The following is a 129,830-nucleotide window of genomic DNA, read 5'->3' on the forward strand; positions in this document are numbered from 1 at the left end:
GAGGACCAGAGTGGTTCCAGGCAGGACTGTCAGGACAGGACCAGAGGGCATGGAGGGAAGAGCAGAGGGGCCCAAGAGAGCAGGAGGCAGTTGCAGCTGCATCGGCGAGTGTACACCAGAGGGAGCCAAAGGCGCAGGGCAGAGTAGCAGCACAGAGTGGCCATCGCTGAAGCAGTTGCAGAAGTTCCAGAGCCAGCCAGCCAGCCAGCCAGTGATGAAAGGGTGGGACAGGGCGCACAAGTATCTTCTAGCATCACAAGTTAAAAGCAAGGCGTTGGTTTGTATATTGGGTAGAGGTATCACTGTAAAATCCTCAGCTATTTAGTTTTTACAGGAATTTCTAGACATATTTGTTGTAGAACACAATTTCTCGCACAGCTCTCTCTTCCTTTACAGGCAAGCCGTGTAAATCGTTTTGTACCGTGGTCGCCCCTCCTGTTGTACGCTGACATGTGTGGTGGTGTCTGCTGTGATGAATGCCTTGGTAGTGTACTGGCGAGATGAACATCTTATCGGACTTCTCTACCTCCCTGCGATCGCAACTAGTTCCCCCCAGCCGGAGCGAGGCAGTCCATTGTTGTTTCGATAGGTCATCTCCAAAGAAGGTTCAGCATTGGAGTGTGAGAGTGGATGGTCTCCTGTGCGGACGATTGATGTGTGTAAACGACAACCCTTCAATGCTTCAGCTGCGACAGCATCATTGGTACAAATCAGCTACATCTACTTCTTAACCTGAGCAGTGAGTTAATGCATGAAATGTACATGTGGGTGTAACTATCCTGTACATTACCTCATCATTACCAATGCTGACTAGTATACAGTAATTTGTTCTATCAAAAAAAATGTATTGAAATAGTTGATCCTGGTTAGTTTTTTGGGCTTAGGGGGAGGGGGTATTTAAAAGTGTTTCGAGTTCTTCTTTTCACAGGCCTGGTCCCTAAAGCTGGTCATCGAAAGAATCCCCCTGTGCTAGCCACTCGGTACAAGTTGAGCTCATCTTATTTACTATAGTACTATGGATCGGGATCTTGTGCATCCGCTGTGGTTTAAAGGGATGTAGGAAGGTATTTGGTATTCAATAACTCCATTAGATTCTTGATGATTCTACACTATCCTTTACAACGTCTTGTACATTGGGTTTCATGCACATCTTTTTGGGTAATGGCGGGGGGGGGGGCTTGGGGGGGCGTTAATCAGTCTCTTCCCTAGACTTCACAGCTCCGTGTTCCCAACGCCAAAAGTCTTGAATAGGAAAATCCAGGTGCACCTGACAAGATTCAAGTGGACTCTTTGGCCTGGCAGGATAGCAACTTCAAAACTAGTCTCCTGGTGTAGCAAGAAGCTTCCCAGGGAGTGTGGTAACAAGTCTTCTCATTGTAATTCTGTACAGGCTTCAAGTTGCTTTGTTGGGATGGGAGGGTCTTGTGTATTTGTGACTCTTGCAGATTAAGTTTAATGGCCCGCCCTTCAAAAATCGACATTCCAAGTCCACATCTTCAGTTCATAAGGAAGGAATCCCTCGCGTTCAGGCCTGCGGTATTTAAATGTTCTTCTGGAAAATGAATTCAATCTTAATGAATTATATTCATAGTCATACAGTTGTGTCCTTATTAAAGGAGTACTGTAATGCTAGTAATTGTCTTGTAGTTCTGTACTGCATCATTGGAGGGGAATTGTGGGGGGAGAGGCTTTTTCCTTTGCATTTTTCAGTGTGCTGTGTCCTGTACGCTTTCCAATACCCGAGACCATCAGGACCTCTTCTAACTCATTGTTTGTACAAGTTTCCTTGCGCATCGAGCATCACGTAAGGTCACTAAATGTGTTCACATTTCTCTTAACATTCATTGTCTGGCTAAATGCCTCCATTGCAATTCCTTTGCAATTAGTTACTATGCCTTGTATTGACAATACAATGAGTGAACTATCTGTAAAGGATTTTCTTATTGCATAATAAATGCATAGCTCGTTGTGATTGAATACAGTTTTGGTATGCATTTGTTCTTTTTGGGGGCTTGTGTGGGGGAGCTTTCCTTGTGCTTTTTCAGGTATGACTAAAGCTTGGAGCTTGTAGAGCACGGATGTGACCAGAGCTCGAATGACATCCTTTTCAAAGTGGAAATTGAAGGCAGATAAGTTGAATCCATCAAATATTGATGTTGGAAAATTTTCAATCCCAGAGGGGACACTTATGTTGACTGGGCTCAACTGCCCTCATTGTTCTTGAAATGAAAGCAACTTGCTATACTTGACTGTAGAAATAGCACTGTTGTGCTTTCTTAACAAGAGTGTTGTGATAACAAGAAGATTTGATGTACCTTCATTGATTCTGACGTTATCTGCAGTAAAGCATTTGGGTAAGGATAACAATAGTCAGTTCTACGATACTGTGGGGGGCATAGGGGTGTCTCTTGTCTGCCTCTTTGATCTTGCAGAACAGTCCAAAGGAAGAATGCAGTCTACCTAGGACAACACAGGAATCATCCTGCCCTTTGAAATCAACCAACACGAAGTTTGAACAAATGGAGTCAGGTTGTTTTTGATGTGTCTGGATTGGAGCAGTTAGCCCTCAGCTGCTTGCCCTTGTGCAACTGTGCAAGTGGCAGCATGGTTATTTAAAATTACTCTCAATCGCGCAACTGTGCGACACTTAACAAATTTAAGTAGCTGAGGAGTGCTGCGCATTGTGCAGCTTTAATTTGGTCATAAATGCAGCGCAAATGTGTTGCTTTAGTTTATATTGTGCATTGGTTTTTGGTTGGGCGTATCCCCACACTTCTCTTCACAGAAATCAGAGTGCAAGACTGGTTCAAGCAAGAGTGAAGTCCTCTAACCTGGAGCATGTAGTAAGATGTTGGCTTAATTTGTCAAAATAAACTTCTGCAATGTTGTACTTGACAAAATGACATCTTGGAACTGGCTTTATGTTAACCTCAAATCATCAGTAATAATGCTTTACTAGCATATTCCTCTTTGGCCACGGGGCCCTATTGCTTTGCATCTTAAACCATAAGATGAGTAGAACTCGAATCTTTGAGTATTGTGTGGTGGGTGTGTTGTGTAGATCACTCTTTGTTTCAGATCATTTTCGTCTGTCCGCTCCGATTTCGCCCGCCTGCCTCTGAATGCAAAACCATCTGTGGAAGCTGTCAGCGAATATGAGTGTGGCCCCTGAATGAAGTACCAACCCCTTGTGCGCTTGAGCTTAAATCTGATCCCCTCCCCGACGTCCTTCGCAGAAGCCCCGCTCTCTGTGTTTGTGTGTCTTTTTTCTTTTCCCTTTGGTTTCTCAGGTCAGATTGCCTTAAATTGTCTTAATTTATCATCTGGGATTGCCTAACCTGTGATGAAACACTGAGAATCCAGTCACATTAAGATTGAGAGCTGCAAGCTTGTCGCGCTAATACTGCATCACTTCAGTCTCATGGGTGAAGTTAAGTAATTTCGGTTCCCTTTATTTTCTTTAACATACCATGGCTTTAATGTGTAACTCGACATGTTGCATGCACATCAGCTCTGCATAACATTTTATTCGTTAACACACGACATACTGTTCATGAAGTCGTTGTCAAACATTGCAGTAGTATTTGGTCAGGGGGGTTTGGGGGGGGCAACATTCTTCTCTCTTCCTTTCAGATTTCTCGTTCAGCTTAACTTGATACTGAGCCAGGCGACTTAAACCTCTGCAGGGAGTCACGGGATGACTTGGTACAGCAAGCCTCTAGGGAACAATCGTCAATACTTTGAAGAGGTTGCGGTAACGATAACAGTATCGACATAATTTGTCATGGGTGAAAATTGGTATAAGTGGGGGTGGGTGGGCGGGGCTTAAATTGTTTGTCTTTTTTCCATTACAGCTGTAAACCCTGTTCGTTTGACCCGTGAGTCCAGCTGAATTGCAAAGGGGAAAACGGCTTTGAGTATCACCAGAGATGCTGGTATCGTGGCTTTAATGTGGTGAAAAGGATATGTTGGAATCGGTCATGCAACAACTCCGTGTCGTGGGGAATGCTGGGGATTGGGGAAACACTTGTCTCTTTCTTCTAGTTTCAGCCTCGTGACCAAGAGACATTTCCATGTGGTGACAGAAAAAAAAAATATAGCAGCCAGGTGTTGAGAGGTTTTCTTTTACTGGAGGAACAAACTTATCTAGTAATGTTCCTCCAGGTTTTGCTTTTGCCCTTTTTATTACAGCAACAACAAAAAAGCAAAAACCTCTGGTGGTGGCACTCCTGACTCTGTCGGGACAGGGTTCGAGTCCCTGTGGAGACTGCTTTTTATAGTTTGCTGTGTGGGGCGGAGTGATGTAGCATTCAAATATAATTTTTTATCGTAATGTTTCACAATAGGCACTAGCGCTATAATATTTACTCTTCCACATGACGTTTATAACACAAAAGTAACTTCAAAGAAACTTTGAGGTCCGCATTCTCAAGAGCATGTTATAACAAACATTTATTTGCATCTTTGAATTGTAATTTAAATGTTCAAATCTCAAAGAGTGTGAGTGATGGATTAAAATGTCTCTGGCATCAATGAGTTGGTTTTTTGTGTTTTAGTCACTGTTGGTTAAATGTGATTTTACACTTTTATGAGGCGAAGTAAGAAAAGCTGCTGGTTGTCTAGTCCTTTTAAAAATGCAGTTCATTTCCGAAGATATCGATTTTAAACTTCCATAATTTCCAATTCTTGAATATTTCTTCCTTTTTGGCTGCGAGTCACAGGAGCTGGGGAAGCTCATAATGAGCAGCTTAATCAAAAATGATTAGTAATTGGTTAGTCCATCAATTGTGCAACTAATTTATACAGCTGAGAAGTAATTACAAAATGTGATACAAATGTCAATAAAAGTGTTTGCCTTGAAGTCTCTTGTTTTTCCATCATTCTTTGTCATTGACACCACGTACAACACACACCGCTGTTCTCTTAAGTCCTACATTTATTAATTTGTTAAACATTGCAGACACCGTGATGCTGAACCTTTTTGTAGTTTATAAGAATCAATGTTTGTTAGTCGTATTGGTCTAACTGAGGAGCAGTGGGTTGGTATTTTCCTGACAACTAGTTACTATACGCAACGTATAACAACAAAAATAATGAATTGTTCAGGAATGGCTGACAAATGATTAACAAAGTAGTCACCAAGAGCTGTCTTTTGCAAAGCTGGGGTAAAAAATGGGACAAGATGAGAAGTTCTGCATGAAATTAAAGTCTTCTCCGCCCAACACTCGGGTTACGGTCTCCAGTTTACGTAGTCCGCCCTGGGGACGCAAGTGACTAAATGAATGCTATAATGGCCCCACTGACCTCCTGTTTGTGGCAACTTCAATTTAACAGTTGAATTTTGACACTGGGTCGGGCTGTATATGTTTCTTTATCGCCCTTAACAGAATTGCATAATTAAACTGATAATTATGAACACATATTAACACATTTTTCACTAAATCTGAACTATTTCGAGTTCATATTTTGCACTAAAGTTCTTAAAATGAGTAATTCAGTGTTTATAATATATGTATTAAATGCACACAGGGGTATACTGCCATACAATATTTATATAGACTATTTCTTTAATGAATTACCAGAGAATATTAGTCTGAAAAACTGCATAATCCACCAAATGCATGTTTCATAATTTTGCGATGAGCCTGGTGATGCCAGTTTAAAAGAACATGCTATATCATGATATATATTATTGAGATGTGTGAAATTACCTTTATCTAAAGATTTTGACCATATTGCCCCCTCTGAAAGACTTGTGATGAAAGCCTTTTGATAATGAATGTGACATTACCAGATACCACTTAGAGACATTTGTGGTAATGTATAAATAAATGCCATTATTCTATATTGACTTGAACTTCCATAGTGTGGGGGCGGCTTTTGTGTTCAGAAATACCCCGAACAGTTTTGTTAACCTAAGTCTGCTACGTGTCTTCAACTCCTCCTGGCAGCTGTTCCATAGATACACTCCTTTGGCTGAAATAAATTATATTTTGCACTGGTCCTCACTATTTGAATACAGAGATGTTTTGATACCATTTTCCCCTCCTCATACCGATTCTGATACAGAGTACCGATACCAGTGTGTTGAAAAAAGAAAAGCAAAAGATCTGACTGCGCCTGCATGACTGTGACGTGATCATAATTGTGATAAAGCCTGAATCAGGTTAAACCCTTTGTAAAACATGAATGAATAAAGCAGATGAAAGACATTTATTTTTAAATAGAACAGCAACTTAACTCAATTAATATAGGAAGAATTATTAACAAGAACTACTAATAATTGTTAAACTGATTGATTAAAGATTAAGAAGAACCCTGACAGAGCTAATGGAGCTAAACAGTAAATAGATCCTATTTCTAATAGATGACGTGGTATCGATCAGTGCCTGGACTTCAGGACTCGCTGATACCGATATCAGCCCCTTAAACTCATTTCCGGTACTGGTATCAGAATCTGAACAACTCTACTTGAATATACAAGTTTTTATTTGATTGGATTTGATTTAAATTTATTTCAAACATGTAAAAAAGAAAGCAGAAAAGGTCATACAGATGATAATAATAATATTACACAATTTTTCCTTTTTCTTTTTTTGACATTAGAAGAAGTATACACTTCCCTTCCCCACAATCCATTGCTAGTTTCCTCTGCCATACATTTATTATTATCATTTTTGCTTCTTTATTATTTATTTATTTTCCAAACTCATCCACATTTTATTATAACTTCACTGGACAAGTATCCTACAAAATACAATGTATTTCTCATATACTCATATCAAATGTATAATATATATAATATAAAATATTTAATATTATAATTTCTAAAAAAAATAAATCTTACTTAACCGTTCCACCATATACTCGAGTGCGGAACCAATGTGCAGGAACAAACCTTTACACGGAGCCATTTCCCGTCCGCACCATCAGCTATGAGCTAGCCCCTGTTAGCTGTCGGTGTGTTTCGTTCTTCTGTCGCCGCCTGTGTGTGTTTGATGAGGTGTGGAGGAAAGAGGAGATGTGGTCCTTTTTCGCCAGGGATCCTGTCAAAGACTTCGCTTATGAGCTTCTCCCAGACACCCAGGAGAAGTGCGGAATATGGACTCTTCACCGGGGGAAACGAAAGGTAAAAGCGGGCAAACCTCCGCTGATCCTCCGCTAACAGTTAGCTTCACTCCGGAGGCCTGTCAGTGTTCAGCCTGTAGTTACGATGATGCCCCGGTGTTTTATTGTCCCGCTGACATGTCAGGCCTCCACATACATGTCTTGTCTTTCTCACTGAGTCAATGTCAGTGTTTATTTATTTTGTAATAGTTTGTTTTATGCATCGTTCCCGTTTGTTTACCCTCTCGAGACACAGACACGTATTTCTCGCCACGTCACCGCCGAGTTTATAACTGTCACTGGAACAAGTTCATATTTAATCACAATAATAAAGGGAATAAGTTCATATTTAATCACAATAATAAAGGGAATAAGTTCATATTTAATCACAATAATAAAGGGAATAAGTTCATATTTAATCACAATAATAAAGGGAATAAGTTCATATTTAATCACAATAATAAAGGGAATAAGCTCATATTTAATCACAATAATAAAGGGAATAAGCTCATATTTAATCACAATAATAAAGGGAATAAGTTCATAATTAATCACAATAATAAAGGGAATAAGCTCATATTTAATCACAATAATAAAGGGAATAAGCTCATATTTAATCACAATAATAAAGGGAATAAGTTCATATTTAATCACAGTAATAAACGGAACAAGTTCATATTTAATCACAATAATAAAAGGAATAAGTTCATATTTAATCACAATAATAAAGGGAATAAGTTTATATTTAATCACAATAATAAAGGGAATAAGTTCATATTTAATCACAATAATAAACGGAATAAGTTCATATTTAATCACAATAATAAAGGGAATAAGCTCATATTTCATCACAATAATAAAACTTACTTTACCTGACCTATGACTGACTCACCACACATAAACAACTGTCTGGACGTCAACACACACACTGCTGACCAGTCTGTTTATTTATCACTTTTTGTGTTTTACTGTCACTTTACCTTTTTTATTTTTTTTTACTGTGTTCATGGGCTATTATTTTATTTAGTATTTTGCATCTGTTAACTAAGTAACAATGAATTGTGGAGAAAGGGTGGTATTAAATAAGTGTATACTTCGTCCCACTCCTTTTTCGGACAAGTCAAAAAAATGTATTTGATTATTCGTGTATTTCTATGTTTTCTAGCTGTGCAATATCATTATTTTCTAGATGACCTTTTCTGCCTCATGTTTGAAATCAAATCAAATCAAAGATACTTACAAAGCGTTTAATATGATGTTTGAAATATCACCTGTCAGTTGTGTAAGTAAGACATTTCACCCAACCTGTGTCCTCAGACCAATGGAGAGCCAGTGTCCGTGTTTCTGTACGAGGTCGCACAGGGGACGGAGCCGCAAACCCAGCTAGCCAAGGCTGCCTTCAAGCGTATGAAGACCCTGCGCCACCCTAATATCCTGGCATATGTGGATGGATTGGAGGTGTGCTTTTGTGTTTATTTTTGCACCCATCTTTAGCTCTACACACTCACACACACACACTTACACACACACTGCTGTTGTAGTATTCAGAGGAGAATGTCACTCAGCTTGCTTAGTGACACGTTGCAAAAATGGCGAGTGACCTTGTTCTGTCATGTAACGATCATACAATCAGCTCCACTGTCTTGTTTTTCTCTGCATGTTTACGTTCAGATAGAGGTGAGTGTGAATATGCAACTGTATAAGTATAATATTTGTACAACAGCAGACTTGTTTACAGTACAGTATTTTTCCTACCATAACTTCCTTTTCAATGCTACTGTGTGTGTACAAGCCTTTGCTGCGTTTCACTCACTTTAGTTTAGTAGGTCTGGGTAATTATTCAGTAATAACATAACTACCTTTTAATATAAATCTGTGGTGATGAAAAAATAATCGTAATAATACATATTAGATATTGTTGTATAACACTTGGAAAATGAACAGCACAAGCACCAGTTGAAATATGTATACTTAAGTATATATTTTTATATTATTTTTGATACTTTTGTTCAGCTATCAAGTTGCAATAACACTCAATTGTTACATACACATAAAATGATAGTTGGGTTTACTTGCGGTTGTTTCACAGACAGAGAAGAGCTTGTACCTGGTCACGGAGCAGGTGACGCCCCTGGCTGTCCACCTGAAGGCCCAGGCAGAGAAGGGTGGATCCGGAGAACTGGAGGTCTCCTGGGGGCTTCACCAGATCGTGGTAAGGACATGGGAGAGCGCCATCTGATACTTTCAGGGGAGCCATTTCTCTGTAACCCTTTACTCCACTTCTGCCGTTTGCTCCGACCCACAGAAAGCTTTGAGTTTCTTGGTCAACGACTGCCACCTGCTTCATAACAACTTGGGTGTATCGGCCGTTTTTGTGGATCGAGCTGGGGAGTGGAAGCTCGGGGCCCTCGACCATGTGGCCCCTGAGCAGGGTGACCCAAGTGGGGTCTCACTTCCAACCCCCAAGGCTGTCTACCCAGACATGGAGAGATACGACCCCCCAGAGATGTCCAATAGCAGTGGAGAGAAGTGGTGAGTGTAAAAAAAACACAAATTGAGAGAATAATAATAATATGGTGATATCAAGGAAGAAAAGGGGAGCAGCATTAAAGGAATACTTCACATTAATCTTTATTGAAAGTGAGTCATATATGTAGTCGAAATGTAACATAAATTTCTAATATGGTGCCTTCTTGACCGAGAAAAGGCAGAAAGAGCCTATATGGCGCTTGTGAGTTGAAAACAACAACTCCCACAATGCACCTCGTCAGCGACAGGCACGCCCTCTGCCTCGGAAGTAGCAGCAGCAGTAAACGCCTCCTGTTCAGCTTCAGCTGCGTGACGCTATATTGTGGCTTGTAAAGGTAGCCACAAACATCTGATTCAAGCATCAGACCTTCGAAATCCCTTTCTTCCATATCAGACTGAGTACCTTCCGCCATTGTCGTTACTTCACCAGCTTTCTTCACAGCGCCTGTTATCTTAGCTTAGCTTCCAGGTAAGATGGCGGATGTCAGTTGAAAAGTCCCACTCACTGATCTGTAATAGGTCTGTAGCGTCAGTAGGTCCCACCCCTACAGGTGGGCTTCGATTCAATTCAATTTTATTTATAGTGCCAAATCATAACAAAGGCTATCTCAGGACACTTTACAAACTAGATAAAGACCACACTCTATGACTTATTTATGATTAACATAGACCCAACAATTCCCCCGTAGAGTACGGTGGCAACGAAAACCTTCCCTATAACAGGCAGGAACGTCAGACAGACCCAGCTCTGTGGAGGACGGCCATCTGTCTTGACCGGTTTGGGAGGAAGAAAAGGAGAGAGAAGGAGAGAAAAGACAGAGAGAGACAAAGACGGAGACAGACACACTTCCAGTACTGATAATACTATCTGTAGTAATGTGAATATGACTTATATGTTATGGCAGTTAATACAGCAGAATAGTAGAAACAAGCACAGCTAAGGTGATAGATTATAATAGTAGCAGGAAGTGTCATGCAGGACCACGGCAGCAGGCACCACCACGTTCAGCAGAGACCTGCGAGACGACAAAGCACAAACAACTCCTGGGAAGAAGTTGAATTATTAACATGCATTGATGAGACATGAATGATACAGACAGAGAGGAGAGAAGAAAAGTATTATCCCCCGGCAGACTAGGCCTATAGCAGCATCATTAAGCAGAACAAAATCAGCTTAAAAATAACATCATTGCTAAGGGCTCGTAAGCCCTAGCTGTAAGCTTTATCAAAAAGGAAAGTTTCAAGTTTACTCTTAAATATGGGGACAGTGTCGACATCCTGAATAACACTTGGGAGTTGGTTCCACAGGAGAGGAGCTTGGTAGCTGAAGGCTCTGCCTCCCATTCTACTTTTGGAGACTCTAGGAACGACGAGTAGCCCTGCATTCTCATAGCGCAGAGATCTAGTCGGGTAATACGGTACTATGAGCTCTTTAAGATACGACGGAGCCTGACTGGTTTGAAAAATTATAAACTAGTGCTTGTAGTTTCACCAGAGCCAGCCTCTCTAACGCTTCATACTTTAAATGACACAAAATGACGATTCTGACGGCATTTAAAGCAGGCTCTCTCCCGTCTCAGGGGAACATGAGGGAATGATGCACGACTATTCAAAAATATGACTGGATGTCTAACAATACAAATCTTAACGCAAATGGGTGAAGTATTCCTTTAAGAATATTTGAAAGTGCATTAATGACAGAACGAGATTCGGTTACTGGGTTGATGAGATATTAAACCCTGGTTACTCCCTAGTGTTCTGTAGAAACTTCTGTATTGAACTGTGTTTGTTGCAGGGCTGGGGAGGTGTGGCGGCTGGGCTGCCTGATCTGGGAGGTATTCAACGGGCCACTACCTCGCACGTCCTCGCTGCGTTCACTGGGAAAGGTGTGGCCCCTCAAAAGCTTTGATTTATTGCCCCACCATTATTTACACATAATGATAATTACAATAAACTCCAGTATTCAGCATTTGCTGAAAATGAGAAATAGTTTTGTAAGACACATACAGATGACTGTATTGTTTATTGAGCACTAAAGAGCGGACATTTTGCTCATGTAAAGAAGAAGCATTTTTAAACTGAACTAGAGAAGAGTTAGCACTGACTGCACTTCCTAAGTTGCCTTCAAGCAAGGACTGTAACCTTCAGTTGCTTCATGGTTTCCGTGACAACTGAAAGGAACCTTTTGTTTGTGAAGTGTTGCTCACAGTCTTGTGTTCTCGTGCGTCCTCTTTGGGCCTACAGATCCCCAAGGCCCTGGTCCCTCATTACTGTGAGCTGGTGGGGGCCAACCCCAGAGCTCGGCCAAACCCCGCCCGCTTCCTCCAGAACTGTAGAGCCTCCGGGGGATTCCTCAGCAACAGCTTTGTGGAGAGCAACCTTTTCCTGGAGGAGATACAGGTCCACAGATTTGCATAAAGACGTGTATAACTGTGGTGTTTGTATTCAAACCTCACCGGTAAATAATATCACTGGAATTCAAACTTTTTCTCTCAGATCAAGGAGCCGGCTGAGAAGCAGCAGTTCTTCCAGGATCTGAGTGAAAATCTGGACTCTTTCCCTGAAGACTTCTGTAAACACAAGGTCCTCCCACAGCTGCTCACCGCCTTCGAGTTTGGCAATGCAGGTTCTGTAATCCTCACACCTCTTTTCAAGGTGAGTCTTTCAGTTTTCACACCTTATTGAATACCAGGCCGTTAATTTAAAACATTAAATTACAGTAAAACATAAACAACCATTCTTCCAAACAAAGTGGTAATATCTTCTTATTTGAAAGTTGTACCTCAACTTTTAATTTCTTGTTCTCTCTGTGTGTCTGTCAGGTGGGGAAGTTCCTGTCAGCAGAAGAGTACCAACAGAAGATAATCCCTGTTATCGTGAAGATGTTCTCCTCCACAGACAGAGCCATGAGGATACGACTGCTGCAGCAGGTATATAAGGCCTATTTCATCTGACCACTGTGAATCTCCTGCAGGGATCCAGGGACATGTTGGTTGTCTTTTTATTGTTGTGTACCATTCTAGCAAGAATGCAACATTTTGCAGCTCTAGAGCAAGGAACGAAAAATACAAGAAAGAAGAAGGATAGAAATATAAAATACAGCAGGAAATGATCTGCTGCTTTTCGAGCTGTGTTAGAGGTTAAAAACAATGATTTTCTCTAAAGATGTTTCTTCTCTCTGTCTCAGATGGAGCAATTCATTCAGTATCTGAACGAGGCAGCGGTCAATTCCCAGATTTTCCCTCACGTTGTTCACGGCTTCACAGATACCAACCCCGCCATCAGAGAACAGACTGTAAAGGTAGTTGGCACGCTTTAAACACAACCACAAGCCATGATGTCATTACGTATTAAGGCTGAACCTGATGTTGTCGTCATCCTGTAGCCATAACTCTTCTCTGTCTCCCCCTCTCACCCTCCAGTCTATGTTGCTGATGGCTCCCAAGCTGAATGAGACCAACCTGAACCAGGAGCTGATGCGTCACTTTGCCCGGCTGCAGGCCAGAGATGAACAAGGCCCAATCCGGTGCAACACCACCGTCTGCCTGGGCAAGATCGCCTCTTACCTCAATGCAGGGGTAAAGTACAACTACACCATTGTGCTACACTTAATTTATTTAATGGAGTGGTTAAAAAACACTTAAACCATAGATCAGTAAAGAATCTGTACAAATGGAAGAATTTAAATATCCCTCTCTACACAGACTCGTCAACGCGTTCTGATTTCGGCCTTCTCACGAGCAACTAAAGATCCCTTCCCAGCTTCACGCTCAGCCGGCGTCCTTGGCTTCGCTGCCACACACAACTTCTACGGCGTAACAGAGATCGCAGCCCGTATCCTGCCCACCCTCTGTGCCATTACTGTTGACCCAGATAAGAGCGTCAGGGACCAGGTAAACATGACCAATGCAGATTTGCGACTGCACTTTTCTTTCTTACGGCATCTTTTACACTTGACTGCACAGCATCTTCATTGCTGCGAAGATAAGAAAATGGTTTGCCTTACCTTTGCCATTTAGCTACTCAATATTGAATGTATGTATATAAAGAGTATTTCGATTATTCACCAGCAGCACAATGCTTCAGTTTTCATTTTTTGTCATCACTAGAATATGCTGATGTATTTCTGCTTAAGATGGTTTCTGCCTTTCTCTATTACCCAGGCATTTAAAGCCATCAAGAGTTTCCTTTCCAAGCTGGAAACCGTGTCGGAAGACCCCACCAAGCTGGCCGATATAGGTATATAACACTGCACTGAGCTGCAGAGTCTTCCTTGAGAATTAAAACTATAAAGCAGGAAGGAAACCAGTAATTACATGTTACTATTCGTTTACGTACCCTGCTCGTTTTCTGGGGTTATATTTCTAAAAAAAACAAAAAACTCGAAACCCTCTCTCCTGTCCGTCCTGCAGAAAAGGATGTATCGTCGTGTGCTCAAGCTGCAGGTGCCTCTTCCAGCTGGGCCGGCTGGGCCGTGACCGGCATGTCCTCCATAACTTCTAAGCTGATCCGCAACGCTCCAGGGACAGAGGGCAGCGCGGCAGCTGAGGACAGTGAGACTGCCAACGCCACCGACCCTACCAGTGCCACTGATGGAGCTCCTGCACCTGGTAGGGTTGTCACTTAATTGGTTTGAATGCTACTACATTGTTGTATTTAACAGTTTAAAAAAAGAGGATTGAAATTGATGCTGCAGAACCAGAGATGCCATCTTTTACTTCCAAACAATCTTCCTCCTTGTCAAAACCTGGCGCCTACCGTATTTTTCGGATTACAAGTCGCTCCGGAGTATAAGTCTCACCAGCCGAAAATGCATAATAAAGAAGGAAAAAAACATATAAAAGTCGCACTAGAGTATAAGTCGCATTTTTGGGGGAAATGTATTTGATAAAATCCAACACCAAGAATAGACATTTCATCTTGAAAGGCAATTTCAAATGAAAATAGAATAGAGAACAACATGCTGAATAAGTGTACGTTATATGACACATAAACAAGGAACTGAGAACGTGCCTGGTATGTTAACGTAACATATTACGGTAAGAGTCATTCAAAAAACTATAACATATAGAACATGCTCTATGTTTACCAAACAATCTGTTACTGCTAATCACTAAATCCAATGACCTCTTCTTCCTCGGTGTCACTTCTGAACAACTCCGCCAACTCCAAGTAGCATCTTTTTTTTCACAATGCACTTCTGCCATGACCCGCCCCCGCCGAACTTTGATTGGTTGACGTGTGTGTGTGACGATTGCTGATATACGCCTAGTCTCTTACATGACTGACATAAATAATAGCCCGGGCATTTATTTGATATTTTACGGTAATGTGTTAATAATTTCACACATAAGTCGCACCCGCGGCCAAACTATGAAAAAAACTGTGACTTATAATCCGAAAAATACGGTACTTTACCCACAATTCAACTTGACTGTGAACAGTCTGAGATTAAGTTGTGTTATGCTGGTAGTATCTAATGTGGCTTAAAGTCGTTAACCTCAAGCAGAGATGAGGAGCAACTGCATGGGTCTGATAAGCTCAAGTGACATCACATGAGCCAATTTGTCAGATTTTGTGCCACAGAATACAACTTTGTCACGTGTTTTGTCTTTCATTTTGATGTGCAAACGAAGTTAAAAGAAAAAGTCCTAAATATGCTATCTGAAACCATATCTTGGGCTTTTCCTGTTTTCCCAGGTTCTGAAGACAAAACGCCACAAGAATCTATGACTCACCATGCTGCCTCTAGTCCTATCAACCATTCACAGTCTCACGAAGTAACCGGCAACGATGACGAGCCAATAGGAGACCGCTGGGATGACGAGGAGGACTGGGGAAAGTTGGAGGTAATATATTATTGAGATACAAACGTGCATGTGAGAGTATTTGTATTTTATTGTTTTTTTGTATTATTTGCCATTTTAAATCTCATATATGGTCTTATAGGAACCAGAGAAAGCTCAGACGGAGCAGGATGACTGGAGCGCTGACTGGTCGGCATCATCCAAAAAGAAGGCCAGTGACAAAGGAGTATGAGCTCTTTAATTTGGATCCAATACACAATTACTACCTTTACTGCTAATAACTAGGGGTGTAAGAAAATAGTGATGCACTTGAGTATCGTGATACTGTGTCGATTCTCAAAAACACTATTAATTAATAGTTTACATGCAGAGATTTGTGGCAGACTGGTTAATTTTGCGACACCTAGACAGCAGTGTTGTAATGCATCTTCAGCTGTTTGGCTCTTCCACTCCAGTGTAACAACATGTGCATATCATGGCGTGTTCTTTTATATTTTGACAGTTTTCCTAAAATGAAAACAAAATCGGAACAAGGTATTGTCAGTGTGCAGGATTTATTTTGTTCTTTCACCCTCAGTTTGTGATTTGATGCAGCTGCCTGTGAGATTTTATGGATCTCAAGAACTTTGTTGTCAGTGTTCTCTGCGTAGATAAAATGGTAGCCTGTTATATTATTCATTTCAGTCTTTTATCCTCTCTGTGACATCTAGGTGGGCCGGTCGTCGTCCTCCATGGCAGTGAAGAAACAGAGCGCCGACTGGAGCAGCTCAGGCTGGGACGCAGATGACAGCTGGTCCAACGAGAAGGAAGGACAGGGTCAGAGCTCTGCGGGCGAGGAAGGCTGGGGCAACGACTGGGCGGAGGAGGACACAGACACGACTTTGGCCAATACGACGCTCCCCCTGCCAGAAGGCGTGCGATTAGCCAGCGAGTACAACTGGGACAGCGGCAGCTCAGCCACCAAGGGGACCAGTCAGAATGACCTGTTCGCCAGCGTGTCCCAGAGAAACACAGCTGGCACTGCTGCCATGGTGGGGACTGAGGCAGAGAGACAGATTTAAAAAGCGTTGCTTAGATTTTAACAGAATGTCAGACATGGGAAATCTTGAAAACTATAAATAGGGATAAAAATGATTAATCCTGGTTCATTCACAGATTTAAAGGGTTCCAAGTCTGCATAGTAAGCTTTTCATGCTGCTGATGTGCAAAACTGTGCCCAAATATTTTTAACATTATGTAATCATCAGATCTACAAATGAAGGCAGATGGAGAGCTGTTACATGATATTGAAAGTTACCGTAAGCAGCTGGGCATAAAAATGAACCCCCTGCTTTAAAGGAATAGTTTGACTTTTGGGAAAAAATACTTAGATGGTGAAATAAGTTAGATGAGAAGATCAACTTCGCTCTTCTATCGGTACAATAAATGTAGAGCTCAAACAGGGAAAATGAATTCACCAGCACCTCTGAAGCGCTAAACTTGGCACGTTACATATCATTTGTCTAATCTGTACAACCACGTTGTTTTTTGGGAGGGGGGGTTTGCGTGAAAGTTATTCAGAGCTAAGCTAGCTGTTTCCACCTGTTTCATGTCTTTATACTAAGCTAAGCTAGTCCCCTGCTGGCTCTAGCATGATTAAGTGTACAGACGAGAGTGAAATTGATATTCTCATGTAACTCAGCAAGAAAGGGAATGCTCTTCCTCTAAATAAATTAAAAATACTGCATGCTGTTGAGAAGTTGAAGTTGAAATGAGAGAATTAGAAATATCTTGACAGCACTTCCGTAACGTAACGTGACGTGTGTTGTGTTCTCTTCTTGTCAGACTGGAGATGGCTGGACTGCAGAGGCAACAGGAGACTGGGGAGCTGAGGAGAGCTGGGAGTCCGTGGATGGGAACCAGGGTAAGTCTCTCAGCTGGCCAAAAATATGAACGTTTATGTCACACGACTGGACCATTTGTACTGGGAAAATCTTCTGTATTTACGCTAATAATGCATTTCCGCCGTGTGGTACAGCACGACTCTACACGTTTTGGTTTTCCATTAGCAAAGGTTGTGGACAGTGTTTGTTTAGTACGGCCTCACCTGAGGGTCTAAGCGAGTTGAGTCGATATAAGAAGGTGGTTAATCACTGATTGGTCATTTGTCACTAGCGCGACACAGGATATCCTGCACAGTACCAGCGATTTTTAAATAGCCAAGCTAACATAAATAGTGGCAAAAAAAAGTATGTATTCACTTGACCCAGTTTTTTCAAAAATGGCAGCCTGCAAAACTACACCAGGCACTACTCCTGTAAAATGAACAAAGTGAAGACATTGTTGCTGAGGAGGAGTGTTGCATCGATGATGTCAGGGCAGTTAAACTGGACTAGAAACACAGAGGCTGTCTACAAAAAAGGCCAAAGTGGACTCTTCTTCCTGAGGGGGCTGAGGTCCTTTAACATCTGCCGGACGATGCTGAGGATGTTTTATGAGTCTGTTGTGGCCAGTGCGATCTTCTTGGCTGTCACATGCTGGGGCAGTGGGCTGAAGGTCGCAGACAACAACAGACTGAACACACTGTTCAGGAGCGCCAGTGATGTCGTGGGGGAGGAGCTGGACACCCTGACGACCGTTGCAGAGAGGAGGATGCTGTCCAGGCTCCGGTCTATCCTGGACAATGTCTCCCACCCTCTCTCAACACACTGGCCCAGCAGAGGAGCACCTTCAGCAGAAAACTCCTGGCACCCAGATGAACCACAGAGCGCCAAAGGAAATCTTTCCTGCCTGTGGTCATTAAACTATACAATGCACCCCTTGGGGAGTCTGTCACTACCTCTATGTAATATGGACTCAATCAATAACAGCTGTTCTTTTTGCACATTTTTACAGTACTTTGCACTTAGCTTTTTGTTATTACAGTACTTTTGATCTGTATATATAACTATTGTAAATTTAATATTTTATATATACTATATATATATATACATAAACACACAGTTTTATATTTCTGTTTTTACAAATATGTTATCTGTATAATATTGTTTTATTTAAACATGTTTGTATAGCTGGAGTTTGAAAGAAAAACAATTTCCCCCTGGGATTATTAAAGTATTACTGATTTCTCGAGGCATATGACGATCAGCTGAGAATCCTCCCTGCAAGGAAGGAGGAAGGACTATCTGCATTAGAAATAAAAAGAGAAAAGAACTGGTATCAAAAGTGGAAATGATGCACAATGTTCTCGTTAGATGATCAATTACTAACATACTGTCTTTATTGCCAACCAGGTCTCAGCAAAGCCGAGCTGTCCAAGAAGAAACGGGAGGAGAGGAGGAAAGAGCTGGAGGCGAAACGGGCGGACCGCAAAGCCGCTAAAGGTCCTCTCAAACTAGGCGCACGCAAGCTGGACTGACGGGGCTGCAAAGGAAGATTTAAGGGTGGGGATGGAGAGGGAGGAACATGGACCACAGTGACTGACCTCAGACCAGTAGATGGAGACTCGACATTCCACAAAGGACCAGAAAGAAAGAAGTGTAAGCAGCAAAGAAATTCCTGCGAACAGTCGGAGGAAATCGTTACTGACGGTCAGTAGATGACCTTCCGCTCCGGGATTCTCTTCCTTCATTCAGACACAGACAGAGAGATGGGTGGAAAAGTATCCCTGTGCTTTATGAATGCATTATTGTGGTCGGAGCTGAAACAGACACACAGAAAAATAGCAGCACTCTCTGCAGCCCGAGTTGAACACACAAAATGCCCCCCACCCCCCCACACACACTTTTTTTTAATACATAACTCGTAAAGTTGCAGTTGTAAAGTAAATGTATATAAATGGTGCATCTTGTCTTACAATCCCATGATTTTTTTTTAAAGAATTAAGAAATATATATAACAGACTTAATAGAATCATTTATTCTGAATATTCTCGCACACACACACGCACACACACACACAGTGGATATGAATGTTTTAGTTCAGCTGTCACTCATTTACAGAATTAAGACTTAAAATCAATCCATGCATGCACTTATGTATTTGTGCAGCCTAACGAAAGGCTTCATGGCAGAGTTTACTTTGCACATTCAACACTGTATTTTCCTGAACTGAACTGAGTGGGGACACATTTGACGGCTCACAGATGTGATGTGCCGCGTGCACTGCAGACACACGAAGGAAAGAAGACGTTAAAATTGATGCTGGTGAACTGGTTTCAAAGGGGAAATCAATTAATGTGTTTACATACCTTTTTGTTCCTGTGTCCTATAGTGGCGCTGTGGTGGAGGGATTATGAAACCAAATGAATTTTACTTTTTGTAATCTTCTGAAGGTTCCCCTTTCAATCATGCGGATTCCACTGAAATGTTTTTGGGATCATCTGAGCAAGTAACGCCTACCCGCCATCAGTCGTTGTTGACACTTATTGGGTAAAGGAGTTCCCTGAAAGTTCCTCTTTTATTTGTGCCTTTATTTAATAAAGCAGAGATGCTCTGTAGGATCACATCAAACAGCTCAAGTTCCCCCCAGCAGATTCTGTTTTCATCAAACCTTTCAGTGTAACCCCTGTATGTCTGTGTTGGATCAAGTTAGGGTGCTAAACTGATGCCCGCCACAAGTCAAACGCTGGTAAAAGATACAAGATATAGAAGGTAGAGTTGCTTCACTCATCGGCCAAAAACACAGCGGTGGTCTACTGAGTGGCTGGTGACTTTTGAACAGTGGCCCTGCAGAAGAGGTTTGGGAACCACTTCCATACAAGATGCTGTAAAGACACAACAGCCGTCACGACTGGAGCTCATGTCCTGGTATGTTCAGGTCAGGTGCACTGAGGAAGACTGGACCTTTGACTGAGAATCCAAATCATGTAGCATGTGAGCTTTTCTGGAAATAAACACAAGTAAGATAAATGTATGTTTCTTCTTTAAGTTAGGGGCTGTAGGCATCTTCCTCTGCAGCTAACGCATGAGTCAAGAATTTAGGCAGGAAAGGAGGACGGGGCATCTGTATAATTTCTCTCCTTTGTTTATGACCTAAGAACCTGTTTTCTCGTGGGTCCTTAACAAAGCAAAGAAAACGTACATCAGGCAAAGAAAGAAAGAAAACGCTGACCTAGCTCTACGGCGGACACCCATCTGTCTTGACCGTGTGGGGGGAGAAAGAACAAAAAAACATTCTCATTCGTCTCTTACAGCTTCTGTAGAAAGTAGAGTTTGGAGTTTGTGGACTAGAAAAAAAGCCATAAGATTCTCTAAAATCTGCAGAGATGGCCCGGGACGTAAAGCGGCAACAAATGCAATGTAAAAATAAAAGGTTCAGTGGTAAAATGATGTCTTATCTACAACACTAAAATTAATATAATGCACATGCTGCTTCTAATTAAAATGCTGAGATACAAATGAACAAAAGTGACGGGGGAGAGGAAAGTAAGTGTTAAAACCAAGATTAAATGAACTCTAAACAGAATCACACAAATTATTCTTTATTCAAACAATTACAAACAATTAAATGTCGGAGACAAAGTGTTATGAACTCTAGTTAGCTTGTGAACTTATTAGAGATGACGTTTCATAAGAAAAACTGAGTTAGTTCACAAGTCTTTCAGTCACCGCTCATCAAAGTGCATTTGACATCTCATGACATAGTATGGTCATGTTAGCTCATTTTGATTATATAAAATATTATTCTTGTCTAGATTTGACTCAAGTAGTAAAGTATTTTGTTTTTCTAAATAGAAAAGACCCCCCCCCCCATCCTTCACAACCCAAAATATCGACATACATCTTAATCTTCAGTTCATATTAAAACTTTTAAACATTTCTCATCTTGTCAGCTTAATTAGTGGAAATACTTTTCGAATACTGTGCTTGCGTGTGAAAAATGCAGCCCCTTGAAAGCTTTGCATTGTTATTCAATATCTAAGTAAAATCATCTGAATCAATAAAGTGTCTATCAATCTACCCGTCTATCTAAACCAAATAAGGCATGAGGGATATATGGCAGTAAAGTTTTCTGTGAGTGATCGTGATAATCTCTTCATCCAGTCCCTGAACAGGCGACCCGGGGCGTCCATCACTGTGTGTCCTTCTTTTCTTTCTTTCCGCCTCCAAACAGAGCGCCCGCCAGAGCCACGATACCCACGCCCACCAGCGCAGCCATGCCTGCGACCATCACTGTTTCTCCCACTTTACGCACCTGCAGATGGAAACACACACCTGTTATCCACAACTTTGGGTAATATCAGACATATTAGGACGTGTTTTAGCTTGTTTTTCCCCTTTACTTTTATAATGTAATGGCCAGAATAATGTAGACGATGCTGTTGTAAAGGTTTAACGGATGAAGTGATACTTTTTTCCTCACAGTGAAAACAAGCCTCTGTAGTACGAAGGTCAAGCTTGAGGGAAAAAATGAGGAGGAAGGTTATTTTATGTATATTGCATTTTGAAATGTCAAGAATGTTTGACTTTCTTTTCAAAATGCGAAGTAAAAAAACATCTTCCTCTGTATTTTTAATTTTTTTTATGCCTGGCACCAAAACTGAAAATCTGGTCCTAATGATCGTCCGTAGCCTACTAGGAATATATTATCACTGACATGACGACTTTCACCTTGCCTGCTTCCTGAAAAAAATATATAAATTAGCTCATTTTGTGATTCAAATTTAAGCACTTTCCCAGCATTTCCAGCACCTCTCAGTTGTGGTAAATTACATATTTATAAACAGTATAAACAGTATAGTAATTATTGCACTTCCTCATCACATTAACTCAGATGTTTCCAGACAGACAGACAGACACACACAGGATTACTATATGAACTAAATTTCAAGCAGTTTCAAGAACAAAATCCGAGCATGTACATATTTGGTGTATTTATGTTTTTTCTGAACAAAAAACAGTCTTTTGCGTAAAGGACTAACGCGGGTCTACCGACCTGCCGGGACTCAGCTTTTCCATAGCGCAGCTCGTTTGCAAAGTGCTCACAGTTCCCCCTGAAGACGCAGTACGGCAGCTCACTGCCCACCATCGCACAGGCCTCCCTCACGATGACGCGAGCCGGGCGGGGCTCGTACTTCTCGTCCAGGCTGTTGTTGATTTCCCACTTGTCGGTTCCCACCACATCCCACAGCTCCTGTCTCTTCACTATGGCCTTATCAGCCAGAACAGACATCATACTGTTGGCTCCTGCACCCGGGGCCTCAGCTATGAATAAATAAAGAAACAAGGAATTACTTATGCACTGAGTATTGAAACATGAGTGTTTTTTTTAATTAATATTGGGCACATTTTTTGTTCCAGGCTGAGAGAGGGGGGTGTGTGTGTGTGTGTGTGTGTGTGCGTGCGTGCACTCACAGGGTTGTGCCAAGTGGACAATGAAGCCATCGCCAACATACACAGCCCAGTGCTGATAGGAGCCCCGGAAGATCTCAATCAAGTCCCCAACCTCTGGTTTCACATCATACTTGGATTGAAACGGACAGAAAAGAATGTTTGGTATGCAACAAAGAAGACTTGTATTGGGCTATAAATAAAACTGACTTGACTTGACTTGAAAACGAAAATAAATACCTTGGACACACACCATACAAGTTGAATAATGACACGTAATAGCTTTAACACAACACAAAAACAGTCTAATTTTCTATATCTGATGAAGTGATCTTCTACTAACCAGTGTCGGGGCCATGTCAGTGTTTCTCTCGTCCTTAAACCTTGGACTAGTTTGACTTTCAGCTCCTGCAGGAACAAGAAAAGCACACAACAGAAAATAAAAATTAAAGTAAAAATAGTCTTTTATCCCTTTGGTGATAAAGTATCGGTGTGTTTTTGGGTTTGCTCTAGATTTAGTAGATTAGATTTGATGTGCCAGAGGGATCTTTGTTTTCACTGCCTGTACCCATAGCAACACAGAGAAACAGATACAGTGCACAGCTAGCAACATGTACTATAAATATACACATAGCATATATATTATTTGTATTACTACTATTTTTTATTATTTGTATTATTATTATTAGAAGTAGTAGTAGTATTACTATTATCATTAATGTTATTGTTATTATTATTATTTGTATTATTAGAAGTAGTAGTAGTATTACTATTATCATTAATGTTATTGTTATTATTATTATTTGTATTATTAGAAGTAGTATTACTATTATCATTAATGTTATTGTTATTATTATTATTTGTATTATTAGAAGTAGTAGTATTACTATTATCATTAATGTTATTGTTATTATTATTATTTGTATTATTAGAAGTAGTAGTAGTATTACTATTATCATTAATGTTATTGTTATTATTATTATTTGTATTATTAGTAGTAGTAGTAGTATTACTATTATCATTAATGTTATTGTTATTATTATTGTTTGTATTATTAGAAGTAGTAGTAGTATTACTATTATCATTAATGTTATTTGTATTATTATTAGAAGTAGTAGTAGTATTACTATTATCATTAATGTTATTGTTATTATTATTATTTGTATTATTAGAAGTAGTAGTAGTATAACTATTATCATTAATGTTATTTGTATTATTATTAGAAGTAGTAGTATTACTATTATCATTAATATTATTATCATTATTATTAGTTGTTTTTTTATTATCTATAGTATAACTATTGTTGTTTTATCATTTGTATTATTAATATTATTATTAATAATACTGTCATTATTTGTATTATTATTATTCTCATTATTATTTGTATTATTATTATTATTATAACTATTATTATTATATCATTTGTATTTGTATTATTACTATTATTATAATTTGTATTATTATTATAACTATTAGTATTTTATCATTTGTATTATTATTACTATAATAATAATAATAATAATTACTATAATAGTAATAATAATATTATTATTACCTTCATAAAAAGGAGGATATGTGGCATGACTGTTGTAATAGTTTTAACTAACTGAATCCATTTATTGACCATTTATGTCCAAAGAAGCATTGGGAATTTAAAGGTAAAGTTTGTGTATGTTTTCGTCTTTGAATTTAGATAATGTTATAAATAAATAAATAAACCACCTACTCGTGACTTTAGATGCTTTAATAAAGACGTCTGAACCCGTTTTAACTATAATCTCCATAGCGACGACAGCTCACGCTAGCCGGAAGCTAACAGTGTTGTTTGTCGCAGCAGCTGTAAAAACAAAAGTCTCTGCTGACATCAGGGCCATCGCATGTAAAAATGTTTATTAGTCGCTCCTCTTACCTTTGAGCCCCGGGTCCACAGCTCGCTCCTGTCGCACAGACAGAAACAGAAACACCGACACCAGAGCACCAGAGCTCAGCGATCAGCTGACTGTTGCTCTTTGGGCCGCGGCTCGTGTCCTTCACAATAAAAGCGCCAGGTAACAACATTAGAATAAATACAGAATACAAATTGATTGCTGTTTCTGGTTTGTAATTTTCTGTTATCAATTATTTTAAATAAATAAAAAATAATAAATATTTATAAATAATATATTTTTTAAATAAATAATAATATTTGTTTGACACAACACTGACAGGTGTGTCTGTTATCTAATTTATTTTAAATACGAATATATAAGTAATAATAATGATAATATAATAATAATAATACGCTTATAATATTTGTTTGAAATAACACTGACAGGTGTTTCTGTTCTATAATGTTTTGCTATCTAATTTATTTAAAATACAAATATATAAGTAATAAAAATAAAAAGTTATAATAATAATAATAATACGGTTTTAATAATTGTTTGGCACAACACTGACAGGTGTTTCTGTCCTGTAAGTTTCTGTTATGGATTTATTTAAATAAAAATAATTACAATTGTTTAACATAACACTAACGGGTGTGTCTGTTATCTAATTTTTTTTTTTTTTTTTTAAGTAATAATAAAGTTATAATAATTGTTTGGCATTACACTGACGGGTGTTTCAGTTCTGTAATTTTCTGTTGTCTATTTTTTTTAATAAAAAATAAATAAGTAATAGTTATAATAATAATAATAATGTCAAGTGCTCTGACTGCAGCTTGCTTCAGAAGATTTCAACTGGACTTCACTTAATGACCAGGAATGAATTCTTTCTTTTATTTTGAAAAGTTGCCATAAAAACCTTAAACACAACCACAAATAGATCTAGAAAATATATCCCAATACTAAATCAACATAACACAAGATAAAAAATAATAATTTAAAACCCAATCTTAAACCTAGAAACCAATCTCGAGAATATGTAGAAAGGAAACCTCATACTTAAAGCAAACAAGAGAAAACAAGACATTTGATCACTATTCAATAATAATTTTAGCAGCTTTAAACTCCTATAAACACACACAATCCATTCTTTTAGCTTTTTAACCTGTCAAAGTATTTTAAAATACATTAGTTTTGAACTATTTTTAAACCTACATGGTTTTAAATATGACATTGTATTATTATATGAATGTGATAACAGGATGTACTACTTATAAATACACACATGAATAATAATAATGAATAATAGTAATATGGTCATTATAATTGTTAAAAACATGTATTATAATAATAACAAATTATAAAATGTACCGCCCAGTCCTCCCCACTAGGTATCGCCAGTGACGTCGACTGTCAGTGTCGGGTTTCCTTTTCCTAACGACGAAGAAGACCCAACTTCCGGTTTTGGAGCGCCCTTTCGTTGTATTTTTGTCCTGAATTTGGACCTAGAAAACAACAATAAAGCGTGTTACATCGTCTCACGTCGAAGCCGAGAGGAGAATTAAATGTTAAAAGACCAAAGTATGTCCGTGGTGTTGGACGGGAGTCCGCTGAAGGCGATGCAGAGCTCACACACTCACACGCCGCAGACTGCCCTGAGGTGAGTCTGACACAACAACTACACTCAACTCACTTCACTGTTGTTTTCAGATGAACTGCACAAAGATCAGACATCTAGACGCTCCTACACTGTTTATAATGAGCCAGCTCATGTTGAAAGTTACTGCATTATCAAAAGACGTCTGAGCACGTTTCAGTTAATCCATTCAGTTGAGTAGTATTTCTATTTATAGTGCCAAATCATTACACAAGTTATCTCTAGAGTAGGTCTAGACCACACTCCATGACTTATTTATCATTTAGAGAGACCCAACAATTCATCCATGGGCAGCAGCAAGTTAATAATAATATTTATGTACAGTATTTATCCAGAAGTCTTGTGCACACAGTAGCTATAAAAAACCTTCATTTTAACAGGCAGTCAAACAGACTCAGCTCTACGGAGGACGGATGTCTGTCTTGACAGGTTGGGGAGAGAAAGACAGAAACAAAAACACAAAGACAGAGAGACAGACACAAAGACAGGCACACAGACACAAAGACAGACACACACACAGACAGACAGACACACAGACAGGCAGACACAAACACAGACAGACACAAAGACAGACAGACAGACACAAAGACAGACAGGCAGACACAAAGACGGACAGGCAGACACAAAGACACACAGACAGACCGACACCAAGAAAGGTAGACACAAAGACAGACACAGAGACACAAAGTAACACAGACACAAAGACAGACACACAGACACAAAGACAGACAGACACACATACAGGCAGACACACATACAGGCAGACACAAACACAGGCAGACACAAAGACAGACACAGACACACAGACAGACCGACACAAAGAAAGGTAGACAGACAGACAGACACACAGACACACAGAAACAAAGACACACAGACAGACACAAACACTGACCCAGAGATTCAGGCAACCCCAGAATTAACATTAACTTGTGAAATATTTATAGTTATGTGAATATGATCAACAAGTTATGGTAGTTAATATGCTGGAATTATATGAATAGTAGTAATACTGGGAGTTAAGGTGGTAGAAATATGAAAAATTATAATTTTGGTTGTTAATATGATAAAATAACATGAATAGCAGCAATTATAGCTGTACTAGAAATACGACTAATTCATGTAACGTCACTCTATGAAAGCTTCAAAGAAGACAAAAATACACATAATAGGTTGTTAGAATCCAAAATGTTGTTTTGCAGTGGTACAGAAATGTGTCTGAACTTCCCATCATCTCATCGTGTCGACAATTTTTTTCTAGCGCCCAGGAACTCTCCCAGGAGATCAAGTCCTTCATCAGTGGCGTTGACACCGTTCAGGGCCGGAAGCTCAGTGTCCGGGAACACGCCCGCTGTGCTGTGCGTCTGCTGCGCTCGGTTCCAGCCTGCCGAGGAGCGGTGCTGGAGCATCTGAGGGGCGTTTACGATGATAACGTGTCCGCCTTCCTGCACAACCTGGAGACGGAGGGCGATGCTAGCTCTGGGATCAGCTCCAACCTGGAGGACATCATACAGGTGCAATCACACACATATAACATCTTATAAAACTAATATTTAGAAAACCCTGGAGTGACAAAAATATTAGAACATCACAGTCCATTAGGGATTAGTATTTCAAAGAGTAAATTTGTTGATTAGTGTATCAACAGAAAATTGATCAGCAACTATTTTCCCGATGATGGTCACCCTTTCATAAACATCTTTCAAGTGAAAATGTCGAATATTACCAAGCTCCAGCTGCTCAGTGAGACATATTTGTGTTTGTGTTTGTCAAATCAATCGTATTGGTAACCGAGTAACTGATCCAGACCCTGACCAATCTAGCTAGCCTAATGTTTTTCTGCTAAATTTTTCCAGAAAGTGGTCTTAATCATTTCTGTTTGTCTGTAGGAGGTTCATGGCGTGCTGTCAGAGTTCATCCGTCTCAACCCCCGAGCCTGGGCCCCTCTGGTATCCGCCTGGGCTGTGGACTTGTTGGGCCAGCTGAGTAGCAAGCACGCCGGCCGCAGGGTGACACCGCACTCCTCCAGCCTCAACGAGCTGCTCCAGCTTTGGATGTCCTGTGCAGCCACCCGCTCCCTCATGGAGGCCTACTCCCAGTGTTTGGCCGCCATGCTGGCCTGGTGCCCTGACGCGTGTGTGGATGCGTTATTAGACACCTCAGTCCAGCACTCTCCGCATTTCGACTGGGTCGTGGCTCACATCGGCTCTGCCTTTCCAGGTACTATCATCAGCCGAGTGTTGGCATGTGGACTCAAGGACTTCTGCTCTCATGGCGCCAAGGACCAAGGGCTAATGGTAATGGGGGTGGATAAAGGTAGCAGAGTGCCAAAGATCGGCTCAGTGGTGGGAATCCTCGGACACCTTGCAGTGCACCACTCAGACAGCATCAGGAAGGAGCTGCTCAGGATGTTTCAGGAGAGCTTGAGTCCGTCAAGCCCTCTGTCTCCCACTTCATCCTCAACATCTTGGGAGAGTTCTCCTCAACTCCGTCGTGCTGTTGTGCCGTTTCTACTGCAGCTCGCCGCAATGTCCCCCAACCTCTTTGGTGCAGTGTCTGCAGAGCTGGTGGAGCTGCTGCGGCCTCCTGTCCTGCTCCAGCTGCAGGCCTTGCTGCAGGGCCTTCCCAGAGAGGAACTGGATAACATGCTGGGGCTAGCTGTCCACCTTATTAGCCAGAGCCCATCAGGAGGATCCCGGGTCCTCAGTTTTCTGGCAGACACAGCGACCCCGGCCTCAGTTATCATCTCTGGCCCTACGCCCTCCCCTCATGAAGGTGTCAGAGAAGGTTGCGATCGCCTCCTACAGATGTTGCTTCTGCATCTCCACAAACTAGTCTTCAACCGCACAGATGGAGCTGAAGTCAACTCCCATCACCCTGCTTCTTCTCAACCCAAGAGGGTCATCCCCTTCTTGGAGGAGCTGCAGTCTCACGTAGGTAAGCTCTGTGCCGAGACACTGCGGCTGGAAAGGAAGCGTCACCTTTGGCTGCACCAGTTGCTGTGTCTGCTGTCAGTGTACGGGGGTCCCAGCGTGGCAACGGAGGCCCTCTGCCAGCTGCTCACCCAGGCCCACAACCCAGAGGAGCTAGCTCTGTCCTGGCAGCTCCATACCACGCTTTCCTCTTGCATGGCGGGACTCATTCCAGCCGCCGTAGCTCGCTGTGTAGCTCAGATCCATACACACACTTTGGGACCCCGGCAGCTGAGGCAGCTCCTACTTAACCTGGCTGCAGCCATCCAGAGTCAGGATGAGGAGAGAAGAGGACCTGCAGGTGTTCAGTCCTCCATGGCCATCCAGGTGGGCTCGGCAGTCTCAGGACACCTCCATGATTTTGGCCCGCTCCTTCTTCACGGTGACCCGGTTGTATCTCACGCTACAGTGCGCCTCCTGTCCTGTAGCCCACTCCCTCGCGCCTCCTCCCCAGCACACCTGCTCCTGCTCTCTCGCGCTGCTGTCACTCATTTCTTTCTGGCGTTACGGCGAAGAGGAGAAGGAGGGAAGGTGGGGAGAGATGGTGGACAGGCGGGTGAGGCAGTGAATTGTTCGGTCCTGCTCCTGTCCCGTCTCTCAGCGTATTCTCCACTCACTCTTAAAGCCGTACTTCAGCAGCTGGTTGAGGGAGCGCTGCATAAAGGCAACGCTGGCTTGTTTGGAGGGCAGATCGCAGATATGTCTGGTGCCCCATTGCCTTCTCCATCTGTGTCTCCCGACATCGGAGCCTCTTTGCTGGATATAAACCTTCGCTTCGGTACCACCGTCAACTTTTCTGGCAGCGTGTGGTCTGTGTTTCACGCCGGGGTGATCGGCAAGGGGCTGAAGGTCCGCACTGATGCACAGCTGACTGACCCATCAGGGGTCATGCAGGTGAGTTTCACAATTTGACAACGATAGTTTAGCACAGTTTCAATCAAAGTGTGGAATAGAAAAGCGAACACCAGAGCAGCCGATGCTATTGGTAGATAAGGGAAGTGAGTTTTCCCTCTAAAGTACATCCTAAATGTACATTTTCTTCAGTTTCAATCAGTTTGAACTTAAAATTACATTTTATCCCAACTACCCCTGAAAATCATTAAAGATACTAGAATTGTGTAATCAGTGTCCCATCTCATCTTCAACCGCTTATCCGGGGTCGGGTCGCATCAGTGTAATTATTTATATTTTTGTGTTTGATGTGCTGCAGCAGAAAAGAATGAAAATGTGTCCCTATCATTTTTCTTCTCCCTGCAGAACGTTCAGACTCTGCTGGCTGTCGTGGTCCAGTGTTGCAGCTCCTCTGGCCTCAACGGCTCCATCAACAGCTTGCGACCACTGTCTGACCCCGACGAGCCGCTGCCCATCAACGCTGAGGCAGCCAAGGTCATTGCAGTTACATTAGTGGAGAGCGTTTGTCCAGATGTGGCCAATGGTGAGCTGTCCTGGCCCCCAGAAGAACACGCCCGCACCACGGTGGAGCGAGACATCCACATACGGCGTTGCTTTGAGGCCCACCCGGTGCTCTTCTCTCTGCTTCAGGTGGTGGCTGCTGGACGTCCGGCTCTCTGCTACTGCTCAGCTGTGCTCAGAGGCCTCTTGGCCACTCTGTTGGCCCACTGGGAGGCTTCCCGCGAGCCGTTGTCTACAGACTCCCCGTGGCATCTGCAGGCCTCCTGCCTCCTGGTGTCCTGCATGGGTGAGGGCCAGCTTCTACCTCCTGTGCTGGCCAACGTCCACGAAGCCTTCCCCCACCTCACTCCCTTCGAAGTGAGGCTGCTGCTCCTGGCTGTGTGGGAGTACGTGAGAGGCAATGGGCCCATGCCCCAGAAGTTCGTCTTTAGCTCAGAGAAGGGGCTGTTCTGCAGGGATTTCTCACGGGACGGTGACGTTGCAAGATACGTGGCTCCGATTCACAGCGTCCTGCACAAAAACATTGATAGATTGGGACATCTGTGCTGGCGGTTCCAGCTCTAAAGGGTAGTGAGGAGCAAAGTGTGGAGAGCAGGTGACAAGGAATGAGACTGTAAAATAGAAGGATTACTGTGTTGCATTGCTCCAAGAGTGGACTGCAAAGTTGCTTTCAGTGTGTGCGTGTGTGCGTGTGCGTCTGTGTGTGTGCGTGTGTGCGTCTGTGTGTGCGTGTGTGTGTGTGTGTGTGTGTGTGTCTGTGTCTTTTTGTACCATATTTTTTAGACTTGATACGTTTCTAACTAGTTGTTTCTGTGACAAAAACAAGGGGACAAGAGAAATGGCACATGTGTATATTATGTTAATACAGAAGTTGCTCCACACAAAACACAGCCTTATTCATTCATCTTAACTCTGCTAAATCATTTATAGTATGTTTTGTATCATTTTCAGATTGCTTATGCTTAAAATTGTGGCATCTTGTTACATGCCCAAAGCTGTTGTTCCAACCACTTTCCAAAATAAATCCTTTGGTCCTAGACTGTGTGAGCATCGTTGTTAATGCCAAAAATGTTTTATCACAAGACTCAAAGCCACCAAGATGTATTACCATGTTTGTTAAACCCTTAAAGTCAGTGGTCTCCAGCCTTTTTTTGTTTGTGAAAACTTAATACAAAGCATCAAATCACAGGGAAGTGGTTCTTCAATCTTAGAGACTGTTTTACTTTAATAGATGTTTTTGAGGTAAAACTTAATTTCACAAATCTAAAGCAAAAGATATTCTGAAAAATAAACATAGCTCTGAGTAGCAGAATTTATATTTTTCTTATTCTATACCCGAGTAATCATCTTGAGCCCCAGGTTTAATTTAATCTTTATTTAATCAGGCAGTCAGCCAGGCATCGAATAATGGTAACATATAAATTGTAATGTAAAGCATCAGGCCTGCCCTTGTTTGTCCAAAATAACACTAATATTTTAACAATATTCAACAGAACACTAACAAACAGTTGAAAAATACCATATAGTTCAATCAATATCTGTTTTTTAAGTGGCTCCCAGTGTTTTTTTGCTTCTGACTCATTAAATAATCTGTTGGATGTCGGCTTGTAACCCCATACCTAAGGTCTCCATTACCTTATAATGGTAATATACCTTACCTTATAGAGTGGGAGATGACACAAACATTGAAAACAAAAAAGAGACTATCTCAAGGAATTAGTAGATGAAGAAAAATAGTCAACATAATTTTGTGTAAAATAATCGCCCCCTCAGACTTATCTCTATCTAAATCAGTGCTTTATATCAGAGGTGGAGGACTTGAGCTTAACAGTGATAAAAGACTTGGGACTTGACACGGATGACTGATAGGCTTTGCTTTTTTATATTTTATTGAACTTTGCCTTTTGACATTTTGTTTTTGAAACATTGGGTGATTTAGTGCAATGCTCACAAACTTGAAAAACCAGCAGATGCCGAAGGTTTAAGCGACTGCTGCAACAGTTTTCATTAACGCAGAAAATAAAACTCTTCCCGGCCGCTGTCTTTTAACTGATTTAAATGTGGAAATTGGGTTGACTGACTTGTTGAAGAAAAATATGATAAGACACCTTAATGTAATCAGTTCTGGAAGTTGTGCATATGCCTGTGATTGTTTGTTGTATGTCCCCAGAAGGCTTTACAAAAGGTGGCTTTACTATTCTGATGCCTGAGCACAAAAAGGTGATTAAACCTACTCCCACATCTGCTGTAAAACCAGATAATGGTTCACACACTCAGGGTTAATGTCAGGGTTGTTGTAGTGAATTGCATTCGTTCAGCTGTACACGTGTTTCCACCATTTATACGTTTCATTGGTTGAAAATCAATCCAACGCAAGCATGTGTGCACTTCACTGACTGGAGCTTGGAGATGACGTGTCCGCGCCTGAGAGGATCAATATGCAAACGAAGTCCACGTCATGTTACTTCCGCCTTTTATCCAAGGCTAATGGAAGGAGGCTGGGAGACCACAGATAATGGCTAAGCGTTGGGGTATGACGCAAGCGCTGTTGTAGGGTACACGTTCTAGCAAATGTCACTCGAAATAAAGTGATATTATCTATTTACTAATAAAAAAAACAATTCAAGTACAATGACATTGCCAGTGCTATAAAAATCCGGTTTGATTACTTTCCAGGACAAGGTCACAACCACAGACAACCATCGGCAAGTGCAGGCCAGATGTTACTGCGCATGTGTCATACACCGAAAGGCAGACATTTTGTTTGTCCCAGCCTCCTTCCATTAGCCTTAGTTTTATCATAAATCAGATAAAAATAAAACACCACGATTAAGTAGATTAAGTACGGAACAGTGCCCATAAGGTAAATCTTGTAATCTTATAATTAAATCCGCGTTATCTTTATGTATTTAAAGAGGGAAAAAACATCAATATTTCAGTTGTTAAATGAGAGTCTTACTTTTAAACGATCTTTGCGGACTGATATGGGCGGAGTCACACGGAAGCATAATCAAGATGGCCACCTTCACTGAAAGGTAAGACAAAGCAGGTCCGCTGCTTCATCGTGAATTTATCATCTGTGTGACATATTATCAGCGCAGCGGAGGCCAGAGATTATCGCTGTGGTTAAACACTGAGCAGATGTGTAAGCGAACTTATTTTTTCAAGGGTTTAACGGCCGCCAAGGGGGGAAATAATACTGGAGAAGTAGATCTCCCTCAATTGAATTAACCGTTAGCGGATTGATTTGACAGGCTGTCGCTGTTAGCAACGGTTAGCAAGCGATCCTGATCCTTAGAGGTGATTAACGGCAACTCTGCTGTCAAGACAACCGGTCGTCCTTATGTCTGTTAAAGACTGATAGATTTTTGTTTTAATTAATTCACAATTTAGAATTTTTCTTGTGTGTCTTTATAGAAATCCGATTGAATGCTAGCTTTAGCACCACATTAGCGGATACGTTTTTTTCTTTCCACACAGCTTTATTTAACATCAGGTGACACAAACAGTTGTAGATCATTTTGGGGTCATACGTTTATATATTTTTATAAACATATATATATATATATATATATATATATATATATATATATATAATACTGTCTCCTGGTACCATTTCAAGCACACAGACGCAGCATCCGGCTTTCACAGTGTTTTGGGGCTGAAGGGTTGAACGTGGAAACGGGCTTTTGAACACTGTTTTAAAATGTTAATATATGCACACTGTGTAGCTGCAGTAGTTTGAGGAAACGGGAAATGAGTGAGCTCAGCCGCCCGGGATATTTTCACTTGAGGGCACATTTTTACCAGCACATAGAGTTCAAAGTCCTGGTGGGTTTGTGTGTTTAAGTTAAGCTGTATGTGCTGTAGTTTGGTAACGGTCCTCTTGTGTAATTACTTGGCCATGATTTAAATCAGAATCAGCTTTATGCACCATGTTTGTGCAAACATACAAGGAGTTTGACTCCGGATTAATTCTCTCCTCTGTGTACACAATACACAAAAATCACAGAAAAATACAAAATAAAGTATTTACCAAAGAAGACCAGATGAAAGATATAAATGTGTGTATATATGTACATGTTTGGTGCAAATGGGCATGCAATGGCAGGGGGATTATGGGCATATCAGGGAGACGGCCTAGGGAAAGAAACTGTTTTTGTGTCTGGTGGTCTCGGCATACAGAGCTCTGTGACGCCTACCAGAGGGAAGAAGTTCAGACAGTTTGTGAAGGGTCTGCAGTGATCCTGAGGATTTTTTTTCTGCAGACCTGATTGTCCGGTCCTAAATGCTAGTCAATGGAAGAGGTGACCGTCTAAAGTTTTAAATTGTTTTCTTGACTTTCTGTGTAGGATGGCGCCTGTCTTGGTGCTCTGGCTGGCCGTGTGTCTCAGTGGGACGTGGGCTGTGGACAGGGGCAACTTCAAGACCTGTGACCAGAGTGCCTTCTGCAAGTGAGTGGAAGACAGGAAAATATAATATGTTTACTAACTTAAAAGTTGGTGTTGCTACCTAAAGAAATGCACACTGATTCATCACAAGTGTGCTCTCTCTTATATTTCAATTTGAAACAGGCGCCAGAGAGCGTTGAAGCCTAGTGAGTCTCCCTATCGAGCCCTGCTGGAGACCATGGAGCTGACCAACACCAGACTCACGCTGCAGCTCATCAATGACAACAATAAGGTATATATTGTATATATTCATAGAGAAGCAGTTCACAATGGAGGAAATTACAGCTGCCAGAGAGCTAAGGCGCTAACTTTCTCTTGTAGCTGTACGTTCAATCACAAGTGCCTCAATTAGATTTTGACTAAAACTATAAATATGGCCATATGTTTAGCCCTTTAGCAAACCAGGAATTTTTCACGCCATTAGAAACGTACAAGTTACCAGCCTCCCTTCTTTGTGATATCAATGCCTAAAATGGTAAACAATGTGATATGCCAAAGAAAACTGTCCCTTGACTGAACCCCGCTTGCCGACCTTCACTGCAGTGCTTATGAGATAATAATGAAATTCCTCTGTGCCCTCTTTCGCATCTCTTTCCTTTCCCTCTCACCCCACATTTGTCTGTCAGGTGCGTCTGCTGCTCGAGCTCTACCGCCTCCAGGGAAACATGACGAGGGTGAAGATTAACGAGCTGAAGCCGCTCAAGCCTCGTTACGAGGTCCCAGACGTGCTCATCAGGGAGCCGCCGACTGAGCCGTAAGTCTCTCAGGGGTGTTACTGACTGTATGGGGTGGGTGTATTTATTTATTTTTTTAAAGAAAGAAATAAACTGAAAAGGGAAAAATAAAAAATTTCCCAGTGTTCATTTTATTAATTTAGGCCAAAATCACAAATTTGTCGTTTATACTCTATTTGGAGCTGTAAGAACTGCCCAAAAGGATTCAATGGGATCCTTCTTTTAGGATAGACGGACTTACAATATAGAAAAAGAGATAATATAGTGACCCCACTTTCTGCTTAGGGCACCATTACTCCACTTTCTCTTTACATAGCAACTGTTTCTTTGCAATTCTTTTGAAGTAAGTAAAAAGAGCTGCAAACAAATAGATCCTTTTTAAGTAAGTAATTAAGTGTCTCCAAAGAAATGACTCGCATGCACGGCTGAATTGGGTAACGCCTCATAAATAAAGAACATATCTAGAAAACAAACATCTTTGTGTTCCACTGTAAAACAATGTACCCACAGTGCAAAACTCGATTACAATTCTTCCAGTGAAACAAAAGGGCCACTTGAGAAAGAGACGGCCTTTTCAGATAATTGCCTTCTGGCTTTATCACTCAGAATATCTTTTAAAAATTTCAACCATGAAATGTACTTTTATTTCAATAGGCTTTAAGACAAACCTACCACGTTTATTTACAAAGTGAGTAGATAGTAGTTTAGTTCTTTAGGGTTTTTTTTCCAACTAAAATCTTTTTTAGGGAGTTTTTCCTTGTCCAAAGTGAGACTCAAAGAACAGAGGGTGTCGTTTGATGTACACCTTGTAAATCCTACTGAGGCAAATTTGTGATATTGGGCGCTATAAAGAAAATTGAATTGACTGTTTGTCCTTATTTTTCTTTTTTTAAACCAAATCTTCTCTTTACACTTTTCTCTCTCTCTCTCCCTCCCCTCTTTCTCAGCCTGTCTCTGTTGTCTCAGGACGAGAACGGGGTGGTGCTGTCCCTTGGGGCGGAGTCTCAGAGGGTCATCGTCAGCGCCCGTCCCTTCCGGTTGGACATCATGGAAGGGCGAGAAGTGCTGATGTCGCTGAACTCACGTGGCCTGCTGGCTTTTGAGCACCTGAGGATGCGCAAGGACACGTGAGAACCCCTGCATGCACACACATTCACAAATGCCAGCCCTCTTTTAATCCAAGTCCTCACTCAGTGGATGATTTCGATTTTTTGTTCCCATGAAATGGTTTGTTTTTTGAGTACTGTCTCTGACTGGTTGTTCTGTCCTCTTCTCCCTATCATCCTAGTTTCTCCTATAAAGTAACTAGCACAGTGGCTAGCGTGTGGGATAATATCAAGAGGGTATTCTCTAGGTAAAGACCCTTAAGATTTGTAAGTGTGTATTCTGTTCCTTGTGCTAATGCTGCCAATAGTGACAAAGATCGTAGGGACTCCCATCACACCAAGTACAGTGTGTTTACCCTCCAATAAATGTGACTGAGAGTGAGAGAGGGGTGTGGGTGAGCGTGTGCATGTTGGTGTTTAATTCAATCCTTAATTAAGGAGTCAGTCCAGCCCTCTGTTATCATCCTCATATTTTTTGAAGGATCATTTAAACTAATAATAAAATAATTTTCACTTAGGATGTAGATATTTTTTTGTCTCATTTCATGATGCAAAGAAAAAAATCATCCTGATCATGAAAAAAAAAAACACATTTAACTGAATGATGGCGTGCCAACCAGTGATTTTACTGTCTTGTCAGATCAGTGTCCGATTTAACTAAACTGTCTACGTAGAGTGCCCCCTCAGTAGATCTAACATTGCAACTACATGTCTTGACCAGCTATGTTGACTGAAACTAGTTTCATGCTTGCTCAGTTCATGGTGAGAGCTAACTGCGATAGATGGAATATAACGCTAGTGGCAGCAGGTGTGGATCACTTTAGAAGGCACGTGAAAGCAAGGCTTTTTTGTCCAAACACACATGTTTTCTGAGTCCCACCAGATAGTTAGTGTCTTATTTTCTGGTGCTGCAGCCCACCCCCCAAACCCAACAGCAACATCTCTCTTTGTGGTTATATTTCAGTTTGCATCTCTTCCAAGGGGGTGGAGTTCTCTAAATTGGGGCAGTTTTGTGAACTTTTTTCTGTCTGGTACAGTTCTTCTTTTGAGCTCTAAAGCCATACTCTCATTGCTGCGGAAAACCTGCTTTTGTAGGCGTCTTCATCATCGTTATGGTTATGCTGTATTGTGACTGTCCTGCACCGATGTATGCAATTTAAGATGGAGGTCTAGTGTTACAGAGGGAAACTGTACAATGTAAAATCATAATACTGTGACCAAACTGAAAACATTTGCTGCTTTCAGATTAGGGCTGTACAGTCAATTGTTTTTTTTTAGTCATCGCGACATCAACTTGCGCAATAAACCCATTGTTAGTTGAATGAGAATATCAGTAGAAAATGGCACTTTGAAATGTGACTATCATTCTTTTTTTAATGCAGCCTTTTCAATTGAACAAACCATTTGTTGTTTTTTAGCAGAATACTGAAAGCAACAGAAATGCTAAACTGAGTACACTTAAATATCTGTTCATTTATTGCAAGCAATATCATTATCAATATATCAAACAATGTTTGCGCATATTTTCCTATATTGTGCAGCGCTAGTTTGTGACAAAAACGCTGTTTGAGTCTCATTACTGATGTAACTACTGTTAACATTCACACTGACCTGTAGGTGTTTCACAAAGCAACTTTTCCTGGTATATTTAGAAGATAATGATAAAGTCCAAGTTTTTTTACATCAAGATAGGAGTATCAGGGATCAGTGCAGTGAATGTGTAAAAATAATAAAGAAAAGTTGGACAAAGCCTTTTATGGCTGAGGTCCCAGAGGGAGCTGTGTGAAGTCATGTGATGTAGCTTGAGTCGGCGTCAGCTGGGGTTGAAGACTACAACTGAAAGTAATCATATCTGGGGGTGTGGGGCGAGAAAGAAGGGAGACGTCTATAGCTGCTACTAGCATAGCACATCCGAATCTCCAGCTGATCCGTTTGCGGTCGAGTTGCATTGTGGGTAGGTGGCAAGAGCCTGGTTTCCGCTGCAATGTGAATATGGCATAACAGGCTTGTAGGGCACATTTTGGCACCACTGCCTCTCACATGTTCTCCTCCACAGCTGTGTATGCGTGAGAGAGACCAGTACATGTTTAGTTGTTCAAAAGCTTGTTTAACTGGCCCTTTGGTGCAATGCCATGGCCTCAATCACACCATGGCATACAGGGGATCCACTGTGTACCAGTTGGTTCTGTAAGGAGCCTTATGGGTGTTACACACAGCAGCCTCTGGAGGTCCTGTCCCATACTGCTTTAAGCTTGAAATAGCCACAAGGTAGGGAGTTGCTCAGTTCCCTTTGTCATTAAAGTTAGGTCAGTCAAGAGCTTGTAGAGTATTACAGTTGTCATTCTGGAGTCAGGGGGCATTCACCAACCTCCCTGTCTATGTCCTTTTTCTTTTTATTATAGTTAAATTAAACTTAAATATATTGTCCCGAGATGGTATGACTTTTCCCAAAGTGACGCATCTTTCTTTTTCCTACATCCCTACCCTCCACTCTTTGTGCCACGGAGCAGTCAGGCAGAGCCAGAGGCCGAGAAGAAAGAGGACGCTGATCCAGCAAGCGAGGCCGAGGTACTACATGCTAAAATAAACTCTGTTGCTCTTCCCCTCTTTATGTTAAACACCTCATCTAGGCTGTATCTGCTCTTATAAATGACATCACTTTTCTCTCTGTTTGCCTGCCAGACAGCAAAAGAAGAGGAAGAGAAAGAAGAAGACGGGATGTGGGAGGAAACGTTTAAATCGCACACAGACGGCAAACCTAATGGTAAATCCTACTTATATTTTCAGGTAGTTTGATAGTTTAGCTTAATGACTATTGCTAAGATCACGTAAATGATGACATTTTTAGGGTTAACTCTCCTAACTGATAACTGGTTGTTCTCGTTAACAGGTCCATCTGCTGTCAGTTTAGACTTTTCGTTGCCAGGTGTGGAGCACGTCTACGGCATCCCAGAACACGCAGACACCCTCAGGCTCAAAACAACAGAGTGAGTGTCAACAAGTCATATTTCACATACAAAATGCAGATTTAGTTTTATTTTCCTTTTGATACTGAAGGGAGAAAGCACCACGATCAGTGTGGTCTTCACTGCATTGGATTAAGCTTCCCTGTGTTTTTTCTGTTTCAGTAATGGAGATCCATATCGGCTCTACAACCTGGATGTGTTCCAGTACGAGCTGCATAACCCCATGGCCCTTTACGGCGCTGTCCCAGTCATGTTGGCCCACAACGCCCAGCGGACCACAGGCATCTTCTGGCTCAACGCTGCTGAGACCTGGGTGGATATCAGCTCCAACACAGCTGGAAAGGTATGTTGCCTTCTTTCTTCCTTCCTTTTCTTTCCTGAGACTGTTCTGGCCAGTAGTGGTTGTCTGCTTCACAGAAAGCCCAGCGCTTCACTCACTCATTTTTGTCTCTTTCCAGACTGTATTTGGAAAAATGCTGGATTATGTTCAAGGCTCCAGTGAGACTCCACAGACAGACGTGCGTTGGATCTCTGAAAGCGGCATCATCGATGTCTTCATTATGCTTGGCCCAACACCCAACGATGTCTTCTCTCAGTATGCGTCCCTCACAGGTAAGAAGATGGATGACAGGACATTCTCACAAACCCAAACATTTCCCATGTTTTCCCAGGACTCAAGAGTGCTTCCTGTAGTTGATGCTGGGGTGCAAAAGTGTCATTTTCAATATGTTTACGGAAATATTTAAAGTGTTAAACTGTTTTATCAGAAAAAATTTGATACATTTTTCAATTAGATCAACTTGTTTTTTTTTTTTAATGCACATATTTAAGACCTTTGACACTTTTATAAAGAGACACAACGGACAGAATTAAATTTATTAAAGAGTTATGATGGTTCAGACATTTAACACAAAGGCATTGGCTGTGTTTTTGCAAAACTTCCTTCTTATTTCCCCACTGTAAGTTTTAACATTTTTATACAAGCTGATACCAGTATGGATATCTGTGTAGCCCATTAAGAGACAAGCGTTTGACTGACCTCTTCAGTCTCGGATCCTCTCCTCATGTCTTCTCACCTCTTCCTTCTGTCCTCCATCAGGCACCCAGTCCTTCCCTCCCCTGGCTGCTGTGGGTTACCACCAGTGCCGCTGGAACTACAACGACCAAGAAGACGTGACTTCGGTGGATGCGGGCTTTGACGAGCACGACATCCCCTATGACTATATCTGGCTTGATATTGAGCACACGGATGGCAAGCGCTACTTCACCTGGGATCCGCACAAGTTTGCAACACCAAAGGAAATGCTGCAGGGTCTCATGGACAAGAAACGCAAGGTACATATGACAAATAATGACGGATGCTAATTTGGGCCCAATTTGGATTGGATTTAATTTTATTTTTCTGATCATTAGTCGACCCAAACCGATCGTTAACCATTTACAGACCAACAGGCAGGTGAGTGTCAGCTCATCTGTCTGGGAGAGAGGCTCGGACGTACATACCGCGGACAGCTGAGACTTGACCACGATGTTGCGTACATTGTCATGGACGCATGCGATCACTTTCCTGGAACCACTTGCACATCCACATGACCGGTCAAGTCCGCAGCTGTCCACAAGCTTATGTCTGAGTCTGTCTCCACCTCATCCACCTGCAAGGTTGTCAGCTCTGTGTCTGCCTGGCATACTCGTGTGTGCCGGACCGACTGAAGGACAGCGCTCACGGAGCAACACAGAACTGACTGTATTATTCGGTCAAAATTCTTATTGTCTGTTAGAGGTTAATCATTAACATTTCTACAAATAATCCAACATTACTGTGCAAGCAGACAACGTTAGGATCCACAATTTCTCCCCGGTCTGTTCCATTTCCATCTCCCTTTACTTAACATCTCAGTAAATCACCTAAAGGCTCCTTCTCAACAAGACTTGCACCTTCACTTTCAAGACTTTCTTAATTGTGCTTTTTCAATAGATGGTGGCTATTGTGGACCCTCATATCAAGGTCGACAGTAACTACAAGATCCACAATGAAATCCGCTCTCGGGGTTTCTATATCAAGAATAAAGATGGTGGAGACTACGAGGGCTGGTGCTGGCCTGGTAAGAGACTAATCACTGCGCAAGTTTCATCTGAAAATATATAGAAAATATGTTTATAAATTAAATGGATCTTCACTGAGAAACATTGACATCTATAGTGACATATTACTGTGCAGAGATTGTTACAATGAATATTTCTCTCACATTCCTTTAGGTAGTGCTGGCTATCCAGACTTTACCCGTGCAGATATGAGGGAGTGGTGGGCCAGCATGTTTGCCTACGATCAGTATGAGGTGAGTCTGAAGGTCCCCTGTCCCTCAGCTAAAGACAAACTGTCACAGATCTCACATTTAGTGTGCAGGTGAGATACTGATTTAGTGTGTTGTACATCAGATCAATATGAAGTTAGTTATAAGGGCAATTGCCAAGGCATTCAGAATGTCCCCTATTGCAGCTTTGGAGTGTGACTGATAGATTTTAGTCTAAACTTTACAATGATATATGACTTTATGATATTCTATGAAGGTTTCCCTCTTTTATACTGGCTCTGTGCGTGTAAGTGATGGCACAGAAAGCTACCATTGCTGCAGTGCTATCTTACGTTTTTAAGGACATAGGCCTTTTTAAAAAGTCACTATCAGCCCCCTGGCTCATGAAGACTTGCATCTCCAATCTCTGTCCACTATCCAGGGTTCCATGGAGAACCTGTATACATGGAACGACATGAATGAGCCGTCAGTCTTTAACGGGCCAGAGGTGACCATGCACAAGGATGCAATGCACGGAGCCTGGGAGCACCGTGACGTGCACAACTTGTATGGCTTTTATGTGGTGAGTGCACAAAGTCCACCTGTAGCTTTGTGTAAATGACTAAACCTTTCTGTGAAATATTCTCAGTGTTTTATCCTTTTTTTTCCCCCATACGGTTCAGTATTCATGCATGACTGTAGCTACTCTGTAGTCGCGTGGGCCACTGTGGTTAATGTATCAGACAAAATGAATTAATTTTTTGTAGAAAATGTCGGTACCCACACATAAAACCAGTAGAACACAGAGCTGAACCATAATCAGGGTTTTAGCAAAGTAAATGGCCATTAGGCATGGGCAATTTTGGACAGGTGAAAATATATCACTTTGCTTTTGCTTGTCGTTCTGCTCAAGCAGTGATATGATGGTTACTGTCAAAGTTTACGAATCCCTTTTTGAAAGAGAACCAAATAAAAATGCCACTGATTATCTTGTGTACAACTTACAGCAAATGGCCACAGCGGAGGGTCTGATCCAGAGGTCAGGAGGAGTTGAGCGACCATTTGTTCTGACCAGAGCCTTTTTTGCTGGGTCACAGCGCTACGGTAAGCCTTTTACGGCTCTGACTTTTAATCTACCTCCTACACGCAAGTGTTAATGGTCTATTCTGCTAACCTGTTTTTAGCATAGCATATATTATATACATCATCAAATTTGCACCTTATTGTTATTTTAGATGTCTATGTTTGCACTCTCTCCCTCGATAAATAAGTTCTATCTTATCTAGAAACCTTTGGCTGTGTAAGCACAGCACCTGGAGTGTTGGTGTGTTTGTGTTAAAGTGTGTTTGTGTCTGTAGGTGCCGTGTGGACAGGAGATAATGCTGCTGAGTGGGACCATCTGAAGATCTCTATACCTATGTGTCTGAGCCTGGGCCTCGTTGGAATCTCTTTCTGTGGTGGTGAGTACCGTCAAGCTTTACAGTCTGCCGTTACACTGGCAGTTTGTCCCTTCAGTCAGTGTAAAATTACAGACTTGAAGAGCAACATATTGAGAGAGAACTCAATTTTTAGCTTTTCCGCTGAACAATTGAGTAAATATACCATTAATCTCAAACTGGAAGTGGGATGGAAACTAGCTCTCCGCAGCACTTGAAAAAAGTGTGCAAAAAACATTTAAACCTGGGGTAGAAAGTTGACTTTTGGAGTTGTTGGGCAAATATCCCTACATCTTGTGTTCTGAGAAAAAAAATAGACTTTTGTACCTCTTCTTGCCTCTGTTTTCAGGCTTTACTAAATCAAGCCTGTGACAGGGGACTTTGGCCAATCCGGTTATCTCAGAGACAGTTACTGTAAATAGCAGTAATGCTGGCTCTGTTTGAAGCTCATTTTCATGTTTTGAGTCATTGCACCTGCATTAAATAAATTTGATTTGATACAAGAAAAACACATTGATTCCCCTCCAGTTCCAGCCATACGCTATAAAATTGGAAGGAGGTTGTGTTTGGCTGTTTTGTTTCCCAGAGACGTTTTATTTATATCATCTTCTGAGCAGCTCAGAACACCAACACTGACCCCCGTCTGTCTCATAGCTGATGTCGGCGGTTTCTTCAAGTCTCCAAGCTCTGAGCTGCTGGTGCGGTGGTACCAGACGGGGGCGTACCAGCCGTTCTTCAGGGCCCACGCTCACCTGGACACCCCCCGCCGCGAGCCCTGGTTGTTTGGTCCCGAAAACACGGCGCTGATCCGTGAAGCGGTGCGCCAGCGTTACACCCTCCTGCCCTACTGGTACCAGCAGTTCTACCACGCACACCGCACTGGACGGCCCATCATGAGGTGAGGACAGGGCGGGAAACATTTGTGTTTGTGTCTCTTTAATGTTATCTCATCTACGTGGTGAGACACAAAATCATCATTGTGTGGAGACCTTTTTGAGATTATCCCACTGTGGCTTTTTGAAGATGCGTTACACAACCAAAACGTCTCCTGCGTTAATAAATACTTGTAGACTTGATTAAGCCTTTTATAGCCAATCCTAAGGCCCCAATTGTAATATTCATAAACAATAATAAGAAGAATTCCTTTATTAATCCCGCAAGGGGAATTTCAATTTTTTTCACTGTGTTATTATATTCAGGTTACACACACAGGTCCGAAATACACACACATGCACAAACAGGACCTATATACATGCAATTAATGGAGACCTGTGAGAGTGAGGGGGCTGCCAAATGGATCGGCGCCCCGAGCAGTTGGGGGCTGGGTGCCTTGCTCAATAGGACCTTTGCAGTGCCCAGGAGATGAACTGGCACCTCTCCAGCCACCAGTCCACACTCCATTCATGGTCCAAACAGGGACTCCAACCGGCAACCAGCCGAGTCACTTATGGACTGAGCTACTGCCGCCCCCCAGCATTCAAAGATTCAAACTCTGATCCACCATCATGTGGAAAATGAAAAAATGTGGCTACCTAAAAACTTTGCACAAGGCGTCACTCTAATCAGGGATACAAATCTGTGTGTTAATGACACACATTACTGCAGTATTACAATACAAAATGATTTGCCTAAAACAGAAAAAAATGAAAATTCAAACAGAATGTTTCTCCTAATCTGAATTATAATGCATCAATGTACAAAAATATCTTGTGACGTTTGGGAGTCACTGATTTCAGCTGTGATGCAAATGAAAATCTTGAAATCAAGTTACTCTGTTTTTCAGACCACTGTGGGTGGAGTATCCTCAGGACCCTGCTACTTTCGCTCTGGATGATGAGTTCTTGATCGGTGAGACACAAAAACACCAAAACTTTCCTTTCCTGTTGAAAGTGATCCATCCAGACATCTCTTTCTGTTAGGTTGTCCTTTTATTTAAAATCTGTGTCTGATGGTCAATGTTGCCGCCAATTATCAATCTGTGTCAATGCAAAATCTCTGCAGCTCAGTTGTCCAAATCTGTGCACGTACATAATGTATTTTTTGGTTGTGATATAACGGCATGTGTTTGGTGTGGATCTCTTCTGTTAAGCAGAGGTACAAGGGGACAAACTAGAATTAAAAACTTGAAATCAGTTGTTACAGTAAGACAGACGTGGTTCAAAGTGAATATCAGATCCACTGACGTTACTTAACTCCGCTGCAGGGAGAGACCTGTTGGTGCACCCAGTCACTGAGGAGGGAGCCAGGGGCGTCACCGCCTACCTGCCTGGCAAAGACGGGGTAAGAGGGAGAAGATCGGAGAAAATCCAACTTGAATAGTACAAAAAAGTGATTTATGCTGTGTTACATTAACCTCGGAAGTCGGAGATCTCTGAGTGGGAACTGGGAAACTCCGACTTCAGGGGGAATGCCGCCTGAAATTTCCGACTCCCAAATAAACTGGAACGCAGCATCAGATTCAGGTGTCCTTCGTCTTTAAAAAACTGTCTTAACCTGTGTGTTTCTTAGGTCTGGTATGATGTCCAAACCTTCCAGAAGCACAATGGAGCCCAGAACCTTTACATCCCTGTCACCATGAGCTCTGTAAGACAAACAGTTTCCCTCCACATCCTTTTAATAGTTAGTATTTTCCTCATTTCCTCTGATGCTAATATGGAGCTCTCTCTTCTGTTCAGATCCCTGTGTTCCAGCGTGGCGGCTCCATTATTCCCAGGAAGATTCGAGTTCGCAGGAGCTCCTCCTGCATGACGCATGATCCCTACACTTTATATGTAGCTCTTAACCCCCAGGTAACGCAAATGTACAAACCCTGACGACAGCTGCAAGACACACCTGTCAACCACTGCTGTTTTGAGATGTATTGACATACTTTTGACCTTTTGTCTGACAGAGAACTGCAGAGGGCGAGCTCTACATAGATGATGGCCACACCTTCAACTATGAAAAGAAGGAGTTCATCCACAGGAGCCTGTCCTTCTCCAACAACATCCTCTCTTCTGTGTAAGTGAATATTCTCAGTTTCAGTTCAGTAGAAAAAAATCCACCCTCACATAGGCTCTTAGATATTCCAGTTCAGATTTGTATTGTGTCGTTTTTGTATTATAAGTGTATCAAATCATGTCTCGGCTCGGCCCACAGTAACCTGGCTCCAGATGCCCATTTTACCACCAACTCCTGGATTGAACGCATCGTCATACTGGGAGCCAGTAAGCCCAACAAGGTTACTCTTAAGACTGATGGTGAGTGCCCTTTTTTATACAGACTTTCTCTCACATGTTAAAGCTCATGTGCTTCATTCATTTAAAGGTCGTGTATTATGCTCATTTTCTCAGTTTACATGCTATAATTCTTAGGTTCATTCAGACAGTATGAGAAGAAAATTGTGTTTGTTTCCACAACCCAACACAAGCCCTGACGGCGTGTGTACATTCCTCTGTGGATTGAGCGTTTTGATACTTTCACAGTATTTAAGTAGCATACTTTTTTTTTTAAAAACACATGGAACTTTTTATAATAAAAGACCTTTAAATTGCGTTCATGTGAACAGTTTGAAGCAAGTGTTAATATAAGCAGTTGAAAATCTTTTTGTTTGATTGAATTCCCTCAAATTATAATGCAGAATGCTTTTGCTCAGTCTTTGATCTCAAACAGCATTTAAACTGTGTGCACTTGAACTTCTTCAGACAGACGTTTGGAGAAGGTAAAAGTTTGAAAGTCTGTTAAAAATGTTTGCTGTTTTCACACTTCAGAGCCGATTAAATGACGGTCATTGAAACTGAGTGTGAAAATCGTCATATTGAACCCTAAATATTGCAAAGCTCTTTAAAAGATTCATGTTTTTCTTTCATCTCAAAAGGTTTACTTCCTCTTATATTCTGTTTTGCAGATGGTCAAGAGAGCCAGCTGGAGTTTGACTTTGACGCCTCCATGTCGCTGCTGACGCTCCGCAAGCCCGGCGTGAACGCAGGGGTAGACTGGAACGTGATGCTTCAGTAACCGTGGAGACAGGAGAGGAGGAGCGGGAGGAGAAAATGACTGGACTGACCAGGAGAGAGAGAGGATGGGACGGACATAAGGCGCTGATGCCCGTGACTAACTACAGCAGCAGGATAACTATCATGGAAAATAAATTACATAAACACACACACACACAAACTCATGTAGACCCGTCAGTTGAACTGAGCCACGTAATGTTGCTGCCATGTCCTTCTTGTGTTCAGTCGCACTGTAAAACCTAACAGGGGTTAATACTAGATAGATAATTATGTTTGTCACATTTTTCAAATGGATAACAATTGATAAAAACACGTCATTTAAATGAATCTTTGGGGGAAAGAAAGAAGACATTCAGGCACTCTATATTTTATTTTTTTCAACCAGTCTGCCTCAGATGAAAGATCACTGTGGGCGGATTGTTTGCTCTTTAAAACGAAGGTTCACGTTCAAAGCACCTGCTCCACCTGCTGGCGATTCCCTCTGTTTCTGACTTGATTTATGGCTGGGCGATAATATGGAGAAAATCAAATACACATTACTTTTGAACAAATACTGATACAGTGGGGTTTCACAACATATTTACAGAATGAGATTTTTTATTAATAATCGTCAGTAATGTGGATATGATGACTAAGTGGGTAAAGGCAAATAATAGAGCAGTCTGGGGAGTTCTCTGTACTGTTATGCAGCGTTTAAAACCAGGAAGAGGAAGCACTTCATATTATGAAAACCTTAAAACTTAAGATATCTAGCCTCATGTCACAACATTATGTATTGCCCAGCCCAACTTGATACTCTTCAAAAAAATCATTCCGCCGCTCTTCTCAAAGCTGAGCACTTCAGTCAGCTCAGAGCTCGACCTTTTTGTACCACATTTCACATATTATCTGGAGGGTTTGCCAACGATCAGCTGTGTGGCTCCGAACTTGATGGTGGAGCCTGCGATTCTAATCCGGTGCACGTTTCGTCAACTTCTGCGAATATCTCCTTGTGGTCCACTAGCTGTCTGACCTGTGTGCGTGCGTGCGTGCGTGCGTGCGTGCGTGCGTGCGTGCGTGCGTGCGAGCGTTTGTTTCCTGACAAAAAAAAAAAAATCCAGCTTTGTAAATGTAAAACGCAAACAATATTCAATTGGTGCCCGTGCACAGGGCCGCGAAAGGCCATGGGTGTATGACGAAAAAGTCTGGAGCAGTAAAAAGAGGGGCGTATTTTTCAATCTTTTCCAGATTTGCAGACTCCACCTTTTAGCTTCAATCCTACGGTTTTGAATTTTGCCATTAAAAAACGGAAAGAAATAATTATTTCTAAGCATTCCTGACCAGTTAATTCTTGTTTGGCCTCCTCCTGAGCCACCTCGTTGATGAATTTGTGAGCATGGAAACAGTTAGATATCGTCGCTTCAGTACAGAAGTGATCCGGTCGTTCAGCTGCTGCAGAGAGGAGACTTTCAGCTCTTCTTTTGAACAAACTTGGCTGCAGGAATCGCTTCAGGGCGACTGCACCACTGACGTGTGCAGATCATCCTGTTGACGTGCTTTCTTTGTTTTATTAAGTTCTTTTCCCAGCGTTGTTTACTAGATTATTTTTAATGCACTTAAGGAGTGAAAGGTGTTTAGATTTCCATGTGTAACTAGGTGTCGGGACCATTCAGGATTTCCAGCAATTGAGCAAATGTTCCTTTTAAAGCCTTTTGATTTGCTCCCAAAACAATTCCTAAAATGCACACGAGCAGTCATGAATATTAAATTGATTCTGTGCAGACTGGATCGTGTCCCCTCTAGTCAAATCATTGGACCTTTTTTAGGAGTTTTGTTGTTCTATGAGTTTGTCTACTTGATTGTTTTTATGATCATTAATGTACATGTTGCTGCAATTTTGTTGATGATGGCTTGAATTGGTGGAAATGGAAGTGAAGGAACAGACAATTTTCAATCACAGTTGTCAGATGTACTAAAAGATGAGACCAAGTGAAAATAAAGTTGACCAAATGTAAACGAAGTCCCTTTTTTTTTAATTGAGATTTTAAGAATATCACTTTAAAGCAGACAGTTAAAAACCCTCATAACTTCTGAGCTTGCGGTTACACTACGTGCAGCTTTATGGCACAAATACAATTTTATTTTATTGAGCATAAAACAAAGTAAATATGTGACGTACAAACTAATCACAGTCAGTTTTGCTTCAAATTAGCCAGTTGAATTACAGTAAGTGTTGAAAAAGTCAATGTTATCAAGGATTCATTACAGAATAATATTGTTAATGTAAAAAATGTTAATTTAAATTTGAGAAAAATAACTTTATTTAGATTTATTGTAATACATCTTCCCAAAATGATTCACTTCATCCAAAGTGACAAAACAAGTTACTGTATTATTAATGTTGACTAAAATGTTTCGTTGTTTTTTTTTTTAGCTTTGTTGAGAACAGTCAAACTCAAACCATGATGTAGAAACAAGTTAAACAAAGTGGCAGGAGATTCAGTTACAATGTAAATAAAAAAAATCATCCTGTAAAGAGTGTGCAAGAAGCTTCTGACGTTCAATAAGTATTAAACAATACAAAGGAGGAAAAAAAGATTAATTCATTTTATTCATGGGCGCCTTTCTGAACACTAAAGGTCACCTTACAAAATCAAACAAAACACTTAATTATTAGAATCAGACAATAAAAACTACATAACAGTAAAAGACAAAGAGAAAGGGGTGGGGTCGTTTCAAACTTAACAGAGAGAAAGAAATTAAAGTTGCATTAATTAATTAAATACTGTTGTAAAATTAATTGATAAGTGTAAATTAGTCCTTACCCTGTATGACTCATCACTGACATGGAGCAGGCTGATCTCTTGACACACTCTGCAACAAACCTGGCAACCCGACTTCTGTAATTATTTTTTGTTGTTACGAATACGATCTTTAAAGATCAATTAAGGAGAATGAGCAGAACACTGCCATCTAGTGTCTCAAGATCGTAGTCGCAACAACAAAAAATAATTCCAGCAGTCGGGTTGCCAGGTTTTGCTTGAACCCATCCACTCTGCAGAGGCTTTTGACTGATAGTTATCGCTAGCCGTTACAGCTAAGTAAACATGAAAGCTAGCTTACCAAGGAGAAAAGCAGCCATTTCAATGCTGTTGAACTCCTTTATCTAAGTCCATCGAGTGAATGTTTGGTCTATATAGACAATGGTTTTTGCCGATTCTGTCACTCAGCTGGCAAACTCCATTTCACCAGTACCAATCTACAGTAGCTGCACCCAACCACAGACAACCCTGGCAACCAGCAATGTTGGCCGCTATTGGCTGGTACAATGTAAACAGAACCCGTCAGAAAGTCATTGTCAAACCTGTCATAAAAATCTTAAATATTAATTCAGACTAAATATATATTTTTTTATGGAAAAGCAATACTTTCATTCTGTACTCCTCAAAACGCCCCGTGATTGTATTGTTATTTTTTTGCCAATATAGCTTTTAATAAATATTCTACATATTTAACCTTTAAATAAAATAATTTTGTCCATTGTGTAATTCTAAAATAAATATAAATATCACTACCATAAAGCATGACAGTTAGAGCTGTTTTTCTAGGTAGAAAGTTTGTTCATATAAATTTAAAAAAAAAAATTGGGAAAATGTTCATTTATCAGATTTGTCGCGCGTGGATGACGTCAGCGAGACGTTTTTCCATCATGGCGGCGGAAGGCTGTGACGAGATGAGCGGCAACGGGGAGCTCGAGGAGTCTTCAGGTAGTTTAATGAACATTAACAAACATACACACAGTTCTGTTGTGTTGACAGGTGTGTTAGTGCGCGCTGGTTTCATCTGTGAGGGCTGTTGTTTAAAGACCGACGCGTTTTAAAGACACAAGCATGAGAAGCTAAGCTAAGCTAACGAGATTTCACACACAAAAACAGAAACAGCAGCTCAGTGTTCAGAAAACTCACTTAAACTCACTTGAGAGCATGTGTCTGACTGTTCATCTGTTACTTCCGTTGGGTCCAAACCTGCTCAAACGCACCTGAGTGAAGAACAAACACGTGTAAACTCTGAGCTTCCAATGAATGAATGAAACACAACACTTGAGTTTCACTGTTGTGTTTTAAAGGTTTGTAAAGTGCTTGAATTTTGGATAAAGTACTTGAAAATGCTTGAAATTGTATCCACAAATAGCCATAGATTAGGAATATAATTTAACTCCTTACCCTCCTGGTATTAAGGAACAATTTTAGTTGTTTATAACATAATATCTTCTCTTTTAATGGGATTTTAATGAAAAAAAGGTGAAATAATAATTATCAATATCCATGTATTTGTAGAAATATGTAATTTACGCTTTTAAGATAAAAAATGGACCTTGAAAGTGCAAACTCTGAAATGGGATGTAATACGGGAGGGCATATATGATATAACAGATATAAGAACAGCTGCTTATTTGAGAGACTGAAAACATCTTTTGCATAAAAATTACTTTAAATGTTTTACAGATTTAAAAAAATAAATAGTTGGTGCTTATATTTCTGTCACGTTTCCTTTCATTTGTCTCAAAACATCATGTTGGATGTTTATAGGACATAATGTATCTAATTTAATGTGATGAACAAGTGCAATAGTAAGTATACTGAGTATTGTACTGTATACAAATATGTAGTTTACCGTAGCTGTAAGGTGCTGGAAAAGCAGGAAAATGCACCTTGAAGTGCTTGTTATTACGTCTGTAGGTGAAACCAGGAGGGGGATTTCACGGTGGTGTTTCCCAGGTTTAAAAAGTGCTTGGCTTTAAAATACCAGGGTTGGTACAGGCGCTTGAAATCCTTGAAAAAGCTTGAATTTTATGTTGTGTTTTAAAGGTTTGTAAAGTGCTTGGATTTTTGATAAAATACTTGAAAATGCTTGAAATTGTATCCACAAATAGCCATAGAATAGAAGTATAATTGAACTTCTTTTAACTTGTGTTAAAATGTGACGAACAAGTGCAATAAGAAGTATACTGAGTATTTTACTGTACACAAATATGTAGTTTAATAAAGCATGAAAATGCACCTTGAAGTGCTTGAATTTGACTTTGGGTAAGGTGAAGGAACCCTGGTTGTTACGTCTGTAGGTGAAACCAGGAGTTGTTTCAACAATAAAAGCCTCAAACTGTTTTTGTTTTGGCCACGTGTGCATCGCCCGCTGCGGGCAGTATTTTCAGCTGGTTTGACTGGTCAGTGTAGTTTTTAAAGATGTATCTATTTAAAAAAAAAAAAAAAAAAAAATCACACAATATAACCTTTCTATTATTAATCTTCTATCTGCTTAAAAGTTCGTTTGGTTGATTTTTTCTTTGTAATAATAAGAGCTGAAGCATGTGCCCCTGGGGTTTTCACTTCACTTGTTCTTGTTGTTGTTGTTGTTGTTGTTGTTGGAGGAACAAGGAAGGAAGGTTCACAAACTCCATCACATTACATTAATTTGCCCAATGCCTTTTTTTTTATGACATAAGTACTCGGGTGTCTGTTTCCGTTGCCACCTCACATTAGGAAAAGGAAGCAAATCAAGAGGAATGTGTTGGAAAAGTGTAGCAGGGTTTAAGACGTTTCATCGTGCAGAGACGTCTCAGTCATTTATTGTCAAGTGAAAATGGTTGTAGTTGTTGAGACATGTTTCTGATTCACAGGTTGAGTTTTTTTTTTTTTTTTAACTGCCCCCTCTGTGGCGTCGTTGTGTGTTTGTCATCCAGGGTCAGTAGAGAAAACTTCAACTCCTCACTAGTGTTGCACTGATTAGTTGAAAGGACTTTTTGGAGGTAGGGAGGAACAGATGATGTCCCCAATAGCTTCATGAAAAGAGTTATGGTCAAGAGTAACAAGGCAAGTCAAAGTGCTTAACATAAAACGTTAAAAGCATTGGGAGAAATAACACATAAAACATACATTTAAAAGACATAAAAGGTCATTTTTAAAACATAAAAGATGGTTACAGTTACAGAAGTAACGGTTCAGTTTACTGAAAAGCAGCAGCAAATAGAAAAGTCTAAGGTCTTGATTTACAGAGTTGCAACAGACCTGCAGTTTTCTGGAAGTTTGTTCCATATTTGTGGAGCATAAAAACTGAACGCTGCCTCTCCATGTTTAGTCCTGACTCTGGGGACACGGAGCAGACCTGTCCCAGAGGATCTGAGAGGTCTGGATGGTTCGTAGCTGAGCAGAAGATCAGAAATGAAACCTAAACAACCCTAAACCATTCAGTGCTTTGTAAACCAACAGTTTTTTTTTAAAGTATTTTGAAATCAATTCTTTGACAGACAGGAAGCAAGTGTAAAGATCTCAGGACTGGAGTGATATGATCGACTTTTCTGGTCTTAGTGAGGACTCGAGCAGCAGCGTTCTGGATTAACTGCAGCTGTCTGATGGACTTTTTAGGAAGACCTGCAAAGACACTGTCACAGTAGTCGAGCCTGCTGAAGATAAATGCATGGACAGGTTTTTCTAAATCCTGCTGACACATAAGTCCTTTAATCCTTGATATATTCTTTAGGTGATAGCAGCGCACAAGAGCACACCTGTATAAATCCCTGAATAATGTTAATGCAGATTGTCTGTCTTACTATAAACTGTCCCGTCTGCAGCCATGGAGGCTTCTGAGGTTCCTGCATCGCCTCCGACTGAGATGGTGGAGATGTCAGAGGAGAACGGCGCTCCCCCCGAGCCCCCTGCTGCCCAGGTAGTAGGCCCCGACCCCGCTACCTTCTCAATGCCCTCAGCTGCAGACGACGAGGAGGGAGAACTGCCCGCGGACTTTGAACGCTTGTGGAAGGCCGCTCATGAAAATCCTCAGGACTTCACCACTTGGACTGACCTGCTGCAGTACTGCGAGCAAGAGGTGTGTGTCGGTTGTTATTGACCAGATCAGAACCAACAGGGTTCAGAGAAAAAGCATCATATTGTCCCTCAGCAATGATACGTTGAAATAAGAACCTCTAAAGTCCCCATGAGGTTACGTTACATTGAACTTAATTTTTCTCTTCTCTGTTCAGAGTCACATGACGGCGTCACGCAGAGCGTTAGAAGCCTTCCTCGCTCGCTACCCGCTCTGTTACGGCTACTGGAAGAAATTTACTGATCTGGAGCGCCGCGCTGGGTACAATGACAAAGCAGAGGAGGTAAATCAGGGGAGAGTTTATGACTCTGTTTCCTCTTTTCCGTTTTGAATAATGTAAAGTTTGTTTAGAAAGTGTTTTTTTTCCGCAATTCTTCTGAGCTGTGGTTTGCTGTGTCAGGTGTGTGTTCAGGGTCTCCAGGCGATCCCTCTGAGTGTCGATCTGTGGATCCACTACATCAATCTGCTGCTGGGAACACTGGACATGAACCTGCCCGAGTCGCCCATGCGGATTCGCAGGTTCTCTCATTTTAGACTCATCTTTTGTTGTCGTCGTGTTTTACACAGATGTATATGTAGAAATTGAAGAGAAAATATCAGGAGAGAGCAGGGCCATTTCTTTTTACACTCAAAGCTTCTTTTGAGTTTTTTAAATGAAGCTTTGAATGTCTGTCGTCATATTTTATGAGGTCATCAACCCATAAAAGAATGAATGTTATTTATGTTATTTATTCTGTTGGATAAAAACATGGGGGCTCTGGAAATGATTACATCTATCTTTTTTTTTTTATAAATTTTGACTTTTGGGCTGAAAATGTTTAAATCACACAAGTCAATGATAATCCAACCACCAACCACCACTGGAATCTGATAAATACTGTATTATAATACTAATATTATTAATGTAGCTGATCTTTATCTGCAACTGTGCAGAATTACGGGGTTTAAACAGAACGAACAGACGTCCCACAAAAAATTAATTCATGCATTCAAGATTCAAGAAGCTTTATTTATCCTGAGGGAAATTATTGTGCAACAGTTTCAATACAAAGGTGGGAAAGGATCAGAGTAACAATAAGCTAACATAAATCAAATCAAAAGAAAGCTAACATAAAATAAATCAAACAATAACTAAATGTGACAGAGTGCAACAGACATTGTGGTTGAACGTAGGTTTATACAATATACAACAATTCGCACCGTGCAGTTTAGCAGCATGTTGAAATAAAATGAGTACAAACTTAATAAGTGATGAGGAATTATAAGTGATAACAGTGTTAAAATGTAGCAGCATTTCCTACTGAACTTAGTTACAGTACAACTAAATAAAGTGATGTAGTGATGATATAAAGTGACATACAAGTGTTGATGGAAGATTTGAATGTTAGCCTTATGAATGAAGCTTCAAACTAGTCTTTACAGCGCTAATGAAAACAAAAATAGGCTCCTGTTTGTGAAGCTCTTTTCATGTCTTAATTGTTTTCCGGCTTCGACCCTCAGGGTGTTTGAGGATGCAGTCACGGCAGCAGGTCTGGACTTCCACTCGGACCGGCTCTGGGATCTTTATGTGGAGTGGGAGAAGGAGCAGGGGAACATGAAGAACGCGGCGGCCGTCCTGGACAGAGTCCTCAAAGTCCCCACACAGCTCTACAACACCCACTACGACAAGTAAGACCACGTCAATCTAAACTTCTAATTTATAGAAAACAAAAAATACTAATGCCTTATTGTAGTATTGATAGTAACTATTTTCAGTTCATTATTCAGCATTAAATCAACATCGTGATCTTTTACCTGAACATCTCCTCTCTCTTTCTCACTCTTTTCTTCTCCCATTAATCTCATTTTGTGTCCTGCTCCGTCGTCAGGTTCAAGGAGCACCTGAACAACCACGAGCCCAAAGAGGTGCTTTCCCCGGAGGAGTACGAGGAGCTGAGGACGGTGTGCCGTCAGAGTCAGAAAGCAGAGCGTGCCGAACAGGCCCAGGAGGAGGAGGCGGAGAGGCCGCCAGGGGAGGAAGAGCCCGCCACACCCGAGGGCACGGACACAGTGAGTTCACATCTGTCTGCCTCACACTCTGCTAAAACATTTTAAAGAAATGGTCGAATAGATGATTATTTTTTTTATAATTTCCCAATCTCTGTGTTCAGGAGGAATTGATGCAGAAGATTCGGGAAGAAGTGCTGGTTCGCAGGGACAAAGTGTACCAGGACAACGAGGGAGAAATACGCAAGAGATGGCACTTTGAAGACTCTGTGAGTGTTGGTTGTTTTTCTCTCTCTGCTCCACTCTGTTTATTATTTCTCTCATCTTCTTGTGCTTTTCCACTCTCTCATTCTTTTATGGTCTTTCTACATTTTCTTTAATCAAGGATCGACAACACAAATATTTTCCAGGCACGTTTTGGCAGAAAATGGCACTTTTTGACGTTGATACATTATATTCAGGGGTAACAACACATTTTGTACAAAAGCCAAACCCAAAGGTAAATGTTCCCTAAATACAGTCATTTGTAAGTAACTTTGCCACAATCAAATGTAGAATTACCAAAACACTATAATTTAAAATCAGAAACTCTTTGATCAAACATAAGAACATTTGAACCAGCATTTAATGCAAGCATTCAGTCCTCGATATTTTCAACACCTTGTGCTGCACATTTTAGTGGGTTTCAACTTTCAAAAATGTAAAAACCAAATCTATCTCAACATTTCTGAAAAATAAATCTAAAGTTCTCAATATGTCTGCCTTTGTGCTCAGGGACAAAAAAAATGTTATTGTTTCAATTGTCCACCGCATTTTTTTTTTACTATTGTTTTCAGATTTACAGCAATTTTTTCTCTCTGCTAAATTTGCTTTTTTAAATCATATATTGAACTGGTTGCACACTTTCATCACCTGCTGATTTCTTTTTCTCTGGCCTTCAGATCAAACGTCCCTACTTCCACGTCAAGCCGCTGGATCGTCTCCAGCTGCGGGCCTGGCACTCCTATCTTGACTGGGAGATCGCTCAGCCAGACGCCAAGGACGCCAAAGACCCTCTCGACCCTCAACAAGGTGACGATTGAAAAAAACACGCTGTCCTCTGTCACCTGTGTCGTACAGTCTCAGCAATTCTATAAATGTGTGTTAACTAGATCCAGACCAGGCAGCCACAGAGGGGTCAGAGGTCACAGCCCAGCCTCAGGAAGAATCAGAGGACGCAGCGGTTGCCCATGACGACCGCAGGGTTCGCATCCTCTTTGAGCGTTGTCTGATCGCCTGCGCTCTGTATGAGGAGTTCTGGATCAGAGTAAGGAAGAAAAGTGTGTGTGTGTGCATGTGCGTGTGTGTGTGTGTGTGTGTGTGATCACAGTGTAACATGTTGCACATGTCCTTCAGTACTCTCAGTACTTAGAGTTGCAGAGCGTGGACGAGGCGCGGGCTGTTTTCAGACGAGCCTGTGAGATCCACCTGGCGTACAAACCAAACATCCACATGCAGTGGGCCACGTTTGAGGAGAGGCACGGTACGAGATTTGCAAAGCTGATTACAAAAACATTTTTAAAACCTCTATCGTTTGCTGTATCTCATGTAAAATCCCTCATCTTCTCCATCAGGTGACTTAACCGAGGCCCGGCGAGTGCTGGAGGCCCTGGAGAAAACCCTACCAGGGTTGGCGGTGGTCCGTCTTCGCAGGGCGGCTTTAGAGAGGCGAGCGGGTCAGCTGGACCAATCGGAGGCGTTGCTACAGGAGGCGGTGGCTGAATCCAAAGAGAAGCCTACGTTACACGCTTTTTATTCCATCAAGCTGGCTCGTCTGCTGCTGAAACTGGGCAGGAACCCCAGCAGAGCCCGCAGAGTTTTACAGGAGGCGCTGGAGATCAGTCCGGTGAGATGATTAGCAAACGCACGCCAATATTTCAGCCAGTAACACGATCACGATCTGTGTCTTCTTCCTTACTGAAAAAATGAAATATCAATCAATTCATCTTTATTTATTTAGCACCTTTTAAACGGGTCCGTACGGTTCAAGGATATTCACAGATGAGTGACGCTCCAATAATCTGCAAAAACGATGTAGACCGTTAAAAACAAACATCAAGAGACAAATGCCCCCGAGACAATAAAAAGTAATAAAATAGATTTAAAAGCTATAATGAGAGAAAGATGACAATAATATAAATGTGAAAGTTGTTATAATAATAATAATAAACTTAAAAAAAGATAAAACTCTAAACTAAATCAAACTAGATAAAACGACTGAACAAGGAAAACTGATGAGGGATAAGAATGTTAAATAATAATAAAATAAGAGTATGAATTTGCAACAAAAATACCATCAAATAATGTCATAAAATGACAAATAATGTCTGTAAACCGTTCTTAATCAAATGCCTGGGTGAATAGACAGGTTTCACACCGAAAACTAGTTGTTGTGTTGTTGTGGCAGTTTAAGATGATAAACAAAACTGTCTGATAACAGGAAATGTGAAAGTGCTATTTCCATATAAGTTCAATACTGGTAGAATTTGATTGGGCATGTAATGTTATTTAAATTATTTCCTCTTCTTTATTAGAACCATGTCATCACATTTGCTGCGTATATGATATGATGCACATAATAAATACATCTCATATTCTACGCGATGGTACTTTGTGAGGTACCAGCGAACTAAAAATGTGGCAGAGAAAGTGAGCAACTCAAGAAGTAAAAAGCCAAAACCTACTTAAGTTTCTCTAGTTTTTGACCGTCTTCCTGTCCGTGCGTCCTCCCTCAGGACAACGATAAGCTGCACCTGAACCTGTTGGAGCTGGAGGTGTCGGGGGACCCCTGGGCCTCCGCTGAGGCGGTGCAGGAGTGTGTGACGCGAGCCCTGGCAGCTCCACTTGCCGCACACACCAAAATCCTCTTCTCACAGAGACGCCTGCAGTTTGCAGAGGACTACAGCAACTCTATCCAGAGGTCAGAGGACAACATTAAACCCTGTCCGTACTTAACAAAACCCTTTTGTCTTCACTTTGACCTGAATGATGTTCATCGTCTCCGCAGCGTGCTGTCTGTTTACGAAGAGCACCAGAAACTGCTGAAGGAGCTCGGTGGAACCAAGAGAGGAGCAGAGAACGGGTAAAATGGAGTTTCAACTGGCAGTGTTTAACAAAAATGAAATACTGTTTAAGTGACATTAATAGTTTTTAGTTTTGTTTTCCTGTTAGTCTGGCTTCAGGTTAACAAACTGTCGAAACAGTCAGATTCTTAATCCACAAAGTTTTTTTGTTTGTTTTTGTTTTACCATGATTTCAGAATACTGTCATTTGCAACTTTAGAAAAGAATGACATCATTTCTTAAAAGTAATTCCTGCTTTACATTTATTCCCAAAGTTTAACGTATTAAAACCGAGTCCGCTTTAATAACTGAGTTACTTTAGCACTGAATATTGAACATCGTGCATGCTTCTGTTTTTAAGAGCAACTCAATCTTAACAAGACCGTTTGTCTATCATTGAGTCTGCATTGGTGCATTTACTCACACAGGCATTCATTTTTAGAGACTGTGGCAAAGAAAAAGAAGTAGTTTGAGTGTGGGGTGAAAAGTTCGACTAACCCGACAACATCACAAACAAATGTGGAAACTGATTCAACTGACAAAGAACCAGATGAACCAAAAAATAAAAAAGGACATTTTGGGGTCTTTTATGTCACGTTTTTTATTATTATGCTGACGTATAACGGCGTAATATCTTAATTACTAAAGATATGAGGGGAATAAAAGTGGCAGAAGAGTTATAATAGTTAGTTTTTTATAGTCAAAAGCTGATTCTTGGTAACCAGCCTGGTGTTGAGCCCTGCCATTAATCCAACATTTACTTTCTCTCTAATATAGAATAGAATTACTTTAATGATCCCAGACTGGGAAATTATTTTGTAATAAAGTTGTTGAAAAGTTGTGTACTAAAATCTGTGGCGACTTTCCAAAATATTCCACTGGAGGGGGGCGTGCACATGAATTTTTCCACCTAGAAACTTATTTTCGCGGTGATTCTGACTCAGCATGAATGCAGCATGAAACAAATAAGATTTCAACTCTGGATATAAGATTCATGCGGTTTTTGTTTTTGCTGTTGAGATGAGATCTGCAGGGATAATTCATAAAAGAAAAATGTTTCTAAAGAGGTATTTGTATTGTATGGGATTGTATATAGAATAGAGTTAAGAGTTAGAGCCAGTTGAATAATATAATCTGTATAATTATTTACATGTATATTGTATTAGGTTTAATATAAAACACTGGTAAGTGTTTATATATGAATTATGATGAATTGTGGATAAAGGGATGGTAACTTCGTCCTGCTCCTTTTCAAACATGCGATATGTAATATTTCAATTTGTGTTGCTTGTATACTGGTTTACAATATATTGTATAAATTCCTTGTTTATTGAATATATTCATTTCGAGGTTTATTTCCTATGGTGCTTTATCTCTATATCTTTATTCTTTTTAACATGTTTGAAATAAAGAAAATGATTTTATTCATACTTTGATTTTAGGGATGAGGACCCCGAGAAGCTGAGCAAAAGTGACGACGGCTCTGCTGTTGCCGTGTCTGCACAAGTCCCACCTACCATGCCGCACGTCCCCATCACCACACCCCCGCCTCCTGTGATAGGCGCCGATGCGAGCTCACAGGCCGGCTACGGGGCATACAGCAGCTGGTACCAGGTAAGATTGAGATTACAGCACAGCCAGTAAATAAAATAGGACATGATTGAAACTATAAATAAATAGGACTTGATTGAAAGTATAAATAAATAGGACTTAATTGACTTATTGAGCTGCAGGAACCATAGACTGTCAAATCTGTGTCTAGAAATGGTCTGACTGGATGTAAACTGACTCTATATTCGGGTCGGGGTGCAGCTCGAGGTGTTCTGTGTAATTTATTACCTGTTTGTTGTGATTCTCACCCAGCAACCGCAGTACGGCAACTACAGCAACTACGGCTACAACACCTGGAACTACAATCAAGGCTACTACCCCCCTAGCTAAAGTGGACGACAGTGACTGTGACACCAAAAAGCCACAGGAAATGGTTTGACCAGGATGACTCCTCAGCTGAACAACAAACTGAACCACTAGGTCTTGCCAAAAAGGCCCAGCGGCCTGCAGGGTCTTGCCAGTCCACCTGCTAAAACAATATCCCAGCATCCTTTCCTCTCCGTCCTTCGTCTGAGTCTGGGGGGGTCGAGCTCTTTTTAGCATGTTGTGTCATTTCCGTGTTGATTCCGAGGGACAGGTGGAAAGACGGTGAAAGGAAACGGTGATGCTCCCATTCTCAGCACACCGGTGTCTCTCCATTTTAATCAGAACTATTTTTGTATTTGTTTGCAAGCCCAACACCTTCACTCCTGTTTTAAAGTCATCCAGTTTATCCAACTGTACAAGTGATGTATGATTGACATTTTGTACCATTCCAGTGTAGGCTATTTGTTTGGTTTTTTTAATGTATATAAAGGTGTTTTATAGTCTGTCACAGAACTGTTTTTGTGTCGATATGAGGGTGAAAGATCAGACCTCCGCTCTGTCAGTGTTAATGCAGTGTGAATTTTTCCCAGTCTGCAACAATTTTTTCTGATTTCAACAACACATGAAAGCAGCAAAAATGCCCTATCTTGCAATGTCAACAAAAGTGAAAAATAAGTTTTTATCCGCCACAAATTGTAATGGATTCCCGTAGTTTTTTATGTAATCCTGCTGACAAACAAACCGCGATGAAAATGTAACCTCTCGACCTGTGTGCTGCTCATATCTACAGCAACGTTTTCTAAAAAGTTGTGAAAGAGTATTCAGTACATCACTGCACTAATTCTAGTGCCACATCAGCAGGACCCTCAAGAGAATCTCATTAAAACGACATCAACGGCATCAATCCATCGTTGGTTTGGGTCTTCTTGTGGTATTTTCTTTTGACAGACTTATTTTAAGGAAGGTAACGTTAAAAAAATCCAGTCGACCATCATCATTCTCCAAGTCAGCTTTATTTTAAGTAGATTCTTGGTGATTATGCAGACATAACTGTCAATATATTTTAACTTATAAAAAATGGTAGAATGTCACAAAATCAGGAGGATTGTGGGGATTAAATTCAAGGCCCTTTAAGAACCGATCAAGTAGGTCTTGTGTGTTACTTTGCTTTGTAAGGATCAAGTTAAAATTAAACAACTCTGTATCTTTTTAAAAATTGTGTTGTTGAGACCATGAAGCAGTATCCCTCAAAAGCCAGCTATCTCCACTTTGTTCTTGAGTAAGTAAAAGTCACTATCTCACTGCACACAAACCAATCTATATCGAGTGCAATCAATCATCCCAGAATGGCAAAGGGCATCAGTCATGAGTTCACTAAACTGTTTTTCACTGTAAACTTCTTCAAAGTAGTTACACACACAGTCTGAACACAGCCTGGAGCTTCATCTCTGCGTAAGTTCAATTAGCTGGCTTAATGAGTGATACTGAAAAGGTGGGGGCTGTTTCTGGCGTCTCTTGTGTGGATGTAGTGGTGAGGTAGGCTCACAGAGCAGATCCTCCTGATCTCACTTTTTGATGACAACCAGCACAGCTGAAGGCACCAAACCTACGAAGACAAACACAAAAAAAGGTCAGATACAGTCTGTAAGTGTCTGCGCACAGCAAACCTGCGTGAGGAGCTGCAGAGGGTAAAATCAAAAATGATGTGTATTACAGTACATGTAGCGTTTTATCCAGCTGCAATCCCTTGATAATGCGAGACTCCCGCTGCGGTGCTATGGAATGACCATGGACGTAAAAAATTTGCTCTGGTCGAAGGGAAAGCTCGTGCATTAGGGAGAGGGAACAGATATATACGGCCTTGCAGTGTTCATTTTTCCTTTGTTGTTGTTTAGCACTTGAACATGTAGGATGTGAGGGTTTGTCTTCGAAGTTGCCTATTTAAACTGTCCCTCCAAGTGAAGGAGGGGCAGGATAATAACGGACAAACGCAGCTTGTTCACATTTTTCAACTCCTGGTGACCAACTCCAAAGGTGCGGCGCTCGGAGCAGAATAGACGCTCAGCTCCTCGTCAGACTGCTGCTGTTTGTGGTGTAAAAACACGGCTCCATTGCAAATATTTTTTTAAAACACGCTACCCTCAGGACAAAGCACTTTAGTGGACACGCAACGAATGCTCACAGTGCACTGGACGATTTAGTTAATATACAGATAACACGCAGATAATAGATGATTGGTTGAGGAGTGGCTAGAATTTCAGTGGATCATACTTTTCTTTAGTTGATTGCAGCCCTAATGTGCTCTAAATTCAAAACCTAGCTCCCGCCCAGTGCTCACCCAGTTCTTTGAGGGGCTTCTCCATGTCCAGTTCGGTATATTCGTGACGGGGGTAGGGCGACAGCAGTGTGAAGTCCTGACCCTCGGGTGTGTTCCCGTTCACCTGCACGTAGACGCGCACTGCCGCCAGCGGCTCCTGGGCCTTGAAGACTGCCGTGATGGTCGAGCCGTCCAGAAGACGTACCTTTACCGTACAGAGGTGGAAGAGCAGCCAGAGGAGGAAAATGTTTTATTAAAATAGAAAAAAATAGATATTTTAAAAATAAAACTTCAATCTTATACTGAACAACTAGTGATGGATTAAAAGTTTATAAAATGTTCCATTAGTGCTGATTAATCGGTCTAGAAGAGCAGAATGTAGGTGTGTGAGTGTGACTGGAGCCGGTACCTGTATCCTGGACTCATCATACTCCCTCTTAGTGGGTGGAGGGCCATGACTGGTGGGTGACGAAGGGCTGGGCTGGGCAGGTTGGGACGATGCCGCCGTGCTCTGGGTTCCACCGCCTCCAAACTAAAAACAAGTCACCCGAGTTGTTACTAGCTCACACAGAAGTGGCAACAGACAGAAAAATGAAGTGAACGGTAAAAAATAAAACAATAGCTGGACAATGACTGGGTTACCTTTTGTGCTCTCTCCTCTCTGTCTCGTGCAATCTTGTCTTTAACCCTTTGCCTGACGGGAATAGAGACAAGCAACAGGACGACAGGCGTGAAGAACGTACAGTAGTTTAAAGAATTTGAACACTTTGATATAAAGTTGTAGAGTAAGATCACCACAGTTTGATGCTGACTTGAAAAGGTAACGTCTGCTCAATTACATGTGAATATGAATTTGTCACTATTTGGAAATAATGTAAACTGTGTGGAGAGTCTTTAGATGTTTAGGTAGGTTATTATTTCATCCCTGGTTAAACATGACAATTTAATCCATGAAAACTACTCTTGTAGAGTTTTAACGAACACCTTACCTTGCCATTTTGTCCTCCATCTTCTCTTTCCTGCGCTGGTCAGCAAGTTTTTTCATATCATCATCCTGCAGCTTTTGGCGAATCTGCTGCAGCTCTTGGCCCTGTTTCCTCCGCTGCTTCTCACGCTCCAACTCTTCTGCCCGCTCTCGCTCTCGCCTCTCCGCCTGCTTCACCCGCATCAGCTCCTCTAGCCTGGAAAAAAAAAAGAACACAGACACACAGGCGTTCGCCTTTCTTACACACTGAAGGTGTTCAACAGGACAAGGAGTGAAAGAACAAATACGGTATATAAACATGTAGTAAAGTAACCTTGTTATGTAAGGAGAAGAAGCCTTTAGTTGGATTGTGTGTGTGTGTGTGTGTGTGTGTGTGTGTGTGTGTGTGTGTGTGTGTGTGTGTGTGTGTGTGTGTGTGTGTGTGTGTGTGTGTATCCATTGTGTGCAGTCTGACCTTCTAACTTGCTCAAGTCTCTCTTCCTCTGACATTGGCACCCTTGTGCTCTCGTCGTCATCAATGAAGCTGCCGTCTCCACCTGCTGTCCCTGAAGAAAGAAAACGCACGAGACAGGAACTCACCGACTGATATCACATTAGATTTGGTGTAAATTCACAGTGGCGGACACTTAATTTAGAGTTTAGGCGTATACCTTGTTTATAAATGGAAAACCACTATAAGAGTGGATAAAAACCTCGGTCATGTGATCAGAATATCAATGTATATCCTGATGTTGCAAATGTCCACATAGAAAACTGTTTATGGATAAAATAACCAGATAGGAATGTCTGTTTTTGTCTAACCGTGTAAACTGAATACCAAAAACAATATTGTCAACATCGTCTGAATACACTCACAGATATTAGTGACAGCTGATTCAAAATATCTGAACTGAGTATCATTTATAAGATTATGATACCAGTATCCTTTAAGTGATACTGATGCCAACAGAGTACTTAATTTGACACACGTAACAGGCAGCAGTCACATAGCGTAAAAGAGCATTTGTGCTGATTGTCTGTGAGAAAAAACACAAATATGTGTAAAATTCAATATTACTTGGTACTGGGATATTTTGGTCAGTACCTTGACGTTAACAAGTACAGATACAAAGCCCTACATCTGACTGGAGAGACATTTATATTTGTCCAATGGTTTATAACGTCATATTGCACATCACTAGATGGCTTTAACAGTGGTGTCTGTGGGGTCATCCCGATGTTCCCCGGGTCCTATGTTCCCATGTCGCAGAAGCCTTTGCGGATTTAATTCAGCATTTTGTTAGGGTCTACAGAGGCCTATTTGCTGTGGAATTCAGCACTGATTATGGAAAAAAACAACAGACCAGGGAACATAGGACCCTTTTATGGGGGAACATAGGCACGCTCCCATGTCTGCCATGCTTCTATGGGCCCCGACCTTCAGCGGTGTCTGCTAGTGTCGGCTGTTCTGTGGTGGACTGGCTGTCTGCTTCTCCTCCCAGGACGTTCCCCACAGGCGGCACGTAGGGCTCATCGATGTCTGGGTCGTTCTCATGCTCCATCAACCTGAGGAGAGCACATCACACAGGAAAGATGAAAACCTTAATATGCCGGGGGGCCCAGTGGCACCAGTAGGTTTTACGAGGGAGACAAAAGAGTGTGAGACAGGACAAATGTCCATCGGTCAGTTCAACACTTGTGTCAGACTCACCAGTCCATAGCCTGTTCTATTCCCTGGTTCCCCGTGTTGGCCACCGCCTTTTCCCTGAAGACATGATATACAGGACAGACAGGTTCACTCTAATGTTACACAGATCTACTTTCAGTCCTTTGAAAGTCAAATCTAGGAACTACATAAACCAGGATGCATTCTGGGCTTTGGTGTCACTCACGCTCTGTTTCTGACAAAGCCCATCTCCAACAGGCTCTCTAGTGTTGTTAGCTCTGCCATTTTGACCTGAAACAGACATCACATACATTATCTTTACATTTTTTTGTTTTGCTCATTGTAACACGACTGTTTTTTACTGGTAATAGACGGTAAGACACAATAATGAACCCAGCACGCCTCAGCAAACTTAAATAACCATGTAAAGTCAATACAGCAGCTCGTGACTTTCTTTATCTCAGTCCTGCCTGAACATTGTCTTTGTATTCAGAATATGACTCTATGTGAGTAAATATCAAACTTCCCTTGACTATCAGCCTGAGGAAACACAAGTTTACTCTCTCCAGCTGCAACAAACGTAATGTAACCACCGTTATGCTGAGTGCTAAAATTAGCATCAGCGTGGCTAACGTTCAACGAAACGAAAACTAGCTGAGATTAAAAACGACCCGGGACTTTTATGAGCTCTCGGTCCCTTTAGATATCAATGTTTGTCTGTATGTCACGTGAAAACGCACACACACATGTTATTTTATCTCTTACAGAGGAAATATCAGCCAATATATCAGTCAAGACAACGTTGGTTAGCTACTCACACATCAGTCAACACCGCTTCAACTGTACGGCAACACGCACAGGTCAAAATGAACCGCACGAAAATAGCGATTTTTTTTTGTTCACGCTCTTCTAAGGGGGTCAAATGTTTGATAATCTTTCTTTTCCCCCAAAATACGTTTGGAAATATACATGAGTATGAATGCAACGTATTATTAGCAAATATACTGAAATTCTCTATAAAAGCCCAACCTTCCTCTCTCATCACTCACTAATAACTTTATATTATTAATTTCCCCATAAATGACAAACAGAACAAATAAAAATCTGTTTTTTTACTGCAAAAAAAGGCTATAAGACTCATCAGTATTAAACCTTTTCATGAGACAACCAACCCACTATTTTTAGTCGCTTGAACATTTTGAAATTCAGGGACCTAGTTGATTACATTATAATACAAAACATGTACAAAGCAAAAATAATGATCAACTTCTTCCTCAAGGGATCCACGATCTGTTAAAATGAAGGCATCCAGCTATAACCTGAGAAGACCACTGTTATTTGAGAAACCAAAGTTAAAAAAAAAATCACTGTCTATCTGTTAGAGGGGTTAACACCTGGAGTAGCTGTCCTGAAAGTATTAAAATATGCTGTACTCTCATCAGCTTTAAGACTTTATAAGAATTACATAGTTTCTTGTTACAGTATGGAAAATTAATTATGGGTTTTGTACTATTTAGGGTTATGCACTGCACCCTTTTGTATAATTTCTTAAGATAAAAGGGCCATGTAAGCTTTGGCTTCGACCTACACCCTTTCAGGTATATAAGCTTGATATATATCGAAATAAATACATTCATTGATACATTTCTGAGTAAATCAATAAATACATATACACAACCTTTATGATGGACTTAGTGTTTTATAGGAAAAGACATGCACAGATACAATTGAGCTGATTATTCAATGTGCCTTATATTGCATAAATATATGAATATGTTAATAATGATCACTGTAATATCTTAGTATTGTATGAAGCATAAAAAGCTGTGTGTGAAGGCTTTAGCCCACCCTACCTATAGGCCCAGTTTAATATGCAGTGATGGAGGGAGAGATGAGGAAACATCTCATGCCACTTTTATGACATTCAAATGCATCTACCTCTGTTTAGACACAGCAGCATACCCACAGCAACATCTTTCCCATAATTAGGTCATATTTATGACCTGACCATTTCAAGAGAAATACTTTTTCCTAGAGCTGTGGTTCCTTGATATTGTGCTGTTTAAAATTAACTAATTAACACATTTTTCTTCTAAATCTCTTAATCCAATTTTCTGTCCAGAATGCATGATGTTTAATACAGCTATACAGTTTATTGGAGTAAAGACTAAAAATACCCTGCATAAATATATGAGCTGGATAGAGGAGTAATTGTAGTAGGGGGTTTCTGCTCCATATCTCTTTCAGTTAAGGGGTCCTTGGTCTTAAAAACACTGCAGACCCCTGCTCTATAATGTAGGCCTACGTGTTTTTACACATTCATTTTACACACACCGACACCCTCTATACCCTATAATAATGACAATATCCAGATATTCTTCAGAAAAAACGTTCTTAAACCAGTTTCTTGGATTTACTCATAATATAATAATAATAATAATATAATAATAATATATAACAGTGGTTCTCAAACTTGGTACATGACGGACTACCACAGAAAATATCAGACTCTCTCTCCACCACTGAGACCAATGTTAAATTACAGCAGCATAGGTTTACACAGCCACACTGTTTTTACTTCTACGTACTATCTTGCCACCTTAAAAGATGGAAGAAGAGAGTATTTTCTTAGTTTTATATTAATTTAGTAATTCATTTTTCCTTTTCTTGATTTGGAGATTCCCTTCAGGTGCCACCAGAGAGAGCTTGAGTTCCAGCAGTGGTGCACGTGCCACCGTTTGAGAACCAGAGATATATAATAATATTAATCCTCTTTGTGTGTAGCATCTTCTTCAAAGCCCAGTGCTGTTGCATCTCTATAAGTGTTAAAACAATCATGACAGTTGTAACCAGAATGTTAAAATGAAGCTGCTCAAATGTAACTATGGCATACATGTTTTGATAGTTAAATCAGATTGTGAGGAACCCTGAGTCTAAATTATGCAAACAATGTAAAACAAGCTCCACAGGTTTTTTTAAGAGAAAGAGAGAGAACAAATAAAATACGTTGACTTCAAAAGAAAGTCCTGCATTCAATTTTTTTCTTTATTTTAAAGTATATTTATAGTACCAAAAGTGAAAGAACTTTGTGCAAAATGACCCATTTCAGATATGTATTTGTTATATTATAAGATAATAATTAGTGATGAATTAATGTGTGCATTACTTCAGGGTTACGGCTGTTAAAGGTAACTGTAAAGCAGCCTCATTTATTATAGTTTAAACATCATTTGAAAGAGCAAAGTACCTTAAGTTATCAAATAAATAGTGCAGTAAAAAGTACAACACTTCCCTCCATTTTGTGATTTAATCAATTAATTATAATAACGTTTGCCGCACGTGAAGTTTTGGAGATGAGGCAGGAAGCAGTGACTGAAGAGGCCTGATGAGCGTAATGTGAAGTGCTTTGGGGCCGGATGACGTCTCTCATTGGCTGCTCTCCATCTTGCATGATTTTATCCCACCCTCTAGTGTGTGTGGGTGTTCAAACATAAAGCAATTTGCTGACTTTTATGAAAAGGTTGGGTCTGTTACATATTTACAGGGAGTATAATGATTAATTTGTTCCTGTCTCCAACAGTCTTAAGTCGCCGTTATTCACGACTCGGCCGTTTCTCCGGGACAGACTTCTACCTTGGCTCACTTCTGTCTGACTTCTCTTCTCCACCACCAACTGTTTTACTCTCCTCTTCACCATTTATCGGTTTGGTTTGCTTTTCCTCACATCTTCATTTTATCTTTCTTTTCTGTTTTCCACTTTTCATACTTTTCGTCTCAGAGTTAATGACTGAAATTAGCCTTGTTTGCAGAATTTACTTGGTAAGTATGTTTATTTTATGTTCTTTTAAATGTGGCTTATGATCTGAAAATAAGTAATCAAATAAAGGGTTTTACTCCATCATATAGGCTGTTTCTATATATTTCATTATATTATTAGATTTGATTTGAGTAGCAACCTAAATTACAAATATACTTTATCTTTTATAGTAGTCCCATGTACATAATATTGTGTGGTAAGAAAATGGTTGCGTCTCACAGCATAATAAAGTATTTGGTAACTCACATTAAGTTGAATATACACACATACACATGATTTTTTTTTTAAAAAGGAAGACATTTAGTTAACAATATGTAAGCGTTTTTCCTCACATTTTTCAAAAATCCTGACTTTGACTGTAGATGGAAGTGTTGTTTTTAATGTGATCTAAAATTATCAAAGTTATTCTGTTAGATACTCGTTGATACTATGTCCCTACCAGATTTCAAGACTTTAGACCAATCAGGACAAATGTTGTGTTGTTTTTTCTTCTCATATTCTTCGTACAAGTCGGTAAACTGTGCCTCCAATCTGCAAGCAGCTTGTTATTTTCTTTGATCAGTAAAACATCAGTCACGGATCATCCTTTGAGCAATCTTTCCGTCTCATTTGAAATGAACTCAAAGGCTACAACAAGAAAAGTGAATATTGAGGAAATGTTGTGAATTGAGAGAAATCTAAATTGAACGTATTGGCTGCTTCCTGATGGAATTATCCGTTGCCAGGCAACACGCATGCTTCCATTCTTAAGACCTTTAAAATGTTTCACATTTAATTCCTATGACAGAGTGGGTCTATTGGTTATTCTGCCCATAATAAACTATAATAACTCTTTTCAAGGGGGGGATCTTAAAATCTCTATGAACTTTTAACCTGAAGTTAACCCGTGTGGAGTCAACGCTGCATCACAAAAGGCTTAAAATACGACTTCTTCTCAAACTTGATTTCCTGTCACAGATAAAACTCTCTCTCTAGATATTCCCGAGATTCACATTAAAGATTATTTAAGTGCACAATAACTCTTTCACGGTGACTATTCTGGTCAAATATAAAGCTGGGTGGACAAAGTCGAAGGAGACAACCAGGGTGAAGGTTTCTTTAGTTAAATTGCTTTATGGCCCTGTTTTTTACAGATAGAGAGGGTCACGGTTCAAAGCTCAGTCAGGATAAGTTACGAGAGGTTCAGAACTGTGAGGACATGAGGAAATAATGCAATGATGCTTGTGTTCACCTGTGTGTAAAAGATTAATGTTAACTGTCTAAAGGCTAAATTTCATCTGCTGGATTGACTCCTATCACACTTTCATTGAGTGAGTGACCCTGATTTTATCGGTGTCATAATGTTTCCAAGAAGCCGTAAAAACCAAGAGGTTATCTGGAGGGTGGTACTTTACTTACCCTTTATTAGGTGTGGGTGGTGTCATCACATGAGGGCTCCGATGCAGTAAAATGAATTGATTTTTATGTAGTCAGCGAGGCCCGACCAAAAGAGGGCAGCATTATTTCACATGTGAAACATTTATCACACTGGTGCTATGTAGTTCAAATATGTAGTAATTGTGTAATTCTGATCTTTGAACCTCTGTTGGGATCTGGCAGTTTATGGGTATTGTAACAATAATCCTGTGATTCTTTCTGGACGTGAACAATTCACACACAAACACACACACACACACACACACACACACACACACACACACACACACACACACACACACACACACACACACACACAGAGAGCCCAGAGGAAGATGTTTAATGTGTATTTCAGTTGTTAAATGAAGATGATCACGTAAAAAAGAAAAATGGGTTTCAAACATTCTTTTGTATACGTTTTTGTAAGATATCATACAAACCTGTTGATGCGAATATGCTGCTCCATCTATTTGTCTCACTGAAATTGTAGAGGGTAAAACTACACATATTATATATGAAATGGACACCACCGCCACATTCTCATGGTTAGCACATGCTGTCAGCTGTGGGTCTCACCAGCTGTAACAGCATCTCCATATGGAAAAACTCTGGCTTCCAGTGGAGCTGCTGTTATCTGTGGTGGGACACCTCTTGTCATCAAAAAAGCTGCCATGGCCCTTTTACGGTTCACGCATCTGACTTTGAAAAAGTCGCACATTATATGAGGTTTATGTGCAGTAACGAATAAAAAAGTCAATTCCTGCACACGACCTTGATATGTCTTGAGAAAAAGGTCCTTGTGACCAAAATGTTGCCTCCTTTTAAATAAATCATGCATTTCATTTATGTGTGCGGCAATTGACTTTCTTCTCTGGAGTTGGATTTTCAGTGTGTGTGTGTGTGTGTGCGTGTGTGTGTGTGTGTGTGTGTGTGTGTGTGTGTGTGTGTGTGTGTGTGTGTGTGTGTGTGTGCGCGTGTGTGTGTGTGTGTGTGTGTGCCACTTTTATGCTTATTTCTTTGCAATAAAATTAAGCAGATCCCTTAAATCCTGAATAAGTGTCTCTCTGTTTCTTTTCTGTGCTGTCAAAGAGGAAATCTATAGATAAAAGGATGAATAATATTTTCAGTTTCTATAGTGAGAGAATGCATGAATGAATTAAATACTTTTGTTCAAGTGTAATGCAAGATGATTACAAGACACAACTTACAGGGCATAAAGAGGCAAAAGAAAGTAAAGACATATGGTAACCTACTGAATCTATTTATGTCATGAACACAGTATATCACATGTAAACCTGACAAATCAAACATACAAGGCTTTGATTTTGACATAATGGCGCCTCAAAGGGCTGGAATAGAAGAATATTTTAGTTTCAGTGTTGAGAGTGAAATAAGAGGAGGTTTTACTGCTGTTTTAACAGGTAAAGCTTTGCCTGGGAAAATAAAAGAACAGATCAAAGTCTGAATGACTTTTTGAGGAACAGAAACAGAAAACTGAACTTTTTAAAATGCACCCAATCTGAGAAATATGCAATATTGGAATAAATACCTAAATGTAGTTGTCATTATGACATCTGTGTACAATTCTACAGTCATTTAAAAATCAAACCAGGAATGAAACCAACATTTCTTGTTAAAGGTTCAAAAAGTTACTGGAAGTTCCTCAGTCATGAATGAATGAATGCTTTTCATCTGAGCATCCAATAAACTAAAGGTCAAGACAGTAAATCAGATGAAAACGTAACAAATGGAACAATATCATACTGAAATAATGGCACCATAACAGAGAGAAATAAAATTATCCTTTTGATTTCAGGATAGAAAAAGGTATTTGTGAGCGGATGTTTGAGTTAAATCGAAAAACATACATAAACATAAGCTTCTATAATAACCTTACTATATAAATATATATATATATATATATATATAGTAGGGTTAACTGCCATGTAGGTTTGTGTAGGTGTGTCTTGTGCATGCAATAATCATATTAAAATGATATGAAAATAAAAGGACTGCAACCATCAAGAACATAACTATAGAATAGAAATAGTACAATAAGATCCTATAACAAATATGTAGAATATAATTTAGCTGCAGGTTGTAGGTATATATATGAACTAATCAAATATTTGTTTAATGAAGGCCTACAGAGACAAGATGTGTGTGCTGTCCCAACAAAATTAGCGTAATAGTAAGCACAGTTATGTTAGATTATTATGGTTTACTGGCCCACATGCTGCTGCCATTGCATGATATTTATGCAAATCATTCCTAACCTCCAGATATTCAGGCCCGAAACTGTGCATAACTCATGTTATTAGTGATTTCGTACTACATTTGTGCTTTGTAGGGCAGTATGACTGAGAACATAAGCATACAACAGGGATATTCAACAGGCCGTCCCCTGAGGGGTCCTCAGAGTTGCTCCAGGGAGTCCGCCAAAAGATTGTTTGGTCTCTTTTTGAAAGTTTTTAAATATGCATAAATCCAACATATTATTAGCAAAGATAAATCTGCCTGTTTGTGAAATTAATAAACATTTAATTGAATTTAACAAGACACAGATGAAAGGCTACTGGCCTTAAGGTAAGGTAGCAACTACATGGTTAACTGTTAAATATTCACTGTGCCTTCTACATGTAGGCCTGTGTTAAACATAAAAACATGAAGTTTAAATATGAATATGTCAATAATTATTATTTCAATAGCTCATAAAATGTTTGTGTATAGAACAAGATCTAAATACATATTTTGAAACGATATTACATTTAAAACTATTTGATAAAAAAATAACCAAAATGATTAATTTATGCAAATCCTATAAATGTATAACAAATTAAGAAAATCCTCGTGTGTGATCATGATTGTATTGTTTGTATTATTGTACTAATTAGAGATGCACCGATCAGATACCCTGATCAGATATCGGATGAATGAGGCAGATCCAGCATTTTGCTCCACATTTCTTTTTTTTAATAATATCATACAAATTGATACAGTAACAGCGATCTAGTCACTTCAATTCTATGTTTGAAACACCGGTTAGGGTTTTATATTATATTTTATAATATCTGTTTGTAGTGCACTTTACACAGACATGTTATTTATTTTTGCTGCTAATGTACACTGTATTTGTTATTAAATAATAAAAAGTACATTCATACCTTTTTTTAAGAAGGCTAAATGTTTATGTCAAGCCTGAGGCCTTCACTCACATAGCAAGGTATATCATTAATTCATTCAACAGTAGTATTGATCAGTATCGGCAAATACCTCAGCCCAGATATTTTGTATTTGTATTTGTATTTATTTGCTCCTTTCGTGAAAATGCCTATTCATTACATAGTACACACTATGATAAATTCAATTCACAATTACAATACATTTAAAAGTATCATAACAGAAAAACTGGATTGGTGCATCTCTAGAACTAATGCCCTGTATTTTCATTTTTTTGTGAATCCTGTTATTTTCTTTTTTTACAATTTAAATGTATTTGTCAAGTGAAGGTATATTTGAAAACCCGTTAATGAAAAACACACCTCTGTTCTGGTGGGACTGATTTGCATCGTTGACGCTTTTATTGTGAAATGTGTGTATTTCCGGTGCCAGCCTTCTTTGAGCCTTGATTGACAGCCGGTTGCTAAGCGAGTTAGCCGACCGCTAATAGGAGTTGTTAAACCATTACACGGCCACACTTCTGAAATATTACACGGTATCTCGCCGCCGGGAGCTAAGTATTTACCTTGGAGTGCATTTGTCTTAATTAACGAGAGCCAACGTCAGCTGAAGAAGAGTCCTCCCTGAATGACTGAGTCGTAGCTACGTTGTCGAAGAGGAGGGTGGGGACACAAACTTCCAGGACCTCGCCCCTCAGCCGTTGCTTCATTCCAGCAGGCAGCTCACTCTCTCGGCGGTGTGAGAGACACACCACTGAACCACACCATTACTCAAAGGGGAGACTGACACAGTCTGTGTCAACTAAAAGGGCAGAAAACCAGTAACCATGTTCAGGAAAAACTTGAAGAAGGACCCGGAGCTGTTTCAGAACGTGTCTGAGGGTCTACGGCGGCTCTACCGGACCAAACTGTTCCCGCTGGAGGACACGTATCGGTTCCACGACTTCCACTCCCCTGCGCTCGAAGATGCCGACTTCGACAACAAGCCCATGGTGCTCCTGGTGGGTCAGTACTCCACCGGGAAAACCACCTTCATCCGGCACCTCATGGAGCAGGACTTCCCCGGAATGCGGATTGGCCCCGAGCCGACGACGGACTCTTTCATCGCGGTGATGCACGGCGAACAGGACGGGGTGATACCGGGCAACGCTCTGGTTGTCGACCCCAAGAAGCCCTTTCGCAAACTCAACGCATTTGGCAACGCATTCCTTAACAGGTAAAGAAAAAGACATTGAAGAGGAATGTAGAAAATGTAATACCCTAGGAGTAGCCTAAAGGAACTGAGCAGTTAGAGCCAAACAGTTAGTTAGTTATTCATTTTCAATTCAATTTTATTTCTAATGCCAAATCACTACACAATAGGCTTTACCTTCAGTATAGAGTAGGACTAGACCACACTCTATGGCTTATTTATGATTTACAGAGACTCAGCAATTCCTCCATGAGCAGCAACAAGTCGCACTATCAATAATAATAATAATAATAATAATATCTAAATTCCAGTATTTATCCAGCAATCTTGGGCACAGTGGCAACAAAAACCTTCCCCTTAACACGCAGGAATGTCGAACAGACACAGCTCTATGGGCCACCTGTTAGATATGTAATTGATTGACATTAATATATGATATCTATTGCATCTCTGTCTTGAAATGACATTACTTAATACAGCTGTGTGTTAACAACTGTATCATCACCAGTGGTTTAAATGGCCTTCCCCCCTACATGTCCTTACATGTACCTCACAGGTAAAGTCAAAGTATGCTGTTGCAGAATGCTCTCTGCAGTGTCAGAGTCAAGTGTGTGTGAGAGTTTACCCTCTCTCATCATCCTGAGAAAATGCGGATGTTTACTGTCAATAGCTATGTGGAAGAGCCACTCTGTGTATGGCAAAGAAAAGGAGAGAAAGGTGCTTTCCAACACCTGATCCCATTCACAGGGAAATCCTTTCACTTTGGATCAAATCCTGCCAGTTAACACTCTACCTTATTACCTAAAGCATCTTGCAGAGCCCCCAGTGACAAATAGTTTTGTCCTAATGTCACATTGTGGCCCCTTGAACTCAGAAATAGCTGGAAATGTTGCTAAGCAACAAGCTGACCTTGTCCTGCCCTCGGACGTAGGTGCCATAAGTTTCGTACCCCATGGTCATACAAGTGTTACCTCATCAGCAGAAGCCGACGAACCAAGTCCCCTATTTTCTACCTGTGTGTCGGCCTCATGAAATCTTTATTAAGGTTATGTTTTTGCAGTATTGTTTCATTGAGTCAGCAGGTATTTCACCAAGACATTCAGCTCAGTGGAGTTTGACCGAAAATGACTGATGATCCAGAGACTCTGAGGAAACCTCCGGAGCACTTTACAGAGTTTTATGAATCACTCAGTGACTCCTAGGCCCAGGATTCAGCCTGATGTCAAAGTCTGATGTAAAACCGTCCTCACAGCAAAACTCACATGACTCAGAAGTATTGCACAATGCACAGGTGGGGCTTTCACTAATCAATGCAAGATGAGACTGACAAACATTTCGAAATAATACATATCAGCTAAAGAAAAGCAGAAGAGAAAATGAATGAAACAAATACTATAGAGAGAAACTAGAGTGTGAGGTGCAAGGTTAGCCAGGTATTATGAGTCAGAGCCCGCATGACGATGCTTGGGGAGAACGGCTTATTCCAGTCTGTTGTGTGTGGATTTGTGATGATGACATCTGAGTGTTGATGGTGTCACTTCCTGTAGAGGCTGTGGGTATATCCCTTCTCTCCCCAGTGGCCAATGTGGTGGTGTCACCCTGCACAGGAATAGCAAAACAGACTAACTGGTCATGATTTTAATCTCTTATTAGGTTCAGATTATCAAGTGGGTTGTTTTGCTATTTACTGCAAACACTCAAGTCAGACCTATTTCCTTGTATCCTTTGAGATCCCTGGTCTTAATTATTGTTTGATTTATCTTGCATGAGTGCGAGCTCCTGCCAAACAGCATCAGTCAAACTCAGAAAAGTGAAGTCAGGGTGTTTGACCTCACAGGCCACGGTTCACCCCTCTGGAGTTTATGACAGATTTGAGGGGAAACCAGATAAGATTGTGTATAAACAAAGGCTATTGTCCATAGTAGCATCGTTCGTCAAACTGCCGGACGCACTCCTGTGATATAATGAGACATGTGCGGTTCTCTTTGAATTCAGGCTTGAGCGGTCATTCATTGGCTTAGGGAAAGCTCACATGATCATACATAACATAACGTGTGTATGGTAATAGCAGGTGCATGACCTCTTTGAACAGCTCTGTATGTGTGAAGGTTTTAATGCGTAATTAATCAGGGCACATAGCGAGAGCAGAACTACAAAAAAGAGACTGTCAAGAACCAGATCCAGACAAAAACATTTGAAACTGTGCTGCCAGAGCTTTTGGCTCAGACGGGACCAGTTTTCCACTTTCCTTTGAGGAGGCCAAAAGTATTTGGATTGTCCTTCAGATGTTAGTTGACTGAATGTGTTTTTATTCATAGACGTAGCTAGATATAGATATCAAGCGTCTGAATTGTTTTGAGGAGAAAAAATACCACGTCAGAGGAGCACACAGGGCCTTGCTCAGCGTGATGGGGGTGTCGCTCTTTTAACCATAGTCCTTCAACCTGCAGATTATCCTTTAACTACCAGCCTCAGATAGGATTTACCCCTCAATATAATCAGTTATTTATGTGGAGAGTAAACAGAAATCAGTCATATGATCCAAACACCTACAATTTGCTCCTGGATTTGGCAAAAGCTAGGGGCTGGTGTCCTCTACTAACGTGGCAATATTTACAGCTTTTCCATTATTTCTATTTTGAAGCAGCCTAGTTTGCATGTGCACTAATTTGTACTAAATCCTGAATGTGTCCGTATGGCAACTCCGGCTAAACCTGCATATTTTTTAGCTCTTGCTTCCTACCACTGCAGTCAGAGGGGCCTCAGTGTGTTTGTGTCCTCTGTAAGCCATTAGTCAGTAAAACCAGAGTCAGCAAAGTTTAAGTTCCGCACGGACCCACCCTGGCCTACACTGTCTCGCTCCGTCCTGTCCGCTCATGGCCTTTTATTCCAGGACACTGACTCTGCATTAACTCAGATAGGGGTTGACATGTGCACAGCCTGACAACAAACAGCACACAACAAACAAATAAACTTGAGTCCAGGAGTGTGTAGATATAGATATATATGATAGATAAATATTTCATTCACACACACAAGAGAAGATTGTAGAGGAAGCAAATGTGGAAAAGTGACACAGTTATAACCTCCCTGTCCACATCCCTAGTGACAGTCGCACTGTTTCCTCTTCTTCTACAGGAAGTTGAGGCTACGATGTGAGGGAAGGTCATAGGTCAGGAGGTGGGGCAAGAGAGGAAGACCCTTTTTTCAATCACATGAGAGGTCTGATGTGGGGTTTTAACGCAGGCCTCCGAGCCAGAGCCGCAGCCTCAGAGAGAAGACTTCTCTCACTTCGAGACATAATCGAACAGCGAAGGATCTCAGATAGTTAAAGCCTCTCAGGGCCCCCGTGCCTGGTAGGGTCCTCTCTCTGTTTCTAAGAATTCCAGCTCCAGTTCATCAGAGGCACATCAGCTCTGTGTGGAAAATGTCGGGATAGATACTTAAATGGAAAACCTGAGCCGAAATTCCAACTGGATGTCATACAACATCAGCTATGAGAGGGAGGGGGGAAAATGGCATGTTTGTTATCTTTGGCAGTCACTGTTATTGTAATGTAATAGCATGCATAGGATCTCTATGCAAGAAGCCCATCTCTCATATTTCTTTGACTTGTTCATTGTCCTTGGATTTTCCTTTTTCCTCCCTACGTGTGGTATGGGATCTCTGTTAGGGTTTGTGGTGTGTGTGTGTGTGTTGGTGTATGTCTGCACTCAGTGTGGTTGCGGCAGGAATGTAAAAGCACGGTTCCCCCGGTCTTATGACCCGGTGCCTCTGAGCTCATGTTGTGAGTATCGGTTCAGATTGAGTGAAAAGGCCTCAGAGCGAGAAGTAGCACTCTGAGCAGTGGGCTGTCTTCACAATCCCCTTCTTTGTCCTGAGTGGGTCACCATGGGTTTTTTGGAAACCCACTCATCCTCTCACGCTTTATAGTTTGTATATCTGTCTGGGTGTGTGTGTCTTGGCTTGATTTCTGTCAGAGAGCAACACTCCCCTTTAAAGTTTAAACCCCAGTGTCTCAACTTAAAGGAGACTATTGTGTAGTGAATTATGTTGCGTTTGGAATGACTCAGGCCTACAGTTCATAACTTAATAATGTATTGTCCCAGTGTTTCACTTACATTCCTACATCAATGGTAACCTCCTACAGCCGAGCCCCCACCCAGCGTTTGGAAAATCTGAATCATGTAGTCTCACTGTTTTTGCAGAAAAGAAAAACTAGATCCTAAGATCCAAAGTTTCAGCTAGAGACAAAACGACTAACTGATTAATCAATTAGTCGTTTCGTCTACCAACAGAAAATTAATTGGCAACTATTTTGATAATCTATTCTTAATTAAAGTAATTTTTCAAGCAAAAATATAAAAAGTCCATGAGTTTCAGCTTTTTTAATTTTGAGGATTTGCATATTTTCTTTGGGTTATAATTATAATAATGACAAACTTAATATTTTTGAAACGTGAAGATGTCACCGGTATCTTTCCCCGTCTTTTGTTATTTTACAGATCCAATGATTCAACATTAATCTAGAAATCAATAGGCAGGTGAATTAATAATTATAATTATTGTTTGTTAAGTGCAGCCCTAGTGTCAAGGTCAAATCAAACACCAGGCATCACATGTGCTGGGGAAAAACTGGCATTATTATTTTAAAATCTGCCTACTCTATCATCAACTTATTAAATCAGTACAAACATTGTTTAACTGCAAAGAGGAATTCTGAAAATAACCTTTCTTTTCCACCTGCTGCTACTCTGTTTCAGCCATGTGTCTGTAAGGGTATTGCCCTAATGTCAGTGTCTGAGAGTGTCAAGGTTGTTGGTGAAAAAGCTCCAGAATAATGTCTGTTTAATGCTAAGCTTATGTATAAACACTCTCGCCCCACTGGTTTTTACGTCTCTCCCACCCTCCCCCTCTACCCCTATGCCTCCTACTCTCGATCCTCTCTCTCTTTCTACTCTCTTTTACTTTCATTCTCTCCCCCTGTGCCCTTCACTGTCCTCTCCCTAATTATACTGTATTTCCTTGGCAGGTTCATGTGTGCCCAGATGCCTAACCCCGTCCTGGAGAGCATCAGTATCATCGATACCCCTGGAATCCTGTCCGGAGAGAAACAGAGGATAAGCAGAGGTCTGCCTGGTTTGAACCTTCACACTTTACTCACTCCTTTACTCGCCTACTCACTAGTACTACCGCTGTTTAACAGAGCCACACCCTCTCTGCTCGTAAAGCTCTTGAAATTGTTACACGCAAAATGAACCCACAGGAAGTTCAGATATAAAAAGGAAACATGCTTATATGACCTACATACTCTTTCTCGCTCTGGTATTTCTGTTTGGCACACTCTCTTCAAAGTCAACTGTAGCAGTCTAGCTCATAGTGCTGTTAAACCCGTATTTAACTCTTTAACGCCCTCAGGTCAAAGCCTAACCAAACAGGTCATGTAAATCTGATGGAGGCCTTCACAGCTTGACGGCAGAAAGGAGAGGTTGCAAAGCACTTTGAAGTTCATTTCCTGTCTCTGTACCTGTGGTTTTCTGCAGCACCATCCTCCTTCACATCCTTCCCTCTTTTTTTGTTTTTCTTTCTCTTTTCATATCAGACTGTAGCCAAACTTATTTGTCATATTTGACCCTCTCAGTTTGTCCTGTGCTGTTTCCTTTATCACTTTATATCAGAATCATTTCCCTGTGCTCTGTGGAAATAAATCAGTTCATACTCTTATCCATTTGTCCACGTGCTGCAACTATTCTGTGACCTACAGGGTTACTCAGAATTGCCACATTCACAGTTTTCCTTTTTACTTTTGATGATCCTACAGAACTCAGACAGAAGATAACAGTGCAGCTGAGCACAGCTTCTGCTTTTTCTACCTGATTTGAGCCCCTTTAAGAGGAAGCACACATACAAGAGGTTTTGTGTACTCCAGGGAAAGGATGTGGAGTAAAATGGCAAACATAGCAGAGAGTTTCCCAAGACTCCTCCTCACCACCACCGCCACCACCACCGCAATCACTGCCTAAGAGAGCAGTCAAAGAAGCTGCTCTTTAGTATTGAGTCGGATTTCCCACAACACACAACAAGAAGGAACAGAAACAATGCATTAAGACTATGAGCTTAAATGACAGTCAATCAACAGAAAACCAAGCGCCGCCGACAAACTGGACAAACTTTATCATTTCACAGCTGAACCGTACACTAAAATGTGTTTCGGCGTTCGTGTTTCACTTAATGCATATGAAATAGGCGATAAAGTTACAGATTCTTAATTAATATTTGACAGTTTGAGTGCCGTTCACAAGCAGTCATTCACACTGAGTTGGAGACTCGTTGGCTCTGATTGGGAGTCTTAGGCTCCGTTTACACGTACACAGTTAATTTTTAAAACAGAGACATTTCCTTGCGTTTGTGGCCTTTGTTTACACGCAAATGGATTCGTTCTACAAACTCCGACCACAGTGAAGATTTAGTTTGAGCCAGAAGTTGCACCTTGTCATAGGTGCGACCTATGTTTTTTGGCTGTGATGATCATGGATCATTGGCTAACTAACTTGAGCTTCTCGATACACTGCCTCCTACAGGTTTGGCATTCTCTTGACGGCATTTATACACAGGTTAGTGTAAACGAACATTTTTCTGAAAACGGACAGGTGCGCATGATGTTATTTTTGAAAACAAGAGTCGGCAAAATGTCCGTTTATGAAAATAGCCGTCCACGTGTAAACGTAGCCTTACACAGTGCATTAGGAGCAACAGGTGCAGGCAGAAGAACATGATTATGTTTCTAGCACTGTCAGGATAAAGTGACGGTGTAAGCAAATATAAAATGATATAAAAGGGGCCTACTTCAGCTTTATTAGAGAAAATTGTAATCAGATTAATTGATAATGGAAATGATGAGTTGCAGCCCTGAAAGACACTGAAAAGGCCAAACAAACGACTGTAAACAAGTGTAAATTAGTGCCACCTGACGAGAAACTACAGGAAGTGGATGAATGAATGAAAAGACCATGTCGAGGTGACCCCATCCAAAAAGAGAGAGGAGCAGACTAAATGTGATTCGTCATAACTCAGTTTTGTTTCTATACATACATACTTACACATTCTTACTCTTGAGGACAGAACAGAAAGGCACTCTCTCTTCCTCAGGTTATCCCCTTCACTGTTTCTGTGTAAACACAGATACTGTACTGTACTACCCAGACAAACTTTACTCACTGTGTCCTTTATAAACAGGACTGGTCGGATTGTGCAGCTGAGGTGTGACGGGCGAGCGTGTGTCAGTCAGTACATTCAGAAACAGTGAAATTGTGTTGTCCATTCATGGACGGTTTGTCATTGCATAATGCTTTTTTTTTTTTATTACAGATTCATTTTTGATGAGTTCAGCAAGTGTGCTTCAGAGCTTGTTCGTTTTTCAACCGTGAAGTGATGAAAACTATAACGAAACTGTGATTTTGCAGAACTGGTTGGCTTCTTTCCCATTATTGCTGCTGATGACTTGACATGGATACACACACTTTTAATGCCATTCAGCAGTTTTAGCTGACAGAAAAAAATGTCAGAAGCTGAAGTTGAAACTTTTACAACTTGTGCCCATAATGTGTCTGGAACTGAGATGTATAAACGCCAATTTGTTTTTTCACGCCTGACTGTTCCTTTTATAGCTAAAACATTAATTGATTAACTTTCGTTAGTTGCAGCCCTTATTTGTATTTACTTAGGTTTTGTATGGACCGAACAAACACGGTGTAACAAGTAAATAAGTGAGCTTTTGAGGTTCTGTTAGGTGGATTTTGCCTGGACAGAGCTAGTCTAGCCCCCCACTATCTCCAGTCTTTATGCTAAGCTAACCATACCAGCCTCTGGCCATAGCTTTATATTTACTGTACTGACAGGGCAGTGGTATTGATCTTCTCATCTAGGGTTGGAAACCAGAGAACCCGTCCCAGTTGAGAACTCAAGTTGAGGTTACGTTACATAACATTTGCGTGACACAGACAGACTTAGAGAACCTTAAAAACCAAAATAAACAAGAAAGCTGTACAAATATCTTCTCATTTCAGTGACTTTTTCCTCATGGAAAAATAATAATAATTGAATTATCCAGGACCTCCTATTTCAACGATTGGCGCATGATTATGAGGCCTGTCCAAATTTGTCATGAGTGCGCGGGTGTCATGTTTAGTATACACATGGTAGAGACACAGCAGTTGTAGATGCTATATGTGCTCTAAGTAAGTCTAAGCTTGAGCAGCTGTCTCTCTGTCTGATTCCCTGGTACGTGGTTAAAAACAGACTCGAGAAAGAATGAGCAAATGTCCTCAGCCGGGCTCCCACGGGGATCTTGGACTTTAAATATTCCCCTTTTATCCCCCTCTGCTTTTACATGTCGTCATGCACAAACTCATTTTTTGTTGAAGGTGTTTTCCTCTGTCCAATTCTTATGACAAACAGTTTTTCTTTTATTTTCACTTTTACTCACGCCCACGTCTTTCTCTCCCTCTCTCCCTCTCTCCCTCTCCTTTTTCATCTATCTTTATCCCTGTCTCATTTTGTCCATCTGTCTCTCTTTTGTATACATGTGCTCAGGCGCAGACAAAAGCCAGCTATGTTGGAATGCATGTGCAGCAGATCTACCGCTGATTGTGCGACAGCCGAGATGAGCTTTTAGAGCGACCTCATTCTTCTCTGATCAGATGACACACGGACGCTAATCAGAACCATAATTCCCTCTTCCTCACTTCCTCCTCAGCTCCTCGAGGTTAAAGGAAAGCTCAGTGAAAAAGGCCCCCTTTATGTAATTTGATTTAGTCCCCTTGTTTCTCAAATAACCAAAGGAAGTGAACAGTACAGTGAGTTTCTGTACTCCGCTCAGGCTTGACACTTGACACACGTTATTAATTACAACACATTGCGTTTTATTTTTACACTTGCATTTCCTGTCTTATCTCAAATGCTCGCTCTCTTGCTTTCCCTTATTTTCTCTCATTACTATCAAGCTTGTTTCCCATAAGGCATACTGCTGAAAACTGTTCCTGATAGAGGTAATTTCATTCCTAATGCCTGCTGATTTTCCAAAAGGACTTCAAACGGTCTTTACGTTCATACACCTCTCCTGCGGTCTCAGTAAAGCTAGTTAATAGGTAACCAGGGGAAATAGTCCTGCCTCTTGAAAGCCCTTATCTAAACACTAATGGATCAACACGACTTAGAATATGAACGTAGAACCCACAATGAAACCTGCGCCAACACACAATTTATTGATTGATTGGAGCCATTGAGCTCATATCAAGTTGAACTCTTGTATTTCTCCACACCAGTATGCTCGGTGCACTGTCTGTAAGACAGGTTTTGAATGTGTCTTGGTCATAATTTAAAAAAACAAAACAAACCTAATATCGACCTAAGTATTGGTTTAAAAAAAACACTGGTATTCAAAACAACAGGCAAATATTTTAGGCAACTAAGAAACCAAGTAGTTTACATGATACGGCACTCTAAATCCTCCCTCACAAAGTGTTGCAGTAATGCCAATCCTCTTGGAAAACTAACTAGATAATTGTTTCTAACAAGATCCCATTTTTTAAACACTTCTCCTCTCTCCAGGTTACGACTTCGCCGCAGTGCTGGAGTGGTTTGCAGAGCGCGTGGACCGCATCATCCTCCTGTTTGACGCCCACAAGCTGGACATCTCGGACGAGTTCTCCGAGGTGATCCGGGCTCTAAAGAACCACGAGGACAAAATGCGCGTGGTGCTGAACAAGGCGGACCAGATCAGCACTCAGCAGCTGATGAGGGTCTACGGCGCACTGATGTGGTCTTTGGGAAAAATCATCAACACGCCTGAAGTAAAAAGCATTTGTTCTATCACATTTTTGTGTGTTTTTAAAAAAAATGTTTTTCCTTTATCTCAGTCGGATCTGGGAGTGAAATGTTTAAGTTTTGAGGGAAAAGGGAGCTTTTTTAGGTACATCTGGAAGGAGGTCAGATTAGTTTTCCAAGGATGCGGTAAATGAAAAGTTGCAGATTTCAACATTATTCCAGCTAATGTTCTCATTATGTTCTCATCATGTTCCTCATTTGTAACAAAAGACACAAGGGAAAGCTTGTGCTACCTGATATCGTGTGACCCATCTGGTCGTATGATTTCTCCCTGACACTTTAGTTAATGTTTGCTAAGGGGCCATATTCATAAACCAATCCCAGAGAAACCTTTGGATCATGTAGAGACTTATTCATTGACTTTGAGAGTGCATTGCATTGTGAAGCCACTCCACAGGATGTAAAACACACATATGTAAGACACATTTATTTATTATTGTCGACCTCACAGTCCAGTATTGCATCGTCACACATCCTGTATATCTACTTTGAGAGCACAGATGTATTTTTGTGTCTGTTTAAATATTCTAGCCATATTCCAGTATGTTACTTCGTGTGGGTGTCGGCAGTAAAGTACAACCTTAAGAACATCGGAGATCAATGGAGGTTAACTTGTGCAAACTTTATTCCAGGTGGTGCGTGTGTACATCGGGTCGTTCTGGGCCCAGCCCCTGTTGGTCCCAGACAACAGGAAGTTGTTTGAAGCAGAGGAGCAGGACCTGTTCTTAGACATTCAGTCGTTGCCACGCAACGCAGCTCTACGCAAACTTAATGACCTCATCAAACGAGCACGCCTTGCCAAGGTCAGTATGAACACAACTAAGAGTTGACAGTCATTCAGAGCAGTGCTTTGAGCTAAAGGCTAATTTCATGTCAATCCATCCAATAGTTCAGATCAGACAGACATTAGAGCCACGCTGCTAGAGTGCTCCTTATTAAAAGCTGCATCTTTTTTTAACTCATTCTTTCTTATTCTCTCACTGCTTCCTGTCCTTCAGTCCCACAAAGAGGGGGAGTGCATCAAAAATGTCCTACTTTGGGCAACTTTGTTAGTGTTTAGTTTCTCAACAAACCAAAGGCAGAAGTGAGTACAGTCACATGTCTGAAGATTACAGTAATTTAATGTACCAGAATAGAATAGGGACCATTTATTATTACTGTTACCACATGTATATTTCATAAATTCACAACCTAAAAGAAGACCATGAAACATTGAAAATACATTTTCTTAAAATTGCATCTACTCCTTCTGCCTCATATAAAAGCATCTATAAACACCCTTTTTAAAAGTTTTTACTGCTGGACACAAGATGTTTCCTATTTGACTCAGGCCTCAGTTTAAATGTTCCGCAGGTTTCAAGTTTCCACATCAAAGTTGCATACTGGGCCGCGATCGGCTTCCAGACTAGTTTTGCTGTCACAACATTGTACAAACACGTTTTAAACTTGTAGATTAAAGGTGAGCACAGAGAAACTGTCCTTCAGGAGATGAATGTGAAACCAGACTTCCAGTGTCAAACTCTTACTTACTGCAGTCAAATCCGTAAAGGGTATTTACTCGAACCTTAGTTCATTAATGAGGACCTATTTTGCTTTTCTGTCTTTTCTGACCGATAGATGTTGTAATGTATTATAGTCACGTTAAATAATACCGAAGTGTCAAATGAAGAAGAACTTGCATTTAGACGTGAGCCCTGCCGACAATCCAGGTTGGCTGTGCTCAGCTCTGAACACTAGGGTGTCGGTTACTATTTGTCTACGAAGAAGAATCCTAACTTTCCTATTGGTCGTGCTGCTACACACATGCTCAAACTGTAGGCTGTACGTTCAGCCACTTTTATGCTGTTTTGGTGTTTATTTTGGAAGTTAACCTGTTAAAGCTAATATGAGCATGTTCTGCAGCTAACGTGGCTAGCTTCCATATAGATGTGTTTCCAGCTGCTGAGGTAACTGATTCCATTTATGGACATTTCCCAGCACGTAGCATAAACAGTCAACCAATCACTGCAGAGAGGACCAGCCAATCAAACAGAGCACACTGGGCTTTTCGGGAGGGGGCAGACAGACCAGACAGAGCCTGCCCCACAGAGGTGCTGCAGCAGTGGGCAATATGAGAAATATAATGTGTTTTTTAGTATGTAAACTTATTGTAGCTGACCTGAAAACTAGCATCATAGGACATCTTTAACTTTCTTAAAATTATAGGTATCTAAACAATCCAGCCCCCCACAGTTATCACAAAAGCACAGTTCAATAATCACTGAAAACATGTGTCCTACTTCTTTTATGGTGTCCAGGTACAGGCCTACATTATCAGCTCTCTGAAAAAAGAAATGCCGAGTGTGTTTGGAAAGGATTCTAAGAAGAAGGAGCTGATAGCCAACCTGGGAGAGACTTACCATAAGATCGAGAAAGAGCACCAGATCTCACCTGGAGACTTCCCCAACCTGGCCAAGATGCAGGTGAGATTTAAAAAAATGTGAATAAATCCAACCACCTACACGGTAGAGACAGGGAGAGGGCGGTGTACCATTCAGAGCTACATATTTGATGAAATAACTATGGTTCTATTTCTGCCGTGTTATATAAAATGTTAGAAACAAACAGTTAAGAGTAGAATGACCTTCCAACCTTTACTCTCCTCACATCTTTGCCCTTCTTTCCTGCCCTTGCCCTCCAGGATGGGCCAGGACGGGGATGAGATTTATTTTTCCTGGTTTGTCAGGACATCCTGCTTCTTGTGTGCTACTCCCATTGGTAGCCATTGAAGACGGATCTATTTCTATCACCAATTCCTGTTTTCTCTCAACCCCCCATCCCTCCAGGAGCTGCTGAATGGCCAGGACTTCACGAAGTTCGCAGTGCTGAAGCCCAAGCTGCTGGAGGCGGTGGAGGACATGCTCGCCAACGACATTGCCCGTCTCATGGCCTTGGTGCGCCAGGAAGAGGCGGCCATGCCCAGCCAGGTCGTCAAGGGTGGAGCCTTTGAGGGAACTATGAGTGGTCCCTTTGGTCATGGCTACGGAGAGGGTGCCAGCGAAGGAATCGATGAGCTGGAGTGGGTGGTGGGTCGCGACAAGCCTACGTACGACGAGATCTTCTACACCCTCTCTCCCATCAACGGCAAAGTGACCGGCGCTGCAGCCAAGAAGGAGATGCAGAAGTCCAAGCTGCCCAACACGGTCCTGGGAAAGATCTGGAAGCTGGCAGACGTGGATAAAGATGGCCTCCTGGATGAGTATGAGTTTGCCCTGGCCAACCACCTGATCAAGGTGAAGCTGGAGGGCCACGAGCTGCCGCCCTCGCTGCCTGAACACCTGGTGCCCCCGTCCAAACGCGGGACAGCCCTGGATGACTAGAGGAGGAGGAGGAGGAGGAGGAGGAGTGTTGGTGGGGCAGCCTGGAGACCGGCCATGTCAACGCTTTTGCATCACGTTCAGGACCCTCCAACCGAAAGTCCAACCGCAAGGATGAACAGCATCATCCTCCATCCAGCTGTGAGTCTCCAGGCTTCCTATCGCACCAAGAGGAGGTATCGCTGTGATCTTTTTCACCAGAGAGAGACTGGAGGGGTTCGGGGGGGAGGTGGGAGGGAGGGCAGATCCATCTTGTGCATTGGGGATGATATTTAGGTATCAATTAGAAATTAAGGGGGGGCTGATTTGCAAACGAATGAAAGGACATTACCGGATCCGGATCATGAACTGATGGGTAGTTGGAGGTTGCATGATGATGGGGCTGAACATGGGTTTGTGCATCCTGTGTAAAAGATGTCTTCTAAGTATACAGTCCATATTATTATATGTTGATCCAAAGAAAAATATAGTTTTTTTTTCCATTTGGAGAGAGAAAGAGGAAATAAATCAAATCAGCTGTTAGAATTGTTTTATCTATATTTTTGTATTTCCTAACTGTTATCTTTGACTCTTTCCAAATGCTTCCCTTTTTATTATTTTGCCAGATAAATAAAAAGGAATATTGTAACATCTGACTCCTGGTTATGTGGATTTGTATTGAATCTTTCCATGATCCATAACACTCATGTTTGACTCGTCATACTGGAAGACACACTATAATAAATGATAGTTTTGTGGCGTTAATTTGTAATCATTTGTCACTGAGGGTCATGTCAAGGACTGTGTCACCCAGAGGTCATAGAGACACTGACTTTTATTTTGAAACATGCTCATTTTGATCGTTTAAATGTAGTACACTGCCCTCTGTAGGACAGAGACAGTCCCTGTCAGCACTGCCACGGGACACGTATGGCTATTTGCCCATTGAACGAGTCGTCTTTCTCATATTTCTGAGGGCAAATTGAAACCAGCAGTGGAGGCAGACACTTGTGACTTTCTCTGGCAGACGAGCACAAATCATAAACAGAAAGACAGGAAGCTGTAGCTTTATCAAAGTCATGACGGGAGTCTGAATAGAGATGGAGCGGGCTGCTTATAACTTCACTTTACATTTGAACCTGTACTATGACATAACCTGAGCGAGTGCTGATCTGCCATGAGGTCTGTTTACATAATTCAGACACTGACATGTAAATCAAACGCACCTCAATAGCTGATGGTAAATTTGAAGGGCCTTTATGCTGTTTTGGCTCCAGGGAGCAGCAACCAGGTGATCGATGCAAAGCCAAGCATTATGTAAACACAGCCCCATGCTATGTCACTGCATGTACGTTTACATTTTTCTGCATCGGTGCTTTGTTTTGCATCAACCTCATCATCATTTGGTTGTTGTCCAGCTTTTGTGACGCGAGCAGCAATCCTCTGAAATGTTAGGTTTCATTTTCATGTCCTGCATCTCTCTCTCCCAGCACACTCAGCCCACCGTAGAGACTCATTGAGATTCTGCTCACTGACTCAATAGATTATCAGTCAGATGCACATGATACTCAGCAGCTGTTTTCCCCCACAGTGGCAGGAGATTTCATCTTTGATAAAGTCCAGAGGCGCTCTCTTGTGTCTTGAAACGTTATTACATATATTGTGTTTGGATAGACTCATATTAGGGCCAACTCCAAATGTGGTTTCTTATTATTCAGGAGTGTCTTAGTTGGGAACCTCTGCTGTACTGGTGTTTTCAGTTGTGTCCTTAAAAATATGTTTTTGATCCCTTGTCGCAGGTTTATGACCTCAGTGAGGATATTACTTATAAGCAGTTAAATCAAAAAAGTTATTTGTCTTCTTTGAGGATTTGTGAAGCGTCAGGAGGTGAAGATTCCCAGCATTTGGCACATGAACACAAAATTAGGTAAATTAGAATCTACCTGGTTAAAAGAATCTGGTGAGCCCTTATTTTTTTCCATGGGGACCCCCTGAGTGGTCCTCATCAACACTGAACAGGACCGTAGATCAGTTACAGTTAAGAGTTAAGTAGATCATAAAAAAGGTATGATCAGAAGGAGAAAATGGATCATATAACAGCAAAAAATATATCATTATAAGAGATGTAAAAACAGTACAGTAGATTAACAGTAAATGTATATTTATATATATATATATATTTATTTATTACAACCATTAGCAGTACTGTGCTACTGTAGTACACGTTAACCTAAAAGTGGTTGAAGTATCTTAGGTTTGTTGTCTGTGAATGAAAACACACAGAAAAAGTAAACAGATGCATTAAAGTACAGTCAGATTTCAGACTATGCGATCTATATTTAGAGCCACATGTCCAAAAGTCTGTACATCATTTCTAATAGTGACTTCTGCGTGTTACAAAAAGAAGAACATTTACTCAAGTTGATATATTTATATATATATATATATATATATATATATATATATATATATATATATATATATATATATATATATATATATATATATAAAGGAATCAAGAACAGATTCCAGTTGCGAACCAGTAACTAACTGGAATCTGAACCGTATGCCTCTGAGTTTATTATTCCTTTCATCGATGCAGGCATGTTTTTATTTCTTTGACAGTTATAGCATGATGATCATTTCATCTACACTGTGTTCAGACTCAGATAATAAAACAGTTGCGTTGATGCTGAAAACTTGTGTAGGCCGACGTTTTTCCACAGAAAAATCACTGATGAGGAATCAATAATGTAATCGATAAAGAATCGATCCAATAAGCATTAGTATCCATAAAATCTCATCAATTCCCATTAAAAAATTGAGTTTTTTTGAATTGGACCATTCTGCAAAATGAGTACTTTTACTTTTGGTACTTTTGATGCTAAAATTTTGGTGCCTTTACTTAAATAAAATTGTGACTGCAAGTAATATGACTTTCACTTATAAAAGAGTATTTGCACACTGTGTTATTACTACTGTTACTAAAGTATAACATCTGAATTTCTCATAGTGGCTATTGAATTTTCTGATTGCTATAATAAATATAATGCTGCAGACATAATCTACAGCTTGCAGTAGCGTCAGGGTTCTTCTTGTTCTGCCGTGATAGTATATCGTCAGAGAGCTGTTTGAATGCTCACAGTGGTGTGAAGTGACTGTACGTCCCTGATGTGTTTGGATAGCTGCTTCTCTCCCCCCTCCCACTGTATATATCTCTCCTATACAGTGTTTCCTTTTTCCTGTCTTCCTCTGTTCGGCCGCACGTATCTTCCCCTTCCATCTCTTTTCCTCTCTTCCCTCCTTTTCTTCCATATGTTTAGAGAGAGCAGCTTTCCCCCTGTTTTTCCATTTCTTTGTTTTCCATCTGTATTCACGTCACTTCTCGTGACCCCCTCTTTCTCTCTGTGTTTTGGGTCACACTTGTCACTTCTGCGTCTACAAATAATCCCCCAGCCCCCTGACACACTGACCCCTGCAGATAGTTGTCTGGGTCGGGCTTATATAACACAGTCATGAGGAGGGAGTGCCGCTTCTCAGAAGCAGGTGAGGAATGAGGCACCTGTACGTGTTCAATGCAATCACAAAGCCACAACGCCCTAGAAATGATGAAACAATGTCTGTTTTTGATGCTTTGGTTTAACACGAGGGATTAAAGTAAATCCAGTGACCTAAAACGGTTCAAATTAAAAAACACATCTTTTTTTCCAAGCTTCGAGTAAATAAGTAACTTTTAGCATAATGTATATAATAAACTACAAGGTAAATATCAAACAACAGAGTCAATTAATTAAAAGGACAAGGATTTATTTTTTGGCAGGAGCACAGTTTCACATTTTCAAGGGAAGACGAAGATGAAATCAAAGAAAGGAGAGGAGGAAGGGGGGGGAGGGGGGGATAAGTGCTTAAACAAAAGGAGTCTGATTACCAGCAAGACATTGACCCCGTGTGTGTGGAGCGAAGGAGGTGGTTTGACACTGAACTTATAGCAGGCCGATTTTGCCATAATTCACACTTCATTTGATGAACTGGCATTACAGCAGCGTGACGACAGGTTTGTTTGCATCGAAACTCAGTGTTTCTGAGGCGACTGAAGGGCAAACGTGAACATGCGTCCAACAGTGAAGACATAAAACACAGAGTGATCACAAACTGTTGCATCTGTATTGACTTTCCAATCAAACAATCAGTCTAAAACAAAGAGGTCATCAGAGTGAGTCTTGTCCACTCCTGACCTAAAGAAAAGAGCGATTTTCTACGTTTGAAGAGTCCAGAAGGTTTCATGAGGTAGGCTGAAATGCAGTTTCAAAAACTGGACAAAAACAGTCTCTGCTTGTTGCGTTTTCTTTCTCCAGGTTGGTCGTGTGGTGTCTCCACCATTAGTTCAGTTCATTCTTTTATCTGCTCCAGGGTCAGCAGGGCGGCCTGACTGCTGGTCGAGGTGCTCCGAACACCTCCTGCGAGGCGTAGGTGATGTACAGGAAGCCGTCAGCGTCGCTGTGGCAGGAATAAACCTCCCCCATGCTGGAGGACATACAGGACATGCTCTTCTCTGCCACCAGGAGAAACAGAGCCTGGGTGGACTCCAGCGCAATCTTATTCCTGAAAGAGAGAGTTGGAGATGAGATAAGATGAGGTGGACGAAGGGTGGAAAAACAAACATATTTTTAGGATAAAGGAGGAGAGAGTGTGAGGGAGGCGGAGAACAATGGCAAATCTGGCAGCTTGTGGGAGAAAGTGGAGAGGAGAAAAGGCAAGAAAACTCTCAAACGAGTGACAGCTGTTGATTCTACGAGCATGCGGTGTGACGCATCATTTACCTGAGCAGGCAGAGGAACTGGCCCAAGGTGAGCTCGAAAGGAACCAGGAACTTTGATTTGTCCAACAGGGGGAGAGTCTTTTCACGGATGTAACGTTCAACGATCACCTGAACACCAAAATGAAAAAAAAAACACATCTGGGTCAACTGGTAGTGCCGTCGCACACATTATATATAAAGTGTAAAAATGGTGATTAAATCTTTGAATGGAAAACCAACTTACAGGCAATTTGTTGGGGAATTTAGACCGGATGCTGCACACTTCATCTTTTCTTGTTTCTAGGGAGGGAAAAATTTCATAGACACTCAACAACAGCATCCACACATTGTGAGGTTTGAATGCGAGTAAGAAAATGTGACTCACCGAGGCATTTCCTCTGCTTGAAGGGCATCATCTCCATGGATTTCTCAAAGGGAGCCATGTTTGTTTGTTTGTTTGTTTGTTTGTTGCTTGGGGTGGTTTGCAGAGACCAGCGGCGATGGAGGTGGAGGTGGAGGTGGCGTGCGGCGGTCTTGTCCCAGGCTGACGGTGAAGTCCCCTCGGGTGGAAGTCAGCAAACCCCACTGAGCTGCTCGGACCGCTGGACTTTTATAGGAAGCCTGGCAGGGAGGAGTCAGAATGTGACAGGGACAAACAAAGACACACTCCTCGTCCCGGTGGGCCGCACATTCGCACATACTGGTTATCTCACTGGGCATTCTCACATCTGCTGGTGATATTGGGTGCCGCTGTCACGTACACACTCACTCGGAGGGGTACAAACACAAAGACAGGAGTGTAATGAGGGCAGCCGACCATGTGAGGAGCATAAACACCACATGACTTTATTCAGACGAACCGAGGAACCCGGTGCCACTTTTATCATGAGATGCGATCGACTCTGACCTTTGACCTTGCTGTCTGATAGTCACGACGGCTACATTACAGTTGTCATAGTGTCAGCATTGGCTGACTGTGATCATGATCAATAGTACGGTTGATGTGGAGGTTTCTTAAGCGTAGCAAATAAGATTCCCATTTTTCTTGCATGCAGTTGCTTGTTGTACTGACCTATCTGCTGACTCACTCATTTACTATCCTGCATTTTTTTTTGCACTTTAAACACTTAATGTCTGATAGTGAGTGGGCACCGGTGGAAATTAACTAAGTACATTTACTATACTTCTACTTCACCACATGTATTAAGTACTTAATAAATACAAGTTCAGACTAATACAAAATATACTCAACAAATAAATTCTGGTGTAATATTATAGATTAAAGCTCATATATTATGCGTTTTTTCAAGTTCATATTTGCATTTTGGGTCTTTACTAGAACATGTTTACATGCTTTGATGTAAAGAAACACATTATTTTTCTCATAGTGTCTGTCTGAATATACCTGTATTTACCCTCTGTCTGAAACGCTCCGTTTTAGCGCCTGTATCTTTAAGACCCCCTCCTGAAAGAGTCCAGTCTGCTCTGATTGGTCAACGTTTCTGGGTCTTCTGCATCTGCGCTATCTGAGTCTCTGCACTGTCGTTTCAGTCGGGTAATGACTGTGGCACCTATGTAGAGTATGGAATACGAATACGGGCTGTGTGCATTTCTGTGTGGACTAAGCGTTTTGGTACTTTCACAGGATTTATGTAACACCTCTTCCTGCTTTATGATAAAACAAAGCACCAATGGGCTCCTTCCTTTTGGATTTACTTTGGCTACGAGAGGAGCTGGTACCGGGGCCAGTACGTTGTTGTTGCTTCGTTTTATGTGTAGGGACTCTTCTCATGCTACTGCAGAGGTTTGGTGTTATTTTGAGCAGTATTAGTGGTTAAAAAAGACGTTTTAATGCCTTCACCGTACTGCCCCGAGCTAATCAGTGTTAGCCACGTCTGGCTGTCAGCGACTCTCCTGGATTTCTCTGTTAATAGTTCATACATGAAAAAAAATGTCTCGATTTCTTATTTGATGTACATAAGTGCTGAAAAAGACCATGTGATGATTTTGCGCCAGAATTACACTTCAAGTAGTTGAAGGTAGCTCCACTTTTAAAAGAAACAAGATTAAAGTGATGAAGACATTATTGCATTAATTATAATAATCCAGTAATATAAAATGTGTCATTCTGCACAATGAGTACTTATATTTTGGTTGATTTGTTTATACTTTTTGTATTAGAGTAAAGTAAGAGATTGAAAACGCAAGCAAAGAAAGATATTCTATCTCTGGTGAGCAAACTCTATCTACTGATAAATATCACACACTATGGTCAAAACGAATCTTTAGACTACACACTATAGACTCAGCTGTCAGTTTAAGAGGTACAATAGCTAAACATAATGTGGTCTTATAATAACTTTGCAATAAATCCATTATATAGCTGTGTTTTTAATACCTAGTCCTGTCAATAAACCTGCAGCATTGAAATCCTGTAGAGACGTGAGGGACGGCAGCTCTGTTGTGGATTGAGATCACCCTCTGCTGGTTAAAGGTGGCACTAGAGCAAAGTGCACTGCACCTGTCAAACACACAGATAATGCAGATAATTGCTTGAATCACCCCCTTTATTTCAAACTGAAGACTGTTTTATTAATATGATCATTTAAATTGCTATTGCCATCAAGTTTGTGTCAACCAATATAATAGAAAGCCCTGATAAAGCAAAGTTTAGACACCAGATTCAATATTATTATTATTTTAACATATATTCCATTACTTAAAGAACAATCTTACAGTCTGTGAGTTACTTCTCGGTTATTTGGTGAAACACAACTTTATTTAGGATTGTGTACCATTTTGAATACAACATTAACTAAGATAATATGTCTTAAACTGCACTTTGACACCCAACTTTGGAGCATTATTTAGCCTCCTTCCTGACGAGCTAGCATGAGGTGGTTGGTACAGATGTATTCCTTAGATCGTTTAGTTTGTTGTGATACCAATATGTGCATGTTAACTTGAAGCTAGACGCTCTTACAGCTTCTTAAAGACGACCCGGGTGGCACCTGGAGTGGCAGGTCAGATAGGTTGGACCATCGTGTTTAACTTTCTTTCAGCGTTGCAGTTATGGCTGAAAATGACAACACAGATCAACTGGTTTACTGTGAATGTGAATCAACCCTAGTTGTCGACCCGGACGTGATTGTTACATTAGTTGTGACATCACAACCGTACAGTAGTCCTGACGGCTCTTTAAAGGATTTAAAGGTTTAAAGGATCACTGGCTGTGTTCATTTCTCTGTTTTGATACTTTCACAGTATTTACATATATAGTATCTAAACCAGCTTTATAATAAATAAATAAAAAGAAATGGATATCTCACATTTTACAACATGGGGCCTTTAATGTTTTGAGTAATGCCTTTGCTTTTTCATGTATAACAAGTCAAAATGGCTGCTGTGAAAAAGTACGTCCTTGATCACACAGCCGTGTCTTTTACCCTAGGCTAAATTTTGGCAACGGAAAAACTGGCGTGACCATTTTTAAAGGGGTCCCTTGACCTCTGACCTCAAGATATCTGAATGAAATGGAAGTAGAATTGACGTTACTTTCATTCCCTGGGTGCAATGATGGTGCAGAGACAGAGAGAGTGCACGTGAGGAACATTGCAGCCAATCAGAGCAGATCGGGCTTTTTCAGGGGGCGGTCTTAAAGAGACAGGCGCTAAAACCGAGAAAACAAACATGTTCTCGTAGAAACCCAGAATACATAAGTATGAACCTGCCTTTAAAGATGGATATTGACAGTGAAACTGAAGCCTTTCTTGATTAATTATTATTATTTACACCTGTATCTATCTACTGTGACAAAATGTATTTAATGTGTTTTATTCCCTAACTGAATTTGGCATTTTGGGGGTATAGCCTACATGTTCACATCAAAACTATAGTATCCTGTACACAATGTTAATAATATCCTACAGAGCACTTTTACCTCACATGGGAACACTGTAGGGGTGGAAAGTATCTAAGTACATTTACTCAAGTACTGTTTTTGAGTTCAATTTTGAGGTACTTTACTTGAGTAATTCCATTTTAATCTACTTTATTCTTCTACTCCACTACATTTCAGAGGGAAATATTGTACTTTTCACTCCACTACATGTATTCTCATTTACTTTACAGATGCATAATGTTATAAGTTAAATAACATATATTGTTTTAAAGCTACATAGCAGTTCGTAAAGTAAATACAATTAGCCTTTATCACCTACAACATTAAGATGATATTCACATTAATATATGAATTATTATAATGCCATAATATAATATCCTGAATGGGCCATTCTGCATAGTGGGTTTTTACTTTTTGTACTTTAACCAACATTTTGAATGCAGGACTTGTACTTGCACAGTGTGGTATCACTACTTTAACTGTAGTATTACTTCTTACACCACTGCAGGAATGTGCGTATTTGTGCTGATCCTTGTCCAGAGAAGTTGGACACTCGGGGGGATTTTTCCATGCGTCCATTCGAAAAACTTATTGGTCCAATCGGTGTGCAGCTCTGGTGCAGGGCTCCTCCCCCCCGCTGCTGCTTCTGCACATGTAACGTTATCACCTCCGTGCGTCCGTCTGTTGCATTGTCTCTTCTGGGACGCAGCGCTCTGGATCACGGCACCATGGCAACTCCACCGGACCGGGGAGCTTAGCGGTGGTATTTTTTTTAAATAGGGGGGATTGTGTCAACGGGAAAGACGAAGACATGATGTTGATGTTCCCTCAGTGAGCCGGTGGATTCATGAGGTCTAGTCTTGTGCCAGTCAGCGGGCTGGAGCTGGAGCTGCATGGCTGGTGATTATATTTTCCTTATCGCGTTGATTCAAGCGGCTGCTGCAGCTAAAGCCAGCTCATTCATATCAATCCATTTCCGCGGCATCTGAGCGGGTGGTCAGCGGTTCCGCCTGCCGGGCACCTCCGAGGAGGAGCAGGAGGAGCAGGATGGCCACCGGCCGCCGCGGCTGCGTGAACTCGCTCTGGTCGGGCACCGAGCGCGTCCGCATCGGAGAGCGCCTCAGAGCGACGCTGGCCGGGGTGATGGAGCTGGAGCTGCTTAGGTGCAAACACCTGGAGATGGTGGACGCCGCTCTGGAGGAACGAGCCTCCGCCGCAAACGCCGAAGAGCCACGGGCAGAGGAGGAGGAGGAGGAGGAGGAAGGGAGCGGGACCCCGGAGAGCGCCGAGCATGGCTCTGCGACAACCCGCAGGCAACAGGTCAGTCAGTGCGTCTGTCACGAGGAGCTCTACATGACGAGATTATTAAATATGCATGCGGGGATGATGGTGATCTGCCAACAAGCCAGTCCCTCTGCGGCTCGGTAGGCAGATTTGATCGCAGCCTGGCGGCGCATGTCTGCCTGTAACTGGGGGGCTGCTGGACACCCAACCGATTGAGATGGTGCCAGGGACCATCCGAGCATGCATTATTTTCCCACAGTGTGTGACACAGGTCAGGGGACCAGGACCTGTGTGTGTGTGTGTGTGTGTGTGTGTGTGTGTGTGTGTGTGTGTGTGTGTGTGTGTGTGTGTGTGTGTCTGTGTGTGTGTCTGTGTGTGTGTCTGTGTGTGTGGCTCCCTGCCTTGCCTCAAGGTTAGGAAGGATGTTGTGGGGGAAACTGAAATCAGGTGCAGGTATTAACACACTAGCCAGCAACCAGACACTGCTGCAGTTTCTGGTTCCTGGCTGGTTAAGCTCATCGGCTGTAAAGGTCACTTTGGCACCCAGTTTGCATTCAAATCACTCGGATCCCAATATGACGGTAATGACTCCAGCCCTGACTGTGAGCTAAAAGTGCAGTTTTTGAAAATCCTGAATCTTCTAGTCCGGCGGAGGGAGTAAGTAGTGATCATAAAGTAACCCATTTCCCAGCCTTGTCCTGAAATGCATCCGCAGGTCTTTTTGTGTTGAGAATGAGGGGAATGTGGGTTGACATGTAATACAGGAGGACAGGATGTGAACTGGTCCCATCCTGGAGGCCTGGATACTGAGACTGTAGATGTGGGCAGGTCCTTATTTGTCATCAAGATAGAAAAGTCTGCTGGAGATCAGAGGATAGAGGCGACTGTGGTTAGATATGGGAGACGAACCGAACATTTAATGGCACTGACCAGAAAATACTGAATGAGAGGAAAAAACAAGTTCATTTGTGGATTAGACAACGGAATGAAGGCATCGTTCAATTAATTGTTCGTGCAAAATTGACAGACGTTGTTCCCCAGTTACAACATCTTAGGTCTGAGGATTTGCTGCTTTTCTTTGCCGTTGTCTGTAGTCCGGTTCTGAAGTGTTGGCCGGACAGCACAAGCAATCCGAAGATGTCACCCTTTGGCGTCTGGCAAACCGTAATGGGGATTTTTCTCTATTTTCTAACATTTTAATGGGCAAACTAGAAAATATTATAGGGCACCCTTTAAAACAGTTGCACTTTTCCACCCGACACACAGCCTCCTTCAATCAGGGAAACATCATCAGAACATAATTGACTGGCTTTTATGTATCAGGGGTGCAAAGATTGATCAATTATGTCAACTATTAAATGAATCACCAACTATTTGGAGAATCAATCAGTTTGAGTATAAAAAGCAAAAATTAGATGATTCCCCTTTCCTTTATTTATATTAATGTGTCACAGCAATGTGTGTGTGCTCAGATGAACGGTGTTTGGCCTGTCTCTGTGGTGGAAGTTCCCCAGGAATCCGCCCAATGACGCAAAACGCCACATCCGGCACATCTCCGATGGTTCCTCGGGGACTTCCACCACAGAGACAGTTCGTCTGAACACAACAACCAGGATTAAAACGGGTCAAATATCTCTTTACATTAGATAGTTACCAAACAACTAATCGATTAATCGAGAAAATAAACGATCCATTAATTGACAATGAAAAGCAATCGTTAGGACCTAATTCCCTGCTTGGTCCAGAGAGTACAGCGAGGTGTGGATTATCTCCAGATCATCTACAGATTCGACAAACCAGTAACATGACAGGCTCGTGTTGTGTTTGTGGTCTGCTGGTGTTGGGAGTGTTTTCGCCTCAGATATGAAATCCTTGGCTGCATTGAGAACATGTTACTGAGAAAGTCACTTTGCACACAGTTTTGTCACACTGTGAATGTGTGTGCCTGATACTCATGCCGTGTTAGTCAACAGCCTGCAGCACATTCATACAAGTTGTGTCTAAATCAGGCCACAGCTGAGGCCTCCTTTTTGCAAACTGGTGTATTTATTTGACCACATAATATTAAACCACATCCCCCACAGGCTGCAATGAAGAGAGGAAAATAATAAAAATAATAATGAAATCTGTTTTATAATGCGACCAGGGACAGAAATGGCAGTCCCATCTGAGTATGTCTGCATGGAAATGTGGCTCATAATGTGCCGCCCACCTCCAAACATCTCCTCTGTAGTTCCCCCGCGGTGCTGAGATATCCTGCGAAGAGGCCGAGCAGCTTTGCTCATTCTCACCTCAGAAGGGAGCTGCCAGTGTAGCAGAGCAGGCTGGCACTCTGCCCTCTGCCCGGGCCGACCTCCGCCAACACAAACACACAACATTTTGCATAAACGCAGACAAGTAGTCGTTCTTGTTGTTGCAAAAGTGACTACAGCAAACTTTAGACAGTGCAGCAGCTGGAGAGAGAGTGGATGTGTATTTACTGCCATACAGGTGGATGCTTACTGTAAAACCCAAACACATTAAAATGATTTTATCTGGAGTTCATTACTTACTGCTCTGACAAAAGCAGGTTGCTCTGATTTTAAAAGTATTTTGTGGCTGAGGATTAGATGACTCACAACATACTGGGCTCAACTTTGACACCAGCTTTGTTGTGTGTTTTTCCGTTTTGGAATTAAACTCTCGAAATGTGATTCATCTTTTCTCTCTGATGTCAGAGAGAGGGAAGGAGTTATCAGCATACAAATCCATATTTGGTAAATCAGGATTATGGCTGTGTGGTGTCGTCTGTGATGGAAAATACAACTTAAAATGACATTTTACAACCATGTGATGTGTTCCGGTACTTGTGACGCATAAAGGTTTTTTTGAAAGAAGTAATGACACGTAAAAAAAACAAAGCTTCTTCAACATTGTTTGTGAAAAGAAAACCCATTTTTAGTTTGCATGAGTATGATTCAATATCCTAAATAATTCAGTTTCGGGATTGCAATCGGTCTTCTTATAAATAGACCCCATTACTTTGATTTCAAATGAAGCGTTCTGCATGCGCTGTATAAAGTAGAAGAGAAGCTGTTGGTAACATTTTGGTCTTCTCACACTTTTCAGCAACTCTTCTTGCCTTCAGAGAGGGTGTCGACTAACGAGTTGTTGCTGATTGTTTCTGTTCAGGGTTCAAAAACAAAAATTCTCCTCGCTGAAGGGAAAGCACCCAAAATACAGGAGTGTAGGAAGTAGCAGCAGAGCCTCCCTTACTTCACACATACAGTAGAGTTGCAGCGCTTAGTCAGTGAATAGATAATTTGACTATTGAAGCAAAAAGTGCCCCAAAATCCACTGGTTTCAGCTTCTCAAATGTGAAAAAATGAGTTGCCTCGTCTTAACAGTATAGTTAACTGCATATCTTTGACATTTGATGACGTTTCCTTGATCATTTTTCCTCCTGTTTTACAGACCAAATGACAAATCAATGAATGGAGATAATCAGCAGATGCATCCATTCTAAAGATAAGCGTTAGTTTTGGCATTAATGCACAGTATGTGTCTGTGCCCCGACACCATCTGCAGCGCTGTGTGCGCTCTAACTGAAGGCAGCCTGTCTTGAAATTAGGTTTAGTATTGGAAAGCATCATCTTACATGGAGAGCCATTACCCTGACTTGTGGAGTGAGACAGCTTTTGTCTCGTGGTTTTTGCCTCGGGATCCTTCTGAGCTCACAGAGGTTAAAAAAAAAAACCCTCTGTAACTCTGATACTTTTATGTGCAATGAAACATTCACCTGAACGTTTCCCAGAAGCTGGAGAAGATGAAGATGCACGGCTTGGGCTGTCTTTTCAAAACAACATTAATAATGCATGAAACAATAACCACGGCGCTGTGTAGAACAAGCGAGTACTTCTCACCAAACACTTGCTCCTGTTTGACCAAAAACGCTTCTGCCTCAACATGGCAACCGCTGCCATTTGTCCCCCTGTAATGACATAATGCACTTTAATTTAGAGGAGGTGTGTTGCTTGTGCAGCTGCGATCACTGTAGCATTATTGTCCAATCGACCCATACTTTCTCTCTTCATATTGTTCCAGAGGGGCTGCTCCCTCGCATGAAGGAATATCATGTTACAGACCCCCACCCACTTGTCTGTCAGCCTCTTATGATTTGATCATGCCCTGGTCTCTGTGTAACATTATATCCTGTAATGTGCAATGCATTGGGGTATATTATGGAGGAGATGAACATTTTTGCATCTATATTTATACACATTCACATTCAAGAGGCTTTTTAAAAGTTTAATTCATATGTTTAAATACACTTCAGCTGAGGCTCTTACATGTGCAGAATGATATATATGTTTTTTTATGGCAGTAAGAATAATTTGCAGAGAGTTGGCTTTTGTTCATACGTGCGAGGGAGAGAGTCACAACAAGACGTGATTGTGTGCGTGTGTGTTCAGGCTGAGGATGAGTTGAATATTTCGCCGGGCCTGTTGTGCAGTTGTGGTTCTGTGTGGGAGGAGAAGCGAGCGAGAGTTACAGAGCGAGCAGCTGTAGCTATGGTGAGCACGGGGCGGCTGGCTCGAAGGATATTACAGAAGTGGTAGGGAGGGGGGTTATTTGTCGAGGGGGGAGTGCGGGGGAGGTGGGGGTCCTTCAAGATGCCCTTCTCTCTCACCCGGCAACCGCTCGCCCCCCCACCCACCCCACCTCACCCTCCCTTCACCGCCTTCACTTACTCAGTGACTCACTCTCTTATTTCTCAGTCTCTTTATTTGGTCCCTCACTTGTGTTTTTTTTTTTTTTGTGGTCACCCACTCAGCCTCGACTCACTGGGAAATTAAAAAGAAAAAAAAACATGACGAAGGAGCGACTCAGAGCTTCTAACTTCACACAGGAAGAGGGGAGATAAGTCCTGAGTCCTGAGACAGGTCAAAGTCTGTAACTCTTTCTCCCACTTCTTATCCCTCTTTTCTCCTCACTCCATCCCCCCTTCCCTTCTGCCGCTCCTGCTGCTCTTTGTTACGTCATCTGTCGTCTCCCATTATCTGCTGAATCCCTCCCTCTCCTTCTCCTGTCACCCCAGCAGTGAGTCACTACCTGTATTGTTCCCTCAGTAACAAGAGGATTGATCAGTGCCACTCACAGTGTTCCTGTTGTCTGGGCTCACTCACTCTAATGCAGGGGCTCCTCTTGGCTGCTGTCCTGGAGGGGAAGGGGGATTTGGAAGATAATTGGAGGAGGGGGGTTACTTCACCAAGCGCTTACTAATCTAGGAAATGGAGGCACTTTGCTTTACTTGACGGGCCAATTGTTGTGTGTGCGTGTGTGTGTGTGTGTGTGTGTGTGTGGCCCTTATTCCTGGCTGTTCCGGTAAGCGTGACGTCACCGTAACGTCTGGTAAATGATATCATGGATGTTCATCCCTACATGTCTTTTCACACGGGTCTAACCGTTTAAAGTAGTGGCCTTATTGTCAGTGGCCGATGTCAAGTACCGAACAGATAGAGTAAAAAAGCATAAATGAATATATTATTGTCGTTTTTTAACAGCGGTAAACTACTAACCCTGTGTGGAAGTGATATGATTGCTATCGTCGTAGTTGGGCCTGGCTCAGGTTGTAAGACAGAAACAGATACATACAGAGAGTAAACGGGATATCGTCAGTCATGACGGCAAATGTGCAAGATAAACTACTTTAAAGTAGATTTTTTTTCTGGGTTAAATTAAGCGGTATGGGATCGGTGCATAGGCTTGCGTACTTGCTGATACGTATACCCACATTTTAGGCAGTGTCTGAGGCATTTCTGATACTGGTTTTGGAACAACCCTAGTTCTGAATCCATGCTACTTTCTACTTCTACTGTTGCACTTTTTACTTCACTACTTTTATTTGACAACTGTAGTTATCAGGTAGGTTTCAGATAAAGATTTCACATAAAAAAACACATGATAAACTTATAAAATAAGGGGTTCCTGACCTTTCTGTGACCCCCTGTAGGATGGACGCACCGTTACAGACGTATATCTAGCTGATACTGATTCAAATAGCTGGACCGGGTAAATTGACAATGGAGCCGATCCATTAAATTCTTCATTACTATTATTATTATTATTATTATTATTATTAGTTATTGTTTTAATAAAAAATGCATTTCAGTAAATGTATATCTATGCATTCGTTACATGTTTAAGTCAAGCGTGATGTTTCCTTACACACAAAAATCATCCAGTCACTTCCATACAGTGAGGCGTACAGCTTTTAACAGTGGTATCGGTATCTGGACTGAAAAATTCTAATCGTTCCATCCCTAATCAGGGCACCCTGGTCCAACACATCATTTTTTAAGATGAGATTTAATAAGAGATGAGAGGTTCCAGCACATGAAAACAATGCATCTTCAGTATTGTTTGTGGAAAGGAAAAAAGCATGTTTTATTTGCATAAATATGTTTCATAAATAATTCAGTTTTGGGGCTGCAATCTGTTTTTTATAAATAGACCCAGCATTTGATTTTCCAAATGAAGCATTCAGCATCGTGTTGTATAAGCTAGAAGGGAACGCCTTCTCACGCTTCCAAGCAACTCTTGTTACCTTCACAACAGGCATCAAGGCAGAGTTGGTGAGACAGTGATTGCTGCATCAGCTCATGGTTGACGCTGTTTAGGTTGTCTTAATTTTAAAATAAAGGCTTTAATACGGGGTGGCAGGTACCTGTGTAATCATGTTGTTTTAGGGGTGGCAGTAGCTCAGTCCATAGGTGACTTGGCTGGGAACCGTAGGGTCGCTGGTTCAAGCCCCTGTGTGGACCATGTATGAAGCGTGTAGCAACAATGTAGTTAGTGAACCCAGAGATTATTATAAGAGTGATTTGTAAGACTTACCAGCTGGCCCCGGTACCAGCTCCTCTCATAGTTAAGTCGTTTAAGGAAGAAGCCTGTTTTATGTGTAGGGACTCTTCCCATGCTACTGCAGATGTTTGGTGTTATTTTGAGCAGTATTAGTGGTTAAAAAAGCCGTTTTAATGCCTTCACCGTACTGCCCTAATTGGTGTTAGCCACGTCCGGCTTTTAGCGACTCTCTGGAATTTCTCCGTTAATAGTTGTTATCAGGGAAAAAAGGGAAGTCTCGATGGCTTATGTGATGTATGTAAGGGCCGAAAAGACCATGGTATGATTTTGTGCCGGAATTACACTTTAAATGTTGTCATTTTCCTGTAAGTGCTAAATTCACACACCGGATGTTAGGCTTTATTCCAGCGCTGTGACCCACTCAAAAGATACTGTAATCTTTGATTTTGTCAGTATTGCTCAGCCCTAACCTGTCACATGTTTTGTTTTTCTCAGGCTCCGTCTCCCTCAGATATCGGGGTTTCGCCCTGTCAGAGCAGCCCAGAGGACTGTGGAAGTAATTCAGGGGAGGGGACGGATCACTCCTCATCTGGCAGGGGGAGTAACTCACGCTGGTCTACTCTGTCCTGGGACGTCCCCTCTGACCTGCTCTCTCCACATACACCAGACCCCAGTGGTACAGCCCATCTGGACAGTGACTCCAGACCTAGTTCAGGTAAACACACACACACACACACACACACACACACACACACACACACACACACACACACACACACACACACCTAAACACTTGTGTTCAGTGGTCAATGGCGTGCGGCCCACAGCGCTGACTTGAACAGTGACCAAACAGTTTGTCACCTTCTGATATCACTGCAGCTCAGCTTGTGTAACAGAAGTCCCATTAAACATTAACCATACTCTTTTTTACTTTTGTTGACTTTCTCGCTCTAGGAGTGACTGTTTCTTGCCAAACTCCTATCCACTCTCATTGTAACCGTGGTCTCTGTGTCACTACACCTAACTCAGGCATTCCTCATGCACGCCTTCTTTTATAATATTCTTTAGTTTCTTCTGGAAAAAATCTGAACAACATCGTTTTTAGGTTTGAAGCATATTTCATGGCGTAACCTTTTATTCAGCCAAAAAGTGCTGCAAAATAAATAGTTTTTTCTTTATCTCTTTATTGTGAAAAGAGGGATTTTTGGAGTTAGTTTAAAGAGAGTATCAGTAGAAAACTGCACTTTAAAATTGAACCATCTTTCTTTTTTTATTGGTGCCTTTTGTGCTCAGTTGTTCGATTGGTTCAATAAAATAATATTGGTAATAAGGTTGTCACAATCCTATAATTTGAATCTTCAATAGAATACTAGTACAAATAAAAGATATTTGATACCTCGCTTTGATAGCACGTTAAACGGAACAACCTTATTAATAACCTGCACACAGTGATGGTACAGAAAAGTCAAGTACTAACACACTGATTTTCTTTGCCGTTGTTTTTTTATCTGTGCAGCCTTTGGTTGAAATCTAACCTTAGATGTACATTTTTTATAGCTTTGGTACTATCAAATGTGGATATCTTATTTTTTTAGTTGGAAATAACATAACACAAGATATGTTTGTTAGCTCCTGTAAGTGTTCACAGCTCACGTGTTTTTGCACTTTATGTTGCTTCTTTCACAAACAGTGGACCCTGTAATGTGACTACCCATTTCTCTCTATATGCTTCCAAATAACACCAACTCTGTTGCTACAGACAACATGATTTCCTTCCTAAGGAAAGACTTAACAGAAAAAGCGTATATAGACTAGCAAGCACCGCATGTATGAAATACATTTAATCAAATTTTACATAATGAGTAATGAAACAATAAATAAAAAGAAAGTCAGTAAAAGCCCAAAAGCGGAATAGGCCAAAGAAAAACTACGGTATCCAATTTAGAGACTTAATAATGATAGAAATGAAATGGTGGACAGTGTATCTCAAAGGGGGAGGTCAGGGCTCTAGGACTTGTTTCCTGTCCCTTCATTAAATCAGCTCAATTGTTACTGAACTTCTTTTCCTCATTCTTGTCAAGGTTTCTATTCAGTCAGTGGGAGCTCTCTCTCGGACTCTTGCTACTCTGTGTCCAGTGACGTGGCTCAGGGAGCATCTGCACCACCTGCCAGACCCCTGAAGCTATGGGAGCAGGTTCCTCTGTCCACTGACAACACTGACATCCTTTGGTCAGAAGGCGCAGTGCAGCAGCAGCAGCAGCAACAGCAGCAGCAACAGCAGCAGCAGCAGCAGCAGCAGCAGCATCAGCAACAGCAGCAGCGGCAGCAGCAGCAGCAGCAGCCTGCACTCCGGATCAGCCAGGAAGACGCTGAACCAACAGAAGAGACACCGGCTTCAGGTGAGCTCCAATCCATCCATGTCATTCTAATCAATCAATTTAAATGTGAATTTGCCGCAGATTTGGTTCAGAAAGGTTAACTGAAGATGGAAAACGCAGTGCTCTGGCTATAAACATCAGTGCAGCTCTTATGTCTGGGAAGAAATAAATATTAAGGGAATGATTTCAAATTAAAGAAAATCCTGTTTTGTCTGAAGTTCTTCTTCTCTCATCTCTTACAGTTCAAAGTGAAACGGAAGCAACTGGTCTGAGCTTTCTGTCTGACCTCTGCTCAGGACTTGGTGACTCCCTGATTTCTTCCCTCCTCCCACTTCTCGACCCCATCTCCTCTTCCTCCACCTCTTCCTCCTCCTCCTCCCTCCATCCAAACCCCCAGCTGGACCCTCGCTACTGCTCAGACCTGGTGTCCCGTCGGACCAAAGAGGTGTACCCTTACCCCAGTCCGCTCCATGCCGTCGCCCTCCAGAGCCCCCTCTTCACCTCCCAGAGTCAGGAGCAATCAGCCTCTCCGAGCCCTGAAGGACCCCAACTCGATGTACCAGAAGAGTCCAACACTGATCCAAATCTGTCCCACCAGACCCCTGCCCCGGCTTCCTTAACCCAGCTGGAGCAGTACATCTCTCGACTGGCTCGCCAGTACCACTGTCGGGTAACCTCGTCCACCTCCGATCTCACTTCAGCTGCCACCCCTGGTCAAGTCAGGCACAGAGGCCTTTGTACCCCTGGCAAAAGTCACGGTTCCACGCAGTCTCTTTCTGCCTTTGAGAGCCGCAGTACACCCTCCATCCTACCAGGGGGCAGCATCACTCCCTGCAAGTCACTGCTGGGAAACTCAGCCAGAATCAGCCTCAGCACCACTGGGAAAAAAGCCACTAGGAATTCAATCAACCTGGGTAACCTTCCTTCAGCAACCGGAGAGGACTTGAACATAAATCTGCATCTCAACCTCAACTTCAACGTGGCCCCTGGCTTAAACTCTAGCCGGGGACTGGTGGACAATCCCAAAAATAGCAGCTGTGGAGCTTTGAGGAGCGACTTTGCTTCAGCTTCCACAGCCTCCGCTACATCACTCTCCTCCACTGCATCCCTCTCCTCCGCTACACCCACCCCAGCACTTAGGGCTCGCCCTCGCATTTCAACATGTCCAAGCAGCCTCAACCATCGCAGTTCCCTGGAGGTCACTTCAGGATCTGGACCCACTTCTGGATTTGGATCATCCGCCTTCTGTCGCTCATTGGACTGGAGCAGCGGTGCTCCACCCGAGACTGGGCCATCAGTGTTGAGTACAAGTTCTGGATCAGCTCCTGGGTCTCAGCGCAGCAGCTTGATCCAAGAGTCCAGCTCCAGTCCCAAGCTGAGCGAAGACTCCCCCATGGTGGGGGAGATCTCCCGCCTCTCTGGCCTCTCTAGGACTGTTGTGGTCGGACTGATGGAACAAGGTGTGGAGCTGGATATTGACTGCTTCCAAACAGATCCTGCACTTGAGGTGAGGGGTCATAGTAAAACTCACCTGACAGCCCAGACGGATCAGTCACATGACTATACTAGACTGACAGACCTGAACCCACAGAGACCGATTCAGCTGTCTCTCAGTGTCACCCATTCCCCACAGTCTCAGTCCAGCCTCACGCCTCCTCTCTCACACTCCAGCAGCCCCATACACCCTTATCAGTCCATCCATATTCCCTCTGCTCACTACTCCTCACACTGCCACTATCAGCAGATCCCTTCCCCATCCGACCTTCCCTCTTCCACGGCCTCCTCCCCTGCCTCCCGCCCTACCACCAGGGGCCGCTCCCCTCCCCGGCCTCTTCAGCCGTCCCCTCTGGGTGCCACCCCGCTCTCTGTTTTCCGACGGGATGCACCCTTCCAGTGCTCCCTGCCTCGCACCAATACGAGGAGCTCTCCTTCGGAGCACGGTGGTATCCAGCCAAGGGGTGGATCACTTCGGCAAAGTGGTGGAGGAAGTGGGGGTAGCGGTGGGTGGAAGAGGGTGGAGGGGGAGGGGCTTTATAGAGGAAAACATGCGTCCCACCAGTTAATCCGGGCAGCCACAGTAAGCAGCTATGCCAAAAGAGAGGACTATAGCTCAGTTTGGGCTGAGGAGCAGGAGAGGGAGCGATCAGCAGCCATGACACCCAGGAAGACCTCCAACAAACTCTGGAGGGGCTTTGAGGGACGCCTGTGGAGCAAAGAGTCTGAAAGCGAGAGAGAGGATATGGACAGAGCTGAGTATGGCTACGGAAGGAGGAGGAGCAGCTTTGGAAGCTGGCGGAGGGAACATCGAAGGACGAAGGCTTCATCCAGCAGTAATGACAAGAGGCCAAAAGTAGAGAACTCCCCCATCTTCTCAAAGAAGAAGGGAAAGGAAGATGGGGAGAGACGCAGCACCAGCCTCAGGCTTTCCAGGAGAGCTTTATTCAGAAGTGAGTCCCAAGGCTTGCTGGTGTCCCAAAAACACGAGGAGCCCACAAAGCGGGCCCACTGGGTCTCCTCATTAGACGTGGGGCAAGGTGGCATGGGCATCAGACAGCTGAGAGCAAAGGAGGAAGACAAACGCCTGTCCTCCACCGCCAGCCTCTTCAACCTCTCTCGCTCTCAGAGCTTGGAAGGCAGCTGCCATTCACTCTCCCCTCTCTCCTCTCCTTCCTTCTCTCCATCCCCTCCAAGGATGCCCCTCCAGCGCTCTCGATCACTGAGGGACTTGGGGAGGAGAGTGTTTGGCTCCATGAGGTCCCTGAGTCTCAAACGGAAGCCATCCAAGAAGTGACACTTGTACAATACATAACCATCACAGTGAATGCATCTTCCACATGTTACGTCCAAAACACCAGTGATGGTTGGTATTATATTCCATGTTAAAGGAAGTGTCATCATTTTAAAAGCTTCAGAGACTCATGATTGATTAGACAGATACACTGGTTTTATAGTACTGGACATAAGCTATCTGACAGTCCTTTCATCTAGTACCAGTATGATGGAAGTTCCTCTCAGGCACATTAAGTCTGTAAAAACCTGCTATTCATTTTGCTCTTTTTGGCTCATGTCATCCATCTTTTGTAAATTTTTAAAGAGACATTTTTACAGCCTCCCAAAAGAATTCAGAATATCAGATTTCTCCAAACAGGTTCTACAGAATAACCAGTGCTTTGCAGTTGATTGACTGATGTTTCATTGGGTCCTTTTCATTACGCTAACTTTATGCTTCCTTGCGTCCTCTCCTCCGTGACCTGGAAATCGTTACTGCTGCGCTATCGTGAAGGGTCTTCCAAACCCTTAAATGCACCTCGAGGAGAGACAAGATTTCCGGAGGAGCTGTGTGAGAAAACACTGGTGTAGCCTACCAGGAAGTATTTTATCAAGTGCTGTTACCGCACCTCTTTTTTAAACATGAAGAGAACATATAAATTATGCACATACAGATGAAGCATTGACAAAATAAAACAAAAAGCAGTCGAGCTGAAAAAGACCACTAAATCAAAACAAATCTAAGGTAACATAAATAATATAAGTAGAAATGAAAATGAGTGTATGACAATAAGTTCAAGGACATTACCTTAATTCATTGTTGTGATAGCTTTATTGTTTTGTGAGGAAGAAATCGAGTATGTGGAATTTGGTGAGTAGTAAAATTTGATTAAAAAGGAATATATGATTAAATTATCTTTCCAAATTGATATGTAAATTTACACAAGACAAAAATAAAGTCATCAGCAAGTTTCAGAATGTCATTCACAGAAAAAGCTTATAACATGTCTTTTACTTTTAAACTCTTGTAAGAAATGCTTCAGTGGGTAAATGTCAGGCACAGCTGTGAAGCTTGTCATCAGTTACTGACGCCGTGGAACCAAGGATTTCTCGTTTGGCAGCTTCGCCTCCTCCGTCCTCACATCTCTCTCTCACATCCTCGCTGGGAGCAGTGAGGGAAACGTTGAGACAGGTTATTATAATGAAAAGCACCCAATGTCTCCCAAAGCGTTTTCTCACTGACAATGTATCATTGTAAATCTGCAAATTGCATCATGGCCCACAGAGAAATGTCAGTGAAGAAAACATAGGTGACAACTTCATTTTAAGGAGCTGCAAAGTACTGCGCATCTTTATTAGTGTGGGTTCAAGTGGAGTTTTAAAGTGTGTGAATGCTGTTTTATAAAGGATTTAACATCTCAAGAGAGAACACTATTCTGAACATATCAGCTATAAGCAGAATCCTCCTGTAATAATTAGTATGAATGTATGTATACGACTCCCTTCTGCATGCTGCTCTGTAACTTGTTCAGTGATTATAGCTATTGTGAGAAAGTGATATTCCTCTTTATTTATGGGCAACAGTGCCTCTGAAGTACAATCATAGTGGCCAAATTATGACCAAAACCAAGCAAATACTCTTTAATTGTGCTCAGGATTTTCACATAAATATTAAATGATTAAAATATTGAGATATTTGAGACAAAATGTGGCTTCTCATGGCTTATGATTACTAAAATAAAAGCATAACTTAAATTGTACTGTGTCTGAAATACCTACATTATATAATCTATTACAACCAAATGAGTTTAAAGAGAAATCAGAGCCTGGACGTCATTTCTCCAAAAATATTTTACTTGAAAACTCACAAAATCAACATTCACAGCACCGATCAGACAACTGTATTCATAAAGGCATAATCAGAACTTGTAGTGCATGAGTCTCACTTTAGATTTTAGAGGCATTTTTGTGAGATATCCAAACTAAAATACAGCTTGGCTCCTGTGTTGCTAGGAAACTAACTATGCCATCCTCTTGTATTTTCAGCAGCGACGTCGTTACTTTCCAAATTGGCCACTTTTCAGCATTCTGTATAATGTACAATTCTTACTTTCCAATGCTCACTTCAGACCACCTAAAGGACACACTGACGCATGGTTCAAGACGTGTGAACATCGTTCTGTGGGTTTGTGATCAGTTGAGGCTGAACGCAGTCTCTCTCCGTTTGAGGCTTCATTTGGCAGGTTGAGCTGGCAGGCTCAAACTCCTTCGCCGGCTTGGTTTGGTTAATCCCTTCTCCGGCGCTGCTCTTCAGGTTGAGAGAAAACATGCCTCGGTACATGGCCCTTTCTTTTTGCAACTCCAGAGTCAGTTTCTCCTCAGCCCTCTGCAGGTGTTTCCTCACATTGGCATCTTAGACAGAAAAATAGTTTTATTTTGGAAAGGCACAGTTTGCTCTAACCTACAGGAGAGAATCTGCAGTATTATGCTAGAGAGGGGTTTTACATATGGATATGATTCATGAAGCAATTCTGTGACAGAGCAGTTTGAATGAGAAAGTCACATTCTTGGTGTTTCAGAAAAGAAAGAGAAAGGAGCCTCATAAATAATAACATATAGAGACAAAGTACTCATTTGAGATAAATATCCATTGGAAATGATTAGTGAAAACAACAGATGATGGCCTAAGCCCGCTGTGTGTGAGATGTGCTGGTTCTTTTCTCACCGTTTGGCTGCTCTCTGCAGGCTTCGGTGAGGTACTGTTTGGCAGTGTGTGCATCTCCCATCTCCAGAGTGGCTACTCCTGCCCTGTACAGTGCTTTGGCATCACCTGGTCGCCACTGCAGCACCCGCAGGCTGTAGTCCCGCACACGGGAATAGTCAACACTTTGTCTCTGCAGCAAACAGGCTGAAAGAGATATATTTGTACATGTATCACACTGTATCCAGATGCTAACTTCCCCACGTAAGGCAATCAATGACAAGCTCTCTCAAAGGAAGTCACATCTTCGGAGCTGCACAGAGATTTGTTGTTTGTGAATTTTCACATTGACATATTTATCAGAACTCAAGACAAAAAATAGTGACCAAATTAAACTACTTAACTAATGCCCAGGATAGATTTGAAGAGCTCCTACTTGAATAGATTTTTAACAGATGTTTTTAAATTAAATCTACTACGATTTTCACCCTTGGACTATTGCATAGTTGTGATGTTTTATCTACCAGCTAAGTTGTTGTAGCAGTCCACTTGTGTGTTTCTCAGTAAAGCCTCCTGTTCAGGTGAGAGAGCCGGTATCTCAGGTCCAAACCCCTTCACTGACGCCATCACTTCAGAGTCCAGGCCTCTGAGGACCAGCAGAGCTCGGTGATAACGCCCGATGGCCGAGCGAATGTTCTTCTCTCTGTAGAGGGCATTCCCTTCTGTTTTCATTTGGGCTGCTTCCTCGAGCGAAGTCCAAACCTGCTTTGGAGAAGTCTGTCTGTGCCCAGAAAAGCTTGGTTCTGCCGCCGCCCCCTTCACATCCCGACCCTCATCCCCTCCTCCAGCCTCCATTTCTGCAGTGGAGCTAGACAGCTGTTGAGATTGACAAGTACACATAAATACTGGTTTAAGTGACTTTATAAACTCAGGGTTAACATATAAAATTTAGAAAAAACCCAATGGCATCATTTACATAATGTCAGATTTGGCTCAGACTACAAATTCACACAAAGCCAGAAATACAAAATGGAGAATGGATTTGGCGGATTTACACGTGTGGATGTAAAACTTTATGAGAATTAAAATGAGATTAACTAAAAAATATTTTCTTTTAGCTGGAGCATCACTCTTTACAACGCCAAAAGGGAAATTTTGCAAGAGAAGCTCAAAATCAAAGCAGATATTAATTAAAACGAATCTAAATATCTTGCCACAGTTTACGGGTATATTCACATTTCCAAAACAGATGAATAACACTCTCAGTATGGGAGTCACAAAAGCCACACTTCAGACCTAGATCAACACATATAACATATGTTTTCTATTTGTAGCGTTGCTAGAGAAACGCCAGCTTCCGTTGCTGCGTTCGAGCGTCGGACTCTACCCCAAAAAGTCCATTTGAACATTAACATTAACGGACATTAACGGACGTTCTGTGACGTTACTTCAGAGCGTTCCAACGGTTTAAAGATACACTGGAGCTAACCGAGCTAGCTAGCAACATTACCATGCTAGCTTCACCTACTCACACACTAGCTAACGCCCGCTGTCTACAGCCCAGGGTGTCTACATGTGTTAACGGTGTGGTGCGTTGAAGTTTGATAGGTAAGTTAAATCGCTCACCTTACACGCTACTGAAAAGATAGTCAACGGACAGTTACTTCTTGCGGTTGACAGTCATTCTGCTGCAGCGTGTGTGTGTGTGTGTGTGTGTGTGTGTGTGTGTGCAAGCGCTTTCTTGTTTTCATTAGTGGTCAAAACTTCAACATCATGCAGCGTTACTGCCACAACAAGGCCGAGCCAGGAATTACCGGTACATGAATATAAAGATATATTTATATACATATATATATTATAAATATATATATATATATATATATATATATATATATATATATGTATGTATATATGATATACTTTCTCATTACTACTACATAGTTTCTACTGAGATAGCTCATAAGAAATACTACTGCTCTTCCCACAGTGCCGTCATTTTGATAAACTACTGACATAGTTTCTCAAAATAATGAGAAAGTATCTCAAAATAATGACAGTATCTCAAGATATTGACTTAGTATCTCAAAAATAATGAGAAAGTATCTCAAAATAATGAAAAATTATCCAATTTATTACATAGTTTCTCAAAAATATTGGCTTAGTTTCTTAAAATAATGAAAGTATCTCAAGATATTGACTTAGTATCTCAAAAATAATAAAGTATATAGAAATAAAGAAAAATATTGACTTGGTATCTCATAATAATAAGAAAGTATCTCAAAATAAAGAAAAATATTGACTTAGTATCTCGAAATAATGACTTGGTATCTCAACATAGGATCCATCATTATGTTGATGTACTAACTCATTTTAATGACTTAGAGGATCTTTTTTTATCACAGTGGCAGAAATGGGCTTCCATAACGTGTACGGCTTTGAACTATATTTCAATATAAGGATGTGTCAGTTATACACCTTCAAATCATTCATTCATTCATTCAACCTTATTTATACTTGAGAAATAATTGAGGGGTGAGTGACCCTCATTAAGAATGACATCGAGTTAATTCAGACACAGGCATAATACGTAATTCAACATAATCATTTTAGTAACATTACATGTTTGAGAAGGTCCTGCTGGGAGGGTGCTAATGAAACACACACAGGCACCAAATGTAACCTATAGGATACTTTAATACCTTTTATCAGTAACATCTTAGCATGTGCAAAGTGTATTCCATAAAAATGAGGTGCAGATGGGTCAATACCTGTGTTCATTCACCTGAATATTGACCCATAGATGTCACAGCATAAGAGGGGGGATGTAGGTCTATAGATTTATCCAGCAATTCCATGTATCCCATATTTGACTGCACATTTATAGACAGTTATATATTTATTTTGCTTATTCATTGTTTGACAGTTAAACATAAAATACCATCAGTATCGTGAACCACTAACAAAACAGAAAGTCGGTGAATCAAATCCTATTAAAATTACACCAAAGTACACTGGTGGGGGAACTCTCATATACTTTTACCACACTATAAAAATACTACAAGTAAAATAGCTAGTCACCATGTAAAATTTTCAAAATAATAAGAAAAAAGTCAATCTCTAAATAATGCATTTTCTATAGTAGATGTTGGCCGCGTCTACCCAGCCAGCTACCTAATTTCTGATACCTAGTTTCCTTTTGGCCAATAGGTGAAGTGAAGTTGCTGAGGTTTTTTTTTTTTTAACTTCTCTGAAGTAAATAAAGAAATAAAATATAAAATTTTTTAAATGGTCTGGGACCATTGCACATGTTTATATTTTGACAACCTCCTCCACCTCTATGGACCAGTGTCTCCTGGAGTACAATTATAAAATAACAGGAAATAATAAAGTAAAGTAAAAATACCTCAACATTGTACTTAAGTGATGAATTCTTACACCATCCTGTGGCCATCAGTATCATTTTACAAATATCGAAGTATTAAGACACAATTATATAGCACCATACAAAACATGTTAGCATCCCTTTATCATTTCTCTTTCAATCCTGCTGATTTGGGGTCAACATTAACTCAGTCTCATTCTGAACTTCAGGTTTCTCCCTCTCGTCTGTTTTGGTGGAGCCGCTGCTCATTTGCATTCGGTTCTGTGGCGGTTTGTGGGTTTTCACCTTAAATACGTCCCACCTCTCCACAATCAGTCCTTTATTGAAGAGCACGGAGGCCAGGTAGGAGAACAGCAAAGTGGCAAACATGTTGGACAACATGCAGATAGTCTGAACAGGAGCGCGTTGGACATATATGCCGTCTTCAAGAGTGCAACCTGGGAATTGGAGAATAATAGGCAACCCTACCGAAGGCTCGCCGCTCAGCAATCTCAATAACACTCCAAATAGCAAGCCAATGACGGAGCCATAGCCATTGGAGATGTCAAAGAAGAGGACGCATACGAGTTGAGGGAACATGATGATATAGGTTATGCTTGAGCCCAGTATCCAGAACACCATAATGCTGCTGTTTAAGAAGGTGAGTGCTGTGCCAGCCAAGCCCACCACCACCACGGTGGCACGGATCACCCACTGGAGCTCCCTATCAGATGCCTGCAGGGGAAAAAAACCTGTAAGCTCAAACAGAACCAAAAAAAAAAAAGTGTTCTTCCCCTCAGGTGTCCTCTTACCTTGGGCCGCAGGATGTTCTTATAGATGTTGGATGTGAAGATGGTGGCGGCTGACAATAATGATGAGTCTGCTGATGACATCACGGCAGCGGCTATAGCCGCGATACAGATGATGGAAATGAAGTTTGGGGTGAGGTGCCGTAAGGCGATAGGCAGAATAAGACCGGCCTCTCCACGCTCGTAAGGGGACAGGGAGCCGTACCCGGTTGCGTTCCAGTCTGAAACCAAAAACGTAGCATGAATGAGTAGTCTCATCATTGTTTCTATTTAATGTTATTGCTGTACCTGTTGATGCTGCGACTGCTCCAATCAGTATGGACGGGATTCCGAGTATGATGATGATGGGAGCTGCGATTAAGCAGGTTATCTTGGCTGTGGCCGACGAGGTCGAGGACAGGATCCTCTGGTAGAAGCCCTGATATCCAAGGTTACCAAAACTCTTAGAAAAAACAAACAAAACCCCTGTTAGACTCACCATTGTCAGGTGACCAGGAATAGGACCACACTGGAAATAAGTCTTGTGTGTAGTGGTAGTTGATGAGGTGAGGGAACTAATAGTTGACTGCGGAGGAAGTGGGTATACTCTCCTGTATCCCAATGTTTTTTTGGCTGATAGGAAGGTTTCATAGACTGTTTATGGACGATGTGGCTCCTCTTCCACCCACTGCACAAAAGGGAAAAATATCCCCGATACAGGCGCTGTTGTGTTGCACTTTTGCGACCAGAGTATGCGTAGTAGGGACTGGACTGTAGTGTCACGTCATCAAAGTCCCCTCCACACACCCGCTGGACCATATTCCAGATGATCCCAGCTGTCAATCACCCTGTTTTTATAGCTTTAAATAACTAATTAAAACCAAATGTGCCAGAAAAATGAACACACAAACATCAGCATGATTGAAAACTGATGCTGCTGATGCTTTGGTGTGTCAAGCTGTCCATCATTTTATGCAATCTATAGTGGAGATAAAAACGGAAGAACAAATTATAAATACTTGATTTATCCTGAAATACTGTTATTTTTTATTGTTCAGAGTTTGATAGAATATCCGCTGTGTCGGCGCCCACAGGACATCACGAGTTTCTCACACTGCTCTGGTTTGATCTTGGTCCATTCTTCTTCAGTCTCTTCAACAGTTCGGTAACTGTAGTGGGTTTCTTAGACATTACTTTGTTGCCGAGGATTTTCGAGAGATTCTCTATGGGGTTTAGATCTGGTCTCTGGACGGGCCATTTCATTGTTTCAATATTCTTACCTTCGAGGAACTGTGTAACCTATTTTGCAGTGTGACAGGGAAGTGTCTTGATCTGATTGGGAGACAACTGCAGTGGAGGTATCGCATGTTTCTGAAGGAGGTTCAAATAAAAATTTGCATTCACTCTGCCCTGTAGCTGTACAAGAGGCCCAACTCCTGCTGCAAAAAACTTCCCACAAACCAAATTAAACTGACTTCTTTACACACTTTGGGTTCAGTCTTAACCCAGTCCAGTACGGAGAGGTTGTTCATATAGCATGTTTCATCACTATTTTAACTACATTGTCAAACTACCAAACTAAAAACTGTAGCATCACTAGTTTGTGGTCACTCTGATCAATAGTTATTTAACACCTGCACCAGAACTATGACACTGCATAGTTTTCAGGGAAGAATAAGGGTTAATTTCATCAGCCACCTTATGTAACTATACCTTTTATAGAAGTTGAAGCTCAGGTGTTACTAATAATTGGAACAAAGACTCTTTGTGCCAGGAATCAAAGTCAGTATGACCCTGAAACTGAAGAAGCTAAATGTCTTTTAGCCATCATTCCTTTCAGTATTTACTCGTGTGCTTTTGCTACCAGGAAATGTCAGAATGTAGTTCTTACCAAAAATAAGACATAATCAATCCACCGCCATGCTCTTTCTTTATCCACTGTACCAATCCAGGGAGGCATGTTGGTGAAGTTGAAAGCAATCTTGTTGATGTCAGCTGAATGGGGGTTCATAAGGATGAAGGGGACACATAACCACTGCAGGAAAAGACACAGACCACTAATATGAATGTTTCACTGATAAGTACTGTAGATATGTACTGTAGGTGTGATGAGCAGATGTTTAAAGGCTTTGCAGGTGTGTTGAATTGTCTCGTAAAAAAACAACAACTTTTGGAATGTGTTCGGGCCAAATGAGGGGTTTTATTTTGGGTTTTTTTTCTGAAAGCTTAATTTAGTTTCATGTCTTGGTAAATGACGTCACAAGCTGTGGCAGTAACTTTATGGTGACGGGTCACGTCACACAGTAGAGTGATAAATGGACACGGTTGTGTAGTTTCAGTGTGTTTGTTGGACCGCGGAGAGAAAACAGTTCTTACTGCATGCACGCACGTAACTCAGTATGCATGAATAACACTTGTAAAACAAAAGGCAGTTTACGTTATTCTGCACAATTACTAACACCTCAACAAGAAAAAGACCGAAGAAGCAAACGAAAACAGACAAATGAAGGTATGCACGTCAAGAAAACATTCTTACACTTCAACACACCACCATGACTATCAGAATAGGGCCAAGTAGTCTCTAGAGAAGGAATTATGTAATATTATGTAAGAGTAGCGTAACTCACCATACTGAAGAAAATGAGGCTAAGCTGTATGATGTCTGTGTAGGCTACAGAGAAAAGACCTCCCAGCAGTGTGTAGATTATTGCTACTGTGGCAGAACACCAAATGCAAATGGCATAGGACAGACCCAGGATCACAGTCATTGTTGAACCTATAAAAGTAACACACGCAGACGGATACACATTTCTATAATTGTTCATTCCGTTTAGTTAGTTATTCACTCAGTGCGCTTACCAGGTAAATTAAGTTTTGATAGATGATTTTAACTTAATTTGTTGATTCTTTTTTAAACCGTTTCCATAGCGGTTTCATAGTATTTCATGATAGTTTCACCGGTAATACTTGACAGACGACTTCAAATCTTTGACATGTTTTTTCTTTTGTTTTGTTTTTTCAGATGGAGCGCTTCAACTGTCAAGTCTACAATCGCAATCTACTTGACAGGTTTCTATCATAACACATGGTGATACTCTTGGGATTATTATACCGGCTCAAATATAATTTGCTGCCAGTTTCCTCCTAGTAAAGAACGTTGACTCTATACCATGCTTGTTTGTTTATTATTAGCAGGTTAAAGTCAGGTTTTTACCACGTTTAAATTCAAATGGATATTATTTTCCTGGAAATCCTAAGTAAACAATGTATAGTACAAATATTATTATTGCAAAATATGAATTTTAGAGAAACCTCACATCATTGTGACTTACCTAGGCCAACAAGAGTTCCTGTAACCCAGATTATCTCAGATATCAGCAGTACCACGGACAGAACTCCACTTATTACATGTCCATACTTGATCTGGAACGGGTCAATCATCGTCACATATTTTTTGTCTCTCATCGTCTTGGCGAAGACAAGTCCACCTTAACAAAAGGGAGACACTTTGTCTGTTACAAAGAGTTTTCCACTGATTAGGCATTGTTCTGCTGTTACATTTTCAGACTCACGATGGACAGTTTAAAAAAATAACAAATAAAAAAATTGATGCAGAAGCCGGAGATAGGCTGGGTTTTTTTTTTTATTCCTGTCAAAACAAATGCTGTACAGGAATTTTCCTCAGGATAAATCAAGAACATCGGCCCAATAGTTATTGGGCCTCATGCTGAAAGTGGTTGTTTTTTCCTTATTTTTGCTCTTAGGTAAGAGAAAATTTTATGAGTGGTAGAGACCACGCTGTAATAGTTTGATCATCACTTCCACTTCCATTAAACTGTCACTTATAATCTTACACAATGTATTTATATTTATTACTTATCGTTATGCATTTACTACATACCCATACATTGTGTTTCTCTATTTGCAAATACTGTCTACACCAATTTAGATATTATCTATCTATTTGTATTTTATTATATTTTAGCCCTATACTGTACCATTATGACTAATATCCCCATTTTGTTTTTGCTTGCGTGATTTTCTTTTTTTTTTTAAAGATATTGATCGAGCATCACTGGAAGGAGCCTGGAAGCATATATTTTCTTACCCGACAACTGCTTGTTGTAAATGTTGTGCACATGACAATGAATCAATGAAAAGTTGATTTTATTTTAAAGAACTTAAAAAAAATAATTTATTATATTTTTAATAAATAATAATTGTATATATTGTAGAGGGTTTCTTTTAATATTAGATTCTCATATGTGATTTTGCATTGAAAGGAGTCAGTTGAGGTGGTTGGGCGCCTCCCTAGGGAGGTGTTCCAGGCACATCCAGCTGGGAGGAGGCCTTGGGGAAGATCCAGGGAAGTTATATATCTCCACACTGGCCTGGGAACGCCATGGGACCACCCAGTTAGAGCTGGTTAATGTGGCCCGGGAAAGGGAAGTTTGGGGTCCCATGCTAGAGTTGCTGCCCCCGCGACCCGACCCCGGATAAGCGGATGAAGATGAGAGAAGAGTGAGAATGTTTTTGATTGTCCTGTAATGCCAGCACTGACACTGGAATACATGTTAGTTTCTTTAACATGCTGATTTGACATGCGCACGGTGCGACTATTATTGTAGTGATAGTCTCAGGCGTCTTACAAGGTAGACCTGTCCACCCTTTGTACCCTAACTGGGAAAATAACGTGATGTGGGATTTTTGGAAAGACATACACGCAACATTCTTAAGATGTCTTACCTACAATGAAAGACAGGGCTGCTGTTTGTGGCAAGAGAGCCCAGGCCAGTCCCATGGTTGGAGTGTAAACTATCTCTGTCAGACCAACAATGAAGCCCCCTCCTACAAATGTAGCTGGAGAAAGTGTACACAGACACACACACACACACACATACACACACACACAAGGTGAAAACAGTACCAGTTTCGCTGTCGTCTACAGCTCATTGCAATGATAGCTTAAAAGGGGGACACCACCTAAATCGTTTATCATTTTATTAACAGTTATAGATACACGGTATTTTTGCCCCAGCATTGTATACACAAATGCACATAAATAGTGTGACTTGAACTCACCTGTCATGGTAAAGACTCCCACCACCAGACTGATCCCTCTGTTGCCAAGCAGGGTGAGTTCTGTCTGGTCCACCTGGCTGCTCTTTTGCAGCCGCTTTGTCTTCATGGAGGCCCAGATGCCGGTGCCCAGCACAAGCAGGTAGAAGGCCACCATCACCACCAACCCTGGGATGTCGAGACTCATTGTGCACTGACTGACTGACGGTCTGAGTGTGGCTCCAACTACCTCATGGAGGCAGTGTGAAGGAAACTTAGGGAATTTTTAAACCAGCAAAACCAGATTCTAGAGGGTGTAGTCATAGTGTGATCTAGATCCATTTACCATTTACACATTGTTTAACAGTATTCACGCTGACCCAAAAAAGCAGCCGATTTTGAATCCTTATAAAGAGGAACGACAAAACGGAACAAAGGGAAATCTAGTATGTAAAAGTCAGTCTGCAGATGAAAGAGGGGCAGGGGAGGGGAAGAGTCAGTCTGCAGATAAAAGAGGGGCAGGAGAGGAGAGAGTCAGTCTGCAGATGAGAGAGGGGCAGAGAGGAGAGAGTCAGTCTGCAGATGAGAGAGGAGGGAGTCAGTCTGCAGATGAGAGAGAGGCAGAGAGGAGGGAGTCAGTCTGCAGATGAGAGAGGGGCAGAGAGGAGGGAGTCAGTCTGCAGGTGAGAGAGGAGCAGAGAGGGAGTCAGTCTGCAGATGAGAGAGGGGCAGAGAGGAGGGAGTCCGTCTGCAGATGAGAGAGGGGCAGGAGAGGAGAGAGTCAGTCTGCAGATGAGAGAGGGGCAGAGAGGAGAGAGTCAGTCTGCAGATGAGAGAGGAGGGAGTCAGTCTGCAGATGAGAGAGAGGCAGAGAGGAGAGAGTCAGTCTGCAGATGAGAGAGGAGCAGAGAGGAGGGAGTCAGTCTACAGATGAGAGAGGGGCAGAGAGGAGGGAGTCAGCCCACAGATGAGAGAGGAGCAGAGAGGAGGGAGTCAGTCTGCAGATGAGAGAGGAGCAGAGAGGAGGGAGTCAGTCTGCAGATGAGAGAGAGGCAGAGAGGAGAGAGTCAGTCTGCAGATGAGAGAGGAGCAGAGAGGAGGGAGTCAGTCTACAGATGAGAGAGGGGCAGAGAGGAGGGAGTCAGCCTACAGATGAGAGAGGAGCAGAGAGGAGGGAGTCAGTCTGCAGATGAGAGAGGGGCAGAGAGGAGAGAGTCAGTCTGCAGATGAGAGAAGGGCAGAGAGGAGGGAGTCAGTCTGCAGGTGAGAGAGGAGCAGAGAGGAGGGAGTCAGTCTGCAGATGAGAGAGGGGCAGAGAGGAGGGAGTCAGTCTGCAGATGAGAGAGGGGCAGAGAGGAGGGAGTCAGTCTGCAGATGAAAGAGGGGCAGGAGAGGAGAGAGTCAGCCTGCAGATGAGAGAGGGGCAGAGAGGAGAGAGTCAGTCTGCAGATGAGAGAGGAGGGAGTCAGTCTTCAGATGAGAGAGAGGCGGAGAGGAGGGAGTCAGTCTGCAGATGAGAGATGGGCAGAGAGGAGGGAGTCAGTCTACAGATGAGAGAGAGGCAGAGAGGAGAGAGTCAGTCTGCAGATGAGAGAGGAGCAGAGAGGAGGGAGTCAGTCTACAGATGAGAGAGGGGCAGAGAGGAGGGAGTCAGCCTACAGATGAGAGAGGAGCAGAGAGGAGGGAGTCAGTCTGCAGATGAGAGAGGGGCAGAGAGGAGAGAGTCAGTGTGCAGATGAGAGAGGGGCAGAGAGGAGGGAGTCAGTCTGCAGATGAGAGAGGGGCAGAGAGGAGAGAGTCAGTCTGCAGATGAGAGAGGAGGGAGTCAGTCTGCAGATGAGAGAGAGGCAGAGAGGAGGGAGTCAGTCTGCAGATGAGAGATGGGCAGAGAGGAGGGAGTCAGTCTGCAGATGAGAGAGGAGGGAGTCAGTCTGCAGATGAGAGAGAGGCAGAGAGGAGGGAGTCAGTCTGCAGATGAGAGATGGGCAGAGAGGAGGGAGTCAGTCTGCTGATGAGAGGAGCAGAGAGGAGGGAGTCAGTCTGCAGATGAGAGACAGGCAGAGAGGAGGGAGTCAGTCTGCTGATGAGAGGGGCAGAGAGGAGGGAGTCAGTCTGCAGATGAGAGAGAGGCAGAGAGGAGGGAGTCAGTCTGCAGATGAGAGAGGGGCAGAGAGGAGGGAGTCAGTCTGCAGATGAGAGAGGGTCAGAGAGGAGGGAGTCAGTCTGCAGATGAGAGAGGGGCAGAGAGGAGAGAGTCAGTCTGCAGGTGAGAGAGGAGCAGAGAGGAGGGAGTCAGTCTGCAGATGAGAGAGGGGCAGAGAGGAGGGAGTCAGTCTGCAGATGAGAGAGGGGCAGAGAGGAGAGAGTCAGTCTGCAGATGAGAGAGGAGGGAGTCAGTCTGCAGATGAGAGAGAGGCAGAGAGGAGGGAGTCAGTCTGCTGATGAGAGGAGCAGAGAGGAGGGAGTCAGTCTGCAGATGAGAGGAGCAGAGAGGAGGGAGTCAGTCTGCTGATGAGAGGAGCAGAGAGGAGGGAGTCAGTCTTCATTGAGGCCCAGATGCCGGTGCCCAGCACAAGCAGGTAGAAGGCCACCATCACCACCAATCCTGGGATGTCCAGACTCATTGTGCACTGACTGACTGACGGTCTGAGTGTGGCTCCAACTACCTCATGGAGGCAGTGTGAAGGAAACTTACGGAATTTTTAAACCAGCAAAACCAGATTCTAGAGGGTGTAGTCATAGTGTGATCTAGATCCATTTACCATTTACACATTGTTTAACAGTATTCACGCTGACCCAAAAAAGCAGCCGATCTTGAATCCTTATAAAGAGGAACGACAAAACGGAACAAAGGGAAATCTAGTATGTAAAAGTCAGTCTGCAGATGAAAGAGGGGCAGGGGAGGGGAAGAGTCAGTCTGCAGATGAAAGAGGGGCAGGAGAGAGAGAGTCAGTCTGCAGATGAGAGAGGGGCAGAGAGGAGAGAGTCAGTCTGCAGATGAGAGAGGAGGGAGTCAGTCTGCAGATGAGAGAGAGGCAGAGAGGAGGGAGTCAGTCTGCAGATGAGAGAGGGGCAGAGAGGAGGGAGTCAGTCTGCAGGTGAGAGAGGAGCAGAGAGGGAGTCAGTCTGCAGATGAGAGAGGGGCAGAGAGGAGGGAGTCCGTCTGCAGATGAGAGAGGGGCAGGAGAGGAGAGAGTCAGTCTGCAGATGAGAGAGGGGCAGAGAGGAGAGAGTCAGTCTGCAGATGAGAGAGGAGGGAGTCAGTCTGCAGATGAGAGAGAGGCAGAGAGGAGAGAGTCAGTCTGCAGATGAGAGAGGAGCAGAGAGGAGGGAGTCAGTCTACAGATGAGAGAGGGGCAGAGAGGAGGGAGTCAGCCTACAGATGAGAGAGGAGCAGAGAGGAGGGAGTCAGTCTGCAGATGAGAGAGGAGCAGAGAGGAGGGAGTCAGTCTGCAGATGAGAGAGAGGCAGAGAGGAGAGAGTCAGTCTGCAGATGAGAGAGGAGCAGAGAGGAGGGAGTCAGTCTACAGATGAGAGAGGGGCAGAGAGGAGGGAGTCAGCCTACAGATGAGAGAGGAGCAGAGAGGAGGGAGTCAGTCTGCAGATGAGAGAGGGGCAGAGAGGAGAGAGTCAGTCTGCAGATGAGAGAGGGGCAGAGAGGAGGGAGTCAGTCTGCAGGTGAGAGAGGAGCAGAGAGGAGGGAGTCAGTCTGCAGATGAGAGAGGGGCAGAGAGGAGGGAGTCAGTCTGCAGATGAGAGAAGGGCAGAGAGGAGGGAGTCAGTCTGCAGATGAAAGAGGGGCAGGAGAGGAGAGAGTCAGTCTGCAGATGAGAGAGGGGCAGAGAGGAGAGAGTCAGTCTGCAGATGAGAGAGGAGGGAGTCAGTCTTCAGATGAGAGAGAGGCGGAGAGGAGGGAGTCAGTCTGCAGATGAGAGATGGGCAGAGAGGAGGGAGTCAGTCTACAGATGAGAGAGAGGCAGAGAGGAGAGAGTCAGTCTGCAGATGAGAGAGGAGCAGAGAGGAGGGAGTCAGTCTACAGATGAGAGAGGGGCAGAGAGGAGGGAGTCAGCCTACAGATGAGAGAGGAGCAGAGAGGAGGGAGACAGTCTGCAGATGAGAGAGGGGCAGAGAGGAGAGAGTCAGTGTGCAGATGAGAGAGGGGCAGAGAGGAGGGAGTCAGTCTGCAGATGAGAGAGGGGCAGAGAGGAGAGAGTCAGTCTGCAGATGAGAGAGGAGGGAGTCAGTCTGCAGATGAGAGAGAGGCAGAGAGGAGGGAGTCAGTCTGCAGATGAGAGATGGGCAGAGAGGAGGGAGTCAGTCTGCAGATGAGAGAGGAGGGAGTCAGTCTGCAGATGAGAGAGAGGCAGAGAGGAGGGAGTCAGTCTGCAGATGAGAGATGGGCAGAGAGGAGGGAGTCAGTCTGCTGATGAGAGGAGCAGAGAGGAGGGAGTCAGTCTGCAGATGAGAGACAGGCAGAGAGGAGGGAGTCAGTCTGCAGATGAGAGATGGGCAGAGAGGAGGGAGTCAGTCTGCAGATGAGAGAGGGGCAGAGAGGAGGGAGTCAGTCTGCAGATGAGAGAGAGGCAGAGAGGAGGGAGTCAGTCTGCAGATGAGAGAGGGGCAGAGAAGAGGGAGTCAGTCTGCAGATGAGAGAGGGTCAGAGAGGAGGGAGTCAGTCTGCAGATGAGAGAGGGGCAGAGAGGAGAGAGTCAGTCTGCAGGTGAGAGAGGAGCAGAGAGGAGGGAGTCAGTCTGCAGATGAGAGAGGGGCAGAGAGGAGGGAGTCAGTCTGCAGATGAGAGAGGGGCAGAGAGGAGGGAGTCAGTCTGCAGATGAGAGAGGAGGGAGTCAGTCTGCAGATGAGAGAGAGAGGCAGAGAGGAGGGGGTCAGTCTGCTGATGAGAGGAGCAGAGAGGAGGGAGTCAGTCTGCAGATGAGAGGAGCAGAGAGGAGGGAGTCAGTCTGCTGATGAGAGGAGCAGAGAGGAGGGAGTCAGTCTGCAGATGAGAGAGAGGCAGAGAGGAGGGAGTCAGTCTGCAGATGAGAGAGAGAGGCAGAGAGGAGGGGGTCAGTCTGCAGATGAGAGGAGCAGAGAGGGAGGGAGTCAGTCTGCAGATGAGAGAGGGGCAGAGAGGAGGGAGTCAGCCTACAGATGAGAGAGGAGCAGAGAGGAGGGAGTCAGTCTGCAGATGAGAGAGGGGCAGAGAGGAGAGAGTCAGTCTGCAGATGAGAGAGGGGCAGAGAGGAGGGAGTCAGTCTGCAGATGAGAGAGGGCAGAGAGGAGGGAGTCAGTCTGCAGATGAGAGAGGAGGGAGTCAGTCTGCAGATGAGAGAGAGGCAGAGAGGAGGGAGTCAGTCTGCAGATGAGAGATGGGCAGAGAGGAGGGAGTCAGTCTGCAGATGAGAGAGGGGCAGAGAGTAGGGAGTCAGTCTGCTGATGAGAGGAGCAGAGAGGAGGGAGTCAGTCTGCAGATGAGAGACAGGCAGAGAGGAGGGAGTCAGTCTGCAGATGAGAGATGGGCAGAGAGGAGGGAGTCAGTCTGCAGATGAGAGAGGGGCAGAGAGGAGGGAGTCAGTCTGCAGATGAGAGAGAGGCAGAGAGGAGGGAGTCAGTCTGCAGATGAGAGAGGGGCAGAGAGGAGAGAGTCAGTCTGCAGATGAGAGAGGAGGGAGTCAGTCTGCAGATGAGAGAGGAGCAGAGAGGAGGGAGTCAGTCTGCAGATGAGAGAGGAGCAGAGAGGAGGGAGTCAGTCTGCAGGTGAGAGAGGGGCAGAGAGGAGAGCTGTGCCGGGGAGAGGGAGGAGGGAGACCAGGTGTCGACCTCTGAGTCAGCCCATACAGTGACCACACGTTCTGTGATTCGGAGCCAAACTGTGCCCTCACAGCATTGGGCCTAATCAAAGCCATCTAAATAACTATGTGTTGATCTATGAAGAATAAATGTTCAGTCAAGTTTACGAATGATACCAGTCTCATTGATGCTGTATTTCATCGGGGCCTCATTCACGAATAACCAGGGGTGTTATGCTGTGTTATTTACTACCGGAGCGCACCCGTGATGCACACACATTATTAAAACGGCACACTTTTTCTAAGGGTGTGTAACATATTGTAACAAGACCCAATATGAGTCAACTGTATAAAGGCCTTTCGTGTGATTAATTTGCACTTAAATATATATTTATAATCGTTGTTTTTCTCATGAATACCTAACAGAACGTGAAAATTCATCCTATTCACTGCATTAACTCAACGCAGAGAGACAGAAAGTAATCTCTTATGGTGCTGAGCCTTAATTTCCCTTCTTATTTCACTCTGTCACACACACACACACACACACACAATCGGCCTACTGCTTAAAGCACATGTCAGCTACTATTGGGAGGGGTGGAACTATAAGTATTCACATCCTTATGTACTTTCTTAACTAAAAGTACCTATACCACAATGTAGAAACACTCACCATGAGGTTCTGCATTCACATTCAAGTACAGAAGTTGTAACAGCAAACAATAGTGTCATGAGTAGACTGTTTATTACCATGTAAGAGAACAGGCTTTATGATGTGGTCAAAATGAACTATTCCTAAGTATATACTTTATATATTATAATACAATCTGCAATGTTTGTAGCCTAGTAGGCCTAACCATAAATACCACAACAGATCTAAACATTGGTTAT

General features: G+C 42.0%; 10 protein-coding genes across 11 annotated transcripts; 5 read left to right on the forward strand and 5 right to left on the reverse strand.

The window, feature by feature from the left end:
- Positions 1 to 6,968: 6,968 nt before the first annotated feature.
- Positions 6,969 to 20,216, forward strand: scyl1 (SCY1-like, kinase-like 1). The gene is made up of 18 exons (XM_083915826.1): positions 6,969 to 7,129; positions 8,425 to 8,565; positions 9,197 to 9,319; positions 9,413 to 9,639; positions 11,432 to 11,522; positions 11,881 to 12,036; positions 12,133 to 12,291; positions 12,459 to 12,566; positions 12,824 to 12,937; positions 13,059 to 13,214; positions 13,341 to 13,529; positions 13,800 to 13,875; positions 14,049 to 14,246; positions 15,337 to 15,485; positions 15,586 to 15,669; positions 16,154 to 16,474; positions 17,268 to 17,346; positions 18,716 to 20,216. The coding sequence occupies exons 1-18, from the start codon at positions 7,022 to 7,024 to the stop codon at positions 18,838 to 18,840; spliced, it is 2,604 nt and encodes an 867-aa protein (XP_083771952.1). The 5' UTR covers positions 6,969 to 7,021; the 3' UTR covers positions 18,841 to 20,216.
- A 672-nt stretch (positions 20,217 to 20,888) lies between these two features.
- LOC310948380 (phospholipase A and acyltransferase 3-like) lies at positions 20,889 to 24,770 on the reverse strand. The gene is made up of 5 exons (XM_083915472.1): positions 24,663 to 24,770; positions 23,097 to 23,161; positions 22,778 to 22,886; positions 22,359 to 22,627; positions 20,889 to 21,617 (listed from the first exon to the last, which is right to left on the reverse strand). Exons 2-5 carry the CDS (start codon positions 23,109 to 23,111, stop codon positions 21,495 to 21,497), a joined length of 516 nt encoding a protein of 171 aa, XP_083771598.1. The 5' UTR covers positions 23,112 to 23,161; positions 24,663 to 24,770; the 3' UTR covers positions 20,889 to 21,494.
- A 1,360-nt stretch (positions 24,771 to 26,130) lies between these two features.
- ints5 (integrator complex subunit 5) lies at positions 26,131 to 31,555 on the forward strand. Its single transcript, XM_083915649.1, has 4 exons — positions 26,131 to 26,278; positions 27,534 to 27,786; positions 28,162 to 30,138; positions 30,502 to 31,555. Exons 1-4 carry the CDS (start codon positions 26,184 to 26,186, stop codon positions 31,219 to 31,221), a joined length of 3,045 nt encoding a protein of 1,014 aa, XP_083771775.1. The 5' UTR covers positions 26,131 to 26,183; the 3' UTR covers positions 31,222 to 31,555.
- A 2,043-nt stretch (positions 31,556 to 33,598) lies between these two features.
- On the forward strand, positions 33,599 to 49,610 carry ganabb (glucosidase II alpha subunit b). Of its 2 annotated transcripts, XM_083915629.1 has the most exons (25): positions 33,643 to 33,692; positions 35,010 to 35,111; positions 35,232 to 35,340; positions 35,735 to 35,862; positions 36,790 to 36,969; positions 37,131 to 37,196; positions 39,459 to 39,516; positions 39,640 to 39,712; positions 39,839 to 39,935; positions 40,077 to 40,257; positions 40,373 to 40,526; positions 41,014 to 41,249; positions 41,890 to 42,016; positions 42,171 to 42,250; positions 42,648 to 42,788; positions 43,213 to 43,309; positions 43,564 to 43,665; positions 44,296 to 44,539; positions 45,425 to 45,489; positions 45,845 to 45,921; positions 46,150 to 46,224; positions 46,317 to 46,430; positions 46,532 to 46,641; positions 46,780 to 46,880; positions 47,528 to 49,610. In XM_083915629.1, exons 1-25 carry the CDS (start codon positions 33,673 to 33,675, stop codon positions 47,635 to 47,637), a joined length of 2,847 nt encoding a protein of 948 aa, XP_083771755.1. In that variant the 5' UTR covers positions 33,643 to 33,672; the 3' UTR covers positions 47,638 to 49,610. The 2 variants fall into 2 exon arrangements, with proteins under 2 accessions (XP_083771754.1, XP_083771755.1); XM_083915628.1 differs by lacking the exon at positions 37,131 to 37,196 and having other exon boundaries at positions 33,599 to 33,692; positions 39,631 to 39,712.
- A 1,706-nt stretch (positions 49,611 to 51,316) lies between these two features.
- On the forward strand, positions 51,317 to 62,222 carry LOC310948501 (pre-mRNA-processing factor 39). The gene is made up of 15 exons (XM_083915654.1): positions 51,317 to 51,382; positions 54,244 to 54,497; positions 54,652 to 54,777; positions 54,895 to 55,013; positions 55,995 to 56,162; positions 56,363 to 56,543; positions 56,645 to 56,749; positions 57,422 to 57,551; positions 57,632 to 57,786; positions 57,876 to 58,002; positions 58,094 to 58,365; positions 59,255 to 59,439; positions 59,527 to 59,601; positions 61,024 to 61,195; positions 61,445 to 62,222. Exons 1-15 carry the CDS (start codon positions 51,325 to 51,327, stop codon positions 61,520 to 61,522), a joined length of 2,205 nt encoding a protein of 734 aa, XP_083771780.1. The 5' UTR covers positions 51,317 to 51,324; the 3' UTR covers positions 61,523 to 62,222.
- A 311-nt stretch (positions 62,223 to 62,533) lies between these two features.
- Positions 62,534 to 67,292, reverse strand: ubxn1 (UBX domain protein 1). The gene is made up of 10 exons (XM_083915071.1): positions 67,264 to 67,292; positions 66,672 to 66,736; positions 66,491 to 66,544; positions 66,218 to 66,345; positions 65,255 to 65,345; positions 64,805 to 64,996; positions 64,458 to 64,509; positions 64,225 to 64,347; positions 63,837 to 64,020; positions 62,534 to 63,104 (listed from the first exon to the last, which is right to left on the reverse strand). Exons 2-10 carry the CDS (start codon positions 66,728 to 66,730, stop codon positions 63,064 to 63,066), a joined length of 924 nt encoding a protein of 307 aa, XP_083771197.1. The 5' UTR covers positions 66,731 to 66,736; positions 67,264 to 67,292; the 3' UTR covers positions 62,534 to 63,063.
- Positions 67,293 to 75,429: 8,137 nt separating this feature from the next.
- Positions 75,430 to 89,487, forward strand: ehd1a (EH-domain containing 1a). Its single transcript, XM_083915574.1, has 6 exons — positions 75,430 to 76,073; positions 81,082 to 81,179; positions 85,659 to 85,900; positions 86,567 to 86,737; positions 88,232 to 88,396; positions 88,760 to 89,487. The coding sequence occupies exons 1-6, from the start codon at positions 75,685 to 75,687 to the stop codon at positions 89,291 to 89,293; spliced, it is 1,599 nt and encodes a 532-aa protein (XP_083771700.1). The 5' UTR covers positions 75,430 to 75,684; the 3' UTR covers positions 89,294 to 89,487.
- Positions 89,488 to 93,070: 3,583 nt separating this feature from the next.
- Positions 93,071 to 94,638, reverse strand: map1lc3cl (microtubule-associated protein 1 light chain 3 gamma, like). Its single transcript, XM_083915520.1, has 4 exons — positions 94,453 to 94,638; positions 94,312 to 94,367; positions 94,090 to 94,196; positions 93,071 to 93,871 (listed from the first exon to the last, which is right to left on the reverse strand). The coding sequence occupies exons 1-4, from the start codon at positions 94,508 to 94,510 to the stop codon at positions 93,682 to 93,684; spliced, it is 411 nt and encodes a 136-aa protein (XP_083771646.1). The 5' UTR covers positions 94,511 to 94,638; the 3' UTR covers positions 93,071 to 93,681.
- Positions 94,639 to 113,136: 18,498 nt separating this feature from the next.
- Positions 113,137 to 115,617, reverse strand: ttc9c (tetratricopeptide repeat domain 9C). Its single transcript, XM_083914838.1, has 4 exons — positions 115,570 to 115,617; positions 114,468 to 114,819; positions 113,968 to 114,150; positions 113,137 to 113,654 (listed from the first exon to the last, which is right to left on the reverse strand). The coding sequence occupies exons 2-4, from the start codon at positions 114,796 to 114,798 to the stop codon at positions 113,401 to 113,403; spliced, it is 768 nt and encodes a 255-aa protein (XP_083770964.1). The 5' UTR covers positions 114,799 to 114,819; positions 115,570 to 115,617; the 3' UTR covers positions 113,137 to 113,400.
- A 1,864-nt stretch (positions 115,618 to 117,481) lies between these two features.
- On the reverse strand, positions 117,482 to 123,358 carry LOC310947972 (high affinity choline transporter 1-like; the record flags this gene model as incomplete). Its single annotated transcript, XM_083914962.1, has 8 exons — positions 117,482 to 118,039; positions 118,117 to 118,334; positions 118,402 to 118,555; positions 119,984 to 120,127; positions 120,720 to 120,868; positions 121,425 to 121,580; positions 122,839 to 122,952; positions 123,175 to 123,358. The coding sequence occupies 8 exons, from the start codon at positions 123,356 to 123,358 to the stop codon at positions 117,482 to 117,484; spliced, it is 1,677 nt and encodes a 558-aa protein (XP_083771088.1).
- Between the last annotated feature and the right edge of the window lie 6,472 nt (positions 123,359 to 129,830).

This window comes from Echiichthys vipera, assembly GCF_963691815.1.
Source record: "Echiichthys vipera genome assembly, chromosome: 6".
NCBI classification, from domain to species: Eukaryota; Metazoa; Chordata; class Actinopteri; order Perciformes; family Trachinidae; genus Echiichthys; species Echiichthys vipera.

Coding starts and splice junctions, on each gene's coding strand:
- LOC310948501 (XM_083915654.1), top strand. CDS start 51,325: ATGGCGGCGGAAGGCTGTGACGAGATGAGCGGCAACGGGGAGCTCGAG. Junction 57,787..57,875: donor ATGAGGAGTTCTGGATCAGA/GTAAGGAAGAAA, acceptor CATGTCCTTCAG/TACTCTCAGTACTTAGAGTT. Junction 58,003..58,093: donor CACGTTTGAGGAGAGGCACG/GTACGAGATTTG, acceptor CTTCTCCATCAG/GTGACTTAACCGAGGCCCGG.
- LOC310948380 (XM_083915472.1), bottom strand. Junction 22,628..22,777: donor TGTCCACTTGGCACAACCCT/GTGAGTGCACGC, acceptor ATTTATTCATAG/CTGAGGCCCCGGGTGCAGGA. Junction 21,618..22,358: donor GAAAAGCTGAGTCCCGGCAG/GTCGGTAGACCC, acceptor TTCCATCTGCAG/GTGCGTAAAGTGGGAGAAAC.
- ints5 (XM_083915649.1), top strand. CDS start 26,184: ATGTTAAAAGACCAAAGTATGTCCGTGGTGTTGGACGGGAGTCCGCTG. Junction 27,787..28,161: donor ACCTGGAGGACATCATACAG/GTGCAATCACAC, acceptor GTTTGTCTGTAG/GAGGTTCATGGCGTGCTGTC. Junction 30,139..30,501: donor ACCCATCAGGGGTCATGCAG/GTGAGTTTCACA, acceptor TTCTCCCTGCAG/AACGTTCAGACTCTGCTGGC.
- ubxn1 (XM_083915071.1), bottom strand. CDS start 66,730: ATGGCAGAGCTAACAACACTAGAGAGCCTGTTGGAGATGGGCTTTGTC. Junction 66,545..66,671: donor GGCTTTGTCAGAAACAGAGC/GTGAGTGACACC, acceptor TCATGTCTTCAG/GGAAAAGGCGGTGGCCAACA. Junction 64,997..65,254: donor AGACTTGAGCAAGTTAGAAG/GTCAGACTGCAC, acceptor TTTTTTTTCCAG/GCTAGAGGAGCTGATGCGGG.
- ehd1a (XM_083915574.1), top strand. CDS start 75,685: ATGTTCAGGAAAAACTTGAAGAAGGACCCGGAGCTGTTTCAGAACGTG. Junction 81,180..85,658: donor GAAACAGAGGATAAGCAGAG/GTCTGCCTGGTT, acceptor TCCTCTCTCCAG/GTTACGACTTCGCCGCAGTG. Junction 88,397..88,759: donor CCAACCTGGCCAAGATGCAG/GTGAGATTTAAA, acceptor CCATCCCTCCAG/GAGCTGCTGAATGGCCAGGA.
- map1lc3cl (XM_083915520.1), bottom strand. CDS start 94,510: ATGGCTCCCTTTGAGAAATCCATGGAGATGATGCCCTTCAAGCAGAGG. Junction 94,368..94,452: donor CAAGCAGAGGAAATGCCTCG/GTGAGTCACATT, acceptor TTCCCTCCCTAG/AAACAAGAAAAGATGAAGTG. Junction 94,197..94,311: donor AATTCCCCAACAAATTGCCT/GTAAGTTGGTTT, acceptor TTTGGTGTTCAG/GTGATCGTTGAACGTTACAT.
- scyl1 (XM_083915826.1), top strand. CDS start 7,022: ATGTGGTCCTTTTTCGCCAGGGATCCTGTCAAAGACTTCGCTTATGAG. Junction 12,037..12,132: donor TTTTCCTGGAGGAGATACAG/GTCCACAGATTT, acceptor TTTTTCTCTCAG/ATCAAGGAGCCGGCTGAGAA. Junction 16,475..17,267: donor CAGCTGGCACTGCTGCCATG/GTGGGGACTGAG, acceptor TCTTCTTGTCAG/ACTGGAGATGGCTGGACTGC.
- ttc9c (XM_083914838.1), bottom strand. CDS start 114,798: ATGGAGGCTGGAGGAGGGGATGAGGGTCGGGATGTGAAGGGGGCGGCG. Junction 114,151..114,467: donor CTGCTACAACAACTTAGCTG/GTAGATAAAACA, acceptor TATCTCTTTCAG/CCTGTTTGCTGCAGAGACAA. Junction 113,655..113,967: donor CTGCAGAGAGCAGCCAAACG/GTGAGAAAAGAA, acceptor TTTCTGTCTAAG/ATGCCAATGTGAGGAAACAC.
- ganabb (XM_083915628.1), top strand. CDS start 33,604: ATGAGAGTCTTACTTTTAAACGATCTTTGCGGACTGATATGGGCGGAG. Junction 36,970..39,458: donor CTGAGGATGCGCAAGGACAC/GTGAGAACCCCT, acceptor GCCACGGAGCAG/TCAGGCAGAGCCAGAGGCCG. Junction 46,431..46,531: donor ATGTAGCTCTTAACCCCCAG/GTAACGCAAATG, acceptor TTTGTCTGACAG/AGAACTGCAGAGGGCGAGCT.